Source organism: Barbus barbus (genome assembly GCF_936440315.1).
Source record: "Barbus barbus genome assembly, chromosome: 10".
Taxonomy (NCBI): domain Eukaryota; kingdom Metazoa; phylum Chordata; class Actinopteri; order Cypriniformes; family Cyprinidae; genus Barbus; species Barbus barbus.
Window position 1 is genome coordinate 13,316,651 of NC_136738.1, and position 144,179 is coordinate 13,460,829.

The 144,179-nt window shown below is 39.9% G+C and overlaps 1 protein-coding gene across 1 annotated transcript; it reads left to right on the plus strand.

The window, feature by feature from the left end:
• The first annotated feature begins 1,421 nt into the window (after positions 1-1,421).
• Positions 1,422-75,049, plus strand: bpifcl (BPI fold containing family C, like). The gene is made up of 16 exons (XM_079426530.1): positions 1,422-1,504; positions 2,456-2,567; positions 25,296-25,407; positions 25,549-25,677; positions 34,353-34,505; positions 41,064-41,127; positions 41,231-41,291; positions 41,689-41,780; positions 41,960-42,136; positions 43,366-43,425; positions 49,088-49,255; positions 50,995-51,062; positions 73,963-74,005; positions 74,125-74,188; positions 74,435-74,511; positions 74,634-75,049. The coding sequence occupies exons 2-16, from the start codon at positions 2,471-2,473 to the stop codon at positions 74,742-74,744; spliced, it is 1,476 nt and encodes a 491-aa protein (XP_079282656.1). The 5' UTR covers positions 1,422-1,504; positions 2,456-2,470; the 3' UTR covers positions 74,745-75,049.
• The last annotated feature ends 69,130 nt before the right edge of the window (positions 75,050-144,179 follow it).

Below are 144,179 nucleotides of genomic sequence, written 5' to 3' on the forward strand. Positions count from 1 at the left end.
TAATTATTTGGATCAGTATTCTAAAGTGAAGGTCACGGTAACCCACTAGTAATGATTTAAGTCTTACCAAATCTAGCAAAATGAATTATTAACCAAAACCTTACAAAAGCCTCAAAAGTTTACAATGACTTCAGTAATTACTAGGGAGTTATCACGATCTTCACTTTAGAATACTGATCCAAAAAATTTGTAATTCCTTTAGAAGTATGTAATACCACCTGAATAATTACTATCCAATGTGTCACAACACTCTCAAAAGCTTACAATAATTTCAGTCATTGCTATGGAGTTATCATGATCTTCACTTTAGAATACTGATCCAAATAATTAGTAATTCCTTCCGAAGAATTTGGCAATACTTGAGTCATTACTAGTGGGTTACCATGACCTTTACTTTAGAATTAATTATACATTATGTATTATTCATATTAATTATGACCCTGTATACAGTAGTTCTTAGGGAAGTATGAAAAAATAATAGTTACTGATTAGCTAATAATGAACTACCACATTCAACTAAGCTCTATCGCTTACTAATTCATTAATCGGAGTTTCTTGTTAGTTACTAGTAGTTACTAGAGTGCTAATATTGCGTTACTCATGTTTTCTTGTGTAGTTATTCATTAATGACGGAACAGTATTCTAAAGTGTTACCGTATTTTAGATGACTGATCAACTACCCACATAACAGTGTAAAAAGATTTAGCTGATGCAACATAATCCATGTGAATATCAGTTACAGCAATATAGAATAAAAATGCATAAATAAAATTAAATCACTTAAATATCAACTATACATAGAAACACAACACCTCAAATGTATATTTTAAAAATAATTAAACATACAAGTAGAAACTATATCTGCATGATTGTATTCCTTTAATCTGCTTTATGTTGGCCTTTCTTCCTCATTTTATGAAAGCATGTTGTTTTCTGTATCTTTTAACAAACAGAGTTTAAGTCAAATTAAAAAGTGCATTGAACAAACACAACCACACTGAAAAAGTCCCTAGATTTTCCCTAATGGCTCTATGCCATAAGGGGAAATAAACAGTTCAGTTCACATTCTGGTATGCTAAGGAGGAAGCTGTTATTTATAAAATTAACTAGCAGTTCTAGTTCTTCTATCAGTTCACTCATGAAGGGAAGATACTTTTTAGTATATACATATTATACATATTATATACAGATGTTTAAGTATCTGCCATGTTACTGTGATTTTGTGGGCGAGAGGCCATGTATTAATTAAAATATACTTGCAAGTTGCATGCAGTTTTTTTAACTGTTAACTGTAATATATTAAAGTCCTGTAATAAGTTTTATTATTATTATTATTATTAATTGATAGACCTAGTGTTTATCCTTTAATATTTAAAGAAAAAAAAAGCAGGAAATGAACACCCCTCCCCCTTGAGAATGGAGTTCTTTTGAAGTAGCATTTGAGGAAATACTCACACAGAAAATCTTTCCCTGTCAGACACCTGGCTGTTCGGTACATTGTGAGGTATGTTCTTACAATTTCAGATGTTTATATTTTAGCATTATTTGCAATTAATCTAGATGAGTAAGTAATTATTTATTTTCTTATTTTTATTAAATTTTATTTATTGGAATCTTGATATGAATATTAGGTTATAAATATAAACATGTGAAAGATTAATGTGTTGCAGCTCATATTGGTAGATTGGAAGCCAAAGGTCTTGCATTTGCTTGTCAAGAAATATGCATGCTGATCAAATGTATACCTTAAAATTTCTGTTACTTCAAATAATAACATCTTTTCAATCAATAAATATAAATGGGCTGACTTTATCTGAAATCGCTTCTCTACTGTGCTACTCAAAAGACAAAATATTCTAAAAGACTGTGTTGATTCTAATATTCTGGAGGATGCATTCTGATGTACTTACAACTGGCAATTGTTCATTCCCAAGCATTTACTTTGTTAAAATAGATTAGCAGTGTTAAATGTGTTAAAATTAAATTTTTGTAGCTTTAGGGGAAAAAGAAAAATGCTTCTTAATTAAAATACATTTATTGGAATGCAAGCCAGTTTAAAGTAAGACAAACTAAAACATGACTGTGGTCATAAACACACTGCTATATTTATGTATTTGTCTGAGCAGATGTCTTCTGGTCTTAATTTCACTTCTCTATAATTTAAGGAAATGATTTTGATGCAGCTGAACAGAGGAAACGTGACATTATACACATTTGCATCTACTGGGTCATTTGATATGAACTTCTGGCAGCAATGCCAAGGTCATGGGTTCCATTTAGAGGGAACACACATAATATATTATTGAAAGCAGTGTCAGATCAAATCATCTGAATGAATGAATGGAAAAGAGGCGTTAGGATGCAGACAGTATGCAGTACATACCGTGTAAATATCAAATTATGTCACAAGATGAAACACACAAAAATCTCAAATGTAAAATATTTTGTTTTACAGAATAGGAGTTGAGGGATGCAGCTGATATTTTTTTTCCTGATGATACTGACACACACATATGCAGATTATCCTGCATTGAAAGCTATTCTGTCAGAAAAGGGTCTCAGAGATGGTAAGTTCTTCCTAAGAACATGAAAGTCACTTCACTGAATACATCTATACATCATATTTACACTAAGCCAGCCTTGTTGGCAAAGGTAATTTACACTCCAAACTCCACTCACCATTGTCTGGTTGAGGTGGACAAAAGATAACTAGAAAGCAAAGTAACTCCACCATTCACACTGCCAGTGACAAGCAGTGAAGGCAAAATGATCCCATTCATTTTCTATGAATCCTATTAATTTTGCAATTTCTAGTGACAGTAATCTACAATGACCATTACTGAAGTAATATGGACATGTCCAGTGTCTCAACAAAGCTGTCAGATGTTTAACTCTATGCAAATAAGCAGTAACTTTCAGGAAAGACAACCAATGGGAGTGAAGTGAGTGGAGCACATCAGATACAGATGCAGGGATGTCCAGTTCTGTTCCTGGAAATCTCTGCAAAGTTTAGTTCCAACCATGATCAAGTAGGCTTGTCTGTAATTAAGTGCTCCTGAAGATCTAAATTAGTTGGATCAGTTGTGTTTGATCAGGGCTGGAGCTGAATTTGGCAGGAAGGTAGATCTCCCCAAACAGTATTCGGTACCCCTGCTCTAAAAAAAAAAAAGGGAACACTTAATCATCACAGTAAAACACCAAGGCCTGGTTTCACAAACAGGGCTTAGACTAAAGCAAGATTAGGCCATATTTTATGTAGGACATTTAAGTAATTTTATAAACATGCCTTAGCATTTTTGAGAAAAAAAAAAAAAAAAAAAAAACCTTTCTTCATAAGTTGCTTATTACATTTGAGATGATCTGAAAGATTCCAGATCTTCTAATCCTGATAACTGATCTCTGGCTAATTTGGTTCTTCAAACGAATTTGTATATTAGATTAAAATATCTGGATTAAGTTGTCTATGATTACTGCATGTTCTTGTGTTATCCAGCAACGTAATGACATCATATAATTAAAAAAAGCACCTGACGAAAAATTTGACAAATTTCTGGACCTATATCCTCCTGAGACCCAGCTATGGAGTTTTTGCCTCCGTAGTGGACATTCTATTTTAGTGAATTTCTCTGAGACCTCACATGTCACAGTTGTAAGTCTGGATGTCCTGTACAGAGCACATTCAGGGCTTTACAGAGATACTAAATGATTGGAAGTTTCACCATGACCACACCCTCTCCCCGGTCTTTAAAGATGGCTAAATTTAATTTAGTGAAACATTTTACATCCTTACGGAAATATGATTATATTTTGTAATTGTCATTTAAATCTGAATAATTTTCTAATTGTTTGTCATAAAGCAACATCTCAGGAAAATGTTATGGGTTTTCAAATTCAAATATGACTTCCTGTTATGAAACAGGACATCATTTCATACATGTCCACTGTAGAGGACACCAGGACTAAAATTATGTTTATTATGCATTTTGGGAGACATTACAATTGAATAGGAAAATAAATTATATATCTATTTTGTTATGAAATATTAGACATTATTATTAAAATCTGGCCAATTATTACTCCCATTATGACAATTCTTTTTTCAACATGCTGTCCCAACAGCAATCCATTAATATGCAAATTAGATACAGTATAGATACACTGTGTTTAAAGGGAAAACCAGTTTATGGAAATTTGTACAGACATATTGCATAAAACAAAATGGTATATCAAATAATTTTGTTATATATTTTATAACATAGTTGAGAATCATCCTTAAACAAAGTTTAGAAGAAAAAAATCCTGAAACCTAAAAATGTATTGGTGATTTAAAAAAAAATCCCATTGTTTTAGACTTTTTTATGTCTATTCATGCCATTATATTTTTAGGAAAACTTAGTTCTAGTGTCCTCTACAAAGGACATAGGAAAAAAATATTAATAAAATATTTTTTCTAATGCTCTAAACAATGTAATGACATGAAAAAATACTAAATTCACAAAGCTTTTTTTTTTGGGGGGGGGGGGGTCTCAGGAGGATATAAGGAAAAAGCCAAGGGAACAAAACTACATAGATGTTATAAAAGATAAATGAAATGTGCACTGTTTTTAATTGATGAGTCCCAATTATATTCACGGTTTCTAATATTTGTACAGGCTTTACATTTTTATTTCAATGTTGTAATTAGCAATTCATTTAATTGTATCTTTGAAACAGATTTGTTATGTGACAGCATTAATTAAAGTTTCTTAAGGGTCAAGATCAAGTTATCTGCATCTCCTGTGCTCCATCAAGCCACTACCATAATATCTGTCACCACTCAAATTAATGCACAGCTCAGATGAACTGTACAGCATGTGTATAAGACTCCAATACAATTATAAAGTAAGGTAACACTTTATTTCTATATTCCACTTTAGACATTATACTAACAAGTTAGTAGAATATCTAAAGTGGACTATCAAAATAAAGTGTAACCTAAAGTAATTATTTCATCACTAATAAATCTATCAATGAGTAAACCTGGCTGTGTCTATAGTATTATAGACTACACAACATTATTATATTATTTTATTATATTATTGAAACAGCTCAGACTTACATCTTAAGCCCTATTCAGACAGTAAGTGATTTTCACCATTTACAAGGGATAGTTGGCGATTTTAATGCCGTCCGAATCCAGGATGTCTGTGTTTTTCTCTCTCCACCCCCGTAAAAATCCCCGGCCAAATTACCTACTGTGTTTTGAATCCACTTTTCTTGCCCTATTCAGATGGTAATTGCTTCTCAGTGGGACGTTCACCATTTAGGTAGATAAATCTAAAATGGCGCCGCTGATGGCAGCTATTGTGCGTTGCTCCTCAGTGTTCGTATTGTTTTTGTTTGTTTTTCCTGTTTTTTGTTTTTCAAATAAGATCAGTTTCACCAGGGATGATCTGCTGAACATTCGGCAGAACACACCACAAAATCTTCTACCGGTTTTTGATTTTTCGGACGTTTTGCTGGACATTGTAGTTGGTGGAGCCGTAGCTCTGGTCAAACGCTACAGGAGGCGCAGGCGGGGAAAGCGAGCCGGCGCACTCGTGAAACTTCGTCAGCGCGGATTTAGAACGGCGTTACCTAGCATCCATTTGTCGAATCTCCGCTCTCTACCCAACAAAACGGACGAACTCCTTCTGCTCTCCCGGACAAACAAGGACTTTTCTAACTCTGCTGCTCTGTGTTTCACGGAAACCTGGTTGAATGGTGACATACCGGACAGCGCGATTCATCTGCCTAATTACCAGCTGATCAGAGCAGATCGGGACACAGAATCAACGGGGAAATCGCGCGGCGGCGGGACATGCTTTTACATCAATGAGAGGTGGTGTACAGATGTAACTGTGTTAAAGAAGATGTGCTGCTCAGATCTAGAAACGCTCTTCATTAACTGCAAGCCGTTCTATTCGCCGCGGGAGTTCTGCTCGTTCATTCTCGTGAGTGTCTACATTCCACCGCAAGCGCACGTGAGCACAGCTTTACAGAAACTCGCTGATCTGATCACAGAGAGTGAGCAACAACACCCGGACTCTGTTTTAATCATTCTCGGGGACTTTAATAAAGCAAATCTCTCCCGTGAACTGCCAAAATACAGACAGCACATCACATGCCCCACCAGAGACAGTAATATATTGGATCACTGTTACACAACAATAAAGGACGCATATCACTCTGTTCCACGAGCAGCTTTAGGACTCTCTGATCACTGTTTGGTTCATCTTATTCCATCCTACAGGCAGAAACTTAAGTCTGCAAAGCCTGTATTAAGATCTGTTAAAAGATGGACTAACGAAACAGAGCAGGATTTACAAGCCTGTTTCGACCTGACTGATTGGACTGTTTTTGAAGCTGCAGCAAATGACCTGGACGAGCTCACAGAGACTGTAACATCTTATATCAGTTTCTGTGAGGACATGTGCATTCCTACCAGGACTCATCTATTCTACAACAATGACAAACCATGGTTCACTGCCAAACTCAGACAGCTCCGTCAGGCCAAAGAAGATGCTCACAGAAAGGGGGATAAAGTCTTGTACAAACAGGCCAAATACACACTGGAAAAGGAGATCAGAGTGGCAAAGAGGAATTATTCTGACAAGCTCAGGAACAAATTCTCTTCCAGTGATCCTGCTTCAGTGTGGTTAGGATTGAAGGACATCACCAGCTACAAAACACCACCCCCCAGCACTCAGGAGAATCAACACCTGGCAGATGACTTAAACGAGTGCTGATCAGCTGGCCCCCATCTTCACACAGATCTTCAATAGATCACTGGAGCTGTGTGAAGTCCCCTCATGCTTCAAACGCTCCACCATCATGTCCCCACTATCTTCAAAACCTCCACCATCGTACCAGTACCGAAACATTCCACTGCCTCGGTCCCTAACGACTTCCGTCCTGTTGCACTCACCCCCATCATTGCCAAGTGTTTTGAGAAACTGGTTGCATCCCACTTAAAATCCTGTCTCCCTGCTACACTAGACCCATTCCAATTTGCCTATCGCCACAATAGGTCAACAGAGGACGCCATCTCAACAGCACTTCACTCTGCCCTCACCCACCTGGACAGTCAAAACACACATGTGAGAATGCTGTTCATAGACTTCAGTTCTGCATTTAATACAGTAATCCCCTCCAAGCTGATCTCCAAGCTCAGCCAGCTTGGAATCAGCACACCCATCTGCAATTGGATTCTAGATTTTCTGACTAACAGACCTCAGTCCGTTAAGTTAGATAACCTCTCCTCCTCCATCATCACCCTGAACACCGGCGTGCCACAGGGCTGCGTACTGAGCCCTCTCCTGTACTCCCTCTTCACCCATGACTGTGTTCCTGTTTATGGCTCCAACACCATAATTAAATTTGCAGATGACACCACGGTGGTAGGTCTGATCAAGGATGACGATGAATCAGCCTACAGGGATGAGGTGCAGCACCTGGCTGTGTGGTGTGCCACCAACAATCTACAGCTAAACACCCAGAAGACAAAGGAGATCATTGTGGACTTCAGGCGGACTAAGAGTCATGCACACACACCCATCTACATCAACGGAGCTGTAGTGGAGCGTGTGTCGAGTTTCAAGTTCCTTGGCATCCACATCTCTGATGACCTCACCTGGTCCCATAACACCTCCACTCTGGTCAAAAAGGCACAGCAGCGCCTTTACTTCTTAAGGAGCCTTAAGAAAGTTCACCTGAAGGATGCCTCTCACCCTAACCATGGTAACTTTTCACCCTCCTTCCATCCGGCAGGCATTACAGGTGCCTACGCTCTCGCACTAGTAGGCTTAGGAAGAGCTTCTTCCCCGAGGCTGTGACACTTCTGAACGCCACACCACTAATCTAACTCCTGCACCTGCTTATTATTGCACTGGTCACAGTACTTTACACACATGCATTTGCACTACTCATATTTTGCACAGACTGCACATTGTCAAAGTTATTACACTATAAACTGTATAAAGTTGTTACTATACAAAGCACAGTAAACTATTTCTATAAAATATTGCACTACTGCTGTTTTGCATAGAATACATTGTTCTATCAATATTTTGCACACTCATCCAGCTGTATTTATTTATTACCACTGTTCTCACGTTTCTGCTGTTCATAATGTATATAATCCTACATTGCTCTGTTCATAATGTACATACAATCCCTACATTGCATTCCTATTTATATTCTGTATATACTCTGCTCAATACTGTATATAGCAATTCCACTGTACATTCTGTAAATCATATCTTCATTTACTCTGCACTTATATGTATATAAAACACTATATTCTTGCACTTCTGGTTAGATGCTAACTGCATTTCATTAGCTCTGTACTTGTACTCTGCATAAATGACAATAAAGTTGAATCTAATCTAAAATCTAATCATCCCCGTTCCAAAGAAACACAAAATTACTGGACTTAATGACTACAGACCTGTGGCCCTAACGTCTGTAGCCATGAAATCATTCGAAAGACTGGTTCTGGCTCATCTGAAGGACATCACTGGACCCTTACTGGACCCCCTGCAGTTTGCCTACAGAGCAAACAGGTCTGTGGATGATGCAGTCAACATGGGACTGCACTTCATCCTGCAGCATCTGGACAGACCAGGGACTTATGTGAGGATCCTGTTTGTGGACTTCAGCTCTGCTTTTAACACCATTATCCCGGAAACCCTTCAAAATAAACTAACTCAGCTCTCCGTCCCCACCTCCGTCTGCCAGTGGATCAACAGCTTCCTGACAGACAGACAGCAGTTAGTAAAGCTTGGCAAATTCACATCCAGCACTCGAACCATCAGCACTGGAGCTTCTCAGGGCTGCGTACTCTCCCCACTGCTCTTCTCCCTCTACACCAACGACTGCACATCTAAAGACCCCTCTGTCAAGCTCCTGAAGTTCGCAGACGACACCACACTGATTGGCCTCATCCAGGATGGTGACAAGTCTGCTTACAGACAGGAGGTTAAGGAGCTGGCTGTCTGGTGCAGTCTCAACAACCTGGAGCTTAACATGCTCAAAACTTTGGAGATGATCGTGGACTTCAGGAGAAACCCCCCTGCTCTCCCCCCACTCACCATCGTGAACAGCACTGTGACTGCAGTGGAGTCATTCAGATTCCTGGGCACCACCATCTCTCAGGACCTGAAGTGGGATATTCACATTGACTCCATTGTCAGGAAGGGCCAGCAGAGGTTGTACTTTCTTCGCCAGCTGAGGAAGTTCAACCTGCCACAGGACTTACTGAAACAATTCTACTCTGCCATCATTGAATCCATCCTCTGCACTTCAATAACTGTCTGGTTCAGCTCAGCTACCAAATCTGACCTCAGAAGACTACGGAGGGTAGTCCGGACTGCTGAGCGAATCATTGGTACAACCCTCCCCACTCTCCAAGAACTGTACTTATCCAGAGTGAGCAAAAGGGCTGGTAAAATCACTCTGGACCCCTCACATCCAGCACACTCCCTCTTTGAACTGCTACCGTCTGGTCGACGCTACAGAGCTCTGAGCACCAGAATGACCAGACACAGGAACAGTTTCTTCCCTCAGTAAATACATCTCATGAACACTCAATAAATAAACGTGGAACACACAACTAATTCATTATCCATTCACCACACTCACTTATTTTATTTTTATTTTTCTCATTGCTAATTTGCACATACTTGACCTGTACATACATAGTCGCCTATATTATATATTATATATTGTGTATCTTTTATTTTTTTGCTGCTTTGTACACTGGTTATTGGCTATTTCTTGTTATTTTGTTTTATTACCTGTGTCCTGTCCTGTTACTGTCTTTCTGTTGCACTGTGGAGCTTCTGTCACTACAACAAATTCCTTGTATGTGTAAACATACTTGGCCAATAAAGCTCATTCTGATTCTGATTCTGATTCTGATTACAGGGGTTAGTTGGTGATTTTAATGCCGTCCGAATCCAAGATGTCGGTGTTTTTCTCTCAGCACCCCCGTGAATTACCTACTGTTTTTGACAAACACCAAGGTCGTGTGGTAATTGAATTGCCGTCCGAATCCACATCTCTGAGTTTACGAGAAGAAATCGATAGAAAATTCAGTGCTTAAACCCTTTTTGAGCACTCCCAAACACCGTACGTCTGTTGTACGTCGGTGTAATTTGCATACATATTTATTTCTGAAATGCTGGAAAGTATTTAAAAGAACAATACTTCAGAACTGCTCCACCACAGCGAGTGAAAGCAGAAAGAGAAGAAAAGCACCTACAAATTTGAAATGGGTATTTATTATGGCAGCAGCAGGTATGCAATACAATTGTAAAATGTGTAGGCCTAATATAAACAGATATATATCGCGTTTAATTATATACAACTAGCGTATCTATTTTCCTATTTTTTAATAGGAGATTTAAATCAAATAATAAATAGGATTATATATTATAAAATATGCTTGGAATAATAAGAATACATTTTTATATAATAATAAGTATTTTAAAATACATTTTACACAAAATTTGTTAATAAAATTCATTTTATTTACAACAGACAATCATGCGACTGGCCACGTTCCCGGGTTTTTAGCATCACAGAACTCACTCCTCCACTGTGACTAAATTGCCATCCGAATCCATGAGTTTTATCACTGAGGTGATATGTAAATGTATTTTTACAGACGTCCATATATAAGAAACAATTACTGTCCGAATTGGGCTTTAGTCTGGTATTAGGTTCAAATAAATGTGACGTGTACTGTAGAGTCATTAGAGTTTTTTTTTTTTTTTTTTAACTAGCCTAACTAAAAATGAGTTAGGCTCGTTTGAGATGAGCAAAATCTGTGAAGAACTGATCACTGGTGATCACCACAAGATGCATGCCAGTTAGAAATGTGTCAGAGGGCATTCATCCTTGCTCTGATATCACGCTGACATAAGCCAAAAATCTCTTGTGACAGCGAGTCACTGTGCAGTTGTGCACAGTTACTCTGCCCCAGCTACGCGGACCAAAAGCATGATGGGAAAGACTTGCTGATGACACAGCTTAATGCTCATTGATTCAAACAACTGTGATGTTGCATTCTCTTCTAAAATGTTTTATTTTTTATCTCCTATAATGTGACTGTTTAAATTATACATGAAAATTCCGAAACACTATGACAGTGTGATCTCTGTGTGAGATATGTGATAAGGTGATATAGATAGGCCATTTCCCAGGGACATGTTTTGGCCAGGATTTCTATATTGTCTAAAATTTTCATACTTAATGAAGGTAATGAAGGTAATTTGACCAATAACATGCAGGCATTGTACATAATCGACCAATCGTGGTACAAGAGAAGGTGGGATCAGAGAACGGTCAAAACGATGAGTGTACATTATTTTGTGTGTTTGACTTGAAGCAGCGCTGCGCAGACCAATCATTTTATGACGTCAAAGTAGCAATTCGAAAGCATAAGGGGCTGTCTGCTCTGCTCTCTATAGCTTTCACACTACTTAGATGTCATACAATGATCGATCTGCGCAGCGCAAACAGCCAAAACCTGGTTATTTTAAGCAATATAGAAATCCTAGCCAGAACGTGTCCCCGGGAAATGGCACACCTGGTCACCTTAATATGTGATTGTTTGCTGTATTTATTTTCAGTTCAGTTTATTTATAAAGCACATTTAAAACAGCAACAAGGCTGACCAAAGTGCTGTACAACACAAAAATAAAAGACCATGAGATAACACATAAAAAGAAGTAGAGAAGATAATTTATTACACAGAGCTGTAGATCACTGACAAGCTACGCAATATCACGTTCATAATCGAAGGCTCACTGACAAGCTATGCATTATCGTGTTCATAATCGCAGATGAATCACCTTCGATTATGAACACGATATTGCATAGCTTGTCAGCGAACAACAGCTCTGTGTATTAAATGCCGCTCTATCTGAAAGCAGGTGATGGAGATTTACTGCTAATCACGGAACCGGCTTTACTGACAAGATGCGCATGATCATCACGTTTGATATATCGCACAGCCCTAAAACAAGACATTACAATGTATTAAAAGCCAATGAAAAGAGATATGTTTTAAGACTAGATTTGAATGCAGGAGTGGAAGCAATCCTAATATGGTATGGAAGACTGTTCCATAAAGTGGGACCAGCCACAGAAAAAGCTCTATTTCCCCAGAACTTTAAATGAGTTCTTGGAATTTGGAGTAAGTTTTGATCTTCCGATCTTAAGCCTTGTACACATTGCATGATTGTCGACTGTCACAGACAAAAGACTGGCAACGTGACACAATTGTGGCAATTTCTGTAATCGTGGCTGCTAATCGGTGGTGCTATATAGTACAGTGAGAGAGGCTGAAAGACGGTCATTGTCACGATTTTGCGACCAAAGATAGCTTGTGATCATTTTCTGACAGTGCCAGAAATTTAGTATGATCATCGCATAGTATGTTTGCTACTATGACCATGTTTACTGACCAGCCAATAAAAATGCAACATGAAATGACGTTGATCAATGCAACATGGCAGTAAAACTTAAAACTACTCACCTCAAACTCTTTTAATTCCCTCTTTCACAGCTTCCTCTTTTTTCAGCAAAAATAAAAAATGCTTCTGCCAACATGTGCTTTGTCATGCTCTTTTTGTTTACCACTAGCACATGCTAATTTTTCAATAGAAACTTGCGTTGTAGTCACTAGGTGTCATCAGAGGTGGAAAGTAACGAATTACATTTACTCGCATTGCTTTTTTGTGTACTTCTACTTTTTAAAGTAATTTTTCAAATATGTAATTTTACTTTTACTTAAGTACATTTTGTTTGAAGTATTGTACTTCGCTACATTTTAAAACGCCTTAATTACTGAGTAAAAAAATAAAAATCTCTCCCTGGAAACTACTGCAGTAAATAACGGGCAGGAGAACAAACTGGCGCTAAAATCACAAGAAAGATGCAGCCGGACATGACAGGCATTAATGTTGCAGACCCAGCTGAAAACAAAACCCCGTCGTATTCTGCTGAAGTTGAACTCGAAGGAAATGTATTGAACCCTTGGCCATATTTATGCTCTATTATTCAGCCTAAGCTGTGTTTGTCAAGGGAGACCAAACTAGCAGCTTATAAAACTAGCAGCTTATAAAATCTTGACATTACCCCTTTGCAAGCATGTAGAGGTAAGCTAAATACTTGCATCATTGCATTGGTGGTTAAAATTAAGCTTTGGCAGTTTAGCAAAAGGTTTTACACAAATTAGCCAAAAAGACAGTGGTGCAGGGTGCGCGATATATATCGTCTGCGATAATATCGTAATTGTTGTTTTAACAATGTGCGATTTGACATTATCAGTATTTAGCCAAAAACCAAACAAAACACTCCTACAGAGTGCTGTGAAGTCTAGATTAGACTAGTGTGCGCGCGTGCATTTAACGTGTGTTCTTTCGTGATTCAGTCTGTTAAAATGCATTTAAAATGATCACAAAACTGAAGATATAGGGGCAGAAAATGTATATTTATATAATTTCATATAGTAAATCAATATTACACGAAGTGTCGTTTTTCTCCAAAAATCAGCATGAATACGTAGAGATTTTTATTTTTTTGAACAACAGTTCAATAAACAAGGACTTAATTAAGAGACTTGCCTTTTAGACACCATATTGCCTGTTTTTGCTCTATTTCGACAACAAAATTAATCCCAAACACAGCCACTGCACTGTTTTGCATCTCTGAGCAGCCTCACGGGTGTTTCATTTTTGAATGAATCAACCATTTAAATGATTCGGTTCAGTCGCAATGACTCACTTATTAACAGTGACTTGGTGACACCTACTGGTGGTTTTACTTTCACATTTAAAGTATATTTAGATTTTTTTTATATATATATATATTTTAAATGAGTATTCAACATTTTATGTCTTATATATCAAAACATTATTTCTGCATTTGTAACTGCAGGTTAAATGCATTCATGTCCTGCATTAAACAGTGTATAACTACATCTAAATAACACTTCAGATGAAGTGTCTGTGTTTCCTCTGCACTGCAAAGATGAATTTTGTTGATATTGATTTAATTTGCCTGGTAACAGCCCAAATGTCTTGTTATTCCAAATAACTGATTCCTTTAATTAAAAACAACTAGTTTGAGATTTATAGGCCTATCCCAGGGGTGTCAAACTCAGTTCCTGGAGAGCCGCAGACCTGCAGAGTTTAGTTCCAACCCTGCTCCAACACACATACCATGTAGTTTTCAAATAAGCCTAAATGATTAGATTAGTATAGATATAACCCTAATTAAACACAGCTGATTCAGCTGATATTTATACTGTGTAGGGCTGTGGTCCTCCAGGAGCTGAGTTTGACACCCTTGGCTTATCCCATTTTTGCATCCCTTCCACTGTTAAAAAGTAATTTTTACTCTGAGTAAATTTTAATTGAGCTACTTTTTACTTTTGCTTGAGTAGATTTTTAGACTGGTACTTTTACTTGTACTTAAGTAAAATTTCATTAAGGTAATGGTACTTTTACTTGAGTAAAATATTTTCGTACTCTTTCCACCTCTGGGTGTCATGCATGTTGTTTCCAAGTTTATTAGATCCATGTCACACAGTGTGATTTGTAATGACCTTATAAGATCGTGCAGCATGTAAAAGGTTTTAGGCTTCGTGATGAATTATAGGGGTGGAGTAAATTAGACAGATAGCTTGGTGTTTGATTATTTAAATATTTATTGACAAATAATAGGATGTTGAACTCAATTCTAAAATTAACTGGCAACCAATGTAGGTCTTTAAGAAGATGTGTGACATGTAAGAATATCTTACATCCTTTCAGGAATCGTGCTGCTGCATTTTGAACCACTTGCAAACAGGTAATTTGAGACTTCGAAATACCATAATAAAGAGAGTTGCAGTAGTCCAGCCTAGTCATAATAAAAGTATGAATATCAACCTCCAAAGACTTCTCGAATAGAAACGCTTTAATTTTTGGAAATAAGTGGAAGTAAAAAAAATATAGATCCAATCACACAGCTAATTTATCAAACTTGAGAGAGCTTTAAAACTTAAGGTCTTCACATGAGAAGAAACAAAAGGTTGTAGATATCCAAGATCAATTCAGTTACTTCACGAAGAAACAGAGGGGCCAAAAACAATAACCTCTGTTTAAAAGGAAGTTTTTTAGAAAGCCAGAATTTAACCTCTTTCAAACAGGCAAACAGATAATTTAAAAAAGTTGATTATTCTGAACCACAGGTAGGTCAATTTGCATATTGTCAACATAGCAATTAAAATAAACCCAATGTTTCCGAAAAATGGAACCAAGGGGAAGCATATATAGTGAAAACAAAGCTGGGGGTGAAACAGAACCCTGAGGGACTCCACAAGCCAGATTTTCTGTATAAGAGGTGATTGTCATGTCTTCTATTGATGAAATTAAACACGAGGAAGTACAATGTAACTCAGATGATCCTCTTTAATATACATATGCTACAGCACAACCAACACTTCGAACATTTCTTCCCTGCTACTCTCCTCCACCCCTTACTTCTACCCCGTGACACAGTGTCAACAATATAAAAGAGATCAGGCTTTGTGGACAACAAAGGATGCTTGTCCCTTAAGATAAACAACACTAACTCTTGTGGAGAGGGGGTTGACATTAACATACAGTAACCCCCATGCAGGAACTGCTTTGTTATCCCTCAAGCTTATCGTTTGTGTAAGGCAGGAATGAGGACTTCAGCAGTCCATTGATCAAAGACTGATCCAGTCAGCATGTGTTCTTTTACTGATCACAGTTCTTCATTCTTGAGACTTTAGTTCAAATGACCACTGATTTCCTCAGACTGACTAAACAAGCTTTGCCATGTAGCCAAAGCCACACAGGAAGAACAGATCTTCACATGCATTCACACAAAATGGACACAAAATTGACTAAACCTTCTTCATATCCAGTTACAGAACTGTATATACTTAATAGCTGTGTTTACACTGTCGGTGCGTGGCTAGTGCGTGCCAAGGTCAGTTGCTTTTCCTCTGTCACGTTTCCACTGAATTAACCTCTGTTTGAGATCCAATGTGGATTATGATCACCATACAAGGCAGAAATATTTATGAGTGATACAAAAGACTGCACGCTAGCCATTAACGTTACCATAGTTACCATGGTAAATGGTAAATAAGACCGCTTGAAGAAATCAGACATCAGCTTCTTATTCACAATTGTGTATTTATTTAGTAACATATTTTATCTATCATAAGTCTTGTCTCGAGACTTTAGCTGCGCATATGTCATAAAAAAATATAATAATGTTTTTTGTTCGGGAGTTCACTCTGCTACTCGGGTTGTATTTTTGATTAAAAAAATATAGAAATTATCAATCTGATCGTGGACTTCAGGAGAAACCCCCCTGCACTCCCCCCACTCACCATCATGAACAGCACTGTAACAAAAGTGGAGTCATTCAGATTCCTGGGCACCACCATCTCTCAGGACCTGAAGTGGGACAATCACATTGACTCTATTGTGAAAAAGGCCCAGCAGAGGTTGTACTTCCTTCGCCAGCTGAGTAAGTTCAACCTGCCACAGGAGCTGCTGAAACAATTCTACTCTGCCATCATTGAATCCATCCTCTGCACTTCAATAACTGTCTGGTTCAGCTCAGCTACCAAATCTGACCTCAGAAGACTACGGTGAGTAGTCCGGACTGCTGAGCGAATCATTGGTACAACCCTCCCCACTCTCCAAGAACTGTACTTATCTAGAGTGAGCAAAAGGGCGGGTAAAATCACTCTGGACCCCTCACATCCAGCACACTCCCTCTTTGAACTATTACCGTCTGGTCGACGCTACAGAGCTCTGAGAACCAGAACGACCAGACACAGAAACAGTTTCTTTCCTCAGGCAATGCATCTCATGAACACTTGACAATAAAACACGGAACACACAACTCTATTATTTATTCACCACACTTGCTTACTTTTTTATCTAATTTTTTCATTTCAAATTTGCACATATCAGACCTGTACACATATAATTGTCTATATTATATATTGTGTTTTTGCTGTTTTGTACATTGCCTATTTGGATATTTGTATTATTCTTTATTATCTGTGTCCTGTCCTGTTGCTGTCTCTCTGTTGCACTGTGGAGCTTCTGTCACTATTACAAATTCCTCGTATGTGTAAACATACTTGGCCAATAAAGCTCATTCTGATTCTGATTCTAAATGTGATGTATACTGTCACTACAAATAAACAGAAACATAGCCTACTTATTCAGGGGGACTCCAAACACGTTCGCTAGGTTCTATAGCTTTCCTCCTGTGTTTTCACTTTAAACAGGTAGTGGCACTGAGAGGCCCGGTTCAGAGTCGGCTTGCGGAGTCCTTAACGCCTAAATTCTCCAGAGAGTTCCCGGACCGGGCAAGCCCTGTTGAGTCCTCCAGCACTCCAGCAGCCAGACGTGGAGGAGCGTCCGGCACCAGGCCTTTCAGCCAATGAATTCTTGGAATCTGGTGTGAGGCTAGTGCCCATATGAGTGACCCTGTTGGGATCCCATGTGTGTATTCCACGGTACACTTACTAAGGCCATGTTTCCCTGGCAGACCACGTTCTGCCATCTCTAAATGATGCAGCCTGAGCCATCTCAGGGACTTCCATGTGCAATAGGGCCCTACGGGGTTACTTCACATGAGTAATGTCACTTAACCCCCTCTGGGAGGAGGTGACTCTGCAGTGTGCCTCTTCCAGGTGGAAGGGCACACTTTCCCAGTGTTATCCAAGTCCTACTGTTTGGGTTGCTTCTCTGTGTAGAGCCCGGTCCTATCGTCTGCCTTATAGGAAGGATCAGGAGGCCTACACAGGGCTTTGGTGGGGATCCCAATTCGTCAGTCACCGACGTGACTCGACTGAAAGGGAACGTCTCGGTTACGTATTTCACTGAGGTCACCGACTCGGCTCCACAGTGAAAACATGAATTAATGCGGTGCACCTGCTGCCTCTTATACCTGAACTGTGGGGTGTAGTAGCCAGATGTGAAATACCACATGCCAATGTCCATTGGCTCGTTTAGTTACACTCTAAATGGATTGGTCTCTCTGGCGAGATCCCAATTCGTCGGTCACCGACATGATGTCTCAGTTTGTGCTGAATACAGTGTTATAAGACTTTAGCCATTAATATTTTTTTTAAGATGCTGAAAAAACCCCCACAAATATCAGGGCATGTCAAAACTTCTCCACACACCAAGCTCTGGTGTCTGCGGAGTTTGGCTCACCAAAGTCATCACCCTGTCCAGTTATTATGGTCACCACTCCAGTGATTTCAGCACTCCCAAGTCCAGAGCCATTTCACAATATGACCACCACTCCAGAGTCTTGTCCTGTCAGGGCCGCCGTTCTAGAGCCTCGTCACAAGATGGATGCCACGCCAGAGCCTATCCACGTAATGGCCACCGTTCCAGAGTCTTGTCCCGTCATGGCTGCCATTCCAGAGCCTCGTCACAAGATTGCTGCCATACCACAGCCTCTCCACGTAATGGCTACCATTCCAGAGTCTCTTCACAAGATGGCCGCCAGTTCAGAGCCTCTTCCCAAGATGGCCACCAGCTCAGAACCTCTTTACAAGATGGCTGCCAGCTCAGAACCACTTCACAAGATGGCTCCTGACGAAGAGTTTTATTGATGAAAATATTAATTGTTCAAGTATAATCAAAAGTGAATATAATATCTACTTTGATTATATCTACGAATATAATCTGCATTATATTAGTAGATATAATCCTGCATGAATGGAACATGCGGACATGTGGTGAGGCTGCATGTCCTGTTTTGACATTACACAAAATATATGAGGGGTGCCTTACTTTCACGGAACATAAAATTAAGGTCTCCTGTCTGCATCTTGGTAGCAGACTAGAAACACAGTCAAAATGGTAAAACGCATATGTATGAAATGTACTGAACATGCCTAGAGGAAAAACAATTTAAAGAGGATACAAACAGAAAACCCTGCAGATCTCTCTGCAGGGTTTTCTCAGCCTTATTGTCTAAGGATAATAAAGTCTCTCTTCTGGCATCAAAACCCCAAGACTTCAAGAGAGATTCTTCATAGAAAAGGTGGAAGCCACCACACTGCCAGCTCAGAGCCACTTCACAAGATGGCCACCAACCCAGAGCCATATCACAAGATGGTCATCATACCAGAGCCTCCAACCGTTATGGATATCAAGCCTCAGTCTTCAGCCATCACGGATGCCACTCCAGTATTCCCAAGCATCGTGGATGTTGCGGTTGAGGACACCAAGGCATTCCAGGGGCATTTGAGGCTGGCATCCAGTCTGGCGGATCAACCGTTGATGTCGGTGCGTGCAGCGGGCATCCCAAGAGCTTCAGCACTGGTCGTCACTGAAACTGTTTCCCTATCCTCTGTGCTCCTTGTAACGGCGGTCACCGTTCTGTGTATTTGGGCTACACATTGTTCTGTTCCCGTGAATCTACTCCTGAGTCCGCTGCAGTCCGTGAATCTTTTCTAGAGCCTGCTCCAGACCCTACTCCAGTCCTTGAATCCACTCCAGAATCCGCTCCAGTCCATGGGTCTGCTCCAGAGCCCACTCCAGTCCTCGAATCTTCTCCAGAGCCCGTTCCAGCTCCTGAAGTGGAATTTCCCACTGCAGAACCTCCCAAGTCGTCAATCTCCACTCTAGCTCCTCCCGAGGTGGCAGTTTTGCTGCAGAACCTCCGGAATCAGCTGCGTTCACCTCTGAACTGTCTGTCCTGTTACTGTTAAGGAGACCATCTGTGAACTCTCTGACTGTGCTGTCACGGTTATGAAGGCCATTTGTGAACTCTCTGCCTGCCTTTTTATGGCCGCTGTTAACCTCTATGTGATCTCTGTTCTGTTCTCTGTGGACACTCACCAGAGGGCACTCCACCTAAGACTCTTGCCCCTGTACTCTGGTCTCCATTTCCCATAACCCTTGGCCTAGGAACCAATCTCAGACTTCTCCCGTTTCCTATCAGAGGAATATTTAAGCCGGAAATTGATTTGCACATTGATTTGCATAGCAGACATTACTGAGTAATGCCTCGACCATTGCCTGTTTTTGTGGATTACTCTCTTGTTTTGCCTTGGATGTTACTGTTTGCTGGTGTTTTGACCCTGCATGTTTCGACTATGTTCTTAAATAAAGCTGCAGGTGGATCCTCAACTCCGTTGTCACGCTCGTCACATAACAGGAAGACACAAGTGTAATAAAAGGGGTTTTATTAACAAAGGGATAGAGAAGAATAACTAGCAACTACTAAATGGATGCAATGAATGGATACAGTGCAAAAGATTGATAAATGCAAGTGAGTGAGGTGGATGTTACTATGGGTCATCTTATGGAAAGACAAAATGAAGTTTCCTGGAATTAATAAGGTAAACCTTATTCTAGATTCAACAAATACTTATAATCAAAGAGATTATTTGTGATTAACTGACATCAGCTATATAAAATCTAATGCAAATTAGATGATCATATACTGACAATACACACTAATGTCAACAGTCTCTTGAAAGAGGCTTGGAAAGAGATAATCACGTTCTGCCTGTTCATGTGCTGAGTCTGAGCGGCGATGTCTTCCACTTGTTGATCTGGGCCATGTTGCAGCGGGAAGAAAGGAGTTGGATCCATTTCACAAACTTGAACACGAAGCACTGGTGAACAATGAACCCCTGACCACGGAGAAGATCCTTGGTCTGGAAACATGCAAACAGAGGAGACTTGAAGCTGAAGGTTCTGAAATCTACAGAAAATCTAGACACCTGGAAAATGGATGGACCACTGATGAGACAATTCTGAAGTTGTTTGGAGAAGACCCTAGCAGTTTGGAACTCGCAAACGGAGAACCATTTAATCTTTACTGAGAAGGAGGGATTTTCAAGTTGGAGCCTTTTCAGTTCAGCTTTTTGATTGGCCAATTCTGTTGGAAGTGGCCATGATCTGGCACATCTCTGTCATGATGGCTATTTGCACATCTTAAAATCCACTTTTAGAGCAATGTCTTTAAGGTTTTTTTCCTTTGCACAGTTCACTTTCCAAACTAATTCCAGATTAACCTACATATTGTGCTGAAAATATGAAGACCAAACATCAATGGGTAATGCTGAATGTTGACCCATTCATTCTTATATACAGTATATACCTTAACCTGTTAACCTTTGCCAGAGCGACGGCGCACTGAAGCGTTTTTTTTCCCCACTAGTTTAATGTTTATGAATGGATTTAACGTGAAAGAATATCATTAATCTTGGCAAACTATATATCATTCTGAAGGTCTAAGCCTCAAGCATCGACGACAGATCGCTGTTTTTCGATGGAAAGCTTATAAGGAATGTATTTGCTACATTTGTGTAAGCAGTACACATCAAAACATGCAGAATAAAAAAGCAGTACGTACCAGATTCATTGTAATAACGAGTCACAAACGCGTCCACTGCTGAAATCCCAGTTTAGTTAGAGAGGTAAGGGTCCACAGAACAACATCCCAGCTAGCACTTTTAGTCCAACGAATACAATAACGTTGTAATAAGGATGAATATTCCTTTGTTTACATTTAATTTCTTCGGGAGAGTTATTGTTCGCGTCCGTTATGGAATAAATTACACTCTAAAACAGCATCTTGGTGGTTTTGTAGCATACAGTGTCACAAACAGAATGAGACCATTCACTGAAAAAAAAAAAAAGTCACAGATAAGCGGAATATTGTTTATTTGAATTTGGCGCTCTCTGGTGACAGCGCGTGATGCACGCTGTGACGCACCTCTCATCTGACGGGGGCGTAACTTAGCGATCGGATTTTTGCACAAATAATTATTTTTCTTTTTTTTCTTCAATATTTTTCATGTATGTGTGTGTTGTGGGGAATGTGGCTGTATCTGCATGATTACCATCTGTATGAACGCACATCAGCATGTGATTACCGACTGTATGACGGCTGGCCAGCAGCCATATCACCCTGTAGCCCAAGACTGGTTGCCTACTGAAGCTAAGCAGGGTTGAGCCTGGTCAGTACCTGGATGGGAGACCTCCTGGGAAAACTAGGTTGCTGCTTGAAGAGGTGTTAGTGAGGCCAGCAGGGGGTGCTCACCCTGCGGTCTGGGTGGGTCCTAGCGCCCCAGTATAGTGATGGGGACACTGTACTGTAAAAAGCACCGTCCTTCGGATGAGACGTTAAGCCGAGGTCCTGACTCTCTGTGGTCATAAAAAATCCCAGGATGTCCTTCGAAAAAGAGTAGGGGTGTAACCCCGGCATCCTGGCCAAATTTGCCCATTAGCCTCTGACCATCATGGCCTCCTAACCATCCCCATATCTACCGATTGGCTTCATCACTGTCTCCTCTCCACCAATAAGCCGGTGTGTGGTGGGCGTTCTGGCGCACTATGGCTGCCGTCGCATCATCCAGGTGGATGCTGCACACTGGTGGTGGATGAGGTACCCTTACTATGTAAAGCGCTTTGAGTGCCTAGAAAACTGATTTCATGTATTTGTATATGAAAAAAAAAAAAAAACATTCAGTGTGGTAAAACATTTTTCAAGGCACTTCAGTGTCTATAGCTTTTTATCTTTTTTGAGCATTATCAACTCTGGATGATGGATAGTAAAGCCTATCATTTAATTTATCATTTACTCAGCCCCGCCCCGTACTGTTCCTCTTCAGACACAAATTAACATACTACTCAATTTATCATGTAGAGAAACATTTCTGGAAGTGCTGTTAAAACTTCAATAAAGTGTTATCATCATGCTTATGATACTGGAAATCAACCTTTAATTAACACCAAGTTCTTGCTAATAACACAAGCTTTCACACAACATTAAACACTGGTTATCTGCTAAAAGGAAAAGTTATAAGGCAAATATAAAAAATATAACAGGTTCCAATAACACAGCAAGCATATGAAAGAAAGAAAAGTGGATATACTTGCTCTAATAGCAATGGAAATAAAGGATTGTCTTTTAGAAATCCTCTATGTAAGTTTGAGTTTCTTTGTTGATAAGAGCGTGAGTTGGGTTTCAGAAGGGAAGGAAGCAGATGGTCAAGAGTCATGGGATAGTCACGTATGGATCCAGTTTTTGCAGGCCTGAGGGCGTCAGTTAATTGTCCTTTTCCGGTGGATATACTTGTCCGATCTCGAGGTGCTTCTTGATGCAAAAATATATTTGTTGTTTTCCTGATTAAGTTAGTCATTATCCCTCTTCTGAGTATATATGAAAAGCACTGACAGGAAACCACTCAGAATATTCACATCGCGTGATAGTGATCATTAGTTTAGACCTTGTGATAAGTTGATTTGATGGCCTATCTGTGTCTGTTCGACAGGTATTACATGACCCAATTCCGCCTTTGGTTCTCCCTTTCTCACCTTACCTCTCTGGGGATGGATGCGCTAGCCCACCCCTGGCCGGACATGAAACTATATGCTTTCCCTTTGGTCAAGCTCATCCCAGTCTGCCTTCTCTTAGTAGCCCTGTTCTGGCCTTCCCAGACGTGGTTCTCAGAGTTGGTCTCCCTTCTGGAAGGCGATCCGTGGGAGATTCCTATTAGGAAAGACCTGTTGTGTCAGCTCCAGGGCAGAATTTGGCACCCACGTCCAGAGATCTGGAAGTTGTGGGTATGGCTGATCAGGGGTTGCCCATTGCCTTTGATATCTCAGATGGAGTCTGTGAGACCATTAATAGTGCCAGGGTCCTTTCCACTATGAGGCTCTATTCCTCCAAATGGAGAGTTTTTGAATCCTGGTGATTGGCTCATGCTGTGGACCCAGTCAGCTGCCCAGTTGGTTCAGTGCTAGAGTTCCTGCAAGATAAGGTTTCGGCTGGAGCAGTCGCTACCACACTGAGAGTCTACATCGCAGCTATTGTTGCTTGAAGGGACTTGGACAATGTCCCGTTGGGTAGACATCGTTTGGTCTCCTCCTTTATGCGTGGGGTGGTGGTGCTGCAGGCTCTCTCCGTCTTCTTCGAATGAGGACAGTATTCTTCATCCGTTCTGCCCTGTCAGGGCTCTGAAGATGTATGTGGATCGTTTCAGTCAGTGGTCCAAGTCCCTACAGTTGCTGGTATTTTATTTGGTGCAGGCTGCAGAGTTCTAGTTCTCTGAATAGGGAACGAGACGCTGCGTCCTCTGCCAAGCTCCTCACGCTGTCGACCTGCTTCTTCGACAGGAAAATCTGAGGGGTATGACGTAGGGGCAGTATCTCACGCCATCAGCCAATGAATTGGTGTGATTCTGTATGGGCATCAGACAATCGTCACACCTGGGGGTGTTTCCATTGCGTCAGTTCCCAGCGTCTTGTTCCCTATTCAGAGAACATGGGTTACATAAGTAACCCAAGACGTGTTCAGAGTATGATGGTATTTAGCAATCATATTTGAAAAGTAAGTAGCCTTAGCTTTCCTGACAGCTCTTTAATACATAAACAATGCATCCTTTAAGATTTCATATGAGATTTTTAATTTGTCTTTTTTTTACAGCTTAAAAGGTGCCTTTCTGTTCAAAATATCCAGCCAGGCTGTGCTCAATGCATTAAAATGCTGCTCAGCATCCAAGTCAAGTAGCGCAGAGCTACTTACAAGCAACAAGGGAGTACAGACCTCATTAAAGGGCGTAATAAAATCTTAAAGTAAAAGCGTGTTTGTTTTGTATCAAGAGCTGATTTCTGAGAATTCTGAGGAAGAGACATAGTAAACATAACAGGAAAATTATCAGAGATAAGAGATTCAACAACTCTAACATCAGTAATTGACAAACTAAATGACAGTTCTAAATCTAATACATAGCGACAGATAGTCCAACTCTTCCAGGATGGCACATCCATACGTACAAACAGCCATTGCAAGGAGGTTTGGTGCATCTCCCTGCACAGTTCGAGGAGGAGATACTGGGAGATGGGCTGTTCTGCTCCTTTGTGCAAGGAGGAACAGAAAGAGTAATGTCAGAGCCCTCCAAAATTACCTCAAACAGGCTACTGGTGTGCATGATTCTGACCAAACTGTTTGAAACTCCATGAGGGTGCAATTGAGGGCCTCACATCCTCTAGTTTGCTCACAGCTCAGCACCATGAGGCTGGGAATTGGCATTTGACAGAGAATGCCAGAATTGGCAGGTTCGTCACTGGAACCCCATTTTCTTATTGGCAGTAATGAATTACTCATTTAAAAGACTTGACAACTTATGTATATTTTATGATGATGTCAAAAATGTGTTGTTGTAGATGTTTATGTTTTTATGTGTTCAGTGTCTCAAATGATGGCTGTTTGGATACAAAGCAAACTGAAGAGTACTGAAATCCCAGAATTCCGGCATAGGGTGGACATTGGCATCGGCACTGTAGACTGTGTCATCTCAAAGTTAGTACACAGTACACTAACAAACAAATACACCAAATAAACAAATGCATCACATGTGATGAACAGATGTTCAAGCATACAAAAACACAAACATACTCCATAAACTGTGACCAGTTTTTTTTTTCTTTTTTTTTTCTTCAGCATGCATGTTGGGCAGTGCAGCATGTCAGGCCCATCATTGGAATTTGTAAAGGGAACAGGTGTATTGGTGGAAGTCAGTCAACTCTCATTAGCCATCACAGGCAGCTGGGCAACGCAGTTTGGCATTATGTAAGTGAACCAGTGAATCATTGGAAGGAGAATTAATTCATTTTCAATCATATCGGTTTCACTGTTCAGGTGATCTTGGAAGCAAATCACACAATCTATCATTGGTGGCCAGTAACAATAAGTATTTTAAAAGTATCTGTACTTTGAATATTTTTATTTTGAGGACATTGCAAAATAGTTAATTACTCAAATATACTCAAATATATTTCTTAAAAACATGACATTCCTTGTCATTTTGAACTAGAGAATCTGTCGCCTACTCTGAGATGCGATAACTGTGTCCGATTCATGAACAAGCTTATTCTTTTCAATCAACCAGTTAAATCGGTTTGCAAAACAAAAAACTTCCAGTGAGTGACAGTTTTATGGCCAGAAACACCTTACTGATGAACAGAGAATTGTCAAACTATTTCAAACTGATAGAGAGGATACAGTAACTTAGATAACCCCTTTTTACAGTTGTGGTGAACAGAACAGCATTTCGGAATCCCACTGTGATAAATATCAATTTCTGCTGAAGCAAATTGACACCATCAGCACTGATCCATTGTGTCAACAGCCAGCATTGATAATAATAATAATAATAATAAATGTATAGACAGAGAGCTGCCATAAAAATAAATAATAATACTGACTCTCTTGAATATTTGCCTTTTAGTCATTGTTAATAATATAAAAGAAAGCCCAGTGGTGATTGTAAAGAAATCCAAGAAAATGCAAGAGATGGTGCTGTAGAACTTCAGAGTGTATTGGACACTGATACTTTAATCAAAGCTGTGCAAAGGTAAAGCAAGACGCAAAATTCCACAAGAAGCCCCAAATTCACACTCCAGAACCATCTGGGCCATAAAACTTGTGGGGGCCAGAAAGAGGCATGGTCCCCCACAAAGCAACCTGAACACCTTCATCACCATGGAGATCCCCATCAGAGGAAGCAACAAGGGCTGGGCCACCCAGTAAGAGGGTTCAGGACCAGGGATAGCTCCAACACAGGTGTTCACCTTTTCTCCTCTAACAGGGAGCCTCAGCTGCAGGCTGTTAGGGACAATCAACAACTACCACATAAAAGGGAACAGAGAGGCCTCAGTACTCTCTCAGCCGGGGAGACGAGCAGATGCTGAATGCTGGACCCCCCTAAACCAAGACAGAACAAGTTCTTGAGGACAGAGGCTCAGTGGGATCGTGAGTAGCCTGAGCATCTTTGACTAACCCTACACCTCTTCTGTCTTCCCTTCAGAGAGTCTGATCTGCTGCCCCAGAGCCAACCCCAGAAGGAAGAAAGACTTTATTTATGGTTTTCCCCCACCCCCCATCCCTCACCTTATTGTGAAATAAAGAGAATTTAGTTCTGTTCCACCAAATTCCTGCATGGTGCAATATCTATGTGGATAACTTGAGCTGATCTCACCAAATCTTGTGTTCAAGGGCTTACATATGGTGGCGAATGCGGGCATCGAGAAGACTCACTCGTGATTCAGACCCTGCACTAGGCGAACAAGAAACAACAAGAAAATGGAGTTGACTGCCATTCTACAGGCCCAGACCACCCTGAATGCAGCAGTCACTGAACTCTGTCGAAGGACAGAGGCCTAAGGAAGAAGGCCTCAAGATTATCTGACCAAGATGACTAAAGATGATGTTGAAACCTACTTTGACCTCTTTGAGAGAACGGCTCAGCGAGAGAGATGGCCAAGGGCTGATTGGGCAAATTTGATACGTCCTTTCCTGACCGGGATCTCATCGTCCATGAGGCAGCCAATCATGAGGTGGTCAAGAGCGGTTCTCACCCAATATGGGCTTAGCCTATCTGCTAAGGCACAGCGCGTTCATTGCTGGGGATACCAGGTGACCCTTCCAGCATGTGCCATCCACCTCCAGTGCCATTTTCTCACCATCTATTGGGCCCATGAGGGGGCAGCTGCTCCTAGGTTCCCTGTCAAGATTGGGGGTAGAGACACCGAAGCCCTTGTTGACTCTGGAAACATGGTGACATTAGTCCAGCCAGAGTTTGCAGGGCCGCTTAAGTACGAGCAGGGGTTGTGGAGTGCTTGCACGTCCTGGTTGGCAGAGACTGCCAGGCCTATGGCGCCTACTGGTCAGACCGAGCTGCAGAAGGGAAGAGACCTCCACGACACCGAAGGCGCCATTCGTCCAGACACCACCCTACTCCAACCCCTCAAGAGTCTACTGATGCAGAAGCAATCAGACCAGAGGAGGATAGAGGTGAGGAAGAACATTCCGACTCCACTGCCACTGCCTCGGAGTACCTGCGCTCCTCCTGGGCCCTCTAAGACCTAGAATCCCACAAAGTGTTCTCTGAATTTCCCCCAGCAGAGACACTCCAGGGAGAAAGGTAGGGATGGTTCGGCACTGCCCAGCTGCAAGATCCTGTTTTGACCCAAGCGTAGAGGAGTGCACAAATGATTGAGGGCAAACTACAAGAGGGGGTGAGTAGATTGGCGTATCCACATTTCATGATAAAAAATAAATTGTTATAGAGTGAATCAGTGAAGAGGGGAAATTTGTGAACAGTTGTTGGTCCCCAAAGCATATACTTCTAAGGTGTTGTACTTGGCACACACTCCCTTGTTGGGAGGCCACCTGGGGTCAGAGAAGACATATGACGCATCCTCGCACAGTTCTATTGGCCCGGCATCAAGAAGGCGATTGAAGTCTATTGTCGGCACTGTTCTGCGTGTCTGCTTCATAGCCCCAAGGTAACATGGCGAAATCCACTTATTCCTCTGCCTATAATTGAAACCCCTTTCAGTAGGATTGCACTTGATATTGTGGGGCCCCTGCCAAAGTTCAGCTGGGGACACGGATATCTTCTGGTCATTCTCGATTATGCCACCCGCTTTCCAGAGGCGATACCACTCCGTTTGGCCACCTCAAAGGCCGTGGCAAGGGAACTGGTACAGTTCTTTAGTTGGGTGGGGATAGCCGATGAGATCCTTACGGACCAAGGCTCATGCTTCATTCTACAGTGATGAAAGAGACCTGGCGACAACTGAAGGTGAAACCTCTCAAAACCTCCATATACCATCCTCAGACTGATGGGCTTGTGGAGATTTAACAAAACTCTTAAATGCTGAGGAAAGTCATTGATGTTGATGAGGAAAAATTGGAATAATTTGTTACCGTATGTCATGTTTTCTGTTCGAGAAGTCTCACAGAGCTCCACCGGGTTCTCACCTTTCGAGCTCCTCTATGAGTGACGACCTCGAGGGATATTGGACCACGCCAAGGAAAGCTGAGAGAAGCAGCCATCACTGTATCACACCATCGAGTATGTAGAACAGATGCACGATCGAATGACAAAGATCTGGCCGGTTGTACGAGAACACATGCAGCAGGCCCATCAACAGCAGGCCCGGGTTATAACCGAGGGGCAGGGGTTCGAGAATTTCACCCGGGAGAAAAGGTACTGGTTTTAATCAAATGCAGTGAACGCAAATTCCTTGCCAGGTGGCTAGGACCCTATGAAGTTGTAGAACGGGCGGGCCCAGTCAACTACAGAGTGTGCCAGCCCGGCCGGAGAAAGGGCCAGCAAATTTACCATGTAAACCTCTTGAAGCTGTGGCACGAACCAATTCCCTCTCCAAGTGACGTCTTTGCAGCTGGGGTCGAGACCCCCGTAACTCCCGAGGTAAAGATGGGTAGTCAACTCTCCCCCAGGAAGAGGCAAGAGTTGCGACAACTGGTAGGCACCGTGCTGTATTTTCTGAGCTCCCGGGGCAGGCTTCTCTGATAACCCATGATATCATAACAGAACCTGGGACGATTGTTCGGCTTTGACCTTACCGGATTCCAGAAGCAAAAATGGAAGCCATCCATTGTCAAGCCCCATTGTCTTGGTGCCGAAACCAGATGGAAGCAGGAAAGGGGGTATGTGGTGGCCAGAAAGGGGTATGATCCCCCACAAAGCAACCTGAACACCTTCAGCACCACGGAGAGCCCCATCAGAGGAAGCAACAATGGCTGGGCCACCCAGTAAGAGGGTTCAGGACCAGGGATAGCTCCAACACGGGTGTTCACCTTTTTCTCCTCTAACTGGGAGCCTCAGCTGCAGGCTGTTGGGGACAATCAACACCTACCACATAAAAGGGAACAGCGAGGCCTCGGTACTCTCTCAGCTGGGGAGACGAGCAGATGCTGGACCCCCCTAAACTGAGACGGGACAAGTTCTTGAGGACAGGGGCTCAGTGGGATCGTGAGTAGCCTGAGCATCTTTGACTAACCCTACATCTCTTCTGTATTCCCTTCATAGAGACTGATCTGTTGCCCCAGAGCCAACCCCAGAAGGAAGAAAGACTTTAGTTATGGTTTTCCCCCACCCCCACCTCCTCTCCCTCACCTTATTGTGAAATAAAGAGAATTGAGTTCGGTTCCACCAAATTCCTGCCTGCTGCATCATCTATGTGGATAACTTGAGCTGATCTCACCAAATCTTGTATTCAAGGGCTTACAAACTAGAAATCCTGCCGAGCATGAGGATGTGCAGAGTTGGGTTATATTAATTCTGCTTTAGGACACTGAATTTGTAATTGATCCCCTAAAATCAGGATTAACAACCAAATGGGACCAAAAAAAAAGTTACACTGTATTTTAAGGTGTCCTTGTTACAGTGTAATTATACATTTAAGTACGGAGTAGTAATATTAATTAACTACATGTACTTACTATAAGGTTAGCATTAGGGGTTGGTTTAGGGTTAATTTAACGTGATTATGCATAATTTCTTGTTGTTATAAAAACATGTAACATGAGTAACAAGGACACCTTAAAATAAAGTGTTACTAAACTCACTATTTTGCTTTTCATTTGTAATAGAAACTGTACTAGGCAATGTGTGATTTATGAAGGGATGTTAACACCCTGAACTGCATTTCGTGGAATTTCTGGAATCACCCTACACTAAGAAACACACAGATCTGATTGTGTGTGTCCGTGTGTGTCCGTGCATCTGGTTGTGTTCGGATTCCTGTCACATTTGTAGTGTTCCTGGTCAAAAATTACTGGACTCCAAACAACTGCTTATAAATCCCTCATGATGCTATATTATCACCAAATATTGGATTCAATCTTATCAACTTTTCTTTTCTTTCATTTAGGACTGGTTTTGTGTTTCTATGTTCATCTGATTAATCGTAGGCCTCATTTATCTGAGAATAGGTACCTAATTTGAGTGAAAAAAAATAATTTATGAATAATTTTCACAATATTAAAAATGACAAAAACTTGCACATCACACTAGTGTGCTTTCATGTTTAATCAGAAAGCGTGCTTTTAAATGCTTTTATTTTGTACAAAATTGCAAAAAGTCACACTTGTGGTGTTCCTGGTCAAAAATGACCCGGCCTCAAAAAATTGCTTCTAAATCATTCATTATGTTATACTATCACCAACGATTGGATTCAATCTTTTTGTCAACTTGTTTTCTTTTATTTAGGACTGGTTTTGTGTTTCTATTTGCATCCGATTAATCGTAGGCCTCATTTATCTGAAAGTAGGCACCTAATTTTTTGAGTGAAAAAAGCCTTTTTTATGAATAATCTTCACATTATGAAAATTTGCACTGTTTATCACACTAGTGTGCTTTAATGTTTCAACTAGTGTTCAGGAGAATGTTGTGCTTGCAAACATAAAGGCCTTGGACCTGTGCGTGTGTGGATGCATGTATACTCATGCTATCACACACACACACACACATGCACAGAAACACATCCATGCATACAAACTATTCTGAGTATTTAATCTATTTCATCCTACCCTGAACTGCATGCAATATGCTTTTATGAATCTGATATTATAACTCACTCTATCTCTCGCATAAACACACACATACTCACACTGCCTTGTCTTTAGACTGCATTGACTTCAAAATAATATTTTTTACCATCCTTCGACCAGAATGTTACATCAACTTCAGCTGGTCCCTCAAAATCAGAAGATTGCTCCTCTTCAGTTGTTGCAAGGTTTTCAGCTTGTTCAGTGATGTTTTCCTCTTCCAGTATATCTTGCAATGCATCTTCACTGTAAGATTCATCTTCTCTTCAGTTGTCTCTTCCTCGCTATTTTCTTGATCAGTAATATGATCAAGAATCTCTTGTAAAGACAGCTTCTTCCCCATTGCGCTGACACTAGCTGGGTTTCCATCACCCTATTTTAATGCACATTTTGAAGTATTGCATGAGAAGCGAGTGATAGAAATGCCAAATTTCGAATAAAAAAAAAAAAAAGTTTTTACACTCGCTTGAGGTGATTTTTGACTTGTGCAAAAAAGGGTTGATGTGAATAACGGGAGATGGAAATGCATTTTGCGAATAAATTCAACCAAGTGTATAAAAAAAGTCATGTCACTTTGTGCTATGGGACGGCAAAACCTGACTAACCAGCAGACCGATGTCATTCCACAACATCTGAAATGTTGTTATGGTCATTCTCAAATGCCCGAGCAAATTCTGTCATCAAAGTATTTCTCTAATTGCCTCCCAGAAATGTCTTACACGACTGTGTTCCCAAACAGCAGCATCCACCTCCAAAAGCAATGACCGCATTCATTGCGTTTCGTCTGCTCGCTCTGAGGTGCAAATAATTTATTATACAGTATATGAAAATTGTTATATTCTCCTATGTTTCTTAGTTATTTATAGTGCAGGTTTATCAGGAAATGACAATTTAGTTCTCTTTGACTCATGGATGGAAACGGTACTTGTTCGCAAATGTTTTTTGCGATATTCCAGTTTTTCTGCACATTAAATTAAATTTGCAACTTTAGATGGAAACCCGGCTACAGACTGAATGGCAAGCAAGGGACTGTAAGGCATTTGTATGCTTTCTCTGTGCTAAAGTATTTATTTGTAAACTTTTGTCCACTCTGTGAGAACATGAAAGCCTCAAAACCTATTGTCATAATGTGTTTTTCATATGTTTGCAAACACAACACGCTCCTAAACACTAGTTGTTTCTATTACTTTCATTCTTCCCCATTCACTTTCAATGGCCGGCAATTTTTGACAAGTGGGACTTTGTGCAATTTTGTACAAAATAAAAGGATGGTACAAAATTGGATGGATGGTAAAAAAGATTATTTTGAAGTCAATGCAGACTAAAGACAAGGCAGTGTGAGTATGTGTGTGTTTATGCGAGAGATAGAGTTATAATATCAGCATATTGCATGCAGTTCAGGGTAAAATGAAATGGGTGTACTATTTAGAATAGTTTGTATGCATAGATGTGTGTGTGTGTGATAGCGTGAGTATGCATGCATCCAAACACGCACAGGTCCAAGGCCTTTATGTTTGCAAGCACAACATGCTAGTTGTTTGTCTTACTTTCATTCTTCTCCCATTCACTTTCAAGTGTGACTGTGTGCAATTTTGTAAAATAAAAGCCTTTCAAAACAAACTTCCTGATTAAACATTAAAGCATACTAGTGTGATAAACAGTGCAAATTTTTATATTTTTTTGTTTAATATTGTGAAAATTATTCATTTTTATTTTTCACTCAAAAAATGAGGTACCTACTCTCAGACTGTAACGGAACTGGTCGGACACAGAAGGTAAGTTAAATCACACAGTGTTTATTAATGAAGTGAGCAGCACACAGGAGCAGTGAAGAGTCTTCAGACTTGGTGAGTATCAATCCGTGAGATTAACGTGAGGTGAATATCACAGTAACAGTTCGTCTCTCTATCTTGACAGATCCAGTAGAGCGGCAGCATCAGAGTGGCAGAGACGAACGAGCGTACACACAGGACACCAGGAACGGGAGAAGAGGATGACTGGAGGATGACAAGACAGAAGGTAAGTAATAACTGGTAAGTATTAACTGGTAGCTATACTCAGCTTCTAGATGAGCGGACACGGTCCAGGTAGCAATCCCAAGATCGGACAACTGGTGACTCTGGTGACTGTGCTTAAATGTGGCTGGTGATAATGAGGTGCAGGTGCAGGTGATTAAAACTCAGGTGAAGTGGATCGGGGTAACTGGCTCTGGGAGGAGCCTGGTCCTTCTGTTACACAGACAAATCAGGCCTACAATTAATCAGATGCACATAGAAACACAAAACCTATCCTAAATGAAAGAAAAGAAGTTGACAAAAAGATAGAATCCAATCTTTGGTGATAATATAGCATAATGAGTGATTTATAAGCAATCTTTTGAGGCTGGGTCATTTTTGTCCAGGAACACCACAAGTGTAACAAGGTGAAAATCTCCCCCAAAAAAGTATGAAAATTATAAAAAAAAAAAATTGAGGAGTAGTTATACCCAAAGTCACTAAAAATCAGTCCAATGCGATAACATTAACTAGTATTTTCGGGAAAAAGAAAATCTTCTCCAGACAAAAATGACCCGAACACCACATGAGGGATATATATATTACTATTTATTATTTATTACTTATGGTTTTGCAGTTATTTTATGTTTCTCATGCCTATAATAAACAAATAAAAGATTATCCTTTCACCATCTGCTATTCATGTCATTTTACCTGGCAAGTTAAGAATCATGAAGTACTGTATGTCGTGTTTAGTGTCTATGTGCTGGATTTTACATTTTAGAAATGTACATTATATCTAAATAAGATGTGTTAAGACATTTGCAACATGAAGAAGTTATGCCGTTCTTTGAATATGTAATAAGATTGTCTATTGTTCTATGATTGCAGCCATGATGGTGGATCATTTGATCTGACTGTGTACAATATCAAAATCAAAACCCTCTTGGAGTTAGGGGATGATGCTGGCCGACTCTCCATAACCACCATTTTTTGTAGTGATGATGTAGGGGGTGTGCACATTCAGTTCCACGGAGGTGCAAGGTAAGACCAGTTTTAAAAAGAAACTTTCGTTACCAAAACATAAAAGACCATGATTTGAAGTGTAACCTAAAGATACACAACAACTGTGAATATCTGTCATGACCAGTATTGGGGGTAACGCATTGCAAGTAACGCGAGTTACGTAATAATATTACTTTTTTCAAGTAACCAGTAAAGTAACGCATTACTTTTTAATTTACAAGAAAATATCTGAGTTACTTTTTTATATCTGAGTTACTTTTTTATTGACTGACCGTGCGCTGTGGGAACATGCTGTTACTGTAGTTCTAGACTAAATGTGAATGTGCATTAATTCATCCCACTTGCAAAAAACAGATTTAGTATTCATCAACATGAATTAAAACAGTGAAATGTAAACTCAGAATATGAAGCAAACCTGCAATAATTAAATATGTTAAAAACAACCCAAATGTATCTAATCCCATTTTATTAACCAATGTCTTTGCTGCTGTCCTTTGATGATCCAGTTCAACCATACTAATAAGCAAAAATGACTTTAGAACTAACAATTGTGCTTGATTGGTTTTTTATTGCTGAAGAGTGTTGAACCTTCTTCTCCTGCATTCTACTTTACAGACGTGAATTTACTTTTCCTTCAGCCTGAGGTTTATTCATTACACTTTTTGGTGTGAAAGGGCTTTTACATTTGCTATAATTAGAGCTTCTTGTATTAAAAACAATCAAGTCCTGCTCATATTTAAAAGGTAACGCATAAGTAACGCAAAAGTAATGTAACGCATTGCTTTCCATAAAAAGTAGCTAAGTAACGTAATTAGTTACTTTTTTAGGGAGTAACACAATATTGTAATGCATAACTTTCCCCAACACTGGTCATGACTGCCACTAATGAAGCTGTTAATCATAGTCATAGTTGCCGATCTCCCACAGAAAAGCACAAGATATTCCCCATTAATTTTAACAGATCAAAAAATTTAAAGGGATCCTCTATGATTGGTGGATCTCACATTGAGCCACTGCAGATCATAATACAAACAATGTATCATTAGAATTGATCTTTGCATTCTGAAAACGGACAGGTTTGTGATTGAAACGGAAACTTCAACACCTCTTGACACCAGCATCTCTTCCATTAGTAGCAGTGCTGCTACTTCTTCACATTATCAGTCATCTACATCTGTCTCTGTTCAGCTGCATTATTTAAGGCAACCATTATTTTAGAAATTATCATTTTACTATTTCCATGGCGACATGTCATGCTTGTCACGTGACACTGCAGCCACAATGGGGCTGGATGACATCCATACAGACTGTATACAGTATAAATAAATAAATAAATATATATATATATATATATATATACACAGTGGTGTAGGGGTGCCTGGAGAAGTGGGTATACTCTTAGTCTCGCGTTGCCAGTCTGGGAACTTTAGCCGCTTTGAATGGCCAAGGCCCTCCCAAGAGACCATATGACTGACCGGTAAAGCAACCAATTAGTTTTGTGCCGCGTCACATTTCGGGGCATGGAAATGGCGCCACAATAACAGGTAAAATAACTCTTGGACATATTTTAAAGATTCGTTGCCACAAACTTGAAATTTTTCACATACTTTTGAAAATTCAGCATTTAGTTGATCCTGACAAGCGCTCGTAATCAGTTGTAAACACGACGGCTTTCTTCTTTCGTGAGGTGGTTTGGTACCACGGCATTTTTGTTTCCAGGTGGAACATTAAAGAACGCGACACACACGTCTCCAGGAAATCCTGTATAATCTAACCAATCCGACGACTCCTAAAGTGTTTCTAGATAAGTGTGCCATATACATCAGACGTTTAGCCAACATTCTGTGGGTGTGACATCTGACGCTGAGACTAGTATACTCTTAATTTATGCCCCCAATCTTTTTTTTTTTTTTAATGGCCCGGCAAAGGATGAACGACCTGTGTCATAAAGAGTGATATGTAGAACTAGTCTTGCATATTTAGTTCACTCCAAAATGGGCCAGTAATATTTGCACACTGTCACTTAACTTCTGCTGCTTGAGTAAGGATCATTATGAAAATAAAATTATCCACATAAGAAGTGCCGATTTTGCAATAAATAATAAAAATAAACAGACTGCAGCAACTGATATTTTGTCAGAACCTCTAGTATATTACATGCTATTTTGTTTAGTTGTCTGTTCAGAATTGTGGGAGATATGTGATCTCTATTCGAATCAAACAAAGAAATCGTGATTCTCAATCATTTCAGAAGTGAGGGGGACAGAAATGTCAAATATAACAACTTTTTTGTCTAATTGACAGGTTTTGTTATTATTATTATTTATTAATTATTACCTCTTGCTTTTAATTGGCTGAAAAATAAAATAGCCTACACTGCTGGTCAATAACCAATCATTTATAATATTTTTCCTGTATTTTCCCAATGACAATTTTATGATTTGTCTATATACTACATCCCCCCCCCCATTTTTATCACAGAATAAGGCAGAATATAGATTTTATAGCCTAGTATCTATTGCCAAGTGTAATAAATACTATGTCAATTAGCACTGTGTCATGGTGCACACACGAGGAGGACACAGGAACACGCAGACAAGGAGTAAACTCAAGATAACAGTCTTTAATGAATCCAAACAAGGCAGGGCAAGACAAGGCAAGGTTGACACAGACAGGAACACTGGGGAGTAACGAGTAGACCAAATGGCACGAAACTGAACAGACAGGACAATAAATGCACAGGCTAATTATAGATAATGAGACAAACACAGCTGGAAAAGAATTAACTAATAATCACACTAGACGAGGACAGGAAACAAACCAAATAAGGAAACATGAGGCGGCAACACATGACACAAACGACAGAGGTCTGACACACTGCATTATTCAGAGTGCTTTTTTATTACCTGGAGATGACTTGAAGAACACACATAAACCATATATTGTCGCAATCATGTGTTTACTGCCTTCACGTTTCTTTTTATTCAGCTTAGCTACAGTAGAGATAGCTTTGGCTACAGCCAGAGGTGGAAAGAGTACAAAAATGTTCTACTAAAAGTACCATTACATTAATGAAATTTTACTTACATACAAGTTAAAAATCTACTCAAGTAAAATTAAAAGTAGCTCATTTAAAATATACTTTGTTCCATTTTAACAGTGTTAGGGAGGCAAAGATGGGATAGAGTTTCAAACTCAGTTCCTGGAGGGCCACAGCCCTGCACAGTTTAGATATAACCCTAATTAAACACATCTGATCCAGTTAATCTAATCATTTAAGCTTATATGAAAACTACATGGTATGTGTGTTGAAGCAGGGTTGGAACTAAACTCTGCAGGGCTCTGCAACATCACTGCGGGACTTTTACACCCCTGGGATAGGCCTATACATCTCAAAGTTGTTTTTAATTAAAGGAATCGGTTACTTAGAATAATATGACATTTCGGCTGTTACCAGGCAAATTAAATCAGTATCAACAAAATTCATCTTTGCAATGCAGAGGAAACACAGAATCTGCATCTGAAATGGCATTTAGATGTATTTACACACTGTTTAATGCAGGACATGAATGCATTTAACCTGCAGTTACAAATGCATAAATAATGTTTTGATATTTTAGACATAAAATGTTGAATACTCATTTGAAATTATATATAAAAAAAAGATACTTTAAATGAGAAATTAAAACTGCCAGTAGGTGTCAGCAAGTCACTGTTAATAAGCGAGTCACTGCGACTGAACCGAATAAATGATTCGGTTGATTCATTCAGAAACTAAACACCATCATTGCTCAGAGATGCAAAACTGTGCTGTGGCTGTGTTTGGAATTAGTTTTGTTGTCGACATAGAGCAAAAACAGGCAATATGGTGTCTAAAATGCAAGTCTCTTAATTAACTTTTTGTTTATTGAACTGTTGTAAAAAAAATCTATATGTAATCATGCTGATTTTTTGAGAAAAAACGGCACTCTTCGTGTGATATTGACTGATTATATGAAATTATATAAATTTTCTGCCCCTATATCTTCAAATTTGTGATTATTCTAAATGCATTTTAACAGACTGAATCGTGCAGTGAAAGAACACACTCTAAGTGCGCACGCACACTAATCTACTAGACTTCACTGCACTCTTGTGTTCTATTTGGTTTTTGACAAAATACTGATAATGTCAAATCGCACATCGTTAAAACAACAATTACGATATTATTGCAGATGATGTACAGTGCCCTCCATAAGTATTGGAACAGTAAAGACAAAATTGCTCTGTTGGCTGTGGAGTCAAGACATTTGCAAATATGATTAAAAGATGAATATGAGACAAAACTACAGAATGTTACATTTAATTAAGCCGTTTCAACACATACATGTTTTACCAAGTAAAAAGAACAGCACTTTTAGAGTTCATCCCACTTATGTGAGCATAAGTATTGGGACAGTTTAACATAAGGCAGATATAAAAGATTAAAAGCTATTATTTGGTTGCAGATCCCTTGCACACAATCACAGCAGTGAGTCTGTGACCCATAGACATCACTCTAGGTCTCATCCTTTGAAATACTTTTCCCAGCCTTTAATGCAGCCAATTCCAATTGTTGCTTGTTTTGGGGAGTTTCTGTCTTTACTCTCCTCTTCAGCTGGGGAAATGCATGTTCAATCGGATTTAAATCTGGAGATTGACTTGGGCAATCTAAGACTTTCAATTTCTTTGCCCTTATAAATTCCTTGACTGAACCGGCAGGGTGTTTTGGGTCATTGTCCTGATGCAATATGAAGCACTTCCCAATGAATCTGGTGGCATTTTCTTGAATATTGGTAAGCAAGATGGTTTTGTACCCTTCCAAATTCATTCTGCTACTATCATCATACATTAAGTCATCAGTAAAGTTCAGAGGGCTGTTCCAGAGGCAGCCATGCATGCCCATGCCATGACACCACCTCCACCATGCTTTACAGATGAGGCTGTATGCTTGGGATCATTTGCAGTTCCCTTTTTTTCTCCACATTTTTGCTTTCCCATCACTTAGATAAAGATTCATCTTTGTCTCATCAGTCCATAAACACAGTTCCAAAACTCTTCTGGCTCACCTTTGTGCATTTTTGCAAACTCTAATCTTGCCTTTCTATTTTTGGTGCTGGTCAGAGGTTTGCATCTTGCTGTGTAGCATCTGTAATTCTGTGTCAAAGTCTCCTGAGGACAGTAGATTGTCAGAGCATCACCTCAGCTTTCTGGAAGTTGTTGGTGATTTTACAGACACACCTTTTAGGATTCATTTTCACAGCTTTTATGATTTGTCTGTCATCAACTACTGTTGTTTTCTCAGCCGATCAGGTAGTTGTTGGTTGCTGGTGTCGCTGGTGGTTTCCAAACTCTTGATTTCTCCATGCCCTTTGTTTTTGCTAGAGCTCAAATTGATTTCCTCTTTTCTTTAGCATCCAACCTGCTTGCTTTTCTCTCAAAGTCAGCTCCCTCATCTTCATCCTGGTTTGTGTGTGTCATCATCAAATGCAAGATTCCGAATACAGAAGTAATGGATATAACTGATACAACACATTCCCTACTTTTAATATTTGAAGAATTAATGTAACAGGACACAGCTGATCACTTAGAAAGACCCGTGAGACAACTGTTCCAATACTTATGCTCACATCAGATAGAGGGATAAACTCTAAAAGTGCTGAACTTCTTAGCTGGTAAAACATCTGTGTTGAATCACCCAAAAATAAAATGTGACATTCTGTAGTTTTGTCTCATATTCATCTTTTAATCATATTTGTAAATGTCTTGACTCCACAGCCAACAGAGCAATTTTGTCTTTACTGTTCCAATACTTTTGGAGGGCACTGTATATATATATATATATATATATATATACATACAGTGCCCTCCAAAAGTATAGTCCAGGGTAACATGTCAATTTTTCAGAACTTGACATTAATGTATGGATACATATTGTACGTTTATTTATGCTGATTTGAACGGAAACAGCATATCCATGCATTACTGACGACAGAGAAGGGCGCACGCACACGTCCATCGGATGATTTCCAAAATGGCGCAACACTGGCACAGAGAGACAGAGAGGAGACAAATTGTTGAATAAATGTTGTTATTTTTATTTTCTTTGCATAAAATAAGTATTCTCGTCGCTTCATAAAATTCAGATTGAACCACTGATGGCAGATTGACTAATATGACGATGCTTTTTATACTTTTATGGACCTTGACAGTGCAATTTACTATGCAGTCAATGGGACAGTCACAAGCCTCCCGGTTTTCATCCAAAATATCTTAAATTGTGTTCCGAGGACAAACAAAGCTTTTACGGGTTTGGAACGACATGGGGGTAAATGATTAATGTAAAAATGTTCATTTTGGGGTGGAGTATCCCTTTAAGACTGGTTTTGTGGTCCAGGGTCACATATAATAATGTGATACACTGAACATTCTAATCAAAATGGTGTGATCGGACGCTTCAGGGACCAGCCAAGAGTGATCACACCTGTGTCATTGTATGCATCTACAGGTTAGCATCAAGTAGTAAGAACCAACCTTTACACTTCTGTTTTGCGGCAGTTTTTTTTTCCAGCCATTTGTAAGCCATTTCAGTGGACAGATCTCAGAGATTATACATATGAAGGTATGATATTTTTTTTTCTAAATAGATGAACCAAATCAACACCATTACCTGCTGCTTGTGATATGTCTCTTTGTCTCATGTTTTTATTTATTTATTTTTTTAGATTTGCCCAGCAATTCAACAAGCAATCAGTGAATTGGAGATGAATCTACAGGAAATACCCGGTAGTGGCTCAAAAAAATAATTTTTCTAATTAAAAAATAATTTTTCTCTTAATTAAATATTTTACATAAAGAAAGCACAATTATTCTTTCTTTCTTTCTTTCTTTCTTTCTTTCTTTCTTTCTTTCTTTCTTTCTTTCTGCATTGTGGAATTATTTCCATGAACTTTAGGGGAAATGTGCATATATTTTATAAAACAAAAACATAAAAATGTTTTTTTATTTTATTTTGAGATTCACCTTACTGTGGCTTATTTTGGGAGCATTATTTAACTTATGCTATTAAATGACATTAGTATGATTGTAAATGCAAAATCCTTGAAAAAACTTGTTACAGCACCCTTTACATTCCACTTCATTATATGCCTACAATAATCACGCTCAAATTAATTCTGTCTAGTCAACATACCTGTGGATCAGTATATATATCTAAGCATCCTTCTCACATCCTCCCCGGCTGTGACAAATCGAAGCTTTGAATTAGACATTAAGGTAAGGATTTTTAATTCAGTATTTATAATAATGATTATTGTTTTATCAGTCAAATTCAGAAAAAAAGTGTATTTTTCTGAATATATTTAGTATGTGAGTAAATTTTTTGATTTTATTAACTTTCCTTGGAATTTTTACTGTGACATGCCAGTGATTTTCAGTTGATGTTCCTGTGACAGGGTGAGTTTTACAGCAACAGTTCTCCATCTGAACCACCTTTCTTTGCAAGCACATTTGACATTCAGTATGCGGAAAACTACATGCTTTCACTGGCTGCATCAGAGTTCTTAGTAAATTCAGCAGCTTATGCATATCTAAGCTCTGAGGTTCTCCAAATCAACATTAAAGACAACATGGTGAGGAAATACAAATAAGCTCTTCTCATTCAGTCAATAAATAAATACATGAATACCAGAGTAAGTGAGTGGAGTGTCAAAAATTTCCCATCCATGCTCAGAGCATTTAATAATCATTTCGCTCCGGGTTCACCATTTCCCACTCCCGCTCTACTTCTCGCTCACTAATATCAGAAACACCGCTCTGCCTTTGCTCCGCGTCTAAAGTATTTCAGTATGTTTGAAATATCACACTTCTGTTCATAACATATATTAAAAAATAAAATAAATAAAATAACACGAGAGTTTCAAAGTGGCTTATTGGAACACTAGTGTGCAAACTTTTTTCCTACCACATGACAAGCTAATAATATGGTTGTCAGCATTAAAAGGTATAATAGCTGCTTTCGGTAACACTTTATAATAACGTCCAGTTATAAGTCATTTATAAGTGATTAGTTAATGATTAACTAATCATTTACAAAACATTCATAAGCGATTAATAAGTGATATGCTAACAATTTGTGTATGTTTTGTTAATTCATTTAAAAGTCATTTACAAGTAATTAGCTAATGATGAACTAATCATTTACAAAACATAACTATACATTCACAAATGATTAAGTAATATGCTAACGATTTATAAATCTGTCATAAATTATCTTTATAAATAGCATCATGAAATAATTAAACACATCCTTAATGGTTAATAGTTACTAGTTAATATATTATTAATCACTTATAAATCATTGAAATGTCAGCATTGTACTATTATCTCAATAAACATTATAAATCATTTACAAAGCTTTCTGCATCCCCTAATCTAAAGTGTAAACTACTCATCAGTTGTAAATGTTTTACAAACCTTCCAGGTTACAGGTTGTTTCTGAATATATATATATATTTACGCACACACGACTGGAAACCATAAAGTAGGGGAGCGCTCTTGGAGCGAGTAAAAACCACGATGCTCTGCCTTTTAAAAATTGCGCTTCTCGCTCCATTCACAATCACTCCGCTCCACTCCACTCCACGCTCCGCTCCCACTCCACTCTGATGAATACACACGCACGCATGCACACTCACTCACTCAAACTTAAACTCTTGATGAACCTACAAGGGATCACACCTTCTTATATGAAATCAAACATAATAGAAATTAAGGATATTAATTTAAAATATATTAAAATAAAGAGAGACTACTAATCAAGTCACTCATTCAGCTATCTCTTTTTATGTGTCAATCACAGATACCAAAGAATTTCCCAATCCATCTGAACACCAGCCAGTTTGGTGTTCTCATTCCTCAGGTCAGTATGCTGTATGGTTGGGATTTTGGAAGTAAAAACGTAACCTGTTTCACTGTTAAAAATCACTGTAAAAAAAAAAACAGCGAAATTTTGACGGTAACATGCTGTTTAACATGCCTTTAAAACAGTGCATTCTGGGTAATAGTTGTCATTTTTGAGAAAGTAGCCTGCTGCTATATATCGTGAATTAACAGCATTCAAAGTTGACACTCAGAGACTTTGTTTCAAATCACACCCTACACCCTCATTCACTATTTCCTACATGAGTTTACTAATATAGTCCACCTGACAGAGAGAATGAAAACTAATGAGTGAATTCAGACACTAATGAACACCTGCTGTTGACGAGCAGAATCACTGATGGAAAGAGAAACAAGACAAAAACAAGAACTACAACTGACTTTAGCCACAGCTTTAGATGAAATCAACTGAAGATTTAAATAACTCAAACAGCTTTACCAGCTTCACACATTACTAACCAGACTGACTTTATTTCTGTCAGACATCTACAAGAAGATCTTATTGAGAATGAACAGAGGTTTAGATGAAGTTGTATTGTTTCGTTTGACACCGACTTCAGAAACATTAAGTCTAATTATAGTGTTAAAGTGTATTATATTTTTTGATTTTCCCAGTGATTTACAGCATAACATTTATCAGTGTTGAGACAACCATAAAATAAGGATTTAAAAACAGTTTGGGTTTAAAATATTTTGAACTACTATGTTATTTGCACTCAAAGAGAGACATCAAGAATCAGCATATGAATCTCTGCAATGGTGACAAACAAAAGCTTCATGTTGCAATGCATGATGGTATCAGCACAGGACAAAACTCACCCTTTACTCCCAGAATGAATTGTGGCATGAATAAATTATGCTGCTGAATTGTCCACTTATTTTCTTGAATACTTACTATGTGCTTTTATTTTTTGCTTTTGTTTTTGTGTTGAGTTTTATTAGTGTTTTGTGATGCTTAGAGTTGATCTGTTTATTTTATTTTGTGGATAGTCACCATTGTTGTGATTCATATGCTGATTCTCGATGTATCTGTCTAAATTACAACAAAGCTTCTTTTTTTTTTTTAAATGGGTAATGTTTGTAGCAAATTAGCTCAAAGTGAGATGAACATAATTAATCATGACGGGTTGTTATCAATTATATTCATCTTCAGGAATTAACTGTAGCATTAATAGTACTATAGAATGATTTGTTCGTCCGCAGTACAGAGTTTTAAACATCTATTGACTGGAAAATGATTTCTCTGGCCACAAAAAAATATTTCCTTACTGATACATTGCTCACAGAACATGTAACAAAACCGGAACGTTAAAGTGACCTCGTTCTGCGAGCAGCAGACACAAACAACCAAGCATGAATACATATGGATGTTTATTAAACTACATTATAGGGGAACATGCAACATCTAACACATTTTATTATTACATTCATGAATAGCCTAATGTAAAATGCTGGTAAAAAAAGCTAAATGTTTACTTACATTTAAATACAGATAATTATTTCTAAAAGCTTTTTTAGTTTTTCTCACTTGATAAATCCTTTAAATTTAACGGTATTCTGAAAACTAATGAAAAACGGTAGGCTATAAGTAGCTAGATAAGCTAATCCTTTAAATTTTAAGGTATTCAGGACAGAGCAACATAAATATCAGAAAATATATGCATCTATACAATTAAAGGACAAAGTTTGAAATATGCCATTATAATTTCCGTTTTATTTTTTAATTGTATACAATTACAAAATAAAACGCAAATTATAATCGGGCCTGTTTTAGGCTTTTCCATTTTTTTATATTTTAGATGGTGTCATGGTGATGAAAAAAATGTTCTCGCCATCTCCTCATTGTACGTGCCTTTTAGAGAGAAATGCATCTTTACGGATTACATAATGAAAAGGTATTTGCATTCGATTTGAATTATTTAGTTTTAAAATGGTAATTTAAAGCTTTCTATAGATATATTTATCATATCTGTGAGTCAATTTCGCTGAGTTTCAGTTCATCATTGTGAAGCACTCCTGTTCAAGACCGGCAGAAAGTGCATCCTCTGTTTTCCTATTTAGGCTATTTTATCAAATCACAACGTTTTGTTGATATTGTGAATGCACACAAATAAAAGTAGACCCGTTAAAATTCAGAATGATGTATTACTCTTACCATAATGAGCAAAAATGATGGTGTAGGCCTATTTTAAGTTGTTTCTACTGTAAGAACAAAATACAAGCGATCATGCTGGCAACTCCATGTTCTGCAGAGCGCACGCTTCAGCTTACACTCTCCACACAAACTGTTGGATATGCATCTAACAGCGCACATTTATATAGGTTAAATAACATTGGGATATGCTTGAACTGTTTTATATCTAAAGATTTTATTTTAGGCAAGTCGTGATGATTTGATACGGCTAAATTAATCAAATACAGGCTATGATTAACTCACTGCTGCCACTGGCAGCTTGGTCCTTGCTTAAAAAAATGCATTTAACAAACAAAAAATGCTCCAATCATTTATCTAAATTAACTTTATGAAACCCCCCCCGAAACAATCACTTTTCCATTACATACAAAACTGAACTATTTCAATAACAGTAGCTAGTCTGTTTTGGGAGAAGGGGAAGACGGGCTCGGGTAATTCTGATAAGTGCGAACCCTCAGAAGAAATCCTGCAGGCGCCCCTGATAGCATTAAACTAGAATTTTTACAAGAGTTTTTTACCATTTTAAAGCACGACATGAAATACGGTAAGTCTGGTAAATCGTGAATTAAAGGTCATTAGAGCTCTAGCAGCCAGCCGCAACAGAGAAACTGCGATGACCGTAAGCAGTGTTTGTTCAAATCGCTCTTGCTGTTGCCTACTTTGATGACTCAGACAGTGCAGTGCGCACATGCTCCTCAAAATAATTATCTATTCCCGATCTAAATAATTAAAGTTGGTTAAGAAAACTGGGGGGGCACAAATTATTTCTGGGGTGGCAATCTCCATCATGGTAGTGAAAAAACAAACAAACAAACAAAAAACATCTAAACCTCTGTAACTCCCAATAAGATCTTCTGTAGACATCTGACAGAAATAAAGTCAGTCTGGTAATAAGTGAAGCTGGTGATGTTGTTTTAGGTGTTGTTTATTCTGATCTTGAGAGATTTAATGATGTCTTTTATTAGGGGCCAAGCACTGAAGGCACCTATTCTAACCATTGTCGTTCTTATTATCTTCTTCTTCCACTCTGGAAGTCTATGGCAGCCCGTAGAAATGCTCAACATTAACCATAGACAATTTGAAGTCTCTAAGTCAAACTCTCTAGCACCACCACTTGTCCAAAGTTTCACTATTGTTTATGTTAATAACTTTTGAACCTTAAGCCACAAAATTAAAATTCCTTTTTTTCCTCTGAATCCGTGGCTCAAGCTGAGTCAAATGAAATCCAAAATTCAAAAATCGCAAGGTTTAGTTTTTTCGCTATTTTCAATTGTTCGTAAAACCTACTTTTTCGACCTCGTCCTAGACGGTTCGTCCGATTTTCAAAGGTTTCTAACGTACTTGCGTGTTTTTGCAGCGTTGAGTAATGTATCAGACATATCCTCTCATTATAACAAAGTGTAGACAGAGTGTAAATAAGAGATTCACTTTGCAGTGTAGAGAGCAGAGTTGATTATAATGGAGTTTTGTGAGATTGCGATGAACTAAGGAGAGTGACAGCTTGCAAATTTGATATTGATTTAAAACTACAGTTCATTAAATAAGAAGTTAATATTAAGTGACATATCGTCTGACTACAACACTATTGCCTTATTTTAATTATTTATTTCGTTAATGAAAATAGTTTCAGACAAAGTCACAGCTGAGCCGCAGCACATCTCGATTCAAACACAGCGGTGTTTAGTTTATGAATTAACTGCGTTTTTAAATGAATCTAGTGAGTCAAAAATTCAATTGCCCATTCATGGTCAGATACCCAGTCAGATGCTTCGTTCCTGAATGAATCGGCCGTTCAAACGAATCAATTACATAAATGATTCAGTGATAAAATCACTTGCCGCCACCTACTGGTGGTTTTAATTAAATTTTTTAAGTATCTTTTCTGTTATTTAAATCATTTAATATTTCTATATTAAAAATTGTATATTTAAAACATTAACCTCAACCTGAATTTATGAATTTAATTGCACTCATGCAACCTCTGAGCCTCATTAAATGTCTAAAAATACACCTACAAGCCCTTTTTGTGTTCTTCTGTGCCACCTCTGTTGAACAAATTTATTTCTTAAATACTGATTTAATTTTATTGGTAACTTATTGTTATTCCACTTCTTATTCTGTTGTTTTAATTAAAAATGTTAAAAAGCTTATAAATATATTTTTGACAAAAGATGACAAAATATGACATACTTTTAATAAAGATAGAATAATGCCATTACAAAGGTAAAAACTAAATTCCCTGTAAATCACTTTAAGCAGTCAAATATCACCTCGTAATAGGAAGGTCAATTTTTTTATTATAATTTTTGATCATTGATTAGAAGGTGCTCCTAAATGTTTGACCGTACCGCACAAGCGCTCCTAAAAGAAAAAGTAAGCGTAAAGCCCTGTTAAAGATGTAAGATGAAGTGTAATTTAACAGTAATAAACTGTAATTAATTTATGGCAACACACTGTAGAAAAACAGTACCATGCTGGAAACCAGAGCTGCCAGTAGATTACCGTTAATTCAAAGAAAAATTAGCAATATACTGTAAAACGTAACAGTCAGATTTACCAAATGAAACAATTTCACTAAAATATTAGTGAATGTTTATAGAAAAAAGTTATGCAAAGTCATGAACTGACAAGTAGAGTAAATATTAATCTGAATTGTATTAATGTGTTTTTGCACAAGAGAGATCTGTTGGTTTAATTTAGTTTTGTGGGTTACCATTGTGCTGGAGAGCAGAGCCTGTGCTTCAGTCAATAACGATCCACAAACACTGATGTTCTGCTGCTTTATTTAAAGACAGTAACTGTGGAGTTGCTGATACAATGACAGTCTCTTTACTAAGCATTTTAGTACATAAATGTGTGCTGTTGCTAGTTAATGACAATCTACAAAGATTTGAGTAAAAGTTATGTTTTGGTTGCTTCAATACCTTAAGTTTTTGCGGTTTAATATTTAGAAATATTTCTTCTTATTTCTTCTCAAATGAAATAAGTTCACTTTACTAACACCATATAAACACTAGCTTTATTAAACTCGAATGGTTTAAACCAATCGTTTTCCAAAATGAAATGAGTTACCACATGGTATAATAACGGTAACATACTGTAAAAACGAAGAGCTGTCAATTAATGGTAGAGAGCTGTAAATTAACAGTACAATGCTGGCAACCACAGCTGCCAGTAGATTACTGTTATTTCACAGCACAATGTTTTACAGTGATACTTGCACGAGGCGTTTTAAAGCATTCATTGTTAGTTCAAGGTTACTGTTATATAAACTGTTATAATGTTCTACAGTAAATTTATGTAATTGTGTAATTACCTTGACAAACTATACATAATTTAAAATGTCTACACCCATTAGGACATGTGTCTCTCTCTGTCTATGTTTTATAATTCCTACAAGTTGTTATCCAGATGACTAATGTGCTTTCTTTACTAATTATTTGTTCAGCTGCGCACATTATATCCCAACATGGAGATGCAGATGCTCTTATATGCCAGTAAGACGCCTCTATTCTCCTTCAGTTCAGGGGCGATAGATGTTCATGTACCGGCTGCATCAAAGTTCTCAGTTGTTAAACCTGATGGAAAGCTGGTGCCTCTTTTCAGACTGGATATGGTGAGTTTTGTGTTCAGACACTCAAACTAATGTAAAACAAAAACAAACAAACAAAGGAACACTCACATTCTCAGAGTAAGTAGTAACAGTCACAACTGTAGTTGCTAATATTTGTGTAAACTGTACAAAAGCTAGTTGGCAACACCTGCTACAAGCTGTAAAGTAGAAGCTGCAAACAGTGTTATAAGACCATTTCAATCATGATGTAGCAATTTATAATGTAATAACTGCACATAATGTAATAAGCATTACATTATTATTGTAATAAAATGTTCATAATGTAATAATTTTCTCAAAACGTAATAAAATCTTGAGCTCATAATGTGATAATAATTTTTCAATGAAATACATTTCTTGTACAATAACCTATTACATTTTGTGAAAAGTATTTATTACATTATGAACACACAATGGCAGCTTATGATGTAATCACAGTTCATAAAGCAATACCAACACATAATTTAAAACAAAATTATAATGAACTTTCAATATATTTCACCACAAAATGTAGTAATAGTTTTATGTATAATAAGCTATTAAATTAAAATAAAATTTGGCTTATTAGGCTACATAGTGAACATTTATTTATTTTTATAAAAAGCTTACTAATTTTGTCATTATGATGTGCTTCGTAATTTTAGTTGCTTTGACCTAGAAACACATTTCAATTTTTATGCACCAAATTAAAAAAGAAAGTTTCCGCTGTCTAATTATGTAATTTTATGTCATTATATATATGTACACACACACACACACACACACACACACACACAGTTGAAGTCAGAAGTTTACATACACATTGTAGATTCTGCAAAATGTTAATTATTTTACCAAAATAAGAGGGATCATCCAACATGCATATTATTTTTCAGTACTGACCGGAATAAGCTATTTCACCACAAGAGAAAACTTTATATTGAATTTTATTTACAATTTATAAAAATTACCCCGTTCAAAATTTACATAAGCTTGATTCTTAATACTGTTTTGTTACCTGAATAATCCAACACAATATTAAGAATCAAGCGTATATCTATCTAAACTTTTGAATGGGGTCACACATATATGGGCGTTTCTTTAACTAGGGGCACTTTTAGCCTTGTGAAGTTGAATAAAAAAAAACTTGTTCAAAAGTCACGTAACTCATAAATTCATAAATTTAATAAATTTGTCTAGTTTTATTCTAAAAGCAACTCATGTAAACACAATCATAATACTGTCTTATTCAGAATAAGGTAAATATTTAGATTACTGATGTCCATGTAAACATAGTCAATGTTAATGGATTTAGTCTTGGCGGAATAGATCTGCTGAGCTGCTGCTGCAAGCACGGAAACTTGCTACTGCCAATGCATATGGCGATACAGTGCTGTTGGTATTTAAGACATACTGCTGCTGCACAAATAGCATACACAATAATCTGTGGAGCTGGGAAAGGTGGTGGGTTTCAGAGGAACTCTGAAAGCGTGCTGCAAATGCTCAAGTAAATGCTAACCAGTCATTTAAATGTAAAATATCAAGCTCATTGGCTGCGTATGCAACATGAACCAATCAGCTTGTGCCAAGTCGTTTAATGCTGTGCATATCATCAGTTACGTTAATACCGTCAGCCTGCGCCATCTAGAGTTTCATGACTGAACTATACATTTATTCACTTGATCAAGATGTGCTTTATGAAAAGTATCAGCAATTCAGCTTAAAATTGAATAACTTGTGTTCTTCTAACACTCCCCCTGCAGGATGCCAGTTTCAGTGGAACTGCTCTGATTGAGCATAAACACCTTACCGGAGCTTTTAAAATGAAAAAGTAAGTTACATTATATTAGCTAAATTCTAGATCTATTCTTTAGATCTATTGTTGCTTGCATTATCACAGGAGGTCATGCATTGCCCTGTGTATATATATATAATATATATATATATATATATATATATATATATATACATATAAAGAAGTGATGCCTTCACCACTTCTAAGAGGTCTGCTTCTAAACAGTTAAGGACACTTTTGAAAAAAGATGTGGGAAGTGTGTCAAGATAGCAGGTTGACAATTTAAGGTGCTGTACTATTTCTTTCAAAATTTTGCTATCAATTGCTTCAAAAACAGACATAGTCACTTTTTTTGAAATTGTGGTTGACAATCTGTGTGACCTCTGCATAACTTGAGGATGTTCCAATCTCCTTTTTGATATTATTGATCTTCTCAGAAAAGAAGGAAGCAAACTCATTGCATTTGCTGTCGGAGAGCATTTCACTAGGAATCTGTCTTGGGGTGATTGTCAGTCTCTCCACAGTAGGAAAAAGAGTGCGAGTATTGTTTAAGTTACTATTTATGAGGTTTGAGAAGAAGATCTGTCTAGCTGTGGCTAGTTCCACGTTGGAAGCATGAAGGCTGTCTTTATAGATGCTTTAGTGAATTTCAAATTTTGTCTTCTGACACATCCGCTCAGCTTTTCTGCATTGTCTTTTCATACCCTGAACTGCTGTTGATTTTCTCTAAGATGACTTTTGTCTGCCAGTCTTCTTGCTGACCCTTGCCGGAGCAATATCATCAATAACATTCTTAACTTTTGAGTTAAATGAATCCAGGAGAAGATCAACAGAGTCTGCAGAACTGCTTGGTGTTAAATATATAGCCTTCATAAATAGTGCACTAGTGTTCTCATTAATGCATCTCTTTCTGACAAGGATAGATCTAGATTCAGTGGTAACAGAGATCAATATATCAAAGAAAATACAGAATTTAGGTAAAGGGGTGCAGAGCCAGAGGTGGTTTTGTAGGCAAACTCAATGCCTTGAATTTTATACGAGCAGCTATTGGTAGCCAGTGCAAATTGATGAATAGAGATGTGATGTGCATTCTTTTCGGCTCATTAAAGATTAATCTTGCAGCGGCATTTTAGATTAATTGTAGAGGTTTGATGGAATTGGCTGGAAGACTTGCCAAGAGAGCACTGCAATAGTCTGGACAGAAAAAGAGCTTGAACAAGAAAGAAAGAAAGGGCCTGATCTTCCTAATATTGTATAAAGCAAATCTGCAGGACCGGGCAATTTTAGCAATATGGTCTGAGAAATTCAGCTTATCATGAATCACAACTCCAAGGTTTCTGGCTGTTTTTGAAGGACTTATGTTTGATGAGCCTAAATGGAAGGTGAAATTGTGATGAAGTGATGGGTTTGCTGAAACTACAAGCAGGTCTGTCTTAGCTAGGTTGAGTTGAAGGTTATGGTCCTTCATCCAGCAAGAAATGTCTGTCAGACATGCTGAGATGCGAGCAGTTATCGTCGGATCATCAGGATGGAATGAAAGGTAGAGTTGATTGTCATCAGCATAGCAGTGATATGAAAAGCCATGTTTCGGAATGACAGAACCTAGTGAGGCCATGTAGACAGAGAAGAGAAGCCCCGAGGCACCCCAGTGGCTAGATGTTGCGACTTGGATACCTCACTTCTCCAAGATACCTTGAAGGACCTATCTGAGAGGTAAGACTCAAACCACTGGAGTGTGGTTCCTGAGATGCCTTTCTCAATAGGGTTGACAGGAGGATCTGGTGGTTGACCATATCAAAAGCAGCGGACAGACCCAGCAAGATAAGTAATGAAGACTTGGAAGCCACTCTTGCAAGTCTTAGGGCTTCAACAACGGAGAGCAAGGCAGTTTCGGTCGAATGTTCACTTCTGAAGCCAGATTGGTTGCTATCCAGGAGGTTGTCCTGTGTGAGAAAGGCAGAGACTGGGTTGAACACAACTTGTTCGAGTGTTTTTGCAATGAAAGGTAAAAGGGAAACCTGTCTATAGTTCCCTGAAATAGTTGGGTTAACCCTCTGGGGTTGACAAACGCGTATACGTGTTTTGTGGCAGATTTTCCTGATAAGGCAGAAATGAGCTTGAATTACTCTGCAATATTTGATCGTACAGATAAGAGCCTTACACCATTCAAATCTGTAAGGGGTCTACTTTTATTTGTATGCATTCATAATAACAACTAAACTTTGTGCTTTTGAAGAATAAAGAAAACAAACAGGGTGCGCTCTCTGCCTTCATCTCAGCGAACTGCTTTTATAAACATGTCACTAAAATTAACTGTAACTCTGCGAATTCTGAACACACAGACATGGGAGTTATCGCTTGAAGTGTCTCCTTTCAAATGAAGTAAATCATATCGAAAACAAATATTCTGTGATGAAGTAATCCGTATGAAACCAACACGATGTTCAGTCTTTCCCATCTAACTCATTATTTCTAATGCGATCCAGCCCCCTATCGGCACGCGCCGTTCATATGTAAATAACCACGTGAGCCGCGCGCACATGGAGACGGCAAACATAAACAAAGAGTGAAGAGATCACCCATCCCGGCTACTGTTCGTTTCTGGAAGAAGACGCCCTGAGTAAAAGCTGGATTTCCCTCAAAAGAAGAACAATATTTCATCCAGTAGAGGAGATCAATCTGATGAGTAAGTAATGTTTCTTTTTTGCATTAGTTAACTGTTATTGTGACATAAACCTGAACACATTACTAGTTTGGTTGTTCCCAAACTACAACACGATGAATGCTACGCATCTAAGAATGTTTAGACCATGTTTATTATTAATACTCTGTTCACAAATAGATTTTAATAGCGTGCTAAATGATAACAATTAGTTCTCAGATATAAAATATCCTTTTTTATAGTACAAAGTACATCCTTTTATAGTACAAAGCATGAGCGAGCCTATGACTGCAGAATCATATCTTCTATACTATAAAATCATACATGATGTTCAGGATGGCTATATGACTACAAAATCATAGTTGGATTTTCCAACTATGATGTTTTCATGCTCTTTATAAAACAATAGAAGTAATCTGAGTGTACACTGTAACATGATGAATGCTATGAGTCTAAGTATGTTTAGAACATATTTATTATTAATAGCCTACTCTGTTCAAAAATAAATTTTAATAACGTACAAAACAATAATAATTAGTTTCTCAGATATGAAATGTCTTTTTTTGTTTACGATAATACAAAGCATGCATGAGTCTATGGCTACAAAACCTATATATATATATACATGCTCACAAATGTTTTTTTTTTTCTTTTTTTTTTTTGGTTGTTTGTATTTTATTGAATCAGATACCTGCACCACAGATGATGAATCCTGCTGACTTTCAGTCTCTTCAAACTGTTTTCCTCTGAGAGCGCTAGACCAGCATCGGATGTCCATTCTATGGTAAAACAAGATCCTTGACTACTGATTTTTTTTTTCTTTTCTTCTTGAATCCATGGAAAGTAGCAGAAACACTTAAATAACACACGTAAATATCAGTTCTGTCAGGACCACTATCGTCAAAATGATAGATACTCAGCATAAAGTTTGGTTTGGCGGTATGGTTCTGTTCTGGGCAAAACTCCCTGTCCATCCATGCAGCCTGTCATGAATGAGCAGGGAGAGCAGCAATAATAATAATAACCCCCCAAGGGCTAACAGAACAGAACAAAGCAGATATCATTGATGTACTCAATTATATTTAAGTGTAACATTATTCAAGAAGTCTGATTCAGCAAGTAAAATCAGAAAGCCAAGTCCTGACTGCGCGAAAGGAGGAGTTGGGGATGGAGGAGGGTAATTTGCTCCTGAGCAAGCGGGAAAAGCTGCCGATTCAAACTGAATAGAGCTTATATAGGAATGCCGCAATAGGTGTCGTATTCCTATAGGTAGATGTGATTGGCTGAAAATCAGCTGATGCAAGCTTGACTCACGTGACCTGCCAGAATTAACGCTGACGCTCGATTTCTGTCAGGACCACTATCGTCAAAATGATAGATACTCAGCATAAAGTTTGGTTTGGCGGTATGGTTCTGTTCTGGGCAAAACTCCCTGTCCATCCATGCAGCCTGTCATGAATGAGCAGGGAGAGCAGCAATAATAATAATAATAATAACCCCCCCAACACAAACGAAAGGCCAGAACCCCCCAACACACGATAGGCCAGAACCACCCAAACCACAACTGATGGTATTCTGAAAGAAGCATAGCCTTCTTAAAATAGCAGAGACTGGGGCAGCAGCCCCTTAAAGGAGAAGGCAGTGAAGGGGTGCTCTTCTTTATAAGCAGAAGAGCAGCAAGCCCCTTTAATGTAATACCTGAAAAAGATGCAGAAAACGCACTAAAATTGGCAGCCTAATCTGCAGCAAACACAGCGTACTGCAGCCATATGAGCAAACATGAATGGTTCAAGAGATTGCCGGTTCTACCTGGCCTAAAAGATTCAGCATCCATTTAAAAACTCTATAAAACAGCATATAACAACTCAAATCAACTCATCAGTTTACAAGTGTGTCGTCTCCCGCTGACATTGTGCTCGTTGTGTTACGTGTCCTCAATCTTGACAACCCACATGAGCGAAGACAAAAAACCTTACCAATACACTCGCTAGCTTGCAGCAAGCATGTTGCTTGCTTAAATCACAGCATGTTGCAGTAGTCAAGAAACTTAAGGAAATAGCAGTCCCAATATTAGATGAGCCATAAGCAACAAGCATATTTCGAGAACAATCAGATGGTCTAAACAACAGCAAAACATTAGCTTCTTGCTGTTGCAAATTTAACGAATACCAGCACTTGCAGTAACACCAATAGTTTAAAGCAGCAAGCAGGTCTAGCAACAAACATGATACTGAGCACTAGATAAGCCCTAAAAAGCAAGCGAAATCCCTATACCCTAACAGCTTTAAAGCAAATACCTTCTGAAATAGCATAGACTGGGGCAGCACGCCCTTTAAGAAGAAGAGAAGCAGCGAAGGGGTGCTCTTCTTTAATAAGCAGCTGAGAAGAGCAGCATGCCCCTTTATTGCAGTACAGCATATGGTCAATAGCCGAAGTTTAGGCAACACCATGTAGCCCTTATCCAGATAACCGTTAGCATTAATAACCTTTGGTAGCAAAATCTACATACTGCCCATTAGTATCAAGCATGTTACAGGTACACTAATTAAAGCAACAGCATATCACTAACTTAAAATACAGCGTTTTGAAAATAATGGTAGGATAACTTTAATGAAACACAATTCCCAATACTAGATGAGCCTTAAGCAGCAAGCTTGTTTCATATCAGATAGCCTTAAACAGATTAAAAATAAGCCTGGCTGTGGTAAATTTAACTGGGTAATGTTACCAGTGTGTCAAGATACACCAATGAGCCTAAAGCAACAGCATATAGCAAACAAACATGTTACTGAACAACTGCCTTAAACAACGAGCAATATTTGATAGCATAATTGCCAACATAGCATAAGGCAATGAGAATGAAAAAGAACTTCGCTTAGCTTTGTGAAGACATTCAGAGTGAGATGAATAAAGGGTTAAAAGTTCAGTTGTTACGTATGCTTTAACCCTCCGTGATATCTTTGCTTTTTCCAGCAGGGAAAGCAGATCTCTTGTAAAAGTGTTGTTGATGCAGTCACATTAGCACAACTTCAGCGAATTGCGGGCATTGCAGTCTATATCAATGATATATCGTTGTGAGAAGCAGTGCTTGCTCAGGTCACTTCCGAGTCTATCAGCTTATATCAATCACGGCGAATTCGCGTTCAAGTTCACAAACTTGAATCTGGTGAGAACTCTGTGAGAAATGAACCCATGAAAATTCCTGATTGAAGATTTCCCATAGAGATAGAATTTGCGGTCTAATTTGCTCCTGAGCAAGCGGGAAAAGCTGCCGATTCAAACTGAATAGAGCTTATATAGGAATGCCGCAATAGGTGTCGTATTCCTATATGTAGATGTGATCGGCTGAAAATCAGCTGATGCAAGCTTGACTCACGTGACCTGCCAGAATTAACGCTAACGCTCGATGTATGATTTACTTGTTGAACAGAATCTGTTGCAGGAATGACTCAAAGTCTGTTCACATCTCTGTGGTTAGATCAGTGTGCACAATAATGTGTCTTTTGATCTTTATTATGTATGTTTTGATTATACTGTGTTGTAAATAATATACAAATAATTGAAAACATTTTTTTTTCCAATCTCCTCATATTCTCTCTTACCTGCCTCAAAGTCACAGTCACACTGATGGGCCATTGTGGGGCCATTAGGGGAGGGCCCTTTGTCTCTCAGGTGAAAATCACTTAATATTCAAGGCATTGCCACTCTCTCGCATATAGGCTTTCGATCACAAAACATTTATGGATTTAAAAATTTAAATCAATATATTGTTTTCTGTGCGCAAATAAACAATATGATTTTCACATAATTTTGAAGTAAAAATTCTAGGCTACAAGATCCAGTTCTCAAAAGTCTTGTGAACAATTGTTCTGTATGTGTTTTATGGCCTTATTTCAGTGACTTCAAAATTGTAGTTTTTCACTAACCACACATAAACATTGCTTTCTCAAAAACACAATCATGTACATAAATGCTGCTAACATATTATAGTAGCCCAGTTTGTGCTGTTTATAGTGTTATTAGACTTTAGCCATTTATATTTGTATAAGCAACTGAAAAAAGCACAAATGTCAGGGCATGTCGAAACTTCTCCAGGTCCCCAAAATACCCTCAGACCCCAGGGGGTTAATGTTCTTGAGCCCACCATAAGGAGAACACTGAGCAACCATGGTGTGCATGGCAGAGTTGCAAGAAGAAAGCCACTGTTCTCCAAAAAGAAAATTGCTTGCTAAAAATCATGTGGACAAGCCAGAGGACTATTGAAGAAAGGTTTAATGGATGGATGAAACAAAAATATAACTTATTGGTTTAAATGAGAAGCTATTACGTTCAAAGAAAAGAGCACACTGCATTCCAGCTTAAGAATCGTATACCATCTGTGAAACATGGTGGTGGTAGATCATGGCTTGGGCCTGTTTTGCTGCATCTTGGCCAGGACAGCCTGCCATCATTGATGGAACAATGAATTCTGAATTATACCAGCAAATTCTAAAGGAAAACGTCAGGACATCTGTTTAAGAACAGAATCTCAAGAGAGCGTGGGTCATGCAGCAAGACAACAACCCCAAGCACACAAGTCATTCTACCAAAGAATGGTTAAACCCCCTGGGGCCTGAGGGTGTTTTGGGGGCCTGGAGAAGTTTTTACATGCCCTGACATTTGTGCTTTTTTCAGTTGCTTCTAAAAATGTAAATGGCTAAAGTCTAATAACACTGTAAACAGCAAAAACTGGGCTACAGTAATATGTTAGCAGCAGTTATGTACATAATTGTGTTTTTGAGAAAGCAACGCTTATGCGTGGTTAGTGAAAAATTTAATTTTTGAAGTCACTGAAATAAGACCATAAAACATTTGTTTACAAGACTTTTAGAACCGGATCTTGTAGCCTAGAGTTTTTGCTTAAAAATTGTGTGAAAATCAGCTTGTTTAATTGCTCACAGAAAACAATATATTAATTTACATTTTTAAAGACATGTTTTGTGATCGAAAGCCTATATGCGAGGGAATGGCAATGCTCTTGAATATTAAGTGATTTTCACCTGAGAGACAAAGGGCCCTCCCGTAATGGCCCATCGGTGTGAATGTCACTTTGAGGCAGGTAAGAGAGAATGTGAGGAGATTGAAAAAAAAATGTTTTTTATTTTTATTTTTATTATTTGTATTTTATTTACAACGCAGTATAATCAAATCATACACAATGAAGGTCATAGTGGTAACCACAGAGATGTGAACAGACTTTGAGTCATTCCTGCAACAGATTCTGTTCAACAAGTGAAACAAAAAAGTCATACCTGATATTTACGTGTTATTTAAGTGTTTCTGCTTCTTTCCATGGATTCATGAAGAAAAAAACAATCAGTAGTCAAGGAGCTTGTATTACCATAGAATATCAGTGTAGTTGAACATCTGATGTTGGTACAGTGCTCTCAGAGGAAAACAGTTGGAAGAGACGGAAAGTCAGCAGGATTCATCATCTGTGGTGCAGGTATCCGATTCAATAAAATATAAACAACCAAAAAAAAACAATTTGTGAGCATGTTAATATCAGGAGCATTTGTGTATATATATATATATATATATATATATATATATATATATATATATATATATATATATATATATATAGGATTTATAGCCATAGACTCACGCATGCTTTGTACCATGTAAAAAGAGACATTTTATTTCTGAGATACTAATTATTGTTTAGTACATTATTAAAATCTATTTGTGAACAGAGTTTTAATAATAAACACGGTGTAAACATTCGTAGATGCGTAGCATTCATCATGTTGTCGTTTGAGAAAAACACAAATAGTAATGTGTTTAAGTTTATGTCACAATAACAAAGGAATTACCATCCATATTACAACATTCTTGTTTCGTTGGACTAAAAGTGCTCTATGGGATGTTGTTCTGTGGACCCTTGTCTTTCTAACTAAACCAGGATTTCAGCAGTGTGTGACTCGTTGTTAAGATGAATCTGGTATGTACTGCATTTTTATTATGCATGTTTTGATGTGTACTGCTTACACAAATTTTGCAAATACATTCCTTATAAGTTTTCAATCGAAAAACAGCGATCTATCATCAAAGCGTGAGGCTTAGACCATCAAAATGATATATAGTTTGTCAAGATTAACTTTGTCCCGTTTCATTTATTCTATTCGTAAACAATGACATGTGCAAACAAAGAGCGTTCAGTGCGCCTGCGTCCTGGCGTGGGTTAACAGGTTTTAACTAATGCAAAAAAGAAACATGACTTACTCGTCAGATTGATCTTCTCTTCTGGATGAAATATGGTTCTTTTGGGGGCAAATCCAGCCTTTACTCAGGGCGTCTTCTTCCAGAAACGAACAGTAGCCACGATGGGTGATCTCTTCACTCTTTGTTTATGTTTGCCGTATCCATGTGTGCGTGGCTAACTTGGTTATTTACATATGAACGGCGCGTGCCGATAGGGGGCTGGATCGCATTAGAAATGAGTTAGTTGGGAAAGACTGAACATCGTGTTGGTTTCATACGGATTACTTCATCACAAAATATTTGTTTTCGATATGACAATGTAAAAGGAGACACTTCAAGCTTTCAATAGAGATAACTCTCATATCTCTGTGTTGAGTATTTGCTGAGATGCAGTTCATTTTAGGGACGCGTTTCTAAATGCAGTTCGCGGAGACGGAGAAGACAGAGAGCACACCCTGTTTGATTTCTTTATTTTATAAAATTACAAAGTTGTGCTGTTATTATGAGTGTATACAAATAAAAGTAGATGCTTTATGGATTCGATTGATGTATTACTCTTATCTGTACAATTAAAACACGCAGAGTAATTTAAGTTCCTTTTAGGGGCTTTCAAAAAAATGCACCAAAACGCGCCAACACGTTTCTTGACCCCAGAGGGTTAAGATTAGCCCTACTTTATTACTTTACTTTATTTAATTACTTTAAAGCAAATAAGTCTCTCTCTCTTTCCCTGTTGCATGCTGGGAGTGTGAGGTGGAGCTGAGCGTGTGTTTGAGAGCATTGAGTGATTGCACTATTCTTTTTTTTATCCTTTTTTTTTTTTTTTTTACATATATAGATTTGTTCCCCTTGCGAAATATAGTGTAGACAGTGTAGTGAGAGAGGTTTGGGTTTTTTTTCTCTCCCGTACGCGCGATTTAAAGTCGCTGGTTTGGCGTCTGACCAAGTGCAAAGAGCACCTATATTCTGTCGCTCAGTAATGGGTGCAGGTGTGTACCCGACCCTGGGGTGAAAGTGGAGGAAATGCTCCTGATCATTGGAGAAAAAGTTGGTTTTGAGAACATCGTTTCCGCCTCGCGGATGAACAAGGCTGTGGTTGTGTTTTTAAAATCCGAGCCGCTGGTTAATGAGTTGATTGTGAGCGGAATATGGGTGAAAGAAATGTTTGTTCCGGTAACCCCACTATCTACTCCAGCAACGAATGTTAACATCTCTAATGTCCCACCTTTTGTAAGTAATGAGGCCACCCTAAAAGAACTACAGAGATTTGGTAAGATCGCAAGCCCCGTAAAAACGATTCCCCTTGGATGTAAAAACATGTTCTGTCTTTTAGACGGCAGATGTACTGTACATGTTTTTGAATTCCCCGGAATGTAGCCTACATTGGAAGTTTCTTTTCGTGTTACTCATGGAGAGAGCTTCCTTATGCCAGTACTGACAGCATGAGATGTTTCGAATGCGGAGATTTGCCATAAGCATAAGCCCTACACATGCCAACATAAAAATTAACAACGTGCGTCCACATCTCGAGCTGAAACGAATAATACAGAAGCACCGAGATCTCAAGAGCGGGTTAAAGGAGTCACAGATGAAGTGAGATGGCAGCAGGAGGTGAGTGAGCTTAATGTTAATATTGGCGATGTGCAAAAACCTAACTGCAGTACTGCTGTTGACAAAGCTGTGAGTGTATGTGATGATGTTGATAGTGATATTGAAGATGTGTGTGAGGGTATTGTTGCAGGAGAGGCAGGTGCTTCAGAAGGAAATATGGTTGATGAAATAGAGGATTTGTCACAGTGTACTGATGATGGTTTAAGAGATGATGATGAGCAATGGTCTGATGCTGCAAAAATGGTTGATAAGGATTTATACACTCTAGATCAAATAAATTCCTTTCTTGATGAAACTAAAGGAAAAGCTGGTGTTAAGATAAGGTATTTTTTTCCCGATATTGAAAAGTTTGTTTCCTCTGTCATGGTGGTTAGGAGAACAAGTAACTACGTCTCAACAGAAACGATTCCATCTTAAGAAGCACTTAACTGCTATAAGATCAGATAAAAAGTCTGGTAAAGCAAGGGAAAAATCTAAATAATTATGATGTATAAGAACTCCTTTTTCTTTTTTATGTTTTCCTCTTTCTATCTCTCTTCTTGATGGAAACCTTGAGGGTGGGATCCTTAAACACAAATGGATTGAGGGATGAGAAAAAGAGAAACTTATTGCTAGAATTCAGAAGAGTAAAGTATCTAAGTATTATTTTTTTTCAAGAGACCCATAGCAATTTTAGTAATGAAGTTGATTCGGGCTTGTGGTGGGAAGGGGAGAGAGTGCTTAGTCATGGGACTAATCCAGTGCTTTTCTCTCCTGCTCTTAAAGTTAAAATTCTGAGGAAAACTGAAATAGAGCCAGGAAGACTGGTAGCTGTTAGAGCTGAAATGAGTAAGCTCTCTTTCTTATTTGTCAATATTTACGCTCACAATAGTGGAGCAGATAGATTACAACTTTTTGTTAAACTAGAGCAATTTTTAAAGCAGCAGCAGGATGGGGACTTTATTATATTGGGTGGTGATTGGAACTGCACTTTAGATTTCACACGTGATAGGAATGATGAAGAACCTCACATGCAGTCAGTTTCTCGTCTGGCTAGTGTTATGAAAAATCTAGGGGTTTCAGATGTGTGGAGAGAACATAATCCTTTAACAAAGCAGTATACTTGGGTGAAAATTAATAATGGTAGAGTTTTTGGTGCACGGTTAGACAGGATTTGTGTATCACATAATGTAAAAAATAGGTTGCCTACAGGTATAATTCCTACATCTTTGTCCGATCATAAATTTATCAATTTATTGGAGTGTACATTGGTGAACAGGATTCATAAGAGCTGCTACTGGCATTTTAATAATAAGCTACTGGAAGATAAACATTTCTGTGAGAACTTTAAATGCTTCTGGGAAACTTGGAAGAATGAAAAATGCCTGTATGAAAGTGCTATTCAATGGTGGGAAATTGGAAAAGTACATATAAGAACATTCTGTCAGCAATATGCAACCCATTCTTCATCTGTTCTAAAAAAGACATTAGAGTTACTGGAAAAAGAAATAAATGGCATTGAGAAGAGTATGACTGTCAATGATGCTGTAAACCTACAAGAGCTGTGGACTGAGAAAAAGAACCAGCTGAGTTTTATTTTAAATAAAAAAGTTAAAGGGGCTCTTGTAAGGAGTCGTTTTTTTAACATTAAAAGACATGGATGGTCCGACATCTTTTTTTTTTTTTAACTGGAGCATAAATCAGGACAAGAAAAACTGATGTACGTTTTGAAGGACAATGATGGTCAAGATACTTCAGATCCTGTGGTGATGCGTAGGCTCGCTGTGGATTTTTATTATAATTTATTTTCTGCTGAAGCCATTGATGAGCAAAGTAGAATTGAACTGCTACAGGATATTCCTTCTTTAACTGAAGGGAATAAAAAACGTTTGGAGGTTGATCTTAATTTTGAAGAGGTTACTGCTGCTGTAAAGGGTCTCTCTTCAGGAACAGCACCAGGGATAGATCTTCTGATTTAAAAAACTAAAAATGTTGGACTATAATAGGACCTGATTATTTTGAAGTGCTCAAAGAATGCATCAGTAAGGGTGTTCTCTCTGTGAGTTGTCAATGGGCTATCTTAACTCGATTTAACCCTGTTTAAAAAACTGGAGGTCGGTAGCAATTTTGTGTTCTGAGTATAACATTTTATCTAAATGTTTGTCAAATAGACTAAACAAAGTGTTACATTCTATCATCCATAAAGATAAATCATACTGTGTACAAAGGAAGTTCTGTTTTAGATAATTTACATTTAGTGAGGGATATTTATGATTTTGCTTTTATCAATAATATTAACCTTGGTTTTTTGTCATTGGACCAAGAAAAGGCTTTTAACCGAGACAATTTTCTTTTTGAAACCTTAAAAACTTTTGGTTTTGGAGACAATTTTATTTCTATGATCAAGCTTCTCTATAATGAGGCCACATGTATAATAAAAATGTTGGTGGTCTCAGTGTTCCTGTTAAAATCCATAGAGGGATTAGGCAAGGTTGCCCTCTTTCAGGTCAACTCTACAGCATAGTGATTGAGCCTCTGTTATGTAAACTAAAAAACCAGTTAACAGGTTAACAGGCAACTGCGCTAAACACTAATGAGACAAGTAAATACACTTACGAGCTGATTTTAACTTCCGCTGATAGACTGCTTCTCTTAAAGACTATTTCATTACACTGCCTTCTGCTGGAGCTTCAACCCACTTTCCTGTTCATCACAAAAAATAGCCAAGCAAGTGCAGACACTGACAAGATATGCGATACATTATGAGACCAAACGCGATTGGGGCTGGATCGTCACCTGTTTCTAATGAACATTTAATAAGCTGGATCTGACCGGTCTAACATCCTTTTACATGCTAAGAGCGTGGGCACATTTCAAGTTCTCAAGATAATTCGATGGTGTACAGAGACTCTGGCTGAGGTCTGCAAAGATCACTAAAATTGGACATTTGATTCATGAGGGAGGATGGATATCTGCTGAGGCTTTGGCCTTGATAATGGGAATGAGGTCAGTTCGAGTGGCAGAGAGACTGTTAACTCAAATAAATGAGATTCTACCAGCAGAACATAGATTGGATTTAGAAGCTTCAGACTTTTTCAGTTGATACAGGAGAGTGGCAAGAAATAGAGAGTGGATTGCTCTCTATTAGATCATCTCAGTCAAGCCTTTTTGGTGATACAGGAAAGAAGGATCTATATGTACTGTGTGTTAAAGCGGTACATTTCCACATGCTTGAAAACCTGAGGGAATCCAAGTGGCTGGATGTGTTTGGCTCAGGTGTGTCCCCTAAAGGCTGCTGGAGGACCCTGTACAAACATCCCATTGAGAAAAGGTCTGGAGACCTTCAGTGGAGGGTAGTGCATGTATAATAGCCACAAACAGACACAGAGCACACATTGATCCACAAGTAGGGGAGGAGTGTCCTTTTTGTGGGGTACAAGAAATAGTGTTCCCTATCTGTCGGTCACTACGAGTTATGTCGTGACGACATTAGGGGATTTACTTGAGAGCCCCGACTGCCTCTGATAAGAGAAAACGCCAATGAAATTTGGCTAGTGGATTTTGCATACCTGAGCCACTCCCCGTGCATACGGGTATAAAAGGGCGACAGGTGCATCCACTCATCAGATTTTTGCTTCGGAGCCGAGTGGATGAGAAATCTTCAAAACAGATCAGATCTCCACAAAGCCGTCTGCCTCGAAGTTTGTTCCTGGGTGGCGTTACGGTGCAGACAGCGGTGTCCCTGCAGCAGTGATTCCCCTGGGCACTTCACCTGAAAGAGCAAATTTCTAAAACACTGGGCGGTTCGCGTCTTTTTAAAGATGCCGTTCCGTCCGTGTTCTCTTGGTTGCGGTCGCTTCCTGTCCTCGGATGACGGTCACGAGCGCTGTCTTCAGTGTCTGGGCATCCAGCACGCTGAAGATGCGTTTGTGGATGAGTCATGCGCCTGTTGTGGGCGTATGAACATGGCAACGCTGCGATCTCGCCTTTCCTTTCTGAAAGGATTGGCACCCTCTGCCGCCACCCGTCCCGGTCTCTCTGGCTCGAGCAGAGGACCGCCGGCTGGCGCTCTGGGAGATCTGAGGGTGACAGTAAGAGCTTCTCCGCCGGGCACGTCCCCGCGGACCTCTTACTCCTCCCGCAGCGCTTGTTCCGTCCGGTTCCCGAGTGATTTCGCTGGTTCGCCTCACGGGGCCGCCAGCATTTCATTCGGTGCGCCGCCCAAGGATCAGATGTCGATCGCGGCATCGGGGGATGGGCTTTCGTCCTCTGAGGATGAACGATCGGCGGGGCTGCCCCCCTCGGGTGTTGTCGCCACTGCCGATCCGGACCCAGAGCTGACGGCCATGCTTGCCCGGGCAGCCGTGAGTATCGGGCTGGAGGTCAACAGACCGCCCAGTCCCGAGCCTTCGCGGCTGGATGATTGGTTCATCGGCGCAAAACGCGACCAGCGGCCGCACTTTGCCCCGGTGCCTTTCTTCCCGGAGGTGCATGAGGAGCTGACGAAGTCGTGGACGGCCCCTTTCTCGGCCAGAAGCCGCTCGTCTCCCTCCTCCGTCCTCACTACCCTCGATGGCGGGGCGGCCAGGGGGTACGTGGATATTCCCCAGGTGGAGAGAGCGGTTGCGGTGCACCTGTGCCAGCAAAACGCCGCCACCTGGAGGAATCATCCGCGTCTCCCGTCCAAAGCCTGTAAGCTGACGGCCGCACTTGCCGCCAAGGCTTACAGCGCTGCGGGCCAGGCCGCCTCTGCCCTGCATGCCATGGCCATCCTGAAACAAATGCACAAGGGTAGTCCCGACCCGGGGTTGATGCAGGAGCTGCGCACGGCGACTGACTTCGCTCTCCGGGCGACGAAAGTCACGGCGCGGTCCATCGGGAAGGCAATGTCCACGTTAGTGGTCCAAGAGCGCCATCTCTGGCTCAATCTGGCCGAGATGAAGGACGTTGACAAAGTACGCTTTCTCGACGCCTCCATCTCCCAGACGGGGCTATTTGGCGACACTGTCGAGGGTTTTGCCCAGCAATTCTCGGCAGTACAAAAGCAGATGGAGGCAATTCAGCACATCCTCCCTAAACGGCGGGATGCTCCAGCTGCCACCGCTGGCCCAAGGGCCAGGCCCCAGTCTGCTGGTCGCCGTGGGCGCCCTCCTGCGTCCTCCAGAGCTGCTCCGCCCCGTGCTGAGTCGTCACCTAGGCCGGTGCGTCGAGCCTCTCGCAGGAGTGCGGCGCCCCCTGCGCCTCAGCCGGCCGCCAAGTCCTCCAGGAAGACGACAAAGCGGCCCTGACGCGCACAACCCGGAGATGGAGGAATTTGCTCTTTCCCAGGAGACGACGAGGCTAGCGTCGCTCCTTCCCCCGGAGGAGGGCCGGGTGGAGAATCCTGTGTTTTCTTTTGTTTCTGTTCCGCCACTGGCTCAAGGGCCAGTGGTACCCACATTGTCAAAGAAAGAGCAATTTCCCTTTCCTCCGGGTTCCCAGGTCTGCGGGCTGACAGTGTGCGACGCAATGCCTCCTCACTCTCACCCGAGACCCATATTGCCAGTGGCCAAGAGAGTGCGGTCTGGGGACGCGATGCCTCCCCGCGCACCTCTAGCCAGTCCCCCCGGGGACTTAGGGAGTTTTGTGGGGATGAGTCAGAACGCACTGCCTTCTGTTCCATCCAACCTTACTCCCCCTCGCTGCACCACTGCGGGCACGTCGATTGGGCCTTTGGTGCCGCTTGCACGGTATCTGGGGGCGTGGCTTGCGCTACCCAGCCCGTCTCGCTGGCTCATTCGCACAGTTCGACTCGGCTATGCGATTCAGTTCGCTAGGCGGCCTCCCAGGTTCAGCGGCATCCTCGAGACTTCGGTGGCAGTCCGAGATGCACCTGTCCTGCGCGAGGAGATTGCTGTCCTTCTGGCAAAGGGTGCAATTGAGCCGGTCCCTCCAGCCGAGATGAGGCAGGGGTTTTAGAGCCCCTACTTCATCGTGCCCAAGAAAGGCGGTGGCCTCCGGCCAATCCTGGACCTGCGAGTCTTGAATCGGGCCCTACACAAGCTCCCGTTCAAGATGTTGACGCAGATGCGTTCAGTCCGTGGATTGGTTTGCAGCGATCGACCTGAAGGACGCTTACTTTCATGTCTCGATTCGCCCTCGACACAGGCCGTTCCTACGGTTTGCGTTCGAGGGGCGGGCATGGCAGTACAGGGTCCTCCCCTTCGGGCTCTCCCTGTCTCCCCGTGCCTTGCCCCGTTACGGGAAGTGGGCATCAGAATCCTCAACTATCTCGACGATTGGCTCATCCTGGCCCGATCGCGAGAACAGTTGGGTGGTCACAGGGACCTGGTGCTCCGGCACCTCAGCCAGTTGGGGCTTCGGGTCAACTGGGAAAAGAGCAAGCTCTCCCCTGTGCAGAGAATCTCTTTTCTCGGTGTGGAGTTAGACTCCGTGAGTATGACGGCACGTCTCTCAGCCGAGCGTGCCCAATCGGGAACTGCTGAACTGCGTGAGTTCCTTCAGAGGCAGGACAGTGGTTCCGCTGAAACAGTTTCAGCAGCTCCTGGGGCATATGGCATTCGTAGCCGCAGTCACGCCGCTCGGGTTGCTTCATATGAGACCACTTCAGCACTGGTTACACTCACGGGTCCCGAGATGGGCATGGCGCCGCGGGACACGTCGTGTCACCATCACGCAATCGTGTCGCCGCTCTTTCAGCCCCTGGTCGGACCTTGCCTTCCTACGGGCCAGGGTGCCCTTAGGACAAGTGTCCCGGCATGTTGTTGTCACAACAGATGCCTCCAGCATGGGCTGGGGCGCTACATGCAACGGGCAGGCAGCCTCGGAGCTCTGGATGGGGCCTCGACTGCTTTGGCACATCAACTGCCTAGAGCTGTTGGCAGTGCATCTGGCCTTAAAGCAGTTCCGGCCACTGCTCCTAGGCCAGCACGTGTTGGTCCACACGGACAACACTGCGGCTGTCTCGTACATCAACCGGCGGGGAGGTCTACGATCACGCCGCATGTCACAGCTCGCCCGCCATCTCCTCCTCTGGAGTCAGTCACAGCTCAAATCGCTGCGCGCCGTCCACATTCCGGGGGAGCTCAATCGTGCAGCCGACGCGCTCTCACGACAGCTCACGTTCCCCGGAAAATGGCGACTCCATCCCAAGACAATCCGGCTGATTTGGAGTCGATTTGGGGAAGCTCAGGTAGACCTGTTTGCTTCCCGCAAGTCCTCCCACTGACAGCTGTATTTCTCCCTGGCCGAGGGCCCCCTCGGCACGGACGCACTGGCACACAGCTGGCCTCGGGCTCTGCGCAAGTATGCGTTTCCCCCAGTGAGCCTGATCGCACAGACACTGTGCAAGGTCAGGGAGGACGAGGAGCAGGTCTTGTTGGTTGCGCCATATTGGCCCACCCGGACCTGGTTTCCGGAACTCACCCTCCTCGCGACAGCCCCTCCCTGGCGCATCCCTCTGAGGAAGGACCTTCTTTCTCAGGGGCTTGGCACCATATGGCACCTGCGTCCAGATCTGTGGAACCTCCATGTGTGGCTCCTGGATGGGACGCGGCAGACTTGAGTGGCCTGCCACAGGCTGAAGTGGAGTCTGTTCGCGGACTGGTGTTCTTCTCGTCGGGAGGACCCCCGAAGATGCACGATTGGAGTGGTGCTTTCTTTCCTGCAAGAGAGGTTGGAGCGCAGGCTGTCGCCCTCCACCTTGAAAGTGTACGTGGCTGCTATTGCGGCCCATCACGATGCAGTGGACGGCTGGTCCCTGGGGAAGCACGATCTCATTGTGAGGTTCCTGAGGGGCGCCAGAAGGTTAAATCCTCCTAGGCCACCCCTGATGCCCTCCTGGGATCTCTCTATTGTCCTGGCTGGACTTCAGAGGGGTCACTTTGAGCCGCTGGACTCAGTCGAGCTGAAATTCCTGTCGGCTAAGACAGCGCTCCTGACCGCGCTCACTTCCATCAAGAGGGTCGGGGACCTCCAAGCATTTCGGTAAGCGAAGAGTGCCTTGTGTTTGGGCCGGCCTACTCTCACGTTGTCCTGAGACCCCGGCCTGGATACGTGCCTAAGGTTCCCACCACGCCCTTCCGCGATCAGGTGGTGAACCTGCAAGCACTGCCCTCGGAGGAGGCAGACCCAGCCTTGGCGTTGCTGTGTCCCGTAAGAGCGCTGCGCATATACGTGGAACGCACCCGGAGCTTCAGAAGCTCTGAACAGCTCTTTGTCTGCCACGGAGGTCAGCAGAAAGGGAAGGCTGTCTCCAAGCAGAGGTTGGCCCACTGGATAGTGGATGCCATCGCCTTGGCGTACCAATCCCAAGGCGAGCCGTGCCCCCTCGGGGTGAGGGCTCACTCCACACGGAGTGTTGCCTCCTCCTATGCGCTGGCGCACGGCGCCTCTTTGGCAGACATCTGTAGAGCTGCGGGCTGGGCGACACCGAACACCTTCGCGAGATTTTACAGTCTCCGCGTTGAGCCAGTCTCTTCCCGTGTGTTGGGTAACAGGTAAGTGGTGGGAAGAGTTGGCCGGTGTCACGCTTGCTGCGCCATTCCCCCTTACCCGGGGATACGAGCGCCTATTCTCTCCTCCAGTTAGTTCCCCGGACGGCGAAACCTGGCGGAGTTCCTCCAGCACCCCCGGCAGTCAGGCTGGGCGGAGCAGTCTGACGCCAGGCCCAGTACCGGTGTTAGCTTGCCCGGGTCTCCGGTCAGCCCCTCTACTCGGCTAGGTGCCCATGTGGCCTGATTCCCTTCGGGTGATCCCACACGTGTATTCATCCACGGTACGGTTTCCCTCACGGTAAACCCGTGTCTTCCCTTTGACAGAGCTGGTCAGACCCTGCTGGCAGCCTTCCTCCCTTCTCCTAGGTAGGATCTGCCCCAGGGTCCAGGCGTATGTAGTACTGCCCCAGGCTTGGGCCAGTCCATACCAGTGTCTCCACACGTTACCTCCCTTCGGGCAGGGTGTGGCCTCCGTAGCGCCCTTCTCCGGAAGGCTCGCTTCCCCGTCGTTACTGCTGGGCTGTAACAACAAACAGGAAAGACTTGAAGCAGTCTTTCATAGAAGGTCGAAATCCCTTCCGATTTCTGGGGAAAGGAACAGCGGCTTGGCTATCTCCAGCAGCAATGTACTCAGTGGTCCCTGCGGGCGCCAAGGTTAGCGAATTTGCGCTGGGGCGACGGGAAGGTTGCGACCTTCGCATCGCATTTGTCTGTCACGCGCTAGCTTGTCAACATCTGCATGCCACAAGGTCGTGACGGGGTTCAGGTTGTGGCGCTTTCCATAGACCCCTAATGTTGTCACGACATAACTCGTAGTGACCGACAGATAGGGAACATCTCGGTTACGTACGTAACCCTCGTTCCCTGATGGAGGGAACGGAGACGTTATGTCCCCATGCCACAATCTTGAACCATCGCTGGTTGCCAGGGACACATTCTCGGCTCCTCAGCGGAAAACCTGATGAGTGGATGCACCTGTCGCCCTTTTATACCCGTATGCACGGGGAGTGGCTCAGGTATGCAAAATCCACTAGCCAAATTTCATTGGCGTTTTCTCTTATCAGAGGCAGTCGGGGCTCTCAAGTAAATCCCCTAATGTTGTCATGACATAACGTCTCCGTTCCCTCCATCAGGGAACGAGGGTTACGTACGTAACCGAGACGTTTCACTTATTTCTTAATTGTTCCAGACTACAACTGCTTTTTCATCAATTAGAAGGATACCGTCAAATTCTGGGGGAGTTTTTTATGCCTATGCTTTTTATTTATGGACCTAAATACAGCAGGAGCAAAATGCAAGTTCATGTGTTATTAAATTGTATATTTGGGCAAGGAAAACTGGCTATTTGGTATACTGGCTATCACGTAAAGGAATTTTTTTTGGTTCGGGATTGACTGTTGTTATTTTGGTGTTTAGGGGATTAATAAAATACCGTATTAATATAGAGTATGCGTATTATATGTTGATTGATGACTTGGATACTTTTAGGTCTAAATGGGGCATAAATCAATGTATTTGTGAAATCGATGATGATGATTGTTTCAAAATTTCTGTCTGAGAGATGATGGATTGTAGAACTGCTGTTTCTGTTGTGTACATTATTCCATTTTTATTTTCTTTTAATATTTTAAGAATGTTTAACTAGAATTAGTGGTAAATAAAGATATTGTTAAAAGTCAAGTCTCTCTCTCTCTCTCTCTCTCTCTTTCTCTCTTATTTTTTGTGTCCAAGTGAGTCACCTGACCTCAACCCAACTGAATAAATTTTACTTGCTGAACACAAAACTATAGGCAGATAGACCCACAAACAAGCAGCAACTGAAAACAGATGCATTAAAAATCAGGTTAAGCCTGATAAGGTATGAAACCCATGAATTTGGTAATAGCCATGTATTCCAGATGGGTCATTGTCCAAATATTTATGAACGTAACTGTATATTAGAAGCAATGTACAGCAATATTATTAATAATAATGCATTAATACCAAAGAAGTCACCCGTGTCCTGTCTGAATGACTATCGTCCCATAGCACCGACCCCAATCATGATGAAATGCTTTGTGAGGTTAGTCATGCATCACATCAAGTCCAGTCTCCCAAACACACTGGACCCATTCCAGTTTGCATACCGTCCAAACCGTTTCACTAGCTCTTACTCACCTGGGACAGAAAGACTCTTATGTAAGAATGCTGTTCATCGACTTCAGCTCAGCATTCAACACTATAATCCCACAACAGCTCATCCACAAACTAAACTTGCTGGGCCTTAACACCCCCCAATTCAATTGAATCCTGGACTTTTTAACTACAAGGCCTCAGTCAGTCCGTGTCGGCCGCAACTCTTCCAGCACTACCACACTGAGCACAGGTGCCCCACAAGGCTGTGTGCTCAGCCTGCTGCTCTTCACGCTGCTGACCCACGACTGCACTGCCAAGTCCAGCTCCAACCACATCATCAAGTTTGCTGATGACACAACTGTGGTAGGCCTCATCAGCAACAACAATGAAACGCTCTACAGAGAGGAAGTGGCACAGCTGGCGAAATGGTGTGGTGCTAACAACCTGTCACTCAATGTAAGACAAAAGAGGTTGTGATGGACAACCCCCAACCCCCAACCCCCCAACCCCTGGCCATCGACGGCTCAACCGTGGAGAGAGTCGGCAGCACTAAATTCCTGGGGGTGCACATCTCAGAGGATCTCACCTGGACCACCAACGTCACGTCACTCAACAAGAAGGGACAACAGCGTCTCCACTTTCTCCGCCGGCTGAAAAGTGCAAGTCTCCCGCCACCCATCCTCACCACTTTCTACAGTGGCACCATTGAGAGTGTGCTGACCACCTGCATCACTGTCTGGTATGGGAACTGCAGTGCTGCTGACCACAAGACCCTACAACGGACAGTGAACACTGCCGCAAAGATCATCGGTGCCCCTCTCCCCTCCATCCTGGACATTTTGCTTGCACGATGCTCCAGCAAGGCCTCCAGAATCAAAGCTCTTAACTCCAAACTCCCTGTCCCCCTCTGACCCCCCACTCACCCAACTCATTAATACAGTTGACAACTTTTCCTAAGTGCAATTCTGAGTGTGCTACACACAGGTGAGTGGGCTATACAAATCACCTGTAGTAATGCACTCATCCCACTATATGCACACTAGACACTTTCTATGAACACTCCCTGCTACAAAGACTCAATAAGAAAAATGTTTACTTGAGCATTGCACTACAAAATAATGTTTACTTGAGCATTGTACTACAAATCTTTTTGCACTATGCGCTGCTTCCCACAAAATCTCTCTTTAATCTGCACAACAATTTAATGTACGAAATATATACCCTTTTTTTTCTATCTTTTTGCACAATTTCATGTACAATATATTTGTAAAGTTCTTGTACAGTCTCAGTTTGTGTATGTCTAGGCAACTAGGTATAGTAGTTATAGTATTTATAGTATATGTATAGTCAGATGCTCTTTTTTTCTTTCTCTTATACTTGCATTGTTGTATGTTTATCTTATGTTTAACTAGTATGTAGCACCGTGGTCCTGCGAGACACGACATTTCGTTCCACTATATGTGCACACATGTAGCAGAATGACAATAAAGCTCGACTTGACTTGACTTAATATTTAAACCTGGTGCTTTCCATAGGTAGTTTAAGATTAAATTTAAAAATAAAAATGAGCAAGGTAAAATACTATTTTTCATAGTTCATAATACCTTTCACAAAGTAAAAAACAAAACAAACAAACAAAATCCATTTTGAGCTTTTTTATATATATATATATATATATATATATATATATTTTTTTACATATTACATTATGTACATTTTATGACGTTAATAGTAATGTCTTAAATATACTAACTTGTTGGATATTGTAGCAACTCACAATTCAAATGTAAGTTTTGTCTTTGTCTTCTTTTGCCCTGAATGCTGAATTAAGTTTAAGACTGACTCTTGGATCATCTGAGATTGGTGATTTCAAGGTGAGATCTGAGGAAATATAATAATCTATTACCAGACAGTGATTATTCATGTCATATATTAATTTTGGTAGATCAACATAAGATGTTTTGTTTTCTTTGTGCTATATTTCAATTTATAGACTGCCGGGCTCGAGCAAATGTTAGTGATTGCTGTAAACATGTTTCTACTTCCAAAAATAAATGGTAAAAATTTCAAATGATATTGCATTCATTATAAGCTGTTTCATTATTTAAAGTTTTCATACATGTGTAAATTTCTTTGCAACCTAGTAAAGGAAAGTCTGAAAACTATAGAATTTGCAAACTTGGTTTTGGAATGTCTGGGAACTATCTCATAATTATTGTTAGTAGGGCCCATCACTGATGATGCCCTCTTGGAATTCTTCTGTTTATTATCATTATTATATTAATGCTAACTTTGCATTGTAGATTACTTGAAGACTGGATTTCTCCTACCCAAACTGCAGAGCTTTAGTTTGATTAATTCTACATTGCTCATAAAAAATGTAAGTACTATTAAGTTACCATTACTCTTAAGAGTTTGAATTTTGTTTGCTATTGAAAACTTGTTAGAAAGCAACTCAATGCAAAAGTCTAAATTTGTTTACCTTTTGTGACTTTGTTTCAGGGCTTTGTGGTCATTTTTACCGATGTTGAAGATTCTTGGATAGTCTCAATGAAAACTAAGGTCCAAACTTCTCCAAATGATCACTTCATTGGAGGCCATTTGCATGCATAAGTAATCTGGCTTGCAAGGAAGGGTGGCGTGATGTCTTACAGTTAGAGTTTGGAGGATGAATATTTGTTCTGTGACAATAAATGAACATACCGAGTTCTTTATATATATATATATATATATATATATATATATATATATATACATATATACAGACATACATACACACAGTGAGGGAAAAAAAATATTTGATCCCCTGATGCTTTTGTACGTTTACCCACTGACAAAGAAATGATCAGTCTATAATTGTAATGGTAGGTTTATTTGAACAGTGAGAGACAGAATAACAACAACAACAACAACAAAAACACATTTTTAAATTATAAATTGATTTGCATTTTAATGAGTGAAATAAGTATTTGACCCCTTCGCAAAACATGACTTAGTACTTGGTGGCAAAACCCATGTTGGCAATCACAGAGGTCAAGAGGGATATCTCAGGAGGGATATTGTCCCACTCCTCTTTGCAGATCCTCTACAAGTCATTAAGGTTTCAAGGCTGACGTTTGGCAACTCGAACCTTCAGCTCCCTCCACAGATTTTCTATGGGATTAAGGTCTGGAGACTGGCTAGGCCACTCCAGGACCTTAATGTGCTTCTTCTTGAGCCACTCCTTTTTTGCCTTGGCCGCGTATTATTGTCATGCTGGAATACCTATCCACGACCCATTTTCAATGCCTTGGTTGGCTTCAATGCCCTGGCCCTGATGGTACATGAAAGAAAAGAATAATGAAGAATATGAGAGATATTATTAATTTGAGTGGGTTTTCTACTGAATTGCAAATGTTAACAAATGATTTAGAGGTAATGGAACTTCAAACTCTTGTTACAGAAATATAAATGTCAAGATGTTATGTTTCCAGTATGTGCTGTATATGGAGAGCACGAAGATGAATTGCTGCGAAGTTATTAATAATATGTTTATGAAGCTTGCTTTGCATAGAAATGGTTGATGTCAAGGAGATGCATTTTGCACTTGTTAAATACACTTGCGGAATGGACCTTCTAATCAAAACAAAGTCATGAGGTGTTATTCATATTATATATATATGAAGTATATGGTTTTGACACCTATATTTACGAATATATATGTGTGAAATGAGGTGTTACAATTTTCCATAGTTTAAAATAATAATAGGCATGTTTGCTATCTAAGAAATAGAGAATATGTTATTTTGTATTTGAACTGTTAACCCTGCTATGAGTAATATCTGGGTGAAGCATCACGGTCTCTGCCAGCTCGAGGAACTGAAACCAACCCAGACAGTGGAATAGACGACACGTGCAGGAATAACGCAGGTGGATGGAAGACTATAAAGGGCTGAAGACAGAGATGGACAAGGCCGGCTAATTGCGTGGTGAAGACTTCTCGTTTGTTATTTTTGTTATTTGCTTATGAGTTACTGTATTTTTTTAATAAAACGAAACCTTTGTATTGGTGATTCGTTAAACTTTTAAATCAGTCTCTGAGTAATTAATTCTTAAATAACTAGTTATCAGAACCTAAATAAATCCTTACTTCGAGTTTCAAGTGGTCAGAACTTGACTGAATTAGCATGGACACCGGGAACGGAGGGTTGAAGCTACATCTAATATCTACATCTAATAATGGAAAAAAACAAAATGGCACCGCTGTGTTCGGACGCTGTTCAGGCCGCTCCGCTGAGATTTTGCTTTAACGTACTTTTTTACTTACTTTTACTTTCTCTTTGTACACATTTCACGTCGGCACTGATCACCTACCACATAGAAACGCTTTTGGACATCGGAAACCGCTACACCAACCTGTTTCAGGACACTTTATCCAGGAATCCTTCATGGCCTCTGTAGATTCTTCCGAACGCGGAGACGAACAATATCCCCCCCGAGGCGACGGATCAAGAAACACCGCGGGAAACGCGCTGGGATTCGAGATAGACTCAGGAAAAGGGCTCACAGTCCTCTTCTCCCGAGCATTCTGTTAGCAAATGTCCAATCCTTGGAAAATAAGATGGACGATCTTAGAGCCAGGATTAGTTTCCAACGGGACATAAGGGACTGCAACATCCTTTGTTTGTCAGAAACGTGGCTTTCGTCCATGATCCCGGACACTGCTGTAATGCCCAGTGAGAACTTCTCTGTTTTTCGGACGGACAGAACAGCAGAGGCCGGTAAATCCAGGGGTGGAGGTGTGTGTTTCATGATTAACAAGAAATGGTGTGATCCCAGGAATATCTCCATTCTGTTGCGTTCCTGCTCGCCTCATCTGGAACATCTTTCCATTATTTGCCGCCCATTTTATCTGCCCCAGGAGTTTTCATCGATCATTGTTACTGCTGTGTACATTCCACCACAGGCGGACACCGGCTTGGCTTTGTCTAAACTTCACGATGTGTTCAGCGGCTACATTAACAAACATCCTGACGCTGCCTTCATCATCGCGGGAGACTTTAACAAAGCCAACCTCAAGCAGGTCATGCCGAACTTTTATCAATATGTATCCTGTCCAACTAGAGGACCAAACACACTGGATCATTGCTACACTCAGTTCAAGAATGCCTACAAAGCCGGCTCACTACCGGCTTTTGGCAAATTGGACCATGCCGCCATTTTCCTAACACCGGAATACACACAAAGGCTCGTTCAGGAACCTCTGGTGCAGAGAGAAGTGACGCGCTGGTCCTCCCACTCAGAGGCTATGCTGCAGGAGGCTCTTGATGACGTCGACTGGGACATGCTCCAGGCAAGTTCTTCTGACGTCAGCGAGTTCACGGATGTAGCATTAAGCTTTGTAAACACGCTAAACGAGCAAGCTACAGAAACAATAACTATAAGGACATTCTCCAATCAGAAACCGTGGGTGGACAGATCAATCCGTGCTGCGGTTAACACACGCACTGCAGCTTATAATGAGGCTCTTCTGACCGGGAATATGCGCGAGTACAAAGCATCGTGCTATGCTCTCCGACGCGCAGTAAGAGCCGCTAAACACAGATACAGAGAGAGAATTGAGTCTCATTTCCAGCTCAATGACTCTAGATGGATGTGGCAGGGACTGAGGACCATCTGTGGCTTTGGAAACAAACCCTCCGCAGAGGTGAGAGCAGATCCATTGCTGGCCGACGAGTTAAACATCTTCTACGGCTGCTTCGATTGTAACGGCGGCAGCGCGTCTCTGCCGTCCAGCGTGTCAGGAAGCAGCAGGCAGAGCAGCGATGATCCTGTAATCACCGTGTCGGAGGATGAGGTTCGGAGGGCGCTAAAGAAAGTGAACGTCAGGAAAGCAGCCGGACCTGATGGGATAACCGGCCGTGTTCTGAGGTCCTGCGCCGATCAGCTCGCTGGTTTGTTCACTTCCATTTTTAATGAGTCCCTTGCTACCTCCGTGGTTCCCACCTCATTCAAAAAATCTGTCATTATCCCTGTGCCAAAGAACAATAAACCCTCTTGCCTGAATGACTATCACCCAGTTGCCCTCACATCTATAGTCATGAAGGTTTTTGAGAGACTTGTAAAGAGCCACATCTGCTCCTCCATACCGGATACTTTGGACCCTCTTCAGTTTGCCTATCGCCCAAACAGATCTACGGACGATGCCACCTCTCACGTCCTCCACTCTTCCCTCACACACTTGGACAGCAACAATGGGAATTATGTAAGGCTGCTATTCATTGACTATAGCTCAGCTTTCAACACTATAGTCCCCCATCAAGCTGGCTTCTAAACTCACAGACCTCGGCCTAAACTCCTCACTCTGTGACTGGATTCAAGACTTCCTCACCGGCAGACCTCAAGTGGTGAAAGTTGGTCAGTTCACCTCAAACCCCATCACCCTGAACGTAGGAACCCCACAGGGCTGTGTCCTGAGTCCCCTGCTTTACTCTCTCTACACGCATGACTGCGTGTCCTCTCACAGCTATCAAATTCGCTGATGATACTGTGGTTCTGGGCCTCATCTCCAACAACGATGAGACCGCTTACTTGGACGAGGTAGAGAGACTTACATCATGGTGCCAGGACAACTGTCTCTCTCTGAATGTGAGCAAAACTAAAGAGCTGATCATGGACTTTAGGAAGAGACAGCAGCAGCCCTACACTCCTCTTATGATCAGTGGGACCCCTGTGGAGAGAGCGATTAGCTTCAAGTACCTCGGTGTAAACATCTCCGAGAACCTGACTTGGACTTCACACATCCAAACACAGGTTAAGAAAGCCAGGCAAAGACTGTACCATCTGCGACAGCTGAGGAAATTCAGGGTCTCACCAGCAATCCTGAAAACTTTCTATTCAGGGACCATAGAAAGTGTATTGACTCAGTGCATCTCAGTGTGGTATGGAAACAGCTCAAATCAGGACTGCAAAGCACTACAGAGAGTTGTGCGCTTAGCTGAGCGCATCTCAGGGTCTGCTCTCCCCTCACTGCAGGGCATCTACCTCAAACACTGCAAAAATAGAGCTGTCAAAATAATCAAGGACTCAAATCACCCTGGTAACCGTCTATTCACTTTGCTTCCATCTGGTAAGCGCTTCTGTAGCCTGATGGCAAAAACTGAGAGACTTAGGAGGAGCTTCTTCCCCCAGGCCATCAGGCTCCTAAACTCTAACTCCGTGTCATAACATCACTTGACTCCATGTAAATATCACCATATCAATAGCTATTCATAATTTTTCTCTACCTCATATTGCTGCTATTTAAATACCCCGTACAACTTTTTGCACATTCCTCTTATATTACTATTTAAGTCAACAACATACTGACCTGCACATTTATATTTATATTTTTTATCTTTTATTTTAATTTATTCTCTTATTTTTTCTACTGTCCTTGGAACGGACCTGACTTACATTTCACTGCTGGTTATACCCTGTATAATTGTGTATGTGACAAATTAAAAATCTTGTATCCATTCGATGGAGAGGTGAGTATAGAATGGTCTATTATGAACCTATTATGAGAAATATGGATATGATTAGTGGGTTTTAATTCCCTGTACCGGTATACAAACACTACTATATATATATATATATATATATATATATATAAGGTGACCAGACATGCCAGTACTTTGATGTTACACAACAATCGATATAAGCAGCACAAACAGCAAAAACCTGCTTTTTTAGGCAACATAAAAATCCTGGCCAGAACACGTCCCAGGGAAATGGCACTTCTGGTCACCTTAATATATACTGGTGTATCCTCCCCTGTGTTTAGTTCCTTGAACATCTCGGCTTGGTTTTTTATTATGTCATTTATTCCCATAGTTACTGATCATACAAACCTGCTTTTAATCTTTTAGTCTTGGCCTCTATATACTTACATACTCTGGCTGTGCTCAAAATCACCCCCTTGTGCCTTCTGCTGCTTTTGCATAGTTTGTTCTTGCTGATTAATAATCATTTAAAACCTAGGAAACTGACAGCTCCAGTAGCTATGAAAAGAGTTATCTTAAACTCTGTCATGAAAACTAACATGTATAAACTTTGATTAAGCTATTTAATAATCAATTAATGGAGAGTATGGGTGTGGGCTCTGTCTTCATTCGGGTGTTCAAGTGAGAAAAGGCAATGCATCCTTGTTTGGAGAAGATGCCTTTTAGAGATCACAACACAACTGTGCAAATAGAAGAGATTGCCAAAAATAATGAACAGAGCATTTTGGGCATAAAAGAGCCATCTCCAATTGTGGACTTGCCCAATTGTGACCTGATCAGTGGTGTGGTCCCTGATTACATGCATTGCTGTGTTGCTGAGAGTTTGCTGTCAAATAGCCACTTTATGGTTTGATTAAAAAAAAGCTTCAGCCAACCATCTTTTTTTGGTTTGAATACTGCAAGAGTGGATCAAAATATTTTAGCAATTAAGCCTTCAAGCATTTTTCTCGAATCCCACTGTCTATTGTTGAGTCAACGTTTTGGTTGGCCAGTCCTGAAGGGGATATTTCCAAACAATTATCTTGTTTGGAGGGTGTGAGCACTTTGCTAGGTTCAGACATTAGCCAATAGGATATTGACCATGCTCATGAGGCTCTTGAGCTTCATGCTAAATCAGTTCAGTCTATGTATGGCGAAGATCTGATGACTTACAATGTGCATTCACTCCTGCATTTGACTAAGAGTGTTGAGAATTTAGGTCCTCTCTGGGCCCAGTCTGTTTTTATGTTGGAGAGGTCACTCACAGACAAACATACACAAAGACAAAGTAAATGAACAACTCTGTTGTTATATTGGAAGATGGCAGTATTTTCAAGGTTTCATACTTTAAGGTACATACATAAGATTTCAGCAGAAACTGATTGCACTATGTTAAATCATTTTCTATTCTTAACTATTTTAAATTCTTTTTAAATAAATTTTATCATTTTGTTTTTTATTGTTGTGAATATTAGTTTTTTAATTCCTTGTTTTTATTGTTGTGATTTTTATTATTTGTAATGGCTATTCCACTTTCTTTTATGTAAAGCACTTTGAATTACCACGGTGTATGAAATGTGCTATATAAATAAACTTGCCTTGCCTTGCCTTACCTTACTTTCTCTGTGTCAGTGATGACCAACATCACCTATGCAGTTGACAAATTTAGAAATTGTACAGTGCAGAAGCTGGTTCGAGGATATACTGTCAAAATATCATTGACCTTTATGAAGACCGTTAATTTTCCTACAGGATTTGAAAGAGCAGTTGACAGCAATGCCATTGTGAGACCATATATTTACATTAATTGTGAACAGTCTGGGCCTGTTGTCTGTGAACAAATCAGAACATATTGTAAATAAAGTTTTGAAATAAAGAATCAAATATGTTTCCAGAACAGTGATCTAAAATGTTAAAAATGAGGGGTTAAAAATTAGCTGGAATGAATGTCACAAAGTCATTTTTGTAAATGTTACATGAACTCTGTTGATGGTGATAAGAATCACTTTGACATGTTTGTAGGTTGAGAATAGAACTGCTATATATACTGAACTTAGTACTGTGATAAAGTTGTAATAAAGAAATTGTCACAAATTAAAATTAAAATGAGTGATGTTGGATTTGGGAGTAAAACTATGTAAAATATGCAACTGTTTTTTAGAATACACTAATAAATATGTGTGCTTGTGTGTGTAGTTTAAATGTTGTTTCATCTATGGTTGAAATTCAGTATGATATATGACTATGATTGACTATAAGCATAGGGCTCCACTTAGGACAAGATTAAATCAAGGACGAATGAAGTACAACGTTATACTAATTGGTAAATTGCACTGTTTTACACGTCTCAAGAGATGTGGTGGACATTCATATTAAATTAGCATTGTTTCACTATTATTTTACATCATGAAAATCTATGGGGCTTTAGTCATATGTAGGACATATAATAACATATATGATTGAAAATACAGTTATATTATGCGTTTTGTATATGTGGTTTTTGAAGCCAAAATATTGTCACTTACTATTCTTTATTATCTGTTGCCTGTGTTGTTACTGTTGTCATATTGTGTGTGATTTTTAATTTAAAAACTCAAATTTCAAATAATATTTGAATGAAATAAAACGGTCACCATGTTTATTCATATATTACTTGATATATAATGTATGACCTACTGTATAAACAATCGTTTTAGAGCAATTTGTTGTAGCCACTTATACTGTAACTACATGGAACAAGGAGGTAACAAGCACCACTGTAATTTACAGCCCACAAATGTTGTATTTTCCCCATAACTACATGGAACAAGGAGGTAACAAAGCACAATGTTAATTTACAACCCAATGTAAGGGATGGGTTGTTTTTGTGGTAAGCTTAACGGATGAACATTTAGGGACTGAAATGCTGGGGGGAACATATTCAAGGTTGCAGATTGAAGCAAAACATATTCAAGGTTGCAACTGTTCCAAAAGAACATCACTGTCTCCTGAGAAAGAACAACGAGTTTAGGACTTGGTTACATCTCGACGTTGATAAGTACTGGGTGCAGAATTCTGGCACAATACACCTATTGCGAAACCTCAGAGATGTTGCTGAGTAAGGATTCATCTTTTGGTAACTGAAACAAGTGCACCCAGCTGGGAGGAGGAGCGAGTCTGGCCAACTTGCTTTCTCTCTCACTCGGAGGGTTGTTCTTAACCCGCACCTAATTTTGAAGTATAAAAAAGGGGTTTCTTTCAGAAACAGTGGAAGCTCAGCTGTGGGATAAGCACGCGTCGCCCAGCATTTCTCGGACAGGTGTTGGTTTTCTACTGTGACTGAAACGGGCTCCCCAGTCTTTTGAAGAGTGAAGATGATGGCACAGTTCTGAGGTTGTATATTTGTTATAATATTTTGCTTGGGGTTTTAGTTTTAGTGTATGCTCAACTTTATGTATTATTCATTCATGATTATTATCTTTTATCCATTTACTCATGATCATTCTTATATTATTCACTGGTTTATGATTATCCTTTTTTAATGTGTTTATTTTTGATTATCATTATTCTTTTATGCATTTACCTATGATCATTATCAGTATTATTGATATCAGCTGTGTACCAACAATAAACAGTTGTAATTGCTTGATTAGTATGGTGTACGGACCTTTTATTGACACCTTCTCTCGCCGAATTAGCGCCTCACTGGTCTCACATCAGTTTTGAAAACCAAAACAGAAACCATACTAAAACATTATTGGCGTCACAAACAGGATTCGTGAGACATTTTTTTGGTGCGAGGCAGAGAAGGTCACAAGGGTGTTTTGAAGGTATATTGATGCAATGTTTCGTAAGAAAGGGAAGGAGCCCGAGCCTGATGTGCTCCCAGAATGGGATGACACTTTGTATGAGTCAGTCACGAGAGAACCCTGAAAGGGCGGAGGGTTACCTCAGTTCTGGTCTGGTGCACTGAGGGACGCAGAGCCGCATCAAGTAGAATCATGCTTGAAAAAGGTTGCTGTCTCGGAAAAGGATCCATTGAAGGGCTTACAGATTCGCTTGTGGATTGTGTTAACTGCTTACAGAAAGCAGCATGAGCGTGCAGATCAGGAATGTAGAGAGATTGAAAAATTGATGAAAGAAATGTCAGATTAGGGCGTGCCTCAAATTTTGCGCCAGCATCTTAATCAGATGACTGGTGTGGCAGAAAAAGCTGCTCTTCAGGTAGCCAAAGTTAATGCTAAAAAGAAGCGAAAAGAAAATGTACGCAAGGTACGGGCGTTTGTAGCTACTGCAAATGCCGACGGGTGGGGTCCATCCACTTGGGATGGGAATATTTGGGATTCTGATGATTATAATACTGGACTGGACAAAGATGTCGGTCCAGACGAGGGATCTGAAATAGATACCCCTTCTGTTCAGGTAAAACCAATTCAGAGAAGGAGATTAGTGCAGGGAGCATTGGGTAATAACAGACAAGATGTAATGGAAGATTATACTCATCATGAAATTTCAGACATCAGAGAGCGAATGAAACAAAAATCTGGAGAGCCTCTTGATCGTTGGTTAATACGTCTTTATGATCAGGGAGTGAGTCAGATCAGAGTGGATGCTGTTGATAGTATGCACTTCTTAGATCTGTGTAATGATCCGGTTGTTCGATCTGGAATGAAAACTGAGGCATAAATTCTTGATGGAAATGAAGTAGCTTGTTGGCCCTTATTGCTAATGCAGTGTATAGACGTGACATTTTCCAGACGAGGGTAGTTGGCCCTCTAAGGAGGGGCAATGGCACACTTTGAATGAGGCTGTCTCGCGTTTAAGAGAATTAGCTATGAGGGTAGCTGCAGTCACAGGGCATACAGGAGAGTTAGATGACACCCACTAACTTTATCCATGAGAAATGCCATTATTAAGAATGCCCCCTCTCAGTACAAAGGACCCGTGATGGCTGTCCTTTTGGGGGCAGAGGATTGGACGATCGGGGGTACAGTTACCAAATTGCGGGATTTAGGTGATTTGGGGAAATGGGACAAAATCGAGAAACCATGATCTACTCCCAATAATGGTAATACATCAGGAAATACTGGGGGAGGCATTCAGGAGGGGGTTTCCAGAAAACAGTTATGGGCTCTGTTGCGGCAGGCAGGGGTTAACCCTCTAGGGTCTGAGGGTGTTTTGGGGGCCTGGAGAACTTTCAACATGCCCTGACATCTGTGCTATTTTCAGTTGCTTATAAAAATATAAATGGCTAAAGTCTAATGACACTGTAAACACCACAAACTGGGCTAAATATAATATGTTAGCAGCATTTATGTACATTATTGTGTTTTTGAGAAATCAACGTTTATGCGTGGTTAGTGAAAAACTAAAATTTTGAAGTCACTGAAATAAGACCATAAAACACATACAGAACATTTGTTTACAAGACTTTTGAGAACTGTATCTTGTAGCCTAGATTGTTTGCTTCAAAATTATGTGAAAATCATCTTATTTGCCCATAGAAAACTATTTAAATTTTAAGATTTAAATTTTTAAAGACATGTTTTGTGATTGAAAGCTGTGGTGGCTTCTGCCAGTGCTATGAGAAATCATTCTCAGAGTCTTGGGGTTTTGATGCCAGAATTTAGATTTTATTATCAGAGACAATAAAACCGAGAGACCCTGCAGTGAATCTCCCGAATCTGTTTCCTATAGCAGACAATAGACCCTCTGTATGTTACGTTAAGTGAAGAGACATGACTTTGTCAAAACAGGATGTGCAGTTTTACTTTAAATGATGTTTAATTAACAAAGTTCGGGAGGAGCACGTCAGATACTTAGCCTAATTAGACACAAGTGGCACGTAATCAAGTTCATCAATACATGGATATAAATACAGCCGTCATACCTCCATTCATTTGACGATTACTCAGCATCCTGCTCGCTCGTCTGACATAGTCCTCGATGTCCCACCACGATACTTCCTCATCAGGAGCGGAATCCGTCTCTTCCCCGGCGGCAACACCTCAACCAACCGGTTCCAGGATCTCCGCTTCCCCGCACAGCAATGCAATCGAGCCCAAGGCTCCTCGTCGCGGGCGGCCTACAACCCGTTCAGCCTCTCGCCTCTCAAAACGCAGAAGTTCTCATTCATCTCCTCTGGCGAGAACACCACCTGTTTCCCCAGCGTCTTCATACTGGTCCACCAGGCCAACAATTCCACCCATAGAAAAATGGACCGTGCCGAGCCTGAGGCAGGCGCTAAGCAACGCTGACATCCAGGCCCCACGCAAGTTTACCAAAGCCGAATTGTATGACTTGTATAAAAATCTAAGACCAACTAACCCATCTCCTAAATCCACTCCAGCCCCAAAGAAGGGGAAAAAACCCAGCAAATCCGTGAACACACCAAGGCAGACTCCTTCATTCTCCTCCAGCTCAAGGACCAGCTCATCAAACAGTGGCGCTAAGCCCGCAGCAAGCCAAGACCACGCCCCCTATTCCACCGAAGCAAGGCCAGTCGAGAATCTGGCTGCAGCTCAGCATTTCGCCGCGGCTCCTCCCTCAGCAATGCTAAGGCCCACAACTCAAGTGGGCGCCTGGCCGCCTCCGCCGCCAATCTCAGCCCCGCAGCCCACCTTCTTAAACTCAGGGCCCGCAGCGCAAGCAAACGCTTGGCTGCAATGGCCGGCACATTCTGCCCCGCCGCCCACCTTTCCGAGTTGAGGGCCCGCCAGGGCCACCCGGGCAACCACCCTCAGCTCTGCAGCCCTATGGCTCAGAACTCTCAGCACAGACAAGCACTGTGCCTCCGTGGCCTCCTCATTCAGCCCTGCAACCCGCTCCTTCCTGCTCGGGAATTACAGCCCAGACTAACGTTTGGCCCCACGAGCTGCCAAACATTGCCCCACCCCCAACCAACCCTCTCTTGCAAGCGAAACCACAATATTCACTCTTCACCACCACACCCATGCCCATCCCAGCGAACGCTATCACCGCCGAACCACCACAAGTGGCAAACAACGTCCGCACGCAAATATTAGCAGGTGCGGATGTTGATCTCGCGCTTCTCCTTTCCCTCCTGCCTACCTCCGAAACTCACCGACAGATAGATTGCGGGGACTTCTCAGTCACTTTAAAAAACCCCAATCCTCAGTCATCCCATATCCTGTCGTTTCCTGAGTTCTCAATAGCCTTTAGTCGTTTCACCGAGATCATATGCTCCGTCTTCCCCCACAGACGACGTGAGCTCAACGACTACTTGGCTATCATAGCCGAGCTCGCGTTATCTTACGGAGGAGGGCTGTTCTTCACTTACCACAAACTATTTTCCGCTAAAAGCGCCGTCCGAGTGGCGCAGTGTAATCAATGCCCCTACTGGGGCGCTATCGACTTAGATCTCCACAGCAGTGTGTTCACAGGTTGCAAGAACATCTCATGCGTCATATGCAGGTCGGTCACTCACTCCACCACCGCATGCCCACGCATCAATCCCTCAACACCATGCTCAGAACCCACATCCTCGAAATCCACCAGCTACGTTCCAAGACCAGCAACCATCACTCATCCAGATCAGGATCCAGCCGCACTCGCGGCAGACATCAGACAGCCTTGTTTTGCTTTCAACAATCGAAGATGCTTCAGGCAGCGCTGTCGTTACCTCCACATCTGCAGCTTTTGCGGCGGAGCACATACTCGCACCACATGCCCGGTTTTCAAAGCTGCTAATAAAAAATAAAAAAATTACTTATCGACTCCCGTGAATATTTCTCGCCTGGCTATTGAGCTCTCCCACCATCCAGACACAGAATTTCGCAACTATCTCTTATCCGGCCTCAGCCACGGGTTTAATCTGGGCATCGAACGCACACTCTCCCAATCATTTATTTGTAACAACCTCCAATCCGCCCACGCCGAGCCCGATGTAGTAAACGACCTCATCGCGAAAGAAGTCAAATCAGGCTTCATGATCGGACCTTTCGATAAACCCCCTTTCGAAAAATTTCGCATCAGTCCCATCGGCGTAGCTACTAGAAAATTTTCTAATACAAAACGCCTAATCATCGACCTGTCATCTCCGCATAACTCCACTGTTCCAAGCATCAACAGCTTGATTCTTCTCAACGAATATTCCCTTAGATACCGCGACAAAGAACAGGCAGTAGAACTCATCAAAATCGCAGGACAAGGAGTTTGGATGTGTACTGCTTACACAAATGTAGCAAATTTGTGCCACTAATTCCTTATAAGCTTTCCATCGAAAAACAGCGATCTGTCGTCGATGCTTGAGGCTTAGACCCTCAGAATGATATATAGTTTGACAAGATTAACTTTGTCCCGTTTCATTTATTCTATTAGAAAACAATGACACATGCAAACAAAGAGTGTTCAGTGCGACGTCGCTCTGGTGAACGTTAACAGGTTAAGTCGTTCCACCTATCTTATAACATACTTTTTCCTGATTTTTCTCTACTTTCAATAACTTCTTTTATCTCTTTTCTCAACAGCATCAAAGGCCTCCAAATCAGCTCCATCAGAGGTTACCTAAGCGGCATCCAATTTTTTCATAAACTCATGTATGGCTCTCCCTCGCCCGAACTAAGCAATTCTCAAACCTCTATGTTAATCAAGGGAATCCAACGATCTCGGCCCACTCGTCCCGATTCCAGACTACCCATAACTTTAGACATCCTCACCAAATGTATACACTCCCTCCGCACCATCTATCAGCCCCCCAGTACCGCCCGCACACTCGACGTCATGTTCATTCTGGCGTTTTTTGGGTTCTTGAGATGTTCAGAGCTCACCACCACCTCCAAATTCGACCCAGACATCAATCCCACCATCTCAGACTTAACAGTTCTCGATAGCGAAACCATCGCATTTCTGATCAAACAAAGCAAGACAGACCAAGCAAAGAAAGGTAATTTCATCTACATTTTCAAACTCTCTTCTCCTATTCAACCTTATCAGGCCGTCTTAGAGCAACTCCGCCTCAGAAATTCTCAGGCCAAATCTCCCCGCCAACCCCTATTCATAGACGACGCCAAAAAACCCGTCAGTCGCTTCTGGTTCCAAAAACACCTCAAATCAGTCTTGCAATCGTCAGGCATCCCAGCTAAAAAAATTTCCAGCCACTCCTTTCGCATTGGGGCAGCAACATCGGCAGCCCAAAAAGGCCTCTCCAAACAGCAAATCCAAACTCTAGGCAGATGGTCTTCAGAAGCTTTCCAAAGTTACATTAGAACGAATCAGTTCCACATTAAAACTCTCATTGGATAGAAGAAGAAAAAAAAAAAAAAAAACTTTTAACGGTGCGAGCCTTCCAACTGTCAAAGCTTACCTTTTCGAGTCTCACGCTCGGCAAGACTCACCCATCCAACCCGGGAGCCTCCATCTCCCGTGGGTCGATGGCCAGAGCCTCCCAGCCGGACAACTTACCTTTTCCATCCAGCGGCCGGAGAGCCTTAACCATCCTAGCTGTGAGTATCCATCTCCAGTCGGGTGACGGCAAGAGCCTCCCAGCCACCCAACTATACCTTTCCGTCTTTACCTGTCCGATACGCGAGTCCCAATCTCCCGATGGACGCCGACGATACAATCCCGGCCAGACAACATTACCTTTTCAAGTCTCAAGCTTGGTGACGCTTACCCATCCGACACAGTAGTTCTGTGCTCCCCTCGGACATCGGCGAGAGCCTCCCAGCTAGACAACTTACCTTTTCCATCCCACGGCCAGCGAGACTTACCCATCCAGACTGCGAGTGTTATCTCCAGTCAGATGTCGGCGAGAGCCTCCTGACCACCCAACGGATTTTCTGTCTTAAACTGTCCAACAGAGGGAGTCTTAATCTTCTGACGGACACCGGTGAGAGCACTCCCGGCCAGACATCCTTACCTTTTCAAGTCCCACGCTCGGCGAGGCTTACCCGTCAGACACAGTGAGTCTTGATCTCCCGTCAGACGTCAGCGAGAGCCTCCCAGCCCGACATCTTACCTTTTCCATCCTGCGGCCGGCGAATACCCATCTCCAGTCTGTGGACGGTGAGGTCTCCCGACCACTAAACTTTACCTTTCCGTCTAGCCAGTTCGATTCGGTGAGCCCAGATATCCCGACGAACACCGGCGAGAGCCCTCCCGGCAGACAACCTTATCTTTTCAAATCCCTGGCTCGGCAAGGCTTACCCATCTGACACTACGAGTATTGAGCTCCCGTCAGGATGTTGGCGAGAGCCCCAGCCTGGCAAACTTGCATTTTCTATCCGCCCGCACCACCATATCGAACCCCCGTCGATCACTACATACCGGTCGGTCAAGCAACTTAGCTTTCAGTCCACTACCGGTGAGGCCGAACCATCCGACCTGCGAGTATTGATCTCCCGTCGGATGATGCAGAAGCCTCCCGGCTGGACAACCTCACCTTTTCCTACTATGTCAGCGAGGTTAACCCATCAAAAGGGTGGGCACGCCCACCAGTTGGATAACGGTAAAACTTCCCGACCTAACTTTACCCTTTCGTCTTTACGTGTCCGACACAGCGAGTCTTGATCTCCCGTCGGACGCCAGTGAGAGCACTCCCGGCCAGACACCTTACCTTTTCAAGTCCCACGCTTGGCGATGCTTACCCGTCCAATACAGCGAGTATTGTTCTTCTGTCGGGCGTCGGCGAGAGCCTCCCAGCCAGACCTTATCGTTTTCATCCTACGGACGGCGAGACTTACCCGTTCGACTCGGAGAGTATTGGGATCCCGGCGAGAGTCGGTGACAGTTTTGCCTCCCACCTAATTTTACGTCCGACAGGCGGCGAGGCCCAACCCTACCGCTACGGGTCTCGTCCGCCCGCCGAACACTGTCCAACTATCCCTTCTATCCCCACATCTTTCCCCCCCGCCTGGTGAAGCTTACCCGTTCGATGTCCTGAGTCTCCATCTCCCATCGGAGTCTGCGAGAGCCAAACCAGTCGAACCGGTTTTCTCTTCTCCCTACCCGCCCAGCGAGGACCTTCCGGCCGGCATGTAGCCTTGGTAGCCTTGGTCTCGTGTCGGACGTTGACGCAGTTCTCCCGGCTGGGCTCCTATACTTGCCACCCACAGGCATGCTTATCCATTCGATGCCGTGAGTCTTGATCTCCCATCGGATGTTGCGAGAGCATCCTTGTCGGATGGCCCAAACTCTTTTTACCTGCCAAACCAATAGGTCCTACTCGTCCGACGAAGGAGTATTGTGCTCTAGTCGGAGGCTTCATGGGTCCTCTTTGTCAGATAAACGCCATCTGCAATTTTTAACACTCAGAGACTGCGTTAATCAAATTGAACCTTTATAAACTCTGACTAAATTGTGTTTGAGCAATCAGCTCTTTATCTACTTTTCACTTTTCAACCATCTCTTTCAATGGTTCCTTAATAAAAAGGTTAAATAAAAATAAATAAAATAAATGAAAAAGGTCATTTGGTTAAAAACAGCAGTTCCCTTAGTCAAGCAAGTTCTTCATTGCAGAAAAACAGCAAGCCGTTTTTTCATTGCAAACTGCAGAAAGCAGCTACATTTATTATCTAAGTATACTACAATAAAACAAAAGAATACTTCATTCTACAACAGCATGACATGTGCATGGTAAAACTACAGACTTCAATCATAATTTTTCTTCTATAATTGCACACATGGTTCAGAATAATCTAGTAATGGTGAATTAATTTTCCCAACCAACATAAAATAATTCCTTTTTATCTTGTTTTGTTATTTAATCAACAAGTTCCATTATTACTGTAAAATGTCCTATAGACTTTGAATTAAAATTTCTGTGAACTTGGTCACCCAATCTTGCTCTCATTCAACCTTTCACTACACAAGTTAGTTAACTCAAAACCAAATCTTTGAAACTCTGTAATAGATTCACTTTCACACTGTCTCCCAGGGATAACAAGATACAAATTTTAGACGTGTTCAGATATAAGATATAAAGTTTTAAGCACGTGCAATATTTTTATTCATCTATTTAAGACATGTCATTTAATAAATGTATATCTTATGTAAATGTAATCTATTATTATTTAAGTAATCTATTATTATTTCAATAATTGCACACCTCTGGTCCAACAGATACAGAGCTTATTTCCTCATACAGCCACAAGCACTCACACAGACACAGACACTAAAACAGACTACACTACACTCGTCTTGAGTGACCTTGTCAGTTCTGCTCGCTCTTTTACTATTACACTTCCTCGACATAGTAAAAAAATAGCACTCTGCAGGATTTTTGCAACAGAGCGGTAACCGTAGGACTTTGCGCGCTTTCCTATACTTGATCTGCTTAACGTTTAGTGTTATCCATCAAAGGCCCACTTAACAATAAACACAGACCATTGCATGCAATGTATATCTGCTTAACGCTTACGTCATCCATCAAAGGCCCTCTTGACAGTAAACACAGATTTGTGCATGCAATTATTTCTTCTGGAATCAAAACCCTGTTTATTTTCTTTTTGTTCTTTAAATTTGGAAGAGCAATTTATAAGAGTTCTTACCACCAAGGGCTAACTGGCAAACAACACAAACCAATTATATAAGCATAAACTGCCTACCTTTTTAGTGGCCACTTAATTTGTGATGCACGTCAAGTAAGCCAAACGTGGTCTTTCACCCTCTCCTCCTTTCCATCTTGTTCGTGACGCCAATTTGTGGTGGCTTCTGCCAGTGCTATGAGGAATCATTCTCAGAGTCTTGGGGTTTTGATGCCAGAATTTAGATTTTATTATCAGAGACAATAAAACCGAGAGACCCTGCAGTGAATCTCCCGAGTCTGTGTTCGTTCCCTCTTAAATACAGTTTTTCCCTAAGGCGTGTTCTATACATTTCCTATAGCATTATTGTTTCTAAGAAACAGTCTCCATCTGTTTCCTAGAGCAGACAATAGCCCCTCTGTATGTTATGTTAAGTGAAGAGACATGACTTTTTGTTAAAACAGGATGTGCAGTTTTACTTTAAACCATACGTCTGCACATTCCATTCTTCTGCAGGCCTCTACACATGCAGACAGATACAATTTTACAATAGTAGAATAACTTGATAAATACGTGGCTATATTCACATTGATTACACTTGATTAATTTATATTTTGATTAATAAAACTCTTCTACAAAGCCAATATGCGAGGGAGTGGTAATGGCCTTGAATATTAAGTGATTCTCACCTGAGAGACAAAGGGCCCTCCCCTAAAGGCTGCTAATGGCCCATCAGTGTGACTGTGACTTTGAGGCAGGTAAGAGTGAATGTGAGGAGATTGAAAAAATGGGTTTTTAAAATTATTTATATTTTATTTAACCACAGAGATGTGAACAGACTTTGAGTCATTCCTGCAACAGATTCTGTTCAACAAGTGAAACAAATAAATCATACCTGATATGTACGTGTTATTTAAGTGTTTCTGCTACTTTCCATGGATTCAAGAAGAAAAAAACATTATCAGTAGTCAAGGATCTTGTTTTACCATAGAATATCAGTGTAGTTGAACATCTGATGTTGGTGCAGCGCTCTCAGAGGAAAACAGTTTGAAGAGACTGAAAGTCAGCAGGATTCATCATCTGTGGTGCAGGTATCTGATTCAATAAAATACAAAACCAAAAAAAGAAAAAACATTTGTGAGCATGTTTATATCAGGAGCATCTGTATATATATATGTATATAGGTTTTGTAGCCATAGACTCATGCATGCTTTGTATTATCGTAAAAAAAAAGACATTTTTATTTTTGAGAAACTAATTTTTATTGTTTAGCGCGCTATTAAATCTATTTTTGAACAGAGTAGGCTATTGATAATAAATATGTTCTAAACATACTTAGACTCGTAGCATTCATCATGTTACAGTGTACTCTCATATTACTTTTATTGTTTTATAAAGAGTATGAAAACATACTCGTGGCGTAAGAAATTTAAATGCAATGAGTTGCCTATCATATTCAAAATGTTTTACTGGATTTCAAATATTTTAGTCAGGAATTATAGTTTGGGGAAAACCCAACTATGATTGTGTAGTCATATAGCCATCCTGAACATCGTGTATGATTTTATAGTATAGAAGATATGATTCTGCAGTCATAGACTCATGCATGCTTTGTACTATAAAAGGATGAACTTTGTACTATAAAAAATATATTTTATATCTGAGAACTAATTGTTATCGTTTAGCACGCTATTAAAATATATTTGTGAACAGATTATTAATAATAAACATGGTCTAAACTTTCTTAGATGCGTAGCATTCATGGTGTTGTAGTTTGGGAAAAACCCAACTAGTAATGTGTTCAAGTCTATGTCACAATAACACGCTAACTAATGCAAAACATAAACATTACTTACTCATCAGATCGATCTTCTCTACTTGATGAACTCTTGTTCTTATTTTGAGGGAAATCCAGCCTTTACTCAGCGCGTCTTTTTCCAGAAACGAACAGTATAGCCGTGATGAACTCTTCACTCCTGACTCTTTATGCCATCCAAGATGGCGCCGAGCATGGCAGCCGTGTTGCGAGCTCCAAGAAAACTCTGCAGTTTTTCTTATGTTTCTTATGTTTTATTTGTTATTTTGTTGTTTCACGTGTTAGATGTTGTCAGTATAACTGTCTACGATAGACACACGCTTTTAAACATCGGTTCCTTCGTCGCGCAACGCAAACCGGACTTTGAGTTCCTGAACGCCGGCGCCTTGTTTACAGACACCACATCAGAGCCCTTTTTCTGGGCCGCACGATCGCGACCGAGGAAACGCCGCCGGAAAAGGGGGAAGAGAGCCGGCGTCCTTGTCAGACTCAGACGCCGTCCCCTCCGACCTCCTCTCCCAACTATCTTGCTGGCTAACGTTCAGTCACTGGACAACAAACTCTGTGAACTGCGGGCACGCATCTCATACCAACGGGAAACAAGGGACTGCTGCATTATTTGCCTCACAGAAACCTGGATGTCTGCAGTGGTTCCAGACTCAGCCATCGAGCTTACGGGGTTCTCCGTGCACCGCTCGGACAGAACGAAAGAGCTCACAGGGAAAAGCAGAGGTGGGGGCGTCTGTTTCTTTATCAACAACTCGTGGTGTGATGAAAGGAACCTACACTCTATTAAATCCTCCTGCTCCCCTGATCTGGAATTTCATATGCTTCTGTGTCGACCATTCTGGCTACCGAGGGAATTTACAGCGATCATAATCACAGCTGTTTACATTCCCCCTCAAGCCAACACAGACCAGGCACTCAAGGAACTGTATGGGAATATAAGTGAGCAGGAAACCGCGTTCCCAGATGCAGCGTTTATTGTTACGGGGGACTTCAACAAAGCCAACTTCAGAACAATAGCTCCAAAATACTTTCAACACATCACCATCAACACGCGTGGTGATTGTGTACTTGACCACTGCTACTCTCCATTCCGGGACGCCTACAAATCGCTCCCCCGCCCACCTTTCGGCAAATCGGATCACACTTCCGTTCTGCTCCTGCCTGCTTATAGGCAGAAACTGAAACGAGAAGCACCTGCCCTCAGGACAATTCAATGCTGGTCGGACCAATCAGACGCTATACTACAGGACTGTTTTGATCACGTGGACTGGGACATGTTCCGGGCAGCGTCTGATGACGACATAGAGGTGTACTCAGATACTGTAACGTGTTTCATCAGGAAGTGTGTAGAGGATGTAGTACCAACAAAAACAATCCGCATCTACCCCAACCAAAAACCGTGGATTAACAGCGATGTTCGAGCAGCCTTGTCAGCGCGGACATCTGCCTTTAAATCCGGAAACTCTGACGATCACAAACAAGCCAGTTACGATCTCAGGAAATCAATCAAAGCCGCCAAACGACAATATAAAAACAAAGTTGAAGAACAATTCAAATCCAACAACGCAAGAAGCATGTGGCAGGGTATCAATAACATCACAGATTTCAGAGGGAATAAACCAGCTACTGTGAACATTGCCGCCTCTGTACCGGACGAACTTAATCACTTTTATGCTCGTTTCGAGGCTCACAACACCGCCCACACAGAGCGCGCTCCCGCGGCTGTAGCAGAAGAGGCGAGCGCACTTTCCTTTTCTGTCGCAGATGTAACCCGATCCTTCCGACGGGTGAACATCCGCAAGGCTGTGGGTCCTGATGGCATCCCAGGATCCCCTACAATTTGCATATCGCAGAAACCGTTCCACAGACGATGCTATTGCCTTCACCCTGCACACTGCTCTCTCCCACCTGGAAAATAAGAACACCTATGTGAGAATGCTGTTTGTGGACTACAGCTCAGCATTCAATACCATAGTGCCTGCCACACTGGTTGAGAAGCTCCAGACTCTGGGACTAAACGGATCTCTGTGCAGCTGGATCCTGGACTTCCTGACAGGCAGATGTCAGGTGGTCAGAATGGGCAACAACACTTCATCCCCGCTGACCCTCAACACTGGTGCTCCTCAGGGCTGCGTCCTCAGCCCACTCCTGTACTCCCTGTACACACATGACTGTACAGCAACACACAGCTCCAACGTCATCGTCAAATTTGCAGACGACACAACGGTGATAGGCCTGATCACTGACAACGATGAGACGGCCTACAGAGAGGAGGTGAGAACCCTGACTAAATGGTGTCAAGAGAACCACCTCTCACTCAACATCGATAAGACCAAGGAGCTGGTGGTGGATTTCAGGAGACAGAGCAGAGAACACACACCCATCACCATCGACATGACACCTGTGGAGCGAGTAAACAGCTTCAAATTCCTCGGTGTTCACAATCACTGAGGATCTCACATGGTCCGCTCACACAGATGCAGTGCTGAAGAAGACACACCAACGCTTCTTCTTCCTGAGACGGCTGAGGAAGTTTGGAATGAGCCCCAGCATCCTCAGATCATTCTACACCTGCACTGTGGAGAGCATCCTGACAGGCTGCATCACCGCCTGGTTTGGAAACAGCACTGCTGGCAACCGCAAAGCTCTGCAAAGGGTCGTGCGAACTGCCCGTCACATTGTTGGAGGTGAGCTTCCCTCCCTCCAGGACATCTACACCAGGCGGTGTATAAAGAAAGCCCGGAGGATCATCAGTGACTCCAGCCACCCGTCCCACAGACTGCTCTCTCTGCTGCACTCAGGAAGACGTCTCCGCAGCATCCGATCCCGCACTAGCCGACTGAGGGATAGCTTTTTTCCTCAGGCTATCAGGCTAATGAACAATCAAAACTAATACACCCTACAGCACACTCCCACTTTACAATATACCACGCACTGCACTTTAATTCCATACAGTTCAAACTGGACTACCAGTACACTACTGCACAAATACAACAATCTTTTTGCCAGCACTGGATACCATCCAATGCACATCCATGACATTTGCACACCCGGTTTATATATAATCTGCTGCATCTTCGCATATTACTGTGTGTATATAACGTAGAATGTGTACTACATACTGTGTATAATGTGTATCGATAACTGTATGTCTGTCAAATAGTACACTGTGTGTACTGAGTATATGTATGTGTATATTACACATTGTCATCTGTATAAGTCTGTACGTATGTATGGTAATGTCTATATGTAAATTGTTTCTGCACTGTCTGGAGCACGCTCTCAAGAATTTCACTCACAAAGGCACATGTGCTGTGGTGATGTGACAATAAAAGTGATTTGATTTTGATTTGATGTTGGGCGTCTCCATGCACGCGCGGATCACGTGGTGATTTACATGTTTAATGGGCGGGATCCCATTAAAAATAATGAGTTAGACTGGACAGACTGAACATCGTGTTGGTTTCATACGGATTACTTCATCACAGAATATTTGTTTTCGATATGACTTACTTCAGTTAAAAGTAGACACTTCAGTTTCGGTCTGAAACTTCACTTCAGTTTCGGTCCCGCGTCTGCCGAGGCAGAGCGGCGGCTGCGCTCGCAGGGCTCGCAGGCTGATCTGGCTGGTGAGAGTGAGACGGGTATGTCCTTATCTCCTCCCGTATCCGCCAGATCTGGCGCCCCGTCTCTCGTTTGGAAGCGGTCTCTTCCCCCCGAGACGAGGGCTTGACGCTGCGTCTTTCTTCCTCCGAGGAGGTTGATGTGACGAGCGTTTCCTACGTGGGACCTTATGACTATATTTTAGACCAGTGCTTCCCAAATCTGTCCTGGAGGACCCCTAGCCCTGCACATTTTGTATGTCTCCCTTATCTTACACACCTGATTCAACTCATCAGCTCGTTAGTAGAGACTGCAAGACATGAATCAGGTGTGTTAGATAAGGGAGACGTACAAAATGTGCAGGGCCAGGGGTCCTTCAGGACAGGTTTGAGAAGCACTGCTGTAGACATTTCATAAGGTATCATATGATTCAAGATTTTTATTTGTCACATACACAATTATACAGAGCATAACCAGCAGTGAAATGTAGGTCAGGTCCGCTCCAAGGACAGTGCAATTATAAAGTATACAAATATTAAGAAAAAGAAATGTAGAAAAAAATAAAATAAAGATAAAAAAATATAAATATAAATGTGCAGGTCAGTATGTTGTTGACTTAGATAATAATAAGAGGAATGTGCAAAAAGTTGTACAGGGTATGTAAATAGCAGCAATATGAGGTAGACAAAATTCTGAATCTTATTGATATGGTGATATTTACATGGAGTCAAGTGATGTTATGACACAGAGTTAGAGTTTAGGAGCCTGATGGCCTGGGGGAAGAAGCTCCTTCTAAGTCTCTCAGTTTTTGCCATCAGGTTACGGAAGCGCTTACCAGATGGAAGCAAAGTGAATAGATGGTTACCAGGGTGATTAGAGTCCTTGATGATTTTAACAGCTGTAGAAATGCTGAATATGGAAGAATATTTATGGCAGTTTTCGAAAGGAACTGCATATGGTATTTTCAACTGCATTTTTCCATATGTGGATGCATAAATTGTGACAATCCAGAAGGAGTTGCAAATCTTGCGTTACCGTTTGACTGCCAAATTTCAAATGAAAAGCAAAGTCCGTTTACAACCGCATTTCATATTTCATATCATATTTAACAGGGCTTGAATATTGGTGTGGGATTGTGCATAGTTTAAACCATTCATGCAAGTAACTTTTATAATGCGAGAAATCCCACACAAATGTATTTCCTTCATCTATATCACACTAGCATGCTCTAATGTTTAACCAAGAAATTGCACTTGTGGTGTTCCCGGTCAAAAATAAACGGCCCACAAAAAATAGCTTATAAATCTCTTGTTATGCTATATCACCAAATATTGGATTCATTGGTTTTGTAAGCTTGTTTTCTTTCAAATTAGACTGGTTTTGCCTTTATTTTTGGAACTGATTAATCATAGGGCCTCAAGCTTCTAATAATGAAAATCAATAACAACTTAATACCAGCAGTTGGAGACAAGTGACTTAAAAAGAGATTCATTCATTCAAAAAAGAAAAGTGAATTCATTCAGGAATGAAACAAGTGAAGTCTTTATGAGCGAGTTATTGAATCATTTGTTCAACTTACATTTTTTAACAGTTAAATATTGAATATATTTTATGGATAGACTCCAACAATTTTTTTTCTAAAAACTATAGTAAATTAATTGGTATTTTGTTTAGTCGACTGTTGGTGGGAGAATTGTGATCTCCATTTTAAAAACAAAATTATTATTCTCCATTCTCAGTTTATCCAGAATCGCACAGCTCTAGTTGTTCATTTATCCAAATGTAATGTAAACAAATAAATTACTTTAATTTCTGTTAAAGCATCAAAAATGTGGTTAGTGAGGTTCAGCATCCAGAACGTATACATTTATTTTGTGCTAAGTATTCTACAAATAGATTTATATTTTAATACACTTTTAATTTAAATTGTTTAATTTAAAGAATTGTAAGTAGTGCTGAAGTCTAACTAAATATATGCTGTATATTTGATTGTGTTAAGGTTGAACTATTGCAAGTACACTTCAGGAACACTTTAAATATATTGCATATAAAAGAGATCATAATTATGCCATTAAAAAGCATTAAATTAGATTTGATGATACCTGCAGAAATCACAAGGCTCTTGAAGCCAACACATCTGTGACCCTGGACCACAAAACCAGTCATAAGGGTCAATCTTTCAAAATTGAGATTTATACATCATCTGAAAGCTGAATAAATAATCTTTCCATTGATGCATGGTTTGTTAGGATAGAGCAATATTTGGTTTTGATATATTTACAGTAGGAAATTTACAAAATATCTTCATGGAACATGATCTTTACTTAATATCCTAATGATTTTTGACATAAAAGAAAAAATTATAATTTTGACCCATACAATGTTGTTACGTGCCGCATGTGTTTTGTTTTGTTTTTCTCTCTCTCCCATCTCTACTAATCTATTTTGAGTTCAGTCGTCATTGCTCCTAGGTCTCTGCTGAATGGAGGAGACCGTTGTCAATCATCATTACGGGCGTCGTGTCTGCAGCCAATCCGGAGTCACCCTGCTGTTTAAAGCTTCCCCGGCGTGTCACGCTGGAGAGGCTCAGTGTGTGATTAGGTGTTCTGAGTTGAAGCCTGTGTTTGAGTTTGTAGTCTCTTGTTGTGATGGTGGGAGCTAATGCTTGTTGCTGTATTATTGAGCTTCTGAGTGCCTTTTACGATAAGGGTTCATTGTTCTTACATTGAGGAAATGAGGAACAGCGTAGGTATTGCGCGCTCTAGGATACATACATGCAGCTAACAGGTGTTAGACACACTAGATAAGAGGTGAGTGCCGTTTTCTGTATTTTTGTTTGTAGTTAGTGTAGTTTAGTTGTAGCGTCGCATACGCTGAAGAATTTGAGTTTGTTTTCTACATTTTTCTTTGGGTAGTTAGGTTGGAGGTTTTTGGGAACTTAGTTTAGAGCGATTTATGTTTTATTATTTTCGTTAATTTCGCATCACCTTCGTTCCTCTGTTTCTTTCCTAGTTTAATGTATTCTTATTATTTTTGTTGTCTAAATTATACTTTGTACATAGCTCACACATTGTTTAGTGGCTTTGGCTTGAAGGAATACAAATATTCAATTGAATTCAGTGTTCTTGATGCCTGGTTTTTTTTCTAAAAACTCTCCCCTTACAGCAATATTAATTATTACATTTAAAATGTTGCGTTTCAACCCCTAGACCTTTAAGGATCGTAACAAATGTATCGTTGGCTATTGCTATAAACAGACCTGCAAACTCATCAGAGAAAAAAAGGTGACGGGGGGGGGTGAAGAAAGGGCCACGCCGACACTGTGAACGCATTAGCCTTGCACGTTCGCCAGATTCTAAATAGACATTGTTTACAAGTAATGCGGCGCATCCAATGCAACAAGACGTCAAATTGCTTTGTTACACTGTATTATTCTCGCATCAGCTGTTGTCTAAACAGTCACATCTACCCACATCAACACATCAAAAACGCTTTAAAAGTAGGGCTACATCCAGCTGACTTGAATGACTGCTGCGCACACGACAACCTCCATAACGTGTCGTTAATCAGGGTAGCTCAGAATTGGAGTAGTAGCCAGAACTCAGGGCAGAGCACCTGGCTTAAGTTAGGGGCTAATGATAAGGTTGCAACCTAAGTTGGCTATCTGAAATACTATATACTTCCGTAGCAAGCTAAATGGTTAACTTTAGTTAGCAAAGCGGTCAGACAATGCAGGAATTAACATTACAACTAGCTAACAATGTTAGATGGCTAGAAAATTTGCTATCTTGCTAACGGAAATTCCAGCATTGGATCCGCTTGTATTGCTTGCTATTAAGCATTTTGCTCGAAGCATAGGCTAACTGTATGAAAACAAAAACGCTAACTTAGCTGACGTTATTTGACTTAAGCAAACAAATATCTGTTGTTTAGCTCCAAAAAGACTGATTTACCTTGAATTCAATTTCCATCAGTTTCCACTTTCCACAGGTGTCTCTTGACAGGCGCGAACACAGATGGCAGTGTGTTTCAAGATCCTGAACCAAGCGCTGAGATTCCGATTGGTCCAGAAAAAATGTCATTTATAAGAATTGTCCAATAATGGCCTACATGGCACGCAAGCCCACCCCCACCTCCCTCTCTTGACAGGCGCGAGCTCAGTAGAGATTCCGATTGGCCCAGATGTCAATTAACGCAAGACCCCCCCCCCCCCCCCCCCCCCCCCCCCAAAAAAAAAAACTCTCCGGTTCTACACGATTCACGTGAATGACCCAATTGACAATAAAAGCGGCAGGTATGTATACATATACCTGTGCTAGTCATGACTTTTTGTAGTCCTGGGTCTCACATAATATTTATAATAATGAAAATCTCTTTTTGACTGTTTTAAGAGTACGAGCAGACCAAGGGGTGGAGAATGTTGACATTGCTCGGTGCATGTTTACTGTGCGAGGAACTGGTCGTGGCAGCTTTATTGCTGGCAAAAGTGTGCATAACCAGAGGTATTTAAATATGAACGCATGGTTAATCTATTGTTCTTACAAAAAATATAATAAAATACTAAAATTCATTAAAATTAATAATTTTGTGTTATATTACTCTACTGTACGGTGTCCTTGAGTGCTCTGAAAGGCACCTTTAAATAAAATTTATTATTATAAAAAAAAATGTACCCAATCCTTTGTACACGTTTTTTTTGTTTCCTTATGTAATATGTTTTAGAATGCTTTGCAGTTAAATCAGCACCTCACACTTTTCTCTGTCTTAGAGTGGAACGGCTATGGAGAGATGTTTGGACTGCAGTAACATCAAGCTACTACAATGTGCTCCACTGCTTGGAAGAGGAGGGATTCGTTGACCTGTCCAATGCTGTTCACCTTTTCTGTGTGGGGTTTGTTTTCATCCCCAGAATACACAATGATTTGCAGCAATGCTGTTCACCTTTTCTGTGTGGGGTTTGTTTTCATCCCCAGAATACACAATGATTTGCAGCAATGCTGTTCACCTTTTCTGTGTGGGGTTTGTTTTCATCCCCAGAATACAAAATGATTTGCAGCATTTCACAGAGATGTGGAATGATCATCCGCTGCGAACGGAATGAAATTTGTCACCCAGTCAGCTTTGGAATATTGGGATGTTGCAAGCATCTGTGTCAGAGCCTGATTTTGCAGAGGTATGCATGACTTAGGTAAAAAAAAAAAAAAAAAAAAAACTTTTGCAAGGTGATTGTTCTTGTAATCAATGACTGGTGTGTCCCCCCCCCCAAATGTCAGATCTTGCAAGCTGAGGCCTTCCAGAATCCACAGATGTTGACTCTGAGCATGGAGTCATTGTCCCAGAGATACCTTGCCCCTTGTCAAAAGAAGATCTTGCTATTCTACAGAATCAAGTGAACCCCGCTGCTGAGTCCACTTGTTTTGGTTATGACATCTACTTACAAGCATGTGAATTAGCTTTAAAATTTGATGTCATAAATAGATATCCTTTGAAGCCTAGACTAAACAATGAAGCAATATAAATCTATGTGTGTTGTGTTGAATGAAAGTGTAAACATTTAAACTATGTAGATAGATGATTTGCTGTTTGACAAACTACAAAAAAAAAAGAAACCCTGCTGTCAGGTTCGTCTCAAATGTGATTTATTAAGTTGATTGTGATGTATTAAGGTAATCTAACTAATACATGTTGTGCCTTCAATGAGAACAAGAAAAATGCATTGTTACACTATAAGGAACTTGATTTTTCATAATAAATTGTCTGTGGCTCCCACTACAAGAAACGTATTTTTGTCAATGTACACCAAATACAAATTTATATTATTTTGCCTTGCATGCATTTTAAAGAGTAAAGTAAAGAGTGAACATTGTAAGTAATAATGCTTTGGTAAACATGAATCAATGAAACTACAGTTTTCAACAGTAGACAGTTTCAGCAGATTTGCTACACTCTGTCAAAGCTTGCCCCATATGTAACAGCAGTTTGAAAGAGAGTTTTGAAAGACTCATAATCTACCATATGCACTACGGGAAATGTTATGGTATTGGTACAAGCACTAACAACTGGGTAGCACACAGTGTGTGGTTAGGCATGTGCTGTAGACAGCAGTGGTCAAATTTAATAACTATTTTAAATTTCTCCCTTTCTGATACAAGCAAATGCCTGTGAGCTTGCCCAGTCATCCACTGCATCATCTTTGGTACAGACAAGGTTTCTCCTGCTGCCCCATCTTCTGGTTGTGTATCTGCAGAAGAAATTGAGATGAAATTAGTATGAATGTTTTAATTCATGTATACCCTTTTAAAATATGAACTACAGTAGCATATGTACACATGGATATCAAATAACAAATTATACTACTTTTTAGTCCTTACCTTCAAGCTCAAGGAGGAAATCTTGAAAGAATTCCATGATTTTTGATTCTTTCAGTTGTTTAATCGAACCACTTGGACTCATCTCTGGGGCCAGGTGGGATGAAATGTAATGGGCGTCAACCTAAACACCAAAAAGAAAAGCATAAAAACGGATTAGAATATTTATAGTTTGTCTCAAAAACAAAAAAACAAAAACTACAAAAATTAATGCTTATTTCTACATACTTTGTCGTCATATCCTATGACGAAGAGATCGTGACACTCCGGTGGCTTTCTCTGCATGACTCTGATAAGATCATATATCGCAGATGTTGCAGCATTGGGATGCGTTTTGTTGTAATATGAAGAGCAAGAGCTCTGGCTAAAGATAAAAAAGCTTCATATTTAAAAGCACGGTATTCCAAATTCAAAAGCAGATAAGTTATTTGTATAATTGAAATTAATTCCTTAACTACTATAATGTACGAGTTTGTAGATGTAAAAAGACTCGTAGTTCCTATCAAACAAGTCTATAATTACAAGTGTGCTATTGCTCAATTTCATCTGCTTCAAATGTACCATATTACAACACTTCATGCATTGTACTAATGTTAAGAGTTGATACTTGTGTAAAATTAACAAACTATTTTTTTTTCTCAGTGCTGACTTACCTTAATATGCTTTCCTTGTGGTCAACATTGACTGGTCCAGTGTAGCCACAGTCCAGGATTTATTTTGTGTGGTTGGACAGGTCAGATGCATCTTCAATCTACAAATAAATTGTTAAGCACGGTTCACTGCTGAGTTTGAGTAAAACCAATCTGTTGGTGGCTTTATAACACAATAACAGTTATTAATTTACTAAACGACAATAAATAACAAATAACTTGTATCTAATGAAATTCAGTCAGTAAGACCCACCATTTTGATCAGTGGTGATATCTCTGTGTCATGCACACCATCCCTTTTAATGTTACCAGAAACAAGGTATTCGTAACACCACTCTTGCATAAACCTTGGTGCCAGTCCTCCTTGCGCAATGCTCACAGCAAATATTTCACCTGCAACTCTAGATATATATACTGTTTTACATATGTATAACAGCTCTTGGCACTAACATAGAGTGTTATATTTGTATAAATGTCTCATCTGTTTTTGTGCATACAATAAAAATCAGTGAGGTTTAAAACCCAACTGAATATTATAATAGACAAAAACAGCTGAAACATTCTTCAAAATATCTCCTGTGTTTTGCTTCTGTAGAACAAATAAGTGTTTGTAATAACCATGAGACTGAGTGAATGATTGAGGATGAAGTGTGTGTATATGAAGCAAACCCAAAATCCAAACAGCTCATTATCCAGATCATTAAGGGAGTACTTTTTTATTTTTCCTTTCTTCGCATCACCTTCAAAGAGACGTTTTTCAATGCCGGCAACCATTGCTAAATTCGGAAAAAGATGAGATATCATTAGGCTAGAGAAAGTCGTTGCAAAAACAACACAGCTGTGATCATTGCAGATACAGACAGTGTATTTTTAGAATAATGAAACTGTGGAAATATATTTACATATTTGTACATCTAAACGCATGCTTAAAGCAAACTACTCACTGGACAGAAATCCTCAGTGCCCCTGTGTCAACTCCTGGCTCTCCAAGGAAAGTGATTTTTAAAGGATTGAATGAATGAATGAATGATGCATTTATATAGCGCATTTATTGTGTATTGCCGTACACCCAAAGCGCTTTACAATCATGTGGGGTTCTCTGGGCTTCTTGTTTTTTTGCCGTTTCCACAGCTTCAGGCCTCTCTCTAGAATGTTATCTCGTGATACACAAACTTCAAATATTTTTTAAGTGTCTATCTGTGCTGCCGCATGGCGAATTACATCCTCCTCACTGTAAAAACAAATAAAATTGTATATACATATGTATGAAGCTAAAAACAATCAAGCTAAATTTTCAGAAGCATTACTCCAGTCTTCAGTGTCACAATATATTGCTATGCTGTTTTTTTGCTCAGGAAACATTTCTGATTATCATCAATGTTGACAACAGGTGTGTACAATTTTATTTTAGGATTCTTTGATGAATAGAAAGGTTAAAAGAAAAGCCTTTATCTAAAATAGAAAGATTTTGTAACAATATAAAATACTGTTCTAAAGTTTGGGGTCAGTAAGTTTTTCTTTTGTTTTTTTTTTTAAGAAATTAATACTTATATTTATAATGTTATAAACTGTTTGCACTTCTGATCATTTTTTTTCTATTCATCAAAGAATTGTGAAAAATATATCTTTTAAAGTTTAAAATTACAGTTTAACAAATATTCAAATATAAAAGTTATGAGAATAATGTTTCATATATAACAGATAGGTTACCATGAGATATGATCCAAATCACAGCACATTTGTTTTTCTGGCACTCCATCTAGACTATAAATAAATAATATTAATGTATATAGTTTACAGATCACATCAGCAATAGTGTAAAAAAAGATTAAAGAAATATTAAACCAAGAGAAACACACAAGAACTTTTATGATTTTCTTATGAAGATTGTGTGTCGTCAATGCCACATGTAACAGTCTCTGGATGCAGTTTAATTTGAGAGTGAATAAATAATTTTGGCTTGCTCATCATAGAACAACCCTTTTAGGTATTTAAGCGTTAATGTGAGTCACTATTACCATTACCTTTCTCCACAAAAGCTGGCATGCAGTTCTAATTCTGACTCCGGAAATATTCTGGTACATATTGGGCACTGGGCCTCAAGTGCCTACACATTAAATACAAAAATGTATGCCAGGCAAATTTAAAAAAAAAAAAATTGATAACTGGCAATGTTCAATTTAGCTTTTGCTTGTGTACCTCCTGTTCAGCAGTGGAAGATGTTCCTTCAAGACTATACGGCTTGGCCTTGAAGATGTTGCCTCTTCTATCAAAAACAAATCATCTTCCTGCAAACAGAAAATAAAAATGTGTAGTTCTATTGACAGACTTCAAGGCTGTTGGGAGTAGGTACAAATAAAAACACCCCTTAGACGTCAGAGTCGTATTGAAATGTGGTGGTTAGTTTATTAAAAGGTCTTCAAAGCAAAGTCTCTGCAAGGGTACAGTAGTACTGGCTGACAAATCCTGGATATCAATCGTTACTACTGAAGTAATAAGTTTTGCAGTTGTGAGAACTGTCAGTGTACGGGTCTTAAAGATAGTAACCTAAAGGCTCATCACAACAGTTTTACCTCAATTTCAGAGTTTTCTGAGTTTTGCATGCTGTCACACTGGTCAACATGCAAAGCCAGTGTCTGGAGTGGCATCAGAGTCTTGCATTTTTTACACGTGGCCTTTGGCATTCTGGCAAATTCAGAAGCATCTGGTGACAGTGGTGTCATGTCAAGCTCATCTTGCAGTGGCACAGTGTACAGCAAGTTCTTCCCACCACCAGAGGCACTTTTGATCACTGATCCTGTATACCCCTCTGCCTCCAAAGGTATTACAGACATTCTTCTCCTTCCATTCCCACCTTAGCAAGTAATACAACAAAGCTGAAATAGAGAATAACTCTACAGAATAATTATAGCATGAATACTTTCTGTACTGAATGGACTAATTCATATTACTAGATGTTAAAGGTGCCATAGAATGCATTGATACAGTATTTTAAATTGTTCTCTGATATCTACATAGAAGGTATGTGGCTTAGGTAAGGGCAAAAAATCTCCAGAAACGATTTTACATGTCCATTTACAACCCTAGGATTTCTCCCCAGAATCTGATTGGCTGTTTCACAGTGCTGCTCAATGTTGAGCTCTGCTCTGATTGGCTGTTTCACAGTAGGGCTCATCAGCAAGAAGGAAGCACAGGGAGGAAAATATATATTTAAATACTTTCTCTCGCAGTTATATCGTCAGGTAATTATACTGTATATAAAACGCGGGCATCAGGGAGCCGTTATTAATATGCGAGGCATTGAAATTGCTTTTGAACGATCCATTATGGAGCAACAGTACTTACCACACATTTCACAAGATCAGATGCTTGTCAGTGGTGCTCAGGATCTGTAAGTCATTCGCCATCATCCTCATCTCTCCTTACTGAGAGTGAAATCTTATGTACTGTAACAGGCTACCGCTAGCAAGGAGCTAACCTTGTCCCTTTAGTGGCTCGCGTTATTTGCTTTCTGTGCCTTTCTGAATACAGACACCAACCCATCCCTGCACTTCACACCACCTGCACGGCCTGGAACATAACATTTATTTTGTTATTTTCGCTGTTGTCCGCGCTTGTTTATTTACAATACCTGCAGAGCTTCTGATGGTTCGGCGGCTTAGAACAAGGGCGGGTTTATGCAAATGTTGGGGGCGTAGTGATCCCGACTGTTGCGTCACAGTCGGTGTTATGTTCTGATTCGCCTGTTTTTCAGTGGTCTTTTTTAATCACAAGATTTACATATGAAGGAGGAAACTATGGTGTTTGAGGCTCACTGTATGTCATTTCCATGTACAGAACTGTTATTATTTAAATATGCCAGGGTAAAGACAGTTTTTCATTCTATGGCACCTTTAAAGAGTTAGTTCACCCCAGAATGAAAATTTTGTCATTAATCACTCACCATCAATTACACCGTTCATCTTTGGAACACAAATAAACATTGATGAAATCTGAGTGATGTCTGTCCTTCCATACACTGCCTTTGCAACTACCACTTTTATGCTTTAGAAAGTTTTAAAGAGATAAACAATGATAAGTGAACATAAGCTTAACTGAACCTGAATGACACACAATAACAAACAATCTCTTTATCAACTTTCTGATGCACCAAAATAGTAGTTGCAAAGGCAGTCAATGGAGGGACAGACATCTTTTGGATTTCACCAAAAACATCTTTTGTGTTCCAAAGATAAAGGAAAGTCGTACTGGTTTGGAAAAACATGAGGGTGAGTAATTAATGACAATTTAAATTTTTGGTGAACAAAGCCTTAAATATTAAATTATGATAAATGATTAAAAAGCACACCTGTAGCTTTAAAAAAAAAAGCCACCTGTCTTCCAAATCACTCATCTTTGAGTATGTTTCCCGCAGTAAACTTGATAACTACATCAAAGTTAAAGAAACCCTTAAAAGACTGACACAACACATACTGCCATTTAGAATATGTGTTTGCTTAAGATCAGACTCCTCACCTCTGCATGTGTAGTATCCCATGTTAAGGACAGGGTCCTCTTTCCAAGCCCTGCTTGCATGAGCTCCAGCTCTTCGGATATAGAAGGGGTCGTATCGGATTTAGAGCCCAGCAAAGACACAGAAACATCAAAGGTTTTCTGTGCTTTTGCTGGTACAACTGGCCTGTGACTTCTGGCAAGATGTCTTATTTTTTTCAGCATTTTTTAAAAATCCAGGAAAAGATCTGCAAATTTTAGAACAGGTAACAATATTACTATGCATGTTTTTTGTGTTTAATTTTGAGTAGCAAGAGATACCATGTTTAGCTGCAGCACCCTATGCTGATCATCTATAGCTATAAAAAAGGAATGAGTAACACCTGAACTGGCCCTTTTAAATATGCTTGCTCATCTACCTAGCCATTTCATGTTCCACAGATGGTCTTTTTGACTGCTGGTTCTGAGTGTCACGTCACATGTAGGAGCAGGAAATCGAGGAGGCGAGGAACGTCTTGAATACTTAGACTTTTATTTACCAAGCTACACACAGGTTGACGTATAAAGATGACGATCAGACTGGACACAAAGGCAGGGGCTGTATCCGAAATCGCCCCCTATACCCTCAAATAGTGCACTATTTGAGGGGACAGCCATTTTAAGTGGTGTTCGAAACATAGTGGATGTTCTCGAGTGCACTCATTCAATCCCACAATGCATCGCAAAAACGAGTGTACAAGCGATGTGCACGCAACGGCTAGAGAATCCCCAGAATGCACTGCAAGAGTAGCGCGCCGAATGAATTCCCGCGTCTCACCAGAAGATGGCGCCCGCAGCTGAATCATCCATTCATTGATTTTAGAAGCGCTCGTCCACGGCGTAATACAGTGGAATACAACAAAGGCACACAATTAATTGTAAATTGACTATTAGGGTTTATACATAATTTCCGTGACAGAGTTGTAGATAAATCCTTCAATCTTACTATTGGAGCTGCCCGTATCAAATTATTATTTAACAGGAAGCAAACTATGCAAAAGCGGCAGTCCTTCCGGTGCACTTAGTGTCCGAATTCACTCACTCGTTTTCATTCACTCCTTCAAGTGAACTATAAGAGTGGACTAATGTAGGGAATAGTGAATGAGGGTATAGGGGGCGATTTCGGATACAGCCAGGGAAACACAGGGCTTATGAAATCAGGGAAATCAACGAGGAAGAACAGAAACAAGTGCGGGGCAATTAAACGCAGGGCTGGGAACAAATTAACTCATGATGACAGGGAACGAGGACAGGAACAGGAAGGCCAAATATGGACACGAGATGAGGGGGAAACAAGACACAGGACTGACACTGAATCTGACCCTGTCTTGAATTTTTTCAGGGATTACTCTAGCCACCAGGGACATAAAATGTTGTGCTGCTTCAGTTACAGCACATTGATCATACTGGAAAAAAAAGAGGTTTAGATGCAAAACACTACTATGATAATACTGAGCAAATCATAAATTGTCATCTCATTAATTATTGATAGAAATAAACTAATAGCTTACATGCGGTTGTGATCTGCCTGTTTGGTTTTTCATTCTTCCATTAAAGACAAAGAAAGCTACTAATTTTCAATGTAACACATTTACAATAAACTATACATATACACAGTACCTATACATTAACACTGTTAGAACCAAAAATACAAACCATGTGGCTTCAATTTCTACACACTCACACACATATACATACTATGCATGTTTAAAATTAACTTTTATATTCACCGGCTAATTTACCTACTATATATATTAGCTCACTCCACAATGCTCAGATTTGTATGCACTTACTTTACAATACAATCCTCAATTATACAAAATTAAAGTTGTTAAAATAAACGAATATTTCCAGCCCATAGAGGATTATTCCAAAATAACAATATTCATCATCATAAATGAGTCCATATCCTCCGTGATTGAGTGCACTGATTGAATAGCATTATATTGTATACAAAAACGGGCGGTTAATCATAATAAATATACTGCAAGAATAAACATAATAATATTAAAATATAATTGTGAATCACTTCGATTATTCCTCTGGGAGTAATTTAAGCAGTGTGCTGCTATTCATTAATATCATGACGGGCAACAATGGCGCTTACAATCGCGTCGATCAGATGATGTTACACATTAAAATTAAGGATGACATACATAATAGGGTGTCAGTACATAATAATTGCGACGTCCAACTACATTACAATGACAATAATGACAACTAATGACAATAATGCAGGCGGAAATTCCTTTACGCTATAATCGGAGCTGGATGTGACTAGCTAAAGGTGATAAAGGTCTAACGTTACTGACCACAAATTATAATCGCTTAATTTCTTTACTTAATGGTACAATATGTAACTGCTGGTGCTCTAGTAGGGTTCAAGATTCAAGATTTTTATTTGACACATACACAATTATACAGAATATAACCAGCAGTGAAATGTAGTGTAGGTTGCCAACTTCAGAAAGGAAGTCACTAGTCACTGAATTTAAGATGTTAAATTAGTTAATTTACCCAGTAAAGGAGCGGTTGCTGGCCATTGCTGCTAGAAGCTCGCTCTTCTGTCAGTCTGGCGTCAGTGGCGTAAAAAAGCGTAGTGGGCGTGGTCAACCTGTCACTTCAATCGAGAGTGGCCAATAGAAAAGGGCAAGCAAAACTTTTCAACTCGCAAACAAAAGTTTTAGACCCGCAAAAAAAGAAGGCAGGAATGAGAGCAACATTTGTGGATTAGTGATGAAAAGTTTTTGAAGTGCACAAAGAAAAATATATAAGACTTTTTTTTGCAAACTTTTATTTTTTAATTACAAAATAATTAGTTTTGCTCTCAAATACAGAATTTTTGTTTCAATAATAAAAGACACAAAAAAAATTCCATATTAACACTGTAATCACATCTGATCAAATTGCTTATTTAGGCAAATTAATTGAGAGTACAGCTCATGATAGTTGGTGGTCCATGTTTGAAGGTTGGTCCCCATGAGCACGACATCTTCTCAACATTTTTATTCATCCCATAATAATTTTACTAATACTCTTTATTTTGCTTACTATATTCGGAGTTTGGTTCTCCGTTGAGCGAGGGACCGAATGTAAGGGATGGGTTGTTTTTGTGGTATGCTCAAAGGATGAACATTTAGGGACTGAAATGCTGGGGGGAACATATTCAAGGTTGCAGATTGAAGCAAAACATATTCAAGGTTGCAACTGGTGCAAAACAACATCACTATCTCCTGAGAAAGAACAACGAGTTTAGGACTTGGTTACATCTCGACGTTGATAAGTACTGGGTGCAGAATTCTGGCACAATAAACTTATTGCGAAACCTCAGAGATGTTGCTGAGTAAGGATTCATCTTTTGGTAACTGAAACAAGTGCACCCAACTGGGAGGAGGAGCGACTCTGGCCAACTTGCTTTCTCTCTCACTTGGAGCGTTGTTCTTAACCCGCACCTAATTTTGAAGTATAAAAAAGGGGCACAAAGCACCACTTTAATTTACAGCCCGAAAATGTTGTATTTACCCTGTAACTACATGAAACAAGGAGGTAACAAAGCACTAATTTAATTTAGCAGTAGTAGCCCTTTATTGTCACTAGTCACAAGTACCAGCGAAATTAGCCATCAACCTGTCCATTTCAGGACAGGAAGACAGGGAATTGAGGAAGAAATACAGCATAACATGAGGAAGGTGGGGAGAGAAAAAATAACCCCCAGACTATGCTCCTTTGGGAGTACAGTGTGAGAGCAGGAGAAACACCCCAGCAACAAAAGCACATAATCAATACAGCATAGACACACAACTTTGCAACAGGGGAGGTAATCCAGGTCTGGCAAGCAGCCATCCGGTCCTGCAGCCATTCTGGGCACTGGTCACAGACCCGCTTGTCAGACTGGCGGTACAAAGCGGCGAAGGCGAGGGATCGGGGGTGGGGAGGTGAATGCATATCTGTATATATGTTCGTATGTGTGTGTCTGTATGTAAGAGTTTGTGTGGAAGGGGGGGAGGAACGTGAGAGCGTCTCACTGCAGAGCTCTTCCCGGGTTTATTTTTTCCAACAGCGGCCTTGGCCGAGGCCAGTGCTGGTTGAGGGGAGCCGAAAGAAGATAAGATTGCGATTGTTTGGTCTTGGGGCGAGTAGCCGCATTCCAATTTTCACGGCTACTCTCTTTGTCCATTCTGGTCTCCAAATCCATCAATTTTCCTTTTCAAAGCCGTGAGCTTCTCCGTGATGGTATCCATATTGCGGTTAACCTGATAACGTTTACCAGAGCGACGGTGCACTGAAGCGTTTTTTTCCCCACTAGTTTAATGTTTATGAATGAATTTAACGTGAAAGAATATCATTAATCTTGACAAACTATATATCATTCTGAAGGTCTAAGCCTCAAGCATCGACGACAGATCGCTGTTTTTCGATGGAAAGCTTATAAGGAATGTATTTGCTACATTTGTGTAAGCAGTACACATCAAAACAGGCAGAATAAAAAAGCCGTACGTACCTTTATCACTGTAATAACGAGTCACAAACGCGTCCACTGCTGAAATCCCAGTTTAGTTAGAGAGATAAGGGTCCACAGAACAACATCTCAGCGAGCACTTTTAGTCCAGCGAAACAATAACGTTGTAATAAGGATGAATATTCCTTTGTTTACGTTTAATTTCTTCGGGAGAGTTATTGTTCGCGTCCGTTATGAAATAAATTACGCTCAAAAACAGCGTCTTGGTGATAAAAAACAACACGGTGTTGTAGCATACCGTTTAACAAACAGAATGAGACCGTCCACGGAAAAAAAAGTCTCAGAAAAGCGGAATATAGTTTATTTGAATTTGGCGCCGTGACGCACGCTGTGACACAGCTGTCATCTGAGCGGGGCGTAACTTAGCGATCTGCTTTATCCATAAAAAAATGTTTTACTTTTTTTTCCTACATTTTTTATATATGTGTGTGTGTGTGTATTGTGTGGGGAATGTGGCCGTGTCTGCATGATTATAATATGTATGGACGGACATCAGCGTGTTTATTACCGACTCTATGACGGCTATCATTGTGATTCAATGATCAGCTATTATTGATTATATGGCCCATCTGCATGATTATCATCTGAATGGAAGCACATCAGCGTGTAATTACTGACTGTATGACCATGTCTGCCAATATCACTTCATGTCTGGCAATCAGAATACTTCAGTATACATACTATATACAAAGCATTTTTTTCTATAGTTTTTATTACTCAAATAATTATTTTTGTATTTTTTTAGTGCTCAAATACATCTGTCTATTATTTTATAATTGAAAAACTATGCAGGATTATGTATAATGACTAAAATAGTTTGTATAATTCTGCAATCCATTTGGTGGTTATTTTTCCTCAAACACGGGGGTGGGGGGACTATAAATAGTTTCAGAAAAAATATTGTAGGAATCAAATTTTTCATGGTATCTTCTTCAAATTGGAAATCTGAACTCATGAGACATTTGGCTTTCAATCCATTACTTTTCTGGATTGCTCCAGGACTTATTTCATGTATTTGTATTTGAAATAAAAAAACATTCAGCGTGGAAAAATATTTTTCAAGGCACGTCAGTGTCTATAACTTTTTATCTTTTTGAACATTATCAACTCTGGATGAAAGATACCTAATTTGTTTGTGTAGCACACTTTGTCAGGAACTGTTACCATTTTAATTTAGGTATGTTATTTTCACCTGTGAGGCCCACAATGGGGGGCGAAGGTTAACAGGTTAATAGTCTCAGTCTCAGTACTGACCGCTCTGCCCACTGCTTCAATCATGACGGGCAGGCTTGTGAGGCTTTGGACAGCTGTTCCTGTTTCCTGAATTCTTCGATAACCCAGGACAAAGCCTAATCCAATCAGCAGAAGACCTGTTATCATGGTTCCGAATAGGTAGATATCTTCAATGTCCTCCACGGAAAGAGCCTCCAGACACACGACCCGCCACCTTTCCCATGCATCCATCGTGTAGCCAGCTGCGAACGTTACGGCAGGGCAGTCAGGTTCCCCCGAACCCAAGCTTCTCGTCGAGAAGATGGTGTCAATTGCGTTGAGAGACCAGTTGATCAAATCCATGATTTCCAGTTTGGAGAGCAGTGCAGAGAGAGTCTTTCAAGTATTAGACAATAGACGAGACGAGACGAGACAGCAAAGCAGGGAAGGTAAGGGGAGGAGAGAGAGATAAAAAATGCGTCCGCCTTCGTTGAGAGCCAAGAGAGAATACAGTCTGCAACTATTGTATTTACCCTGTATCTACATGGAATAAGGGAGGAACAAGTTGGGCTTAAACACAGAACAAGTGTACATTTGCAGAGTAATTACAGATAAAAATATTGCACTAGTTTTAATTGTTTGATGGCCAAATTAAACCCTCTTTTTATTGCCATAAAAACATCACAGTATATGTCCACTGAAATACAAATGTTGTATCATGTTTTTTTTTTTTTTTCCGTGAACAGATGGAAAGAGGTAAGCTTGTTTTAAGCTGCATTGAACCTAGATGGTATATCATGCAAAGTTATTTGGTGATAGTGGTGTTGGGAAGTTGCTGGTGTGACTTAGCTGAGATTGACAAATAAGCTTCATAAGGTAAGTAGACTCTTGAATTATAAATCATAGCTGAAACTCATTAACTCATTTCACTAGATATCCAGTTTTTTTGTTCAGTAATCTCCATCATGTTTCCTTTAATAATAGAATGGTTCAAAATACCAAGGCCTATAATAAAAAAAAAAGAAAAAAGAAGAGTAGAGCCTGTGTTTAAGTCAAGTATAAGCAGATAAACATTGATGTAATTCTGCATGTTGCTTTATTAAGGCAGGAACTGTGGAGTTGCTAATGCAGTGATCTCTTCACTAATTCTAAGAGATCTGAGGTAAAATTATATTTCTAGTTTTAATGTTTTTTCTTAATTGATTTCATTTTCAGAGATTTTCTTTTTTAGTAGACTTGACTGTAAAAAGTCCATTGTACTAATATGTTGACAAATATAATTTATAAACATAAATGGCTGATGGCCAATTTAAGGCAGACAGTTTCTGCAAATGAAATGAAGAAATACATTTTGTGTGTTAACATTCTGTAAAGTAGGAAAGATATTGTAAAATGAACTGTACTACAGGCAAATGTGCCTGTATTTTATGAAGGTAAATCAGTTGCAAAACTCGAGAGCTTGCTAATTTGAATGTGAGAACTGGTCATATTAATATTTGTATTTGTAAGTTGAAATTTACACTCACAGCTCTGATGTGAAAAGCTGAATCTCTCGATTTGCACACACAGACAATAATACAAACACCTGTGTTCTGAATTTGAAGTTGCAGATTAATAGATATAAATTTGTAAAATGTCATTCACATAAACAAAATGACAGACACAATTGTGTACGGCACATTTACCTTTGGAAGTTTTTTCAAATTTCCCTGTACAACCACAAGTCTGCACTCACAACCTCTCAGATCTGGCAGTAAAACTTCAATTCCTTGCGCTTTGACTTTTGCTACTCCTTTTGCGATATTCCTGTTGCAAAATTCACTTGTGCACTTGCAAATGCAGGAAAATGGGTGGGTGGGTGACTTGGTGTGCGAAAGAAACATTTATGCATCAGTACATCAGTTATTTTTTTAAAACGCTTGGAAAATATTTTGGGACTTTATATAACAGTAAAAGAGCAGCAATGATGTCATCGCGATGGAGGCATCGAACAATCCAAGGGTAAGTTTTTCTTTTTAATAATGAATAAAACCGCTAAAAAATACTTAAATTTTCCTTGAATGATATTCTGTATATTACTGATGTAGACCACTTTCCACTCATATGACGTTTTGCCACACGTTAACGTTCATTGTTTATTAAGTCTAACGTTAAATGCTCAACATAAATTATTATTCTAGTCAGTTTCTCTGATGATACATTTAATGGACAGTACAGTCAGTGTACAGTGTAATCTTGAAATAAACGACGACAAGGTGAGTAGAGCTCCAATGCTAAGTTTTAGCCTGTTATCACACTAAACCCAGATAGCAGACCAACACTGAATCAATGTTGATGCATCAATCTAATTATTTTTTGTCAGGTTTGCACCCTGAAATAAAGTTTATTCAATGAAAAAAAAAAAAAAAATTGATCAAGATGGTCATAAAATCAACGTTTCTTCAACTTAAATTAAATCACTTATTTAACATTGAAACATTATCAAATCAATCCTGCTTCTTACTCCTTTCAATCAGAGAACATGCAGGACTGCAATTAATATGGTTTTGAATCAAAAAGTCACTCAAAGTAAACATCATCCGTCAGTTTGTAACGCGGCCACATAAGGGAAGAATATTTATATTGCAGCGTATTAGTCAAATTAATCTAATAAGACAGCTGCTTTGTTATAATTATTCTACCTGTGTTTATTGCCCGGACATGTGATTGAGTTCCCGTTTACTCACGCGAGAGTCCTGTCGCGTAGCTCCAGGGAATCGCCTTGACGTCAGTCGAGTCAGCTGTATCCCTTGACTTCCGTTTAAAGGAGATGGCCAAGATGGCGCTGTGTTAGGTGGACACGTTATTGTACGTCTCGTCAGGAAAGTTTGAAATAGGACGATTATATAGCCATCATAATTTGACAGTTACTATTTATGAACGTGTAAGTGATTGCTTTCTTCATTTCAACCTTCTTGCGCCAATTCATCTATGGGAAGAAAGAAAAATAGACAAACTTCGAACGTGACAGCACACGCGCCCATGTCAACTACGGAGCCTATTCAAATTGCTGAAGGGAACGATAGCGCCGTTTCCTCTGTGAATGTGATTTCATCGAATAATGCTGACGAACAAAACTGGTTTGATTCGTGCCCAGATTTGAGTGATATTCTTGCTACTCCCCTGCTTGATACTCCCTTAAAACCTCCAACAAAAAAAATAAAACGGGTAAGCATGGAAAGTAACGGCTCTTCAGCAGAAATTCTGGCGGCCATTCGTGAGCTTTCTGGCAAATATGAAGAGATGTTACAGAAAATTTTTGCGATTGACACAAGGACTGAATCTACGGCTAAGCAGATTGAGACAATGTCGTCAACTGTTACTCAACTTGTTGCTGAGGTAGCAACGCACAAGGAGTCTCTGAAAGTTGTGGCGACGGAGATTCATGAGCTTCAAAAGGTGAATAAAATTATCATCACCACCCCGTCCCATATTCGCCGTCCTTCACCAGGCTCCCGACTGGAGTGGGTGTGTGAGAGAGGGGCGCTGAATGGCCAGGGCTGGTGGCGTGTGATGAGGGGCACCTGATGTGAATAGAGCCTCATCACCGCCACTGTTTAAATGCCGAGCGCACCTCTCCTCGGGAGACCGGTCTCTTCCCCGTGCATGCATGCTGGTGTCCTCGTGGGACGGGGTGGTGATGATAATAGCCGACTCGTCACAATATTATTTTTACTATCTTTCAGGAACTGTTGTTGAACCGTTTATTACAAAGGCTTTACACCCGTTTGTCACTTTGGTTGGAACGTGTTCCTCTTGACCTTGACTTGGAATTTACATGTTCTCAGTAACTGGTCATTTTTAGCGCCATCTCAAATCAGGTAACCATTATGCATGAACTGTATGATGCACTTTATCAGGTACACCAGATGGCCGTAAGCAACACTAGCACGGATCCACACATCATGGTTTCCCAAGAGAAAGGAAAAAATGTATGCTCAGTTCAGTATATGTGACAGAAATGTACTTTTTCAAGGTATAACATCGTGATATTTGGAGGTACCGATGGCTTCTCCAGGAAGGTAAAGATAAAGACACTGCTTCATTAAACTAGAAGAGTGATGAATTAGTAAATGATAGTTATTTTGATTCATAAACTTCTTAAAACTTATGCCACTGAAAAAGTATGGAAATAACGTGGCTTTTAGGCTGTGAAGTTTTTTACTTGCCATAATACTTTCTAACAATGTTAGGTAAATGTTGCTGACCAATTGGAAAACAGGTATGATGTTTTAAAGATCTTTTAAAATGCTGTTGTTCTGTTGTTTATTAATGTAGATAATGCATCGTGGTGTGACAAATAACAATCTGGCTTCAACAACATTGTCTTTCTTCCGTGAGGCAGTTCGGAAGTTTGGATTTCCACTGAGGTAAAATCATGGGCATTGGGGGGAGAATGTAGATGTGGCCTGCCTTTATGTTCTCTGTCAGCGGAACAGGGAGAAGTAGCTTCATTGCGGGTAAAAGCGTTCACAATCAGAGGTAATTATAATAAATCATTATATAAATATAATAAGATAAATTACATGGGCCTCTGTTAAAGGGCTGACTATGTTGAAATTTATTTTCCACTCCTTTGCTTAAAATAGAATTGAGCGATTGTGGCGGGATGTGTTCACTGCGGTTACTTCCCACTTCTACCACGTTCTGCACCAGCTGGAAGAGAATGGGCATCTTGATCTGTCCAGCAGTCTTCACATCTTCTGCTGTCACTATGCCTTCATCCCACGGCTCCAAGCCCATCTCAATATATTTAGAGATGGTTGGGACAACCATCCCCTTTCATCAGAGGGCAACCTCTCTCCTAATCAGCTCTGGCAACTGGGGCAGCAGTACCATTCAGAAGAGTGTGACGAGGTAGGCACGTGCTGTAGTTTTTTTTTTTTTTCTTAATCTATTCACATTCCCTTTGTTTTGTTTTTTTGTTTTTTTTTTTGCTAACCAATTTATAATTTCTTACAGATTCCACAAATAGACTGGGAAAGCAGCGGCCTTATCCCCAGTGACACAAATTCTGGCATACAGGTTCCTGAAATTGAATGTCCAATGAGCTTGGAGGAACTTAATGCACTAAAGGCTGCTGTGGACCCAATGCAGCCATCAGAAAATTTTGGGGCAGATGTTTACATTGCTACAATGCAGTACATGCATAGCATTGGCTATATGTAAGATAGTGAAAGTATCAGTAATTGAGAACAAAACAACAACAAAAAAATTACACAAAGAACCAGTGTGTCTTGATATTTTATTTTTCTTGAACTGCAGCAGACAATAAATGTATTCACTTTAAGCAGTCTTTCGTCTTACAACAACTGTAGCTGCCTCGAAAAAGCTCTCAAAGTTTAAATGTTGAACTAGTAAATGATAGAATAGCAAGTAAAACTATCATTTTAACACAATATAAACAATTTGGGTAACTTAATATTACAAAAAGACATTGGAATATATACGTAAAATACTGCAACATCTAACACAGTTCCTTTTAACAATTTTGACATTAACAGAAACATGAAAATGTCTGAAATAACTGTTTCCCTTTAACATTTTCGATTGAAAACAGTTCATGTAAATTCACACAAGGCCAAAACCAACATCACTAGTGGCAATACAGCTTTACATGTGTTTCTTGAATTGATCATAGGTTGTGTAATGAGCTGGTAGATGGAGAATGCAAAAACAGGTGGAGGATGTAGGGTGTTCAGCCTGTACCACCTTCACCTGCATGTTCTTCATAGGCAGCTCCCAGCCCACCCAGAATTTGACCAGCTGAAAAACACTAATTTTACAATACATATGCAAGTTAATGTAAAGATAATATTAATCAATAACGTCGACAAAAAATATTTTGTCTGTATATGGATTTGTATCAGCACCAGGCAGCTCGATGGCTCGTTTTGATATTAGGAAAGCACAAAAACAACATACCAGACTCCACAAACTGCCTCAGGTAACTGGAAATTCTGCATTGAGTGGTAAATGGGGTTTATTATCCTCCTCTTCTTCCATGGGCCAGATGATGTTTAAAGGAACCTAATTATATTTTTAGTATTCAACAAGGACATATTTTACATGTATAAAACTAAGTAGGAATTAATGTTCTGATAATTAAAGTGGGTAGTACAATTGAATAAATCACCTGTGTACTGCAGTCAGCCATTGACTGTCTTGCAAATACCACAGGTGCCACATCAGGTCGGGCCTCCAGAAACTGCCATACCATTGACTGCTTCAGTCCTTGTCTGATCTGTTTTACCTGTCGCCACGTTCGTGTCAGCACCTGAATATGAAAGGTGCAATAATTTGATGAATCCTATTTGACTGATCTTTAATGTAATTAGGAAACAGGGGTTGTGTTAACAGATTATTGTGGTTTGTTTAGCATCCTGTTTTTAAGTTGTTTTTTTCACATTTTTACTGTTTTTCACATAAACATAAAAGCCAAAAAGTTCAACTGCTTACATTAGGGGAAAAATACACTTACAGCATGCTGAAGAAGACTGTGTAACAGCCAAGTGTGGTTGGTTCTTGTTAACACTGGAAGGTCCCAAGACATTGCCAGCTGTTTAATAAGTGTGACTGAGGCGTAGCAGCTGCTTAAATAGCTCAAGAAATCTAACAATACATCTGGGGCCCGTTTCAATAAGGAGGTTCAACCAACTCGGAGTTTAAATTTCAACTCTGTGTTGACTTAAGCCCGATTCGGACGGTAATTGTTTCTCAGGGGGACGTAAGTGATTTTCACCATATACAGGGGGTAGTTGGTGATTTAATTGCCGTCCGAATCCAGGACGTCTGTGTTTTTCACCACCCCCGTGAAAATCCCCGGCCAAATTACCTACTGTTTTTTGACAAACACCAAGGTCGTGTGGTAATTTAATCGCCATCCGAATTCACATCTCAGCTCATCCGCACCGCGTCTTTGGAATTCCCTTCCAAAAAACCTAAGGGCTCCTCAAGCCATAGACTCTTTTAAGAAAGGACTAATAACCTATCTTTTTAAGCAAGCATTTTTTACTTTTTGCTGACTTTTTTCCGGTTTTTAACTTTGTTTATACTCTGTAGCACTTTGGGATTGTTTTTAAACTATGAAAAGTGCTTTACAAATAAAATATATTATTATTATTATTATTATCTCTGAGTTTACGAGAAGAAATCGATTCAAAATTCAGCGTTTAAACCCTCCCGAACACCGTATGGTAACTGTTGTAATTTCTGTGTAATTTGCATAGATTTCTGAAATGCTGGAAAGTATTTAAAAAAACAATACTTCATAACTGGTCCATCACAGCCAGTGAGAGCAGAAAGAGAAGAAAAGCACGTAAACATTCGAAATGGGTCTTTATTATGGCAGTGGCAGGTATGAAATACAATTTTAAAATGTTTATTATAAACGGATATACGAGTCATTCTATATTTAGGGGTACATTTCAGGTCAGCCAAGAAGTCAGAAAATTAGTATTCTTTTTTGATAAATAAACTAGGTGGTTGAAAAATATATCCCCTTAATGTGTTAAATTAATTATTTGGCAAGCTTAAGCTCTAATGACTTTTTAAATATGATAATGAAAATTAACGTTTGATTCATTATTTTGTCAACTGTGTTACGGACAAATGCTGTGTCAAATGAAACATGAAGTACCACATGTTTGATAACACATTTGTTTGAAGGTTTTTGAGTCTACTCACCAGTTTTTGATGTTGTCTGTCTAACTGATTAGAAAATATGAATTTGGGGCATCATAATGGGCGTTCTGTGAGATGCTATCATGAAGGATGAAAATTTCTTCAACATAAATCCACAGTATGCTGAATTTAGCGTTTAGAGTTCACATTTAAAAGATTTATAACATAAAAACCACACATAACACAGTTAACAAAGTTGACATGAGTAACACAGTTGACAGGTATGAACTTAGTATCCATAAAGCAATTTAAACACACACACATTACAATAACATACATTATAAAGTTGTTGACAAAAAGTTACAAAAGTTGTTGACCCACCGCATTCTTTCGTCGCTTGATCTTTCGTTTAGGCACGTTGATCCATTAAATCACTTATTGTAAAAAACCATGATCCGCACTCACATGAAATAGTCTTTTCTTTTCATTTTATTCTACATTTTATCACCAATAGGACAAGGACACATATGTTTCTGTTCCAAAGGCCTTCTTCGGTGTGTATAAATTGCATAAATTGACCCTGAATTGGCAACAATGTCAATCGTGTTAATCCTTGTCAACTGTGTTACAGCTGATGGGTAACACAGTTGACATTTCGGCCATTTTAGGGCCTTGTGCAAACTGCTGACCTTGGACTAGTTAGTACATGACCTTGATTAACTTATGTTTTTATATTCTTTCTCTATATATTTATAAATATAACATGCAACGCAAATTCACCAGAACATGTTGATAACACAGTCGACGGTCAATTAATCTACTCTACGTGCAGACATTAAAATATTGCAGAGGAGAAGTTATGACCTTCCACACTGTCTTCAAACTTTCCTCCATAAAAGGAAAATAAATCAAGTGATGTTGGACATGTGACTTTGGAACAAACCATTGCTGATTTATAGGGGGTTTTATAGTAACACAGTTGACACTGATTTCTTGGATGTACACAAAATGGATGATTTAATGTAATGCATGAGCAAAATATTTTTTAAAACACCTTTCTCATAATTTAATGATTATTTTGAACAAATAATTATAAGAAATATATACAGAAAAATTTATTTTATAGCTAATCTGAAGAGCAAAACCTCACATTTACCAAATCGTACAGCACAAAAACAGCAACTTCCAGTATAGAATAACCCATTTTTTCAAGATAAAAGATGGCCCTAATTATAGAATCACTCAAATATCGTGTATAATTATATAAAACTATAGCGCGTATTTTCCCATTTTTAAACAATAGATTTAAATAATCAAATAATAGGATTATACATTATAAAATATGCTTGGAATAATAAGAATATATTTTACATAATGATAAGTATTTTAAAATAAATTTTACACAATAATAAGAATAAATTTGTAAATAAAATTCATTTTATTTACAGCACACAATCACGTGACTGGCCACGTGAGCACAGTGTTGCCAACTTAGCGACTTTGTTGCTAGATTTAGCGACTTTTCAGACCCCCCAGCAACTTTTTTCCAAAAAAGCGACTAGCGACAAATCTAGCGACTTCTTTGACAAACCTTAGCGAGTCTCTGTGATCGCTGGTACTGCCGCAATGTATCTGCTCTGTTCAGTGAGCGGCTGAGAGGAGCAGCGCTTTCAGTTAAAATAGATATTATGTTGCTTCTCTAATTTTACATGCAAATATAGCTGAAATCTCAGCACAGGAATTGTCTTATCTTGTGTGTATTATTTGATTTCATCAGACGACGGCTCAACTATAAATTAGAATTTTTGTGCAGACTAACTTCTTGGAAGGGAGAGCTGGTTATGTATTCTTAAAGGGCTGCGTTTCAGTCACTATTTCATATTTATCCCGTTGACTGACAACATAAACAGTAAAATATATAAAGGAAAACAGTTGTATTGAGAATTTGGCTGCATTAAAATACAGCATGAGCACAGAGAGACAAACAAATGTAAAAGGCAATATGACGCGATAACGTCATGAATATGGTAATTAGCGCATGACGTCATCTAGCGACATTTAGCGACTTTTCAAACTGGCTTTAGCCACTTTTCATCGAAAGAAGTTGGCAACACTGCGTGAGCAGCACGTTCTCGGGTTCGCAGCATCACAGAACTCAGTCCTCCACTGTGAATAAATCGCCGTCCGAATCCATGAGTTTTATCACTGAGGTGATATGTAAATACATTTTTACAGACGTCCATATGAGAAAAACAATTACCTTCCGAATCTGGCTTTACTCTGAGATGGGAAACGGTTACAGAAGTTAGTTTACTCAACTCTAAATAGGTTGACTCTGAGTTAAGCGCGTGCACCACAACTATGAAAAGTCATGATCAGCGGAGCGCCTAAATTAGGATTCACCATGGCAACAGCTCCCGCCAAAAAGATGTCAGCGCGCCTACTTCCATCAGTGCGTAACATTAATTCTTAATAACTGTCTATAACTTAATAACTGTCATAATATCAGAGGTGAAAACTGTAAATTATTGAACTAATATTAATTTTAATGGTAAATGAAACGAGAGTTGCTGAAATCGCGTTTGGTCTCATACTGTATCGCGTATCTTGTCAGTGTGTGCACTTGCTTGGCCATTTTTAGTGATTAATAGGAAAGTGGGTTCAGCTGAATTCTAGCAGTGATTTGTTAGAAAGGTATAAAAAAAAGGTTATTATACCGTGGCAGCGGTCGCGGCAGCCGTCGTGTGAGGCCCTCTTAGTGTGAAGACCAAAGAGTGTAAAGACCATCGACTCCACCGGGCTGGGACACCGGTCAAAACATATGAAAATGCATTTGATATCATAAACTTACCTGAGGCTTTTTGGAGCAGCCAACCACCCCATAAATATTGCAGCTTTGGGTACTCCTGAAGTAGTACTTTGGTTATCTGGATATTAGAAGGCATTGATGCAAGTAAAATACTTAATGGCAACATCATTTTTTAAACATTGTCCCTCTTTTTTAAAAATGAAAAATACAAAAAAGACCAAAAAAAACCATGTAAATAACAATACATAATGTAAAAACCAGGTAGAAACACGTGTAATATCTTTTATGTATCCAAAACATATTTAAACATGTAGTTTTAAACCATGGCTCACCTCAGTATGATCAGCATCATCTGGAACATTTACAGTTCTTCTGCCTAGGCCGGCTTGTAAGATAACTGTTTCATCTTTGGGAGTCTTTTGGGAGTTTTTTTGACAGCAAGCAGAACTGGACTTCTAAGAACTTTACGGATGTAACTCTTGCAGGTTCAGGTGCCAATTTTTAAATTATTTTACGACTTCCATGGTAAAGTGCTGGAAAAGCTCTTTAATAAAACAACAAAATATGTCTGCAAATAAGCAAAGATATTGTTATTAAATTAACACTTTCAGGAACAGACTATTTGCAGTGTAGGCTAAAATAGAAGATAACCAAACATACAAAGTAAACACAATATTAAATTGATACAATGTACAACTGTTTTCATTTACAACATTTAACGGACACCTTCGACCAAAACAACTCACAGTACACTAATTAGTGGTACAATCCCCCTTTAGCAACCTGGATTCAAGAGCCTTGCTCAAGGCTGTATAGACCAGTTTGGAGTAGATTTCACAGTTATGTCATTTGGATGTCAGAATCGGAATTCAAATCATCTTTATAGAATACGATCGTCAAAAAAGCCATTTGAAGCTAAACGCAGACATTTAAACGGACAAACTATGGATGAAACCAGCTATGATTACTCTAATTTTAAAGCATAAATTTTATTTAAACAATACATCTACTTAATATCTACATATGCAGTTCATAGGGGACATACAGTGCCCTCCACTAATATTGCCACCCTTGTTAAATATGATCAAAGACGGCTGTGAAAATAAATCTGCATTGTTGATCTTTTTGATCTTTCATTTAAAAAAATTCACATATATAGTAAAACAACTGAAAATCTCATGATGAAATGAATGTTTTTCTCCAATACATGTTGGCCACAATTATTGGCACCCCTAGAAATTCTTATGAGTAACAGATCTCTGAAGTATATTCTAGGGATTCACGATATTTATCAGATCGATAAATTATCTACTGATATGAGAGAAAATGACGTCATTTTTATTGCTCCGATAAATAAATTAAATTCGATAACTAGATCCGATAAAGTATGCTTGCTGGTAAATCAATCAATCAGTCTGATTTATTTGAGATTCATCTTCTTTCCGAGTGCAAGTGATTGCAGCTTTAAACTGCAGTGACTCTCAGTATGTGTTGTGCTCATTACGTCATCATTTGCGAACATATCTTCGACGGTCTGGAAGTTTTTCTCGGTGGCAAAGGAGGACAATGCCATTGCTATTTCCAACGCATGTTCAGCAAATATTCCGAAAGGAGGAAAAAAGGCATCAAGTAGGGTTGTGACAGTGAGGAAATTTTCCCACTGGTTAATCGATGTGTGTCAACACCTTACCGGTATCACCTTGGTGGATGGGGGGTGGACGTCGTTTGAGTCTTCTCTCTTTTCCTCGCTTTCCTTCGGTTTTAAATAGCTTGTAAGCTCTGTGCACGTTTTATTTTCACTTTCAAATTAGTGGCAATTCGGCGTCAAACAGTTGTTTGTTTTTAGTTCGCTTGAGTTTTCTCACTTTCCTTTGCTTAAATAGCTTGTAAAAGCACTGTGCGTATTTTATTTTCACTTTTAAATTAATTGCAATTCGGCATCAGTTGCTTGAATTCAATTCAAGCAACAACAAAATACAACATAGAACATATAGCTAACTTTTATTAACAAAACGAATAAAAATGCACCATGCTATATGCCTAATATAAAATAACAGATAACTTACAAATTTTAAATATGCATGGTAGGCCTATACAAAACTGAAAATCAGTAAAGACTGAGGAACAAATAATTATAAAATGTAGAACGTTTATTAGTGAGATGGAAAGTTTTGAGGCACGGACTGCATACACCTTGATGTAAAATAATGGGAAAAATATCACAGTTTAAATAAAATAAAAATCAGCAAATACTATGGAACCAAATAGGCTAAATGAGAAACGAATGTTTAAAAAATAAATAAATAAATAGACCTTCCAATATCACCTTAGATAAATGGCAGGTCAACAGGCTTTTCAAAATCCAAAATTATTTTTAAAACAGGCGCTTTTACATTTCGGTTTGAAACTCTTCTGCCATCGTATTGTCTTTTTCACCTCACTTTTGTCAGTCAGCTCGACTCACTCTCCTCAGGTGATAAATGAAATCTAAACTGTGATGCGCGACTGTCGTTCATTTGGTGTGCTGCATTGAGCAGCCGCGTTCAGTTTTAATTGTAGTGTCTGTTGTCTAACTGAACTAAATAATTTTTATTACTATTAAAAAAATCAAAATGACAGTGAGGAACGGTGCTGTGGTGGGCGAGTGATAACCGGTGTTGCGACAACCTTGGTATGAGGATGCACTTTATTTTTGTTGAGCATGCACTTTTGTTTTTATTTTTTTCTGAGGCTGACAAATGTCAATGCTTTTTTTTATAATGTATTTGAAAACACGTGACAGTGTTGTGCAAGTTACTTCCAAACTGTAATACATTACAGATTACTTGTTACTGTTATTTAAAAGTAATTCCTTACCTTACAATATTACTGTCTCAGAATTGTAATGCGTTACATGACTCCTGTATTACTTTTGAGTTACTTTCACCAAAATATCTACAGAAGTAGAACTTAACATTTTAAAATGACAAAATGTACTAGAGCCCTGCCCTAATGGCAAAGTGTTTATATTTCGTTCCGGCTTTTTATTAAGATCATTTAGAAAAAAACGTTTGGAGCATTTTTTGTTCATTAAATAAGTTTTTTCTTTCTTAAAGTAACGACCAAGCGGCAGACCGGCAGGCTGATCATAGCTTTTGTTTGATAAATTTAGCCTTCTCAAATCATCATGACTTGCCTAAAATAAAATCTATAGATATACTAAAACAGTTGAAGCATATAACAATGTTTAAACGTTAAACCTAGATAAATGTGCGCTGCATCCAGTAGTTTGTGCGGAGAGTGGAAGCTAAAGCGCAGGACATGGAGGCACCAGCGCAATCAATTACAATTTTTTTTCAATGGAAACAACTTACGCCATAATTTTTGCTCATAAAGGTAAGAGTAATACATCATTCTGAACTGTAAAGGGTCTACTTTTATTTGTGTGCACTCACAATATCAACAAAACGTCCTTTTATCTTGAACAGGAGCGCTTCACAAATTTTTTTTAAAAAGTTGTGGCCTAATGATTAGAGAGTCGGACTCGTAATCCAAAGCTTGCGGGTTCGAGTCTCGGGCTGGGAGGGATTGGAGGTGGGGGGAGTGAATGTCCAGCGCTCTCTCCACCCTCAATACCATGACTGAGGTGCCCTTGAGCAAGGCACCGAACCCCCAACTGCTCCCCGGGCACCACAGCATAAATGGCTGCCCACTGCTCCGGGTGTGTGTTCACGGTGTGTGTGTGTGCGTGTGTGTGTGCACGTTGGATTAGTTAAATGCAGAGCACGAATTCCGAGTATGGGTCACCATACTTGGCAGTATGTATGTCACTTCACTTCAAATGAACCGAAATACATGCCTCACAGACATGATAAATATATCTAAAGAAAGCTTTAAATTGCTACTTAACGAAATAAATAAAAACAAAAACTATTTAATACAATCGTTATCTGTGTCTGAACTATGACGTTAATATTGGCCCGAAGCCCAGCCCTAGGGACATAAAAAAGTAGGAGCCCGACTTTAAATAAAATAAAATAAATAATAATAATTGGGGCCTAAAAGTGTGTTGTAATGCAAGCGTTACTGAACATGTACAGAGTAAAATATTACTGAAAATTGATTAGTAATGCCTTACACTACTGTGTTACAGCAAAAAGTAATATGTTACTGTAATGCATTACTTTTGTAACGCCTTACTCCCAACACTGTTATCCTCGTGCACTAAAAACGTTGAATAGATGCATTTCTTTATGCATGAAATATTTGAATATAAATTTGTTGTTAATGAATTGTTAATTGCAGATAAACCATAGTTCACGAGTTCGCACTAACATATAATATGATTGAGCAATTAGTAAGCATATTTGGCGTGCTGTCAGGAGGGAGGGCTCCGAGCTCGGGATGGAGCCCAAACCCAGAGAACCCCCCCCCCCCCCATCCCAAGAATGGGATGACATTTAGATTGGAGTGCGGAGTTGGGGTGGAGGCGGGATGCTGGAAAACTGCAATAGAACAGAGGTGAGTTGGCTGTGTATATATACACCTGATGTTCTTGTTAAGGTGATTAGCTGACAAGCTGCACCTGGCCAGACTGATTATCTAATCGTGCTCCTCCCGAACCTTGTTAATAAAACATCATTTCTGTCATAATTCTGTTAAACCATTTCTGTTACAAAGTATTGTGGTGCCTTACACAAAAAATAAAAAACATTTGAAGAGTCAGGACTGATGTTTGCTATAGTTAGGCCAGATCTACTAAAATATCAGTTTAATCAGTGAATCTTAGATTTTGTATTCTCCTGGGTGCACAAACTGCAGATTATATGAAAATTATAATATAAAAATATGAATTTATCAGTATCGGCATCGGCCATGAGAAGGACTTAATTATCGGTTATCGGTTAAAATTTTCCATATCGTGCATCCCTAGTATATTAATTCATATTTAAATTTGGTTTAGCACACCAGGGTGACTAGAAGCATGAAATTGTCCAGCCATGAATTCTGTTCCACAGGATTATAAATATGAGGAACACAAAGTCCAAATTCCCTTAATCATCCGTCACAAGGAGTAAAACCTAAGAATATAGTTCTGATGTACAGCACAAGATTGTTGAGCTTCACAAAATAGAAAGTGGCTGTAAGAAAAGAGCTAAAGCATTGAAAATCCCCATTTCTACCATCAGGGCAATAATTAAGAGGTTCCAATCAACTAAAGATGTTACAGATCTGCCTGTAAGAGGACGTGTCTATATCATCCTAATGCACGGTGAGAAGGAAAGTTTGAGTGGCTAAAGACTCTCCAAGGACCACAGCTGGAGAATTGCAGAAAATAGTTGAGTCTTGGGGTCAGAAAGCTTAAAAAAAATATATCAAACAGCAGCTACATCACCACGTTGTTCACGAGGGTTTCAAGAAAAATTCTCCTAGCTCATCCAAAAACAAACTCCAGCATATTCAGTTATCAGACACGACTGGAACTTCAAATGGGACTGGCTTCTATGGTCAGATGAAACTGAAAAAAGAGCTTTTTGACAGCAAACCCAACAGATGAATTTAGTACAAACAGGGATAAAAAAGTACCCATGCCTAAGGTTATATATACTGCTGGATCTTTAATGTTGTGGGCCTGTTTATCTGCCACATGTCCTGAACATCTTGTTTAGACACATGGCATCATGGATTCTATCAAATACCAACAGATAAAAAATCTAAACCTGACTGCATCTGTTAGAAATCTTATAATGGGATGTGGTTGGATCTTCCACCAGGACAACAATCCAAAACAAACATCAAAATAAGCACAAAAATGGGTCACTGAGCACAAAATGAAGCTTCTGCCATGGCTGTCTCAGTGTGAACTGAAGAGAAGAAGCACCAACATGGATTCTGAAGGATCTGGAGAGATTCTGTATGAAGAAAATGGTCTCTGATCTCTTATCAGGTGTTCTCCAAACTCTTCAGGCATTATAGGTAGGGCTGCAACAACTAATCGATAAAATCGATTATTATCGATTATGAAAATCATCGACAACGATTCTCATTATCGATTAATCGGGTCTGCCCACAGTGCACGTCCAACTTCAGCTGGTTAGTCAAATTACGGCACTGAATAATGCATTTCTATGGACAAAATGCATCTAAAAATAGTGGAGGAAACAGAATGAGATTCTGCCGGAGAAGCACGTGATCCAAGCTGCCCAAAACATGATAATTCTTTATTTTAAGCTTTAAGTTAATGCATAAGAGTAATGGCTTGCCCTGTCAGGCGCTTTGACAGATGCGTGTGCGTCCTCAGCGCAAAAACGTTCAGTTTACGGTCATATCCTTATCTATAAATGCCACAAATTCACGCGAGCATTTCCATTTTTGCATAAAGGTCCGTCCTGACAGTCTGTGTTAAGTTTAAAATACCGAATGAGCGCCGGCGCGGCGGGCGCGCGCACGCGCGTCAGACGGACAGAACACAGTAGAGAGGGAGACAATTAATAGGCTTTTCAGCGCAAACATATCCATTGTGCTGAATTATCTGTTGTTGAAAGTTAATTTAAGGTTTAAAATAAATTAAAATATTTTATGAGAGTAGGAACTTTAAAGGGATAACAGCGTGTAATTGTCTGTCTGAATATAAACATGAGACGCTCCATAACGGCCTTTTACAGGATAAAGAAATGACGAGGTGACTGTGATCAAAGTAGTTCCTGCAGAACATTACTCTTACCTGTTGGTTAACACTGAGTTTGTGTTTTTATTCATCTTTATTATTATCTTTATTATTTTAAATTTTAATAGAGGTTTAAACTATATTCAATTTTTACAATGCTTAACAAATTTATGTAAGTTTTTTAACAATGTGTTTATGTAAGGTTTGTGCCACTGCTGCTCTAAAGTAACAGTATTGGTGATAACCAAAATCATTTTTCGGCTTTCTGTACTGGTTAGTACTCCAATATGTGTAAGCTCTTTAGTAACAGTAGTAGGCTATTTTTAATGCTATAATATCATTATTGCTGTTATCTATGAAAGAAAACCAGAGCACTTATTTTTTTTTGTATTTTTTATTTGAGTATTTTTTTTTCGCGATACCCAATTGCAGTCAAAAAGTACATAAACAATACCAGCAAGAATGCAAGCTGTTATGAGGACATTTTTTATTATTATGTCCAATAAATGTCAATAACATTTTTAAATTTAATCAAATTTTTGACAAATTTCTAAAATATGTTTTCTCTTTATTATGATAAGTGGTCTAATACATTAAGCACTGTATGTTTTCATAGCATTCAGTTGTCACGTTTGTTTGAAGGACATTGGGCAGAATGTGGAATAGTGTTTTTTTTGGTCAATATTTTTTTAATCCGATTAATCGATTAATCGAAAGAATAATCGGCCAACTAATCGATTATCAAAATAATCGTTAGTTGCAGCCCTAATTATAGGAGAAAACTCAGAGCTGTTATCCTGGGAAAAGGACGCTGCAACAAATGGGTGCCAATAATTGTGGCCAACATGAACTAGAGAAAGCATTTATTTCACAATAAGGTTTAACCCCCACTTTCGCTTGCTTTAATTCAGTGATAGGTTAGAATTTAGTGAATTTTCGGAATGAAACAAACAATGCAGATTTGTTTTCACAGCCGCCTTTGCTCATATACCAAGGGTGCCAATATTAGTGGAGGGCAGTGTATTGTATTAGTCCTACAGTTACAGCATGAAATACTATTTAAACCTAAAACATTTAACATACCATTTACCAGTTTTCTCACAATTCTGACTTTTTTTCTTTCAAATGCAAGTTTATATCTCCTAGTTTGGACTTTATAACTCGATATAACTCAACAGTAGTGAGTTTGTAAATTCTAAGAAAAAAAAGGTCAGAAGTGTGGGATATAAACTTATGATTCTCATTTTGAACACAATTCCTTACCTTTGCATTTCTTGTTGGACCGTGTTTGGCCTACTGACAGCCTGACCAACCCCAAAGGAAGCACTGGTACCAGGCTGAGGTGCCACGGTGGGAGAACTGTTGGAATTTCCATGTGCTTGAGGATTGCTATGCCTTTGGATGTAGCTAAGAAGATTCCTTACAGCGCTTTCTATTTCTGCATTCTGCTCCTGTAGAAAGAAAACAATATAAGTGCATTTCCATAAAATGCAACAACAACAGCAATATTAACAATACTAACAATAATTTAATTTGCAACTACACTGTAAAAAAAAAAGTAGTTGTTTCAATTTAAAAAAGTAAGTGTTCGTGCTGCCTCAAAATATTAAGTTTTGTGAACTTAAATTGTTAAGTTGCCTTAACTGACAATAAAGTTGACAGGACTTATAAAAACAAGTGCAATAAACATCATTTAAGTTTTGGGAGCTTAAATTGTGAAGTTGTCTTAACTAAGAATAAAGCTGAATAGACTAATGTGCAATGAACAATATCAGTTTAACAAATTTAAAATAAAAAGTTGTCTTAACTGAGGATAAATCATCTGGATTTTATTTTTTCCACTAAAACCAGTTCATTAACTGACACTTTAAGCATACAGTGATGTACTACATAAACAAAACAGCATAAAATACAGAGTAATGTTCTGCATGAGCGATACTGAATAAAGCATACAGTGCTATACTGCAAAATACAAAAATGTACTACATGAACAATACTGAACAAACATACAGTAATGTACATTAAAAATAGTGTATAAACAGAAAACAAGTGTCTAAAATCAAACAAGATTTTTTATACTGAGTTACATAAATTGGCACTGCATAAAGTACCACGTCAAGAAAAAATTTATTGAACATTCATCGTTTTAAAACAACCAGAAATTCACCAGGCTAAATCGTGAACAACAAAAAGGCACACATCATATACCTTTCAGTTAGGACACTACAGTTTTGCGAAGGAGTCTATTTTTCAGTCCATGCACTGTCACAGAACACTGATCACCTCCAAGGTCAATGAAAATCTATCCAGTGAACTGAAGCCTCTTAGTCTGGACAGAAACGGGAAGCTCAGGTGTAATTCTGCAAATAACAAAAGACAACAGAATTAAAGAACTAATTGACTAAAAATACTGCTCGACAACCTTACAATAAAGAAACATTACCAAATCCACCTAAAATTTAGCTAATGAATAAAAATTAAGTTCTTAAGTGAACTTCTTAAGTTCACTTAAGAAGAAAGGCTTTTGGAGAGAGGAGGCACCTGCAGAAAGGCACCTGCAGGCGGTGGTTGCAAACAGACGTTCATCGTTTCAAGTTCAAGTTCAAGTTGAGCTTTATTGTCATTCCGCTACATGTGGGGACATGCAGTGGAACGAAATGTCGTGTCTCGCAGGACCACGGTGCTACATAAATACAGACATTACAACAATGAAGTAAAAAAAAAAAACACTATAAACCTATACACTACTAACAGATTTAACTATAAGTATACTATATATAAGTATTTACCCTACACAACTAAAAGGATAAAAAATACAACTATACGAATGCTTCACATAAATATTACCCTATACAAACTAAAAAATAGAAGATAAAAAATACAAACTATACGAATGCTTCACAAATACTGTACATGTGCAAAGAGAGACATTTGAGTCAGCAGCTGGTTGGGGAACAGTGCAGGATGATTTGTAGTGCATGAGCATGTAAACATACATATATTGCTGAGTTTTTTGTGAGATTGTGCACACGCAGCAGTGTGTGTAAGTGTCCATAGTGCACATAGTGTAAAGTGTAAGTGTCCATAGTGCACATAGTGTAGAGTGTGAGTGTCCATAGTGTAAAGTGTCCATAGTGCACATAGGGGAGAGTGTCCATAGTGTAAAGAAAAATAAGAATAAAAAAAATAAAAAAAAAATAATTAAAGTTCCATACAGTTTTTCTTTGGTGTGGTAAGGTTTGGGGTGGGGGGTGGTCCATGTTCAGGAGGTAGGGGTTTACATGGGGTTTCAGAGGGGGGCGGGGTGGTTTGAGTTCAGGGCTCTCACAGCCTGGGGGAAAAAGCTGTTGAGCAGTCTGGCGGAGCGGGCTCTGATGCTCCGGTACCGTCTTCCTGATGGTAGGAGCTGGAAGAGACTGTGGGAGGGATGGGTGGAGTCCTTCACGATGCTGTTGGTTTTGCTGGAGCATCGTGTAAGGAAGATGTCCAGGATGGAGGGGAGAGGGGCACCGATGATCTTTGCAGCTGTGTTCACTGTCCGCTGGAGGGTCTTGCGGTCAGCAGCACTGCAGTTCCCGTACCAGACAGTGATGCAGCTGGTCAGCACACTCTCAATGGTGCCTCTGTAGAATGTGGTGAGGATGGGTGGAGGGAGACTTGCTCTTTTCAGCCGGCGGAGAAAGTGTAGGCGCTGTTGTGCCTTTTTGGAGAGTGACATGGTGTTGGTGGTCCAGGTGAGATCCTCTGTGATGTGCACCCCCAGGAATTTAGTGCTGCTGACTCTCTCCACAGTCGAGCTGTCGATGGTCAGTGGGGGGTGGTCAACGGAGATTCTCCTGAAGTCCATCACAACCTCCTTTGTCTTCTCCACATTGAGGGACAGATTGTTTGTGCCACACCATTCAGCCAGCTGTGCCACTTCCTCTCTGTAGTGCGTTTCATCGTTGTTGCTGATGAGACCTACCACTGTTGTGTCATCAGCAAACTTGATGATGTGGTTGGAGCTGAACTTGGCAGTGCAGTCGTGGGTCAGCAGTGTGAAGAGCAGCGGGCTGAGCACACAGCCTTGTGGGGCACCTGTGCTCAGTGTTGTAGTGCTCGAGGTGTTGTTGCCGACACGGACTGACTGAGGTCTTCCAGTTAGAAAGTCCAGGATCCAGTTACAGAGGGAATTGTTAAGGCCCAGCAGGTTTAGCTTATTTATGAACTGTTGTGGGATTATTGTGTTGAATGCCGAGCTGAAGTCAATGAACAGCATTCTAACATAGGAGTCTTTATTTTCTAGGTGGGTAAGAGCCAGGTGGAGGGTGGAGGAAATTGCATCGTCCGTAGAGCGGTTTGGACGGTATGCAAACTGGAGCGGGTCGAGTGTGTTGGGGAGGCTGGTTTTGATGTTATGCATGACTAGCCTCTCAAAGCACTTCATCATGATTGGAGTCAGTGCTATGGGACGGTAGTCATTGAGACAGGACACAGGTGATTTCTTTGGTACCGGTATGATTGTTGTGGATCTGAAACACGTGGGGACGACTGCCTGACTCAGCGAGGTGTTGAAGATATCTGTTAGGACATCTGTCAGCTGTGCAGCACAGTCTCTCAGAACACGGCCAGGTATGTTGTCAGGACCCGCAGCCTTTACGTCGGCTGGAGACAGACAGAGCGCCCGGTCGTTGGGAGGTGTGGGCAATTTTTGTGCAGGTGTGCCATTCTGCATTTCAAACCGTGAATAAAAGTGGTTGAGTGCATCGGGGAGGGATGTGTCCTCATCACAGGCCTGTGGCGGGGGCTTGTAGTCTGTGATGGTCTGAATGGCTTGCCACAGGCTCCGTGTGTCTCTGCTGTCTGTGAAGTGGTTGTTGATTTTTTGGGCATATGACCGTTTTGCTTTTTTGATGCCACAGGACAGATTGGCTCTTGCTGTTTTGAGGGCTGCTTTATCTCCTGATCTGAATGCTTCATCTCTGGTCTTTAGCAGCCCACGAACCTCTGCTGTCATCCATGGCTTCTGGTTTGCACGTGTGGTGATGGTCTTGGTGACTGTCACATCATCAGTGCACTTTTTGATGTAAGCAGTCACAGTTTCAGTGTACTCATTCAGGTCTGTGTGGTTGTTGTAGGTGGCTGCCTCTTTAAACATATTCCAGTCTGTGTCCTGGAAGCAGTCCTGCAGTGCTGAGGTGGCATTGTCTGGCCATACTGTGATCTGCTTTTCAACCGGTTTGGTGAGTTTGAGAAGTGGTCTATATGCTTGGATTAGCATAACAGTGATGTGGTCTGAGTACCCGAGGTGGGGGCGGGGTTCAGCCTTGTAAGCGTTCTTAACTGTTGTGTAAACAAAGTCCAGTGTGTTGTTTTCCCTTGTTGCAAAGTTCACATGTTGGTAGAACTTTGGCAAAACTGTCTTTAAGTTTGCGTGGTTGAAGTCACCGGCTATGATGAAAAAGCCGTCGGGTTTTTTGTTTGTTGTTCACTGATGGCACTATACAGTTCACGAAGCGCGTCCTTAGCGTTTGCACACGGGGGGATGTAAACCGCAACGATAACAATGGCCGTGAACTCCCGCGGCAGATAGAACAGTCGACACTTCACAACCATAAACTCCACCAGCGATGAACAGTGTTTTGATAATACCGCAGCATTGTTACACCAGTCTTTGTTGATATAAACACACAAGCCACCTCCGCGTGTCTTACCAGACAGTGATGAATCTCTGTCCGCTCGGAAGTGGGATAGCCCGTGCAGTTGAATGGCGGAGTCCGGGATGTTGTCGTTTAGCCATGTTTCGGTGAAAACAAACACGCAACAGTCCCTTGCCTCATGCTGTGTGGATCGACCGAGTTGAATTAAGTCCAGTTTGTTTTCCAGAGAGTGGACGTTTGAGAGCATGAGTGTTGGAAGAGCCGGTCTTGAGGGGTTAGCTCTTAGCCTAGCTCGTATACCTCCGCGCTTACCGCGCTTCCGTCCTCTCTCACACCGCTTGCGACGCTGCCTTGTGCGGGTAGCGTCAGTAGGCGAGGCCGCGGTCTCGAGGTCCGGCTCCAGCAGTAAACAAAGGCCTCGTAGCTTCTCAGTAGCCGCCGGCGAGAGTTGGTGTACGTAAGCGTTGCTGATATCCAAAAGACTTTGGCGATCATAGATGAATTCTGGGGTGATTTCCTTAAGAGTTAGCGGTAAACTAACACTATTTGGAGACGAACAGACGACATTAAACGACATAAAAGCACCGTCTTTGGGACCCGGAGCAGCCGCAGCGATCAATCGCGCCGCCATCTTCCTTCCTTTCCCAATTATTTGAAGTCATGTAGAAAAAAAATTCTAATGATCGGATCGAATTTTTGAAAGCGAATTATTTTCCCACTGAGTACTGAATTTTCAATATGAAAAGCGTTACATGACTTGGCTTACAAAGTTCAAGTAATTTTTGAGCGCGAAAGTGGTTTAAAGCGTTGGCCTGGTTTATACTACAAATAGTTGACTAACGTTAAATTTAATATATTAAAACAATATCTTAGAAGTGAGTACCAAATAATAACTCCAAATGTCGTGACTCAATGACAGATTCAAATCTATCTTTTAAGTAAAGTTATTTCATGTAATTCGATGGATAACGTTACCTTTCTGATATTCACAATGGCATTATCAAAGATGATAGATATTAAACAGATTTCGCATTACTCACCTTAAACTGACCAAGATGAAGGTCCACAGCTCAATTAACATGATGAAAATCTGGTTTGTAACGTTACTGTCTGCCAAAACAAATGTGAAAGATAAACGACGCAGGTATTTGAGGAGAAACTCCAGCTAGATCATAACAACGGTAAAGGGAGAAAATGGCGGTGCTGCAGAAGACTCTTCTGGCGTCATTCAGAAAAAAAAAATCTAAATTATTATTATTATTTTTTTATCTAATCAATAGTGGAATCTATTTTATCTAATTTGCCCATACAGTATTGCATTTTAAATATGAAAGTTGCATTATTTGGCTTACAATGGTTTTTGCGCGCGAAACTGAATTAAGGCGGTGGCTGTTGTTGGGTTACCTTTAAATATATAAAAATTATATATTAGTAGTGGGTACACAAACATTCTGAATATTAATGTTGTGGATCAATATGAGATTCAAATCTATTCTGTTAAACATTTTACATAAATTGACAGATACTTGGCATTCGTACCTTAAATTAATCAAGATGATGCTCCGTAGTTCAATTAATACAAAAATCAGGTTGTAGCTGTCTGCAAAAACAATTTTCACTGATAAAGAGGCAGGTTTTAGAGGAGAACCTCAGGCGAGAACACTGCATCTTTAAAGTGAGAAAATGGCTGTGCTGCAGCAGGACGTTCATCCTCTGACATCATCCGAAAATTATAGAAATTCCTACACAACATTTGTATCATAATATAGCTTAAACATTACACTGATATTTACATTTTTTTGCAGTTCATGCACATTACATTATAAATGGCAATGTACAGAAATATATAAAATACATAAAAAAATAATAACATACAAAAAAAATAATAACAATAAATTAACAAATAGTTGATTGCATGCAAATACAATTTTAAAATGTATTGATATCATACAAATATTAATTAGTTTCCATTTGCACGTATTTGTACTATTTAAAGCTCAAATGTTTGAAGCAGTTATGTTAAATGATATATCTGAGTTCAGTTGACTCATTCTTTTAGAAGTGACGTCTTTGGTCCTTTGAAGCTTCCGGTTAGTTGACGCGCACATTCCAAACATTGACAGGAGACGGCTTATACACGGTGATATTGCGACAGTTTAGTTATTCTTGCGATTAAAAAAATTGCGAAATTAAAACTAGGACCATGTTGTTCGGTGGTTGGATGCTCGCTCAGACCAGGAACTAACTTGCTGTCTAAAATTAAAATGTTTAGATTTCCGAAAAACAAAGCACAGCGTGATGCTTGGATTGCAGCAGTGAAGAGAGAGGGTGGGATACCGACTAGCAACTCGAGGATATGTAGCAAACATTTTGTATTTGGTAAGTAAACGACGTTTTTGTAAGTGAATTATTATCACTATATTAATTTGTATTCCCATATGTTCATCTAAATTTGAGCTAGCCTTTTGGCTCCGTCATTATTTTCATTAAATTGCTAGCATTAGCATTTTGATATGGTTAGCAAAAAGCTTTTATTTCCGTATTCATTTCTAAATATTCTGCTGTAATGAGGAAAGTAGCGATTTACATTAGTTGTCTAGCTACCACTTCAGCTGACAGATGCAATGTGTAACAATTTAGAATATAACACTTTATAAATCTTTACTTTAAAAAAGGGTTTTAATTACTGTGTTTTAATACGATTTTACCATATGATGGATTTTTGTTAATTCACAAACAAGCAATACTTTTGTAAATTTAAATAAATAAATGCTGTAAAATGTTAATTGTTTTTTCACGATACTTAAAATATTTACTAATTTAAGACCCTTTTAAAAGTGTTAAAGGGTGGCATGCAGTGGTCACACTGGTAACTAGTTAGTTTATTTGTAGATATCAACAGAATATCTACAAATTGTGACCACACAATTATATGAAATAATTATATGAAATTATATGAAAATTATATTGAAAAATTATATGAAATTAACTGTTAATACAATTAAATTTTTTTTTTGTTTTTTTCTTCATCATGTTTATCATTCACCAAAATGCTCTTGGCTTTTGTTCAATGTTCATAATCTACACTGGAAAAAATTATTTTTGCCTTGTTTTCAGTCCACACATCTAACAATTCTGGTCACACTTTATTTTGATGGTCCCTTTTGAACATTCTGTTGACTCTAAGTAATGTTGAAACTACATGTCAACATCTCTCATTAGAGTATTAGTAGACTGTCTGCTTCATATCTGCTAACTCTTTATTGTGATGGTGATGGTAATAAATGATTATGATGAAATCCAAAGAGCTGTCACTATCAGTGAAGCAAGCCATCATTAGGCTGAAAAAACAAAACAAACCCATCATAGAGATAGCAAAAACATTAGGCGTGGCCAAAACAACTGTTTGGAACATTCTTAAAAAGAAGGAACGCACCGGTGAGCTCAGCAACACCAAAAGACCCGGAAGACCACGGAAAACAACTGTGGTGGATGACCGAAGAATTCTTTCCCTGGTGAAGAAAACCCCCTTCACAACAGTTGGCCATATCAAGAACACTCTCCAGGAGGTAGGTGTATGTGTGTCAAAGTCAACAATCAAGAGAAGACTTCACCAGAGTGAATACAGAGGGTTCACCACAAGATGTAAACCATTGGTGAGCCTCAAAAACAGGAAGGCCAGATTAGAGTTTGCCAAACGACATCTAAAAAGCCTTCACAGTTCTGGAACAACATCCTATGGACAGATGAGACCAAGATCAACTTGTACCAGAGTGATGGGAAGAGAACAGTATGGAGAAGGAAAGGAACTGCTCATGATCCTAAGCATACCACCTCATCAGTGAAGCATGGTGGTGGTAGTGTCATGGCGTGGGCATGTATGGCTGTCAGTGGAACTGGTTCTCTTGTATTTATTGATGATGTGACTGCTGACAAAAGCAGCAGGATGAATTCTGAAGTGTTTCGGGCAATATTATCTGCTCATATTCAGCCAAATGCTTCAGAACTCACTGGACGGCGCTTCACAGTGCAGATGGACAATGACCCAAAGCATACTGCAAAAGCAACCAGAGAGTTTTTGAAGGGTAAGAAGTAGTGTTGTCACGATACTGGAATTTCTAACTTCGATACGATACCTTGAAAAATATCGATACTCGATACCATTTTCGATACCACGGTGAAAAAAAACTGCCACAATATTAAGGGGGTAATTTTTTTAAATTTAAAGATAAATGTAACAAGTCGAGAACATGCGGTAAATTTTACATGAACAAAAAAATTTCTTGAGGTACTGCATTTGTTGATTTATTTATTAATCTTAGTTAAATGTTAATTGAAACTAACGTTTACTAATACATGTACTAATTAAAATCCAAAGTTCTATTTGTTGATATTCTCATTTGCTTCATAACCAAAATATTTCCAGATATAGGGCCCTATGAAATCCGTTTTATTTTTCCCCAAATTCCGTTAAATTTTTTTCTACATTCAATTTTTTCCATTTAAATTTTTCTGGATTCCGTTTTTTTCTGTTTAAATTTTTCTGGACTCTTTTTTTTTTATGGTCAAATTAAATGCTATTAATCTAAAAGCATGTCTAATTCATTAAAATCATGAAAATTATGCAATTTAACATTTAATTTATTAAAAGTGTAACAAAAATGACATGTTTAGGGCCGTATGAAATGTTTTATTTTTTTCTCACCTTATGTTGTATTGTTACCAAATTCTGTGTTTTAGCATGTCTATTATTTGAATGCATACAAAAATGTTTTATTTATTCTTACAGTAGCCTTATGAAATGTGTTTTCCCCCTCAGAAATTCTGTGTTGTGTATTTAAATTTTACTGGATATCAGATGAAGGCATAAAACAATTTTAATTAATTTATATTTGAATTAATGAAAATTAAACATTTACATTTTTGGCAAATGAAGTGGATTTACTATTAAAATTTAAATATTTTGTGATTATTTCTTTAAAAAAATTTACAGTAGTAGTAAGTAGTAGTATTATGTACATTCTACTAAATAATAGTAATATAGCCTATTTCTGGCACACAGTCTTTAATAGGCTAAGTTAAACCGAACTGTTATTTTGACGGGTTGCCGTGAATACTTTTAAAGTTCTGTGTGTGTATGATATGATGCTAGTTTTACTCAAATTAAATGGTAAAATGCTGGTAAAGTGCCTTTCAGATCAGTTCTGGAGATATTGTTGATGTATTTATGTCCTCATTGAGACGGCAGACGCTGAAATCACCGCGAGCGCCACATTAGTAAACACAACCGCACGTGCAGCACATTCACACAGAGACGCACGCGCAGAACATGCAGGATTCATATTTAAATCCACTTTTGCAGCTTAATATTTACAGATACTAGTCCATATCGCGATTTGATTTAAGTGTAATGACCTACTTTTGATTAATTCATCCAAACTTTGGCAAATTCCGTGACATTCCGCGTTAAACTGTAAATTCCGTGTTTATGACTGGATTCCGTGGCGTTCTCTGCATCGCGGAGATCATAGATCCCTACAGATAGCGCTCCTGCTGTGTTCTTTAACAACCAGAGCAGTCATCTTTCTATTCACTTCACTTTTGCTGTTTAACCAGAGCGAAGGAGACGAGTGCGGTCACGTGTGGTGCTTGTCCACGCGCCTTTGGAGAGAAGTGAAAGTGACAGCTCGGCTAGTATCAGTGTATCGATACTTCGGGAAATTAATATTGGTACCGTTCAGATATTTCAGTATCGATATTTATCGAAATATCGATATTTTTGACAACACTAGTAAGAAGTGGACTGTTATGCAATGGCCAAGTCAATCACCTGACCTGAATCCGATTGAGCATGCATTTCACTTGCTGAAGACAAAACTAAAGGGAAAATGCCCCAAGAACAAGCAGGAACTGAAGACGGTTGCAGTAGAGACCTGGCAGAGCATCACCAGGGATGAAACCCAGCGTTTGGTGATGTCTATGCGTTCCAGACTTCAGGCTGTAATTGAATGCAAAGGATTTGCAACCAAGTATTAAAAAGTGAAAGTTTGATTTATGATTATTATTATTATGTCCCATTACTTTTGGTCCCTTAACAAGTGGGAGGCACATATGCAAACTGTTGTAATTCCTACACCGTTCACCTGATTTGGATGTAAATACCCTCAAATTAAAGCTGACAGTCTGCAATTAAAGCACATCTTGTTCGTTTCATTTGAAATCCATTGTGGTGGTGTATAGAGCCAAAAATGTTAGAATTGTGTCGATGTCCCAATATTTATGGACCTGACTGTAGGTACTGAATATAGTCTATTTTTATTTAGATATATAGATTACATTTATGTAATGTGTATACACACACTGCCGTTCAAAATATATATATATTTTAATGTAATTTATTTCAGTGATGCAAATCAGAATTTTCATCAGCCTTTACCCCAGTCTTCAGAGTCACATAATCCTTCAGAAATCATGTTGATTTATTATCAGTGCTGCTCTTTTTAGCTTTCTATTCATCAAAGAATACTGAACAAAATGTCACAGGTTCCAAAAAATAAGTAGCAAAACTGTTTCCAACACTGGTAATAAATCGATATATTATAATGATTTCTGAAGGATC

What these genes read in the sequence shown, in the direction of transcription:
- bpifcl (XM_079426530.1), top strand. Translation starts at nt 2,471, where the DNA reads ATGCAGCTGATATTTTTTTTCCTGATGATACTGACACACACATATGCA. An exon ending in CAGTTCCACGGAGGTGCAAG is followed by an intron (nt 34,506 to 41,063) that starts GTAAGACCAGTT and finishes GTTTTGCGGCAG; the next exon opens with TTTTTTTTTCCAGCCATTTG. An exon ending in TTGGTGTTCTCATTCCTCAG is followed by an intron (nt 43,426 to 49,087) that starts GTCAGTATGCTG and finishes TTATTTGTTCAG; the next exon opens with CTGCGCACATTATATCCCAA.